The sequence below is a fragment of the Onychomys torridus genome, chromosome 21 (assembly GCF_903995425.1).
Source record: "Onychomys torridus chromosome 21, mOncTor1.1, whole genome shotgun sequence".
Classification (NCBI taxonomy): domain Eukaryota; kingdom Metazoa; phylum Chordata; class Mammalia; order Rodentia; family Cricetidae; genus Onychomys; species Onychomys torridus.
This window is the reverse complement of record NC_050463.1, coordinates 5,371,539-5,507,063: the sequence shown is the minus strand read 5'-3', so window position 1 is coordinate 5,507,063 and position 135,525 is coordinate 5,371,539. Positions and strand designations below refer to the sequence as shown.

The 135,525-nt window shown below is 55.5% G+C and overlaps 3 protein-coding genes across 9 annotated transcripts in view; 1 reads left to right on the top strand and 2 right to left on the bottom strand.

Annotated features, from left to right (window-relative positions):
• Positions 1–15,561: 15,561 nt before the first annotated feature.
• Kdm4b (lysine demethylase 4B) lies at positions 15,562–106,892 on the bottom strand. Of its 7 annotated transcripts, none has more exons than XM_036171412.1 (24): positions 106,689–106,892; positions 89,504–89,609; positions 85,942–86,069; positions 81,515–81,679; positions 76,793–76,968; positions 76,323–76,437; positions 71,738–71,931; positions 56,607–56,656; positions 52,827–52,930; positions 49,351–49,488; positions 38,019–38,215; positions 33,461–33,562; positions 33,108–33,301; positions 27,619–28,007; positions 26,800–26,920; positions 25,018–25,196; positions 24,627–24,843; positions 23,310–23,386; positions 23,072–23,127; positions 22,764–22,872; positions 19,983–20,456; positions 19,783–19,902; positions 18,479–18,571; positions 15,562–17,657 (listed from the first exon to the last, which is right to left on the bottom strand). In XM_036171412.1, the coding sequence occupies exons 4-24, from the start codon at positions 81,653–81,655 to the stop codon at positions 17,475–17,477; spliced, it is 3,429 nt and encodes a 1,142-aa protein (XP_036027305.1). In that variant the 5' UTR covers positions 81,656–81,679; positions 85,942–86,069; positions 89,504–89,609; positions 106,689–106,892; the 3' UTR covers positions 15,562–17,474. The 7 variants fall into 7 exon arrangements, with proteins under 7 accessions (XP_036027305.1, XP_036027309.1, XP_036027304.1 ...); XM_036171416.1 differs by lacking the exon at positions 85,942–86,069 and having other exon boundaries at positions 19,983–20,147; positions 20,271–20,456; positions 106,689–106,891; XM_036171411.1 differs by lacking the exon at positions 85,942–86,069.
• Positions 106,893–111,032: 4,140 nt separating this feature from the next.
• Uhrf1 (ubiquitin like with PHD and ring finger domains 1) lies at positions 111,033–129,733 on the bottom strand. The gene is made up of 17 exons (XM_036171106.1): positions 129,694–129,733; positions 128,043–128,207; positions 122,771–123,013; positions 121,765–121,925; positions 120,263–120,478; positions 119,571–119,674; positions 119,287–119,473; positions 117,351–117,474; positions 117,164–117,271; positions 116,791–116,895; positions 115,728–115,834; positions 114,607–114,766; positions 114,388–114,525; positions 112,873–112,993; positions 112,619–112,761; positions 111,620–111,724; positions 111,033–111,358 (listed from the first exon to the last, which is right to left on the bottom strand). The coding sequence occupies exons 2-17, from the start codon at positions 128,193–128,195 to the stop codon at positions 111,212–111,214; spliced, it is 2,322 nt and encodes a 773-aa protein (XP_036026999.1). The 5' UTR covers positions 128,196–128,207; positions 129,694–129,733; the 3' UTR covers positions 111,033–111,211.
• Positions 129,734–132,143: 2,410 nt separating this feature from the next.
• Positions 132,144–135,525, top strand: part of Arrdc5 (arrestin domain containing 5) — a 5,624-nt gene continuing 2,242 nt past the window's right edge. The window contains exons 1-2 of the mRNA XM_036170346.1: positions 132,144–132,429; positions 134,768–134,973. Coding sequence (XP_036026239.1) covers positions 132,177–132,429; positions 134,768–134,973 — 459 coding nt within the window. The 5' untranslated portion in view covers positions 132,144–132,176. The remainder of the gene's footprint in view (positions 132,430–134,767; positions 134,974–135,525) is intronic.

Below are 135,525 nucleotides of genomic sequence, written 5' to 3'. Positions count from 1 at the left end.
ATGGGGAAGGGGCAGGCTGGGGTGGGGGGTGACCACTGGATCCAGAAAGAAGTGTTTGTCCTCCAAGGTCACACAGTGACTGAGGAAACAGCTTAGCAGATAAAGCACCTGTGCAAGAATGAGGGCCCGAGTTCGAATCCCACACCCGCATAAAAAGCCAGGCATGGTTGCAGATGCTTGTCAGTGCCAGCTCTCAGGAGGTGGAGACAGACGTATTCCTGGGCCTCACCAGCCAGTGACGTGGGCTGTTGAGGGGCTGGGGGAAAGTAGGGAAGACACTGAAGATGGCAGAGTGACTGGGACAAGTCTGCCTTAGTGACCTGACCTTGGAAGTGGAGGAGACAACCGAGGAAGGAGCCGGCTTAAGCCTGGCCCTCTGGAATGTTCTGCAATCTGACCCATGCTAGGAGGCCTAAGCGACTCCTGCCCAACCTTCAAAGCCCAGTACTAAAGCCCTCCAAGAAGGCATCTCTGATTTTTCCCTTCCCAGGCCGCCTGAGCCTTGAGTGCATCCCTCTGGACAGATTGAGGCAGACGTGTCTTGTTGTGTATCGGGTGTGGGTTCAGGCATGGGTCATGGAAAGAGGGCCGAGGCACTCCCGGTGGTGAATTTCAGCCTCTGGGGGACTGACCCTGGCCCTTAGCCAAGGGTTCTTGTTTCACAGTCTGCTCTCCATACACCGCATACCTAAGCTCCCCAAAGAGACAGTGCCAAGTGCAGATTCTCAGACCGGGTGGTTCCCCAACCAAGTTTTGCATAGGCTTTGAACCCCGAGGAAACTCAGATGAAATTTCCGTACTTCAAACAGTGAGTATGGGACACAAGAGGAAACGGCCACCAAAGGCAGCTCAAAGCCTGGTGCTAACACTCCGGAATCAAACCAGCCGGAGATCTGCAGGATCTCCCCTAACAGAGCCCCCTTTTTATATGCAACAATTAATTATTCGGAGATTATGCACCTTTACAGCACATACAGTGTTTCTGTTTTACACTCTTTCGTAAGGAAGGCAAACAGTTTAAAGTCAATACGGTTACTACAGGCAGAGTAGGAGTGGTTAAAACAAGAAATCTGTTCAAGTGACTCACAGGCTTAAATGAGGCTATTGTATCTGCAGGGCTTTCCAGAATGCCCGTTCCTATCATATCAGGAACCTTTTTGTAAAAGTTTGCTTAATATCTCGCTGTAGATCGTAACTTTCCAGTCAAGCTTGCTATCATTGAACCTTAAAGATGTAATACAATAGGATGTAACATTCTGATCACATTTTAATTTATCTGCTTCAATATTTCCAACTGATCCCCCAACAGTATAACAGTTCATCTCAGATCAGCTGTTCCATTAACGATCTCACTGTTTTATTGTGTTGAGTCCAAAGTTCTGTAGCTTGTGCCAGTCTCTAATGAACTAGGCAGTTTGGATTTCTTTATGAAGGGCCAGTCCAGCTGCTGTAGCAGTAGCAGCCAGTGCATCAATGCCCATAACTACTGCAGTAATCAGTTTAAGTGTTCAATGTGTTCTTCTTAATATTCTTTCAGTGAGCTTTCTGCACGATGGTCATCCCAGGTGAGTCTTGCATGGCCTTGATGACTTCACTGGCATCCAGACTGCTGGCCTTGGTCTAAGAATGAAGAAACTTTCATAGGTTACATTTAAAGACATACTAGAATGGACACGGTTATGAAGGATACAGTGTTCACAAGGGATGCTGTAATGATAAGGGTGCCATTGTACAGGCCCCTTCAGTAGCAAATATCATAATGATACACACACTATAAAAGGATGGCTTTGACTTAGTCTAAATGACAAAGTTTCATCCTTAATGTTTAACTCTCCTTCCAATGCTTTAAGAGGGTGGAAGGTACTTGCTAATTTCTTCAAGTTAGTCTGAACTGAATTGCCAAATTGCAGGAGAGGACTTGACATTCCAACTCCATGCCATTGAAAAGCTTCATTAAGCCAAGCGGTGGTGGCCCACGCCTTTAATCCCAGCACTTGGGAGGCAGAGGCAGGTGGATCTCTGTGAGTTCGAGTCCAGCCTGGTCTACAGAGCGAGATCCAGGACAGGCACCAAAACTACACAGAGAAACTCTGTCTCGAAAATACACACACAAAAAAAGAAAAAAAGAAAAGAAAAGGTTCATTAAAAGTTAAAAGTAGAGCTGGGCTGGAGAGATGGCTCAGAGGTTAAGAGCGCTGCTTGCTCTTCCAAAGGACCTGAGCGAAAGAAGGAAGGAAGGGAGGGAGGGAGGGAGGAAGGGAAAGAAAGAAAAAGAGAGAGAGAGAGAGAGAGAGAGAGAGAGAGAGAGAGAAAGAAAACCCCGAAAACCCCTCACAGGTGTACCCAGCTACTTGGGCTTTAAAAAAAAAAGTAGGGCTAATTTCTACATTTGTGTTTGTGTCCTGTTAATAATGAGTGAGAATGTTTTCCTTGAGGGGAGCCATAAGGGCTCCAATCAGTGACATCTCCATGGGAGATACTAATTATCCCCCGAGGTTTCTCACTCTTACATGGTTGCCAATGTATCCAGATTCCTTGGTGGAAACCTACATCTCTCAGAACTGTAGATTTGTGGAACTAGTAGCATTAATCTCCTGTCTTGTAAAACCAGATGCATGAAGAATATAAAAGTTATTGTGATAATCTTGGGTAGTATTATCTATAGATAGCCACACTTGAAAGGTTGTATTTACACATTGACTTCCATTTCCTATACAGATAGAAATTCCTTGTACCCCCACTGTATAATTCCTAATTTCTTTACTCTCCTCTGTAAGCTGAGCAGGACCTTGTTTGTCATAAGGACCAGGTAGCCAAGAAGATTCATTAACCATCCCAGGAATATACACATCCCCCATCTTACTGCTGAGTTAGTTGGAGGATTAGGAACGTAGGCCCCATATGTATAGTTGGCCCTGTTAGCTGTATAGTTACCACAGATAGCATAGCAAGGAACAGGTTTGTAGCATCCCGAGGTTTCTGAGCCAGTGGAACTACTGCCTCCCCTTTGTCACACAAATGCTTAAGCTGTGCCGGGGGGGGGGGGGGGGACACGGGACATGACTAACTGTCTCCTTCAAAAGCTCACTGTGTCTTTCTCAGAAGCATCTCAGCAGCCAAAGCATCCAAGAGACTCCTCTAGCTCATGCTGGGTTTTTATCAATTTTGACAGGATCCATAACTTCTCATTTCTCCTGTAGAAACATAAACTACCCTCGGCCCCAACTTAACACTGTTCCTGGACTCCGTAAAGATGTTAAAACATGCCAGGCGGTGGTGGCGCACACCTTTAATCCCAGCACTCGGGAGGCAGAGCCAGGCGGATCTCTGTGAGTTCGAGGCCAGCCTGGGCTACAGAGTGAGATCCAGGAAAGGCGCAAAGCTACACAGAGACACTTTATCTCGAAGAAAAAAAAGTTAAGACATCTTTATAATATACTGGCTGACCCAGTTCAGCAGGTTTTTCACAATCTTTCATTAGCTGCAGTTTCTGCTTCGGCATCTGACCTAGGGGCTGGGAAGGGTGAGGACCGTCCCAGAACCCTCACTACCTAGGTCTCTTTCATGGCTGTGTAATGCTCCCCTCTGGATTGAAGCTGAAACTCTGAGATCCTCATATAGAGGCTGGAAATACTATGGGATGTGCACAGACAATGCCAGACATGCATCTTCCAAAACAAGATGCTCAGTGAGGGTGTCCTAAGCTCGAGTAATGCCCCTGAGCATGCACCAAGCATTTCAGACCCTGGGCTGAGCACCTTTGTACCCTTCATTAATGGCCTTTGTCATTCTCTATTGAGACTAGGCTGGCCTTGAACTCATGACCCTCCTGCCTCGGCCTCCTTGAGTTCGGGGATTATCTACGTGTGCAACTGCCCCTGGCTAAATGCATCTTCAAGTGACAGTGGGTTTACTTGGATGTGACTTGGTCCCAAGGTCCCTGCTTTGGAAATAGATGCATGGTTATATAGCAGTGAAAGAACCAGGGGTTGCCTTACCGACCCCGCTTGTCTCCCCATCTTTTTATTCCAAGAGCCTTATTTTTCCCTGTGAGTGTGGCACCTGTGAACAGTGAGTTCCTTTCTGATTCTTACCATCATCCTCTGTCATCTGTGGAGGTCACTTTACAAACCAGAAGGAAAGGTAGGTGAGTGGGGGACCGAGGCATGCCTGGAGAGGGAACCTGTTCTGGTAACAAAATCTGTTCACTAGGCCTGAATCTATTAACAGCTGGGAAGGCCGTGAACTTGATTTTCTCTTTGCATTTCATCAATCAGGGGACAAAAGGTACAGCACTGGCTGCCCCCACCAGAGGCCCTCAGACAAAGCCAGGGCGTCCACACCCCACAAAGGCAGCTGTTTACCCTCCCATGCCTGGCTGTGTTCAGCCTGTGGCCTCCTGGACCTGGAAGCAAGCAGGAAGACAGGCCACAGCTGGGACAGTCTCACCCTGCCTGTCCCCTATCCCTCACAGAGCTTCTTACAGCCCTCCATGGCCCCACGCTGCCCCTCTGTCCTCCAAAGCCAAACCTCAGGCAGATGAGGGGGACACGTCCCAACATGGTTGAGGCATGAGGGTCATCAGTTCAAGGTCAGCCTGACACAAAAGCAAAAACCACTGAAATGTCTGGGGAGAACATGTTTGTGTGGCATTGGAATATCATACAGCCACAAAGAAGATAAAGTCCCTGACACTAACCAGTGTGGAGGCAGGTGCTGGAGAGAGACCCAGACACAAAAGCCACATTGTAGACTCCATGACAGGAAGTGTCCAGGGCAAGGATCCACAGACAGGAAGTTGGTTCCATGAGGGCTGGGTGGGGGGTGTCAATGGACAGTTTGAGAATCAGAAAAAAAGCCATATGATTCTGTGGATGTTAAAACAAGAAAACGACACTGTAAGCCGGGCTGTGGTGGCGCACACCTTTAATTCCAGCACTTGGGAGGCAGAGGCAGGCAGATCTCTGTATGTTCGAGGCCAGCCTGGTCTACAGAGGGAGTTCCAGGACAGCCAGGATTACACCAAGGAACCCTGTCTTTAAAAAACAAAGATTTGGGTTGGGATTTAGCTCAGTGGTAGAGCGCTTGCCTACCAAGTGAAAGGCCCTGGGTTCGATCCTCAGCTCAAAAAAAAAAAAAACAACAACAAAAACAAAAACGAAGATTCTCAGAAAGGCCCTCCTTTACCTGACCCTGAGGATTGGCTGCCTGATGTTCCTTAACAAACTTACCATTTTGTCTTTGGGGAAGTTACACACAATTAGCCCAAGGAGATGATAAACAAAGATATAGGAGTGTTCTGGAAGGAGTATTTGTTTTCAATTAGAGCTGAGGACAGTGATGTGGAAAGCCTAGGGGACATGGTCAGGGTGGAGCCCCGCCCAGAATCCCCAGTGAGGGGCTGGGGGCGTGGTCAGGGTGGAGCCCCGCCTAGAATCCCCAGTGAGGGGCTGGGGGCGTGGTCAGGGTGGAGCCCCGCCTAGAATCCCCAGTGAGGGGCTGGGGGCGTGGTCAGGGAGGAGCCCCACCTAGAATCCCCAGTGAGGGGCTGGGGGCGTGGTCAGGGTGGAGCCCCGCCTAGACTCCCCCAGTGAGGGGGCTGGGGGCGTGGTCAGGAGATCCCCAGAGTCTGGTGTCAGCCTCTCCCCCTCTTCCTCTCTGTGTGGGCCTGGAGATTTTGCAGCCATCCTGACCACCATTTCATCCCTTGGCCAACAGCACAGGGATGATTAGTTTTCTGTAAGATTTGATTCAAGTAATTAGTCGCCACATATCAGCCTCTGCAGCGAGGGAGGAGGCAGCTAAATCCCGTCCAGCCTCAGTTAGTCTTTTAAAGGCAATTAACTCGTCGTTATTAGCTTTTAATTAGGTGATTATGTCCTCATCAATACACGTTATTGCAGACAGCTGTTGAGGCAGACCGTATATCAGATGTCCCCTGCTGTCCCACACAGGGTTTACTTACCTCCTGTCCCTTCACCAAATGCCACACCAGCCGGGCTCCTCACCCCTGTCCCTGCTTGTGACCGGGCCAATGAGAGGTTCCTCCTGCCCTCCCCATGGCGTGGTGACCACATGTTCTGGGTGCGAGGTCTTCCCTCAAAATCACGGGTGAAGGCGACTGTAGAAGTTTCTTACAAAAGCCTCATCTCACAGCTGTGAGAATGCACACCTGTTGCCCCAGCACGTGGCAGGTTGAGACAGAAGGATCAGGAATGCAGGGCAGCCTGGGGGTGGGGGGTCCTGATGCTGGCTGCACCTGGGTCAGTGCTGCCCCAGATCCGGGGTCACGTGGGTGTGGAAGCTCCTCTCAGACAGGCCCTGTTGATTTTAGGTCCCTTCACATCCACCATCACAAGGAAAGAGATACAACACCCCAAATCAATCACAAAAGCTCAACGTGCATCTGCGACACTGTGGCTGTATTGTCATCATTCAGTTAATGATCAAAAAATTGTTGTTCCTGGTAGACTATGCCACGGCCAGGAAAGAGGAACAGGCCAGAAACACGCCGGGCAGAGTCCCAGTGGTTCTGAGGGACAAAGGCCATGCAGGAAGCGTACACTTGAAGGGTGCGGGTGCGTGTTGGTTAGGACACCACTGAAAAATGTTAAAACAGCAAGATGGTATTAAATGTGAGACAAGGGTAATTAGTGACCAAAGACATGTCCACAATTAAACACAAATGGAAAAGTTCACAACCTTACATCGAAGGAAAAATGGCACAGCAGGGAATTGTTACCTAATGGTGGATAACAAATTATCTCCAAGACTAATGCTTCAAACTCGTGTGTAGACATTACCTCAGTTCCGGAGCTTCAGGGCAAGGGATATGAGTGGGGTTCCTAGCCTCATGATTTATGCACAAGGTTCCATATCTGAGGGAGTGATTCAGTGGTGAGATCCCTACCCACAATCCCCCCAGTGAGGGGCTGGGGGCGTGGTCGGGGCGGAGCCCCGCCTAGAATCCCCAGTGAGGGGCTGGGGGCGTGGTCGGGGCGGAGCCCCGCCTAGAATCCCCAGTGAGGGGCTGGGGGCGTGGTCAGGGTAAAGGATGGCTAATGAATTCAGCCGCTAATGACAAAGGATCTTGTCCCTAGGACCTGGCTGTCCTACTGCAAATATTGACTGACACAATAAGTCAACCCTTCTCAGGGAATCTGGAATGTCAGGCCTGGGTTTCTGCTGAGCAGCAAGGGTTTCTGGGTGCTTGGTGAAAGCTGTAGGATATGTCATGGGGAGAAGGGATTACACCAGCCACTTGGGGCATTTTTTATCAGGCAGATGTTTGCAAGGCCTTGCTGATCATCTGCCCCATAACCACCCACAGCCACAGCACACACAGCCCTTGCAGCCTTCTCTTCCGAATTCTCTTCAGAATGTGGTCCAGGTACTCTGAGTGTGGGCTCTGAGCACAGATATAATGGGGTCAAATCCCAGCTCTGCTTCTTGCCCTGTGTGTCCCTTAGGCAACTTAAGGGCCATTTCTCTACTTCCACAAATCCTTTGAAAGTGTGATAGACTTCTCGGGCTAGTTTTGAGAGTCTGAGCCATAGGTAAGTACTGTGCCCGATCACTCACCACATCCCATCACGGCCCCTGAGCTGCCTCAGCAGGCCCTGAAATGAACAGTAACTCTTCTATTACTGTGATAAGACACCATGCAAACTATAACAGAGTTTACTGGGGCTCATGGTTACAGGGGCGAATCCATGACTATCATTGTGGGAACATGGCAGCAGCTGAGATCTTTTTACTCATCCATAACAGGAGACAGAGAGAGGGAGAGAGAGAGACACTGTGCCTGGTATGGGGCTGTTGAACCCTCAAAACCAGTGACATAACTCACCCAGCAAGCCCACACCTCCAAAACCTTCCCAAACAGTTCCACTAACTGGGGACTAAGCTTTAAAAATATATGAGCCAGGGGCTGGAGAGATGGCTCAGTGGTTTAAGAGCAGTGACTACTCTTCCAGAGTGCTGCAGGCCGCAGAAATATATCGTAAGAACTCAGCTGGTTACGGCAAAGTCACTACCTGGAGGGATCAGGGAATTCCTCCAGAGGAAGCCAAATCCCAAGGAGATTTTGGTGTTACTTGGTTTGTTATATATCAGCTGTATTCTGTTATGAAAGTCATGTGTGCCTTCATAGTTTTCCCAATTGACTTTTCCCTAGAAGGGCTAACAGTGTGGACTGATCACTCTCTGGACATAAACATTCCAGGTATTTGGAGAACAGCCTCAGGAAAGGATATCTCTGGAATCAGATATCTCCCTTAGCCACTTTAAAGGACTACAGGAAGTACCACCCAGGTGGGCACCCAACTTCCAAGGACTAACAATAGCAGCCAATGTGCAAGTCTCCTGACTTAAATTCCACAAGGGGACACCACCCAGGTGGGCGCCCAATTTTCAAGGACTAACAGAGATAGCAGCCCACATACAAGTCTCCTGACTTAAGGTAAATTCCAGAAGGGGACACCGCCTTGGTCAGGTGGACATTAAGTAATAGCTTTACACAATTTAGTTCGGACCCTCCCTTCTTATACCGGGACTTCTGGGGTATGGGATGGAGAAGAGAGAAAAGAGAATGGAAGAACTAGGTGGGTGAGAACTGGAGAGGGACAAACTGAGATGGGGAAGAACTAGATTGAAGGACTAGAAGAGAGTACTAGAGGAACGAGATGGAAGATGAGGAAGAGCCAGATGGGGAAGAACAAGATGAGGAAGAACAAGATGAGAGAGAAGGAGATGGGAGAGGAGCTGATAGGGGAAAGAACTAGATGGATGAGAACCTAGAAGAGACAGAACTAGATGAAGGGATTAAGATAGAACCTGGAGCCGGGCGGTGGTGGCACACGCCTTTAATCCCAGCACTTGGGAGGCAGAGCCAGGCTGATCTCTGTGAGTTCGAGGCCAGCCTGGGCTACAGAGTGAGTTCCAGGAAAGGCACAAAGCTACACAGGCTTTCTCTCTTTCTGTCTCGAAAAACCAAAAAAAAAAAAAAAAAAAAAAAAAAAAGATAGGGGACAGTAGATGAATATAGAGAGAAATCAGGCAAGAAAGGAGCTAGGCACGAGAGCAGAACAGAAGCTGTGCAGAGAGAAAACTACCACAGAATAATAGTGTAGGAACTAAGGAGTTTCGTGTACATAGATTAATTTCTTTTCATCAAAGATTAATTATCAGCTGGTTGTAGATTCTTCCCGGACTCTGGGGGGAGACTATCAAGAGGCTGGATCCCCATAGTCTCTGACACCAGAGGGCCTGGGTTCGATTCCCAGCATCTACCTGGCAGCTAATGGCTGTCTGTAAGTCCAAAATCTGATACCCTCACACAGACATACATGCAGGCAAACCACCAATGTACATAAAATAAAAAATAAATTATATATATATTATATTATATTATATTATATTATATTATATTATATGAGCCAATGGAGGCCATTTTCATTCAAACCATACTGAGCAACAACAGGGAACTGATGGACAGAAGCAGTGGAGGAAGCATTCCTGGAGAGAGAGCCTGGTCTAGCCTTTGCTATCCCCTGGAAAAGTGAAAGCATTCAGGTTTGAGGGGCACAGGTGCAGAGGTGTCAGGAAAAGAGCATTCAGAGTACGGCAACCATGCTGCAAATGTGGATGCCACTGAGCCGAGTTCCCAGTGGCCTCACAGACTTAGGGCACTGCAGGGAAACTACTGTTTCTACAAAACTCCAACACAGCCTCAAGAATAAAGGCCCAGGAATCTGTGAGACTCTGACAACTCAAAGGCAATGCATGTGCCTCAAAGACAGCATTGGCCAGTCCACATGTACGAATATGTCTATTGCCTTCTAATTATTATTATTATTATTATTATTATTATTATTATTATTATTTTGGTTTTTTGAGATATGGTTTTGTTTTTTGGGATTTTTTTTTTGTTTTTTGTTTTTGTTCTTGTTTTTTGAGACAGGGTTTCTCTGTGTAGCTTTGCACCTGTCCTTGAACTCACTCAGTAGTTCAGGCTGGCCTCAAACTCACAGAGATCCACCTGCCTCCGACTGCTGGGATTAAAGGCATGGGCCACCACTGACCAACCTAATTAGTTTTTCATACATGTTCACTGGCATTATGTCTGTTGTGTTTAAGTTTGTGTCCTGTTACCTCCTCACTATGGACCAAGGGGTCTCTCAGAAACAGAAAGACTCCACCCAAGACCTTGAGGGACCCCTCCAACGCCCCAGGTGGATGTCTGGACCTGGGCCACCAGGCCCCTCAATAACAACTTTTAAAAACTATTTTTAGGGCTGGAGAGGTGGCTCAGAGGTTAAGAGCACTGGCTGTTCTTCCAGAGGTCCTGAGTTCAATACCCAGCAACCACATGGTGGCTCACAACCATCTGTAATGAGATCTGGTGCCCTCTCCTGGCCTGCAGTATACGTGCAGACAGAACACTGTATGTGTCATAAATAAATAAATCACAAAAAACTGTTTTGTTGTTGGTTTTTTTGTTTGTTTGTTTGTTTTTGTTTTGTTTTTGGTTTTGGTTTTGGTTTTGGTTTTTCAAGACAGGGTTTCTCTGTAGCTTTGGAGCCTGTCCTGGAACTCGGTTTGTAGACCAGGCTGGCCTCGAACTCACAGAGATCCACCTGCCTCTGCCTCCTGAGTGCTGGGATTACAGGCATGCGCCACAACTGCCTGACCCAAAAAACTATTTTTAAGACTCATTTTTAGAGCTGAGTGGTAGTGCACACCTTTAATCCCAGTACTTGGGATGCAGAGGCAGATCTCTGTGAGTTCGAGGCCAGCCTGGGCTACAGATCAATTTCCAGTACAGCCAGGGATACACAGAGAAACCCTCTCTGGAAAACCCACGTATTTTTAAGAAACATATCTGATGAAATTTAATGTTTTCTTTATAAGTCAGGTACTGTGAGAGGAAGCATAAAATAAAATACATGGACTCAGGTGCACAGAATCCTGGGACAAGATGTCTTAGGGTTTCTATTACTGTGATGACACATCATGGTCAAAAGCAACCTGGGGAGGAAAGGGTTAATTCAGCTCACACTTCCAGATCATCATCCATTACTGAGGGAAGTCAGGACAGGAACTCACACAGGGCCGGAACCTGGAGGCAAGAGCTGATGCAGAGAACGTGGAGGATGCCGCTTACTGCCTTGCTCAGCCTGCCTTCTTATAGAACCCAGGACCACCAGCCCAGGGACGGCCCCATCCACAGTGGGCTGGGCCTTTCCCATCAATCACTAATTAAGAAAATGCCCCACAGGCCTGCCTGCAGCTAGACCTTATGGCAGCGTTTTCTCAGTGGGCTCCCTCCTCTCACATGACTCTACCTTGTGTCAAGTTGACATAAAACCAGCCAGCCGAGAGTGTTCAGGTCACACACTCACTACAGTGACCGTGGCCTCCTGTTGTTCCCATAACTCGAGGCAACACACTGTACCTTTAGGCTGATGTGACCTTCGACCTGACCATGACCTCTGTGATACTGTGACAGTTAATCAACAGATCATACAGTCACTACGCGTACACAGCCCAGATGTTACACACGTGGAGGACACACATCCATCATGGGATGTGGTACAAATGACTAAGATCTCATTACACTCAGAAAGGCACGTGTAATCATTAATTTCTGGCATTTTTATTGAATGTTTTCATCATAGTGAACTAGGTGTAAGTAAGAGGAGAATGTTGTTTCATTTGTATGTGATATATGCAAATTGTTTTTGTTTTGTTTTATAGCTGAGGCTAGTCTTCAAACTCCCCATGTAGCCAAGGATGAGTTTGAACTCCTGACCCTTCTGCCTCCATTCTCTGATAATGAACCTGTGCCACCAGGCCCTGCAATAACAATGTTTAAAAACTAATTTTATGACTTATTTTTACAGGTGGGTGGTGGTGCACGCCTTTAATCCCAATACTTGGAGGCAGAGGCAGGTGGATCTCTGAGTTCGAGGCCAGCCTGGTCTACAGAGTGAGATCCAGGACAGCCAGGGCTACACAGAGAAACCCTGTTGGAAAAACCAAACAAACAAATAAGAATAAATAAATATCGACTCTGTGGCTGGGAAGGCTCACCCAGGCGTGACAGCAGCCCACTCAGAATCAGAAGACACAGCTGAACCTCACGCCCTGAGCTGCGGGTCTGTGGCCACCAGCCCCAAGAGGTGACAGGTGACAGGCTTCCGGGGCCTGGGCCTTCACGATGTGTCATGTTACCCTGTTACTAAGCAAACAGTTGAGACTCCAACATTCTACCCACAGACTTCCTGCTGGAGCTGGCTGGAAGTCACCCTCAAAGGTTGCATAGGACAAGCCAGGCTGCAGGCCACCAGTCGGGTGTCTGGGCTGCAGGGAGTCAATCACCATAAACTCTGGGGCTGTAACAAGAAATCAAATGTTATCAGCTTTCAGATGGATGATTCCAGAAGAATCCAGAACACTTCCCTGGCTAATACTGTGGCTACACAGCCATTGTCATGCTTGGGTGTATTCTCTAACCCACAAGATTTTGCAACATCATGCTGGTAGCCTGAGATTGGCCATGACGGGACAATTCACACAACCAACCCCCGAGGGACCTCATGAGCACTTAGCCTCACTCAGGACTGTTGATGGCTGCTGTGACTCCAGCCATCACACCACATTGCACACAGGAGAAAGGAGGTTAGTGAACGACAGAAACGGGTGGCACCACCTGACTGTTGTTCTTGGGGAGAAGACAGAGATGTCCCTAGAATTCCCCAGCCACTTATGTTCATCCCCCAGGGCCGTGCCATGTGACCGTGGAGCCTGGCCAAGAAGCCTGGGAAGCAATTGTGATTTCCTGTCTTCTGCATAGAAGCCAACCAGAAACTGCAGCGAGGATTTCTGCTGATCGTGACTAGTCCTTGTCCACCCTTGTTTTAGGAGCCACAGGGCATCTTTTCGAAGATCAGAGTGGGCAGCTGGGGACGCCAGGAGGGGCCGCTGCATGAGCACAAATCATACCCACTTTTCTAACCAAACACCATATTCCACACTGAAGAAAACGCAGGTCATGACCAGAGAGTGTACTGCAGGGACACAAGGACCCAACCCACAGGGACAGCCAGCCAGGCATGGTGCAGTTGTGCAGACCCGAGGGTCTCCTGGGCCTGCTGGCCAGACAGCCTGGCCGAATGGATCAGCTCTGGGCTCAGTGAGGGGAGCAACTGAGGGGAGACACCCAGTGGTGACCTGTGTCCTCCACACACACACATGCATGTCCTCAACCTGCAGAACACTGTTCACTGAAGGCTGGAAGGCGTGGTGGCGCACGCCTTTATTTCCAGCACTCAGGAGGCAGAGGCAGGCGGATCTCTGTGAGTTCAAGGCCAGCCTGGGCTACAGAGTGAGTTCCAGGACAGCCAGGGTTGCACAGAGCAACCATGTCTCAAAAAAACAAAACAAAAACTCAACTCAATGACAAAAAAAATAAATACATAAAAATTAACTATATCTGTGGACTGTAGGCAGACTTCTGTCCCCAGCACTGTGCATGAACTGGGGCTGGTGTCCCTAGGTGTCCTGCTTCAGTATTGTTTGCACTAGAAACATCGACCTTGTCCAACACTAGATTATTAAAAAACAAAACCAAAAAAACCAAGCACACAAACCATCTGTGCAACGCAAAACCCAGAGACCACAACCTGACAGTGGGCACCACCTTAGCCAGGGGCACTTTGCCTGCTCCTTCCTCCTACAATCAGCAGGAAGCTGTGGATTACTAAACCTAACTGTCACTGTTCAACCCCCTGACCACGCCCCCAGCCCCTCACTGGGGATTCTAGGCGGGGCTCCACCCTGACCACGCCCCCAGCCCCTCACTGGGGATTCTGGGCGGGGCTCCACCCTGACCACGCCCCCAGCCCCTCACTGAGGATTCTAGGCGGGGCTCCACCCTGACCACGTCCCCAGCCTAATATCTATTTTAATTTTTTCTCCCATTACCTGTGGATAAGGCTTTCCTGGGAGAAGGTATGTTTGTTGAGGGTGCTGCTGGGCTAAGGGGCTGGGCTGGTTTGTTTGAAAGGATCTCAAACCTATGACAAGAGTCTTTATGGGAGACCCCCAGGGAGACATAAAAAAACAAAGCTGTGAGAAGACCAGTGTCCTGACTCATTCTATGTCAAGGATCCTAAATTGAGAAAATACCTCCATAAGACTGGGCTGTAGGGCATTTTCTTTTTCTTTCTTTTGTTTTGTTTTGTTTTTCTGGAGCTGAGGATCGAACCCAGGGCCTTGCACTTGCTAGACTACCACTGAGCTAAATCCCCAACCCGCATTTTCTTAATTAGTGATTGATGTGGGAGGCCCCAGTCCACTGTGGGTGGGGCCATCCCTGGGCTGCTGGTCCTGGGTTCTATAAGAAAGCAGGTTGAGCAAGCCACAGGGAGCAAGCCAGTCAGCAGCATCCTCCATGGCCTCTGCCTCAGCTCCTGCCTCCAGTTCCTGGATTATGAAGAGCAATGTGGAAGTGTAAACTGAATTAACCCTTCCCTCCCCCAAGTTGCTTGGGTTATGGTGTCTGATCACAGCAATAGAAACTTTGACTAACACCGAGACGGAAGCTAAAGCAATCATGTCACAAGCCAAGAGATTCAGGATTCCTGTAGGCTGAACATGGAGTCTTGTGTTGGGCACAGCCCTGTGGGCCCTCAACTTGGTCTTCAAGCTTCCAGCTTGCAAGGACTATCGCCTATCACCCAAGCCCCTGCTCTGCGACTCCAACTTCCAGCAGTCACAGAAATGAAGAAAATCAGCAGCAGGGAGGTATCTGGCTGCCCACGTGAACACTCAGGTCTCATCTAAGCAGCCAAAACTTGGGTTCCGTTTCTTGAGGATAACACTGGGCTGTGTGGGAACAAATTGGATGTGAGTTCTCCACTCTGCTCAGCTGTCAGCAGTGGGGGACATCTGTCATGACAGGAGCCCTCTGTAGCCATGAGGTCACTGCTTGGCTGCCAAGGCCCTGAGGCAGATCCCCTTGTGCCTGCTTTGGTGACGTCCCTGGGGTTCTCCACAGGCCTGGGCGGCTCAATGGCCAGCTTTTCAAAGAGATGTAGAGCAGTGTGGGAATGTGTGATGACAGAGAAGGAGACATAGCTTTTAAGGTTGTCCAGGAGGCTGTGAGCTGTGATCACTGGGGTTTAGAGCCAGGGCTGCACTCATCTGTGGAGCTTGCCTGGACAAGGATGGAGGCCATACCGTCTTTCCACCCTGAGCTCCCAGGTTAATGCAGGAATCATGCTCTCCAAACCCAAGAGCCTATGAGTGACAGGAACAGAGGGGATGGGGCAGGGGCAGGGGCAGGCAGGACCGGGTGGGCTTTGCTGAAGAAGGCAGGCATGGACTCAGTGTTCCTGGGCACCCCCTGGCTGCTGCAGGAAGAGATGGCTGCCAGGGCAGGGGCTGTGCAGCCGGTAGCTCAGGTCCAATCTAGGTTCAGCTTTCCAGGCCAGACAATCACACAGCAATCTAAGGTAGGGCCAATGGCTGCCACATGCAAATAAGTATCACAGTGGCCCATGTGCAAATAAAACTTTATTGACAAAAAAACAGGTCTAGGGCCAGATTTGGCCCAGGGCTGCAGGCCACAGTCTGAGCTCAGTAGGATGTGCCAGCCAGGGTCAGAGCTATTTAGATGTTCCCTCCTGGAACAGCACCCTACCTCCACAGGATCCTGGCCATGTCCCTGCCAAGGCTGCCTCCCCTTTTCTCTCCAGAGCTTTTGCCTGTCCCAAAGTCTATTTTATGCTTCAAAGAGGAATGGAAAACAAGGGTCATCTGCCCCACCTGGCTGTCTGCTGCTGACATCCCTTTGTGAGTACCCTCTGGGCTTCTACCCACAGCACTCCATGGCTCCCGCCCTCCTCTCCCTTGGGTCAAACCCAGGTCTGCCTTGCAGCCCACCAGCAGGCCCACCCTGCCCCCACTCCTCCCTCTGTGACTCTTGCTGGGCTCCCTCTGCTCGACCCCAGGACCTTTGCTCATCTGTGGCCCTAGCCAGCATGGGAGGCTGACAGAAGCTGGGCTGCTGACAAGCAAGGGGAGGCAGAGAGCCCTGGCATCTTGTGGGGACACACTGACTCAGCCCCAGGCCACTGGGGTACGATGGAGATGTCTTGGGGATGGTGTCCCACCTCCTGGCAGCCCCTACATCCAGACCAGGACAGGCTGTTCCCATCATCCTGGCAAAGGAGACCTCCATCCTGAGCCCATCTGGCCCTGGCCAGAAATGAGGGCACAGCCATGGCCAGGCGGGAACAGGAAGTGCTCAAGGGCTTTAATTGATACTGAACGAGAGGCCCGAGACGGAGGCAAAAATACCACACCCTTCATTTGGGGTGGGGAGGAAAGGGGGGCAAGGTTTTGTTGTTTTGTTTTGTTTTTTTTGCACAGAGTAAAACCCAGGCCTCTCTGTGAGGAGTGTGTGCAGGGCCTCAGCAGCCACTGCAGAGCCCACAGGGACGCAGCCCGAGACCTCCGTGGCCCAGCCTCTTCCTCTAGGCCCAAGTTGGGCCCTTTTTATTCTCTTTACAATATAAATAGAATTTCAAAGTACACATGGACACGGCGGCCACTGGGCACTCATGAGAGGCCCAGTCCCTCCAAGTACCCAGCAGGTCCCAGGCCAGGCTTGTCTTGTGCGGTCCTTTGTCACTTACAGATGAGGCGCTAGGGTGGCAGTGGCCTCTAAAGAGACAGCGCTAACCCACAGGCAGCACCACCAGTGCAGTCTGTGTCCCTGTCTCTTGACTCGCGCTGCAAGGGAAGGTGGCACCCGCTTCCCTGCCCTCAGCCGCAGAGGCTCCGTCACGGCTGAAGGCTCACGAACCCCAGGCCACAGCTGGGACTCAGCCACCTTGGAAGCCTGGCTCACCCCTGGGGACACCTGCCATCCCAGGCAGTGGAGGCAGAGTGAGGTGGACTGTGCCTGGGCGTGGGGGCAGCATGGGGAAGGGACTCTCACGCTCCTGCAGGGCCCACCTCCCCCAGCAGGAAGCAGAAGACACCACAAGCAGCCACCACACAGGTCACTGTGCACTGGGCTGTCGTCCTCCAGGGTGGCACCTATACAAAAGTACCTCTCCACCTGCTCAGCAGACAGACGACATCTGCAGGCAGCAAACAAGGGCGAAGCTTTTATCTCCTCGCATCTCAGCTGCGAGGAAAACGAGCTTGTCCGCAGTCAGTTTTTAAAGCCACAAATCTAGAAAACAGGTTGGGGCTGTGCCCCAGCGTCCTTGGCTGGCGTCTGTCACAGGGGGCTCTGGGATGCCCCGTAGCACCGTTAGGAGGAAAGCACAGCCAGGCCGGGTCCACGGAATCGCTGCAGTCCAGGGACACTGGCCCCTCTCCCTGAGTCCGGCCATGTTGGACCCTGCTGGTCCTGTTGCCCAGGTAGGTCCCGCAGTGGGGACAAGAGTGGGCAGCATCTAGAAGGGTGCCCCAGGTCGGCCCTGTGCCTGCAGCAGGCTCTCCATGAAGGCCAGGTATTCTGGGCTGTGCCCTGTGTCCTCCGTGGTGGTGGCCAGCATGGTGGCCACCCGTGGGCGCTTAGCAGCCTTCACATCCTCTCCAGAGAAGCTGGGCTCCTGCGGCGTGCCAGTGCTCAGTGACTACAGACATCAGAGATATGTTGTAGAATATTAATTTAAGATGTGCTACATTCATTTATGCTGTAGAATATGTTTACTGATACAAAGATGTATTGCATTCTTTTATATTACATTTAATTCAGTAAAGTTTTGTTACTCTGTTTGCCTAAAACACTTGATTTTTCTATTAAAGAGCTGAATGGCCAAGAGCTAGGCAGGAGGGAGACCTAGGTGGGGCTGCCAGGCAGAGAGGATAAATAGAAGAAATCTAGGCTTAAGAGAAGAGCGGGAAAAGGAGGAGAGGAGGACACCAGGATCCAGCCACCCAGCCACACAACCAGCCAAGGAGTAAGAAGGAAAGAAAGATATATAGAATAAGTAAAGGTAAAAAGCCCAGGGGCAAAATGTAAAGAGAAGCAGGATAATTTAAGCTAGAAAAGGTGGCTAGAAACAAGCCAAGCTAAGGCTAGGCATTCGTAAGAAAGAATAAGTTTCTGTGTATTTTTGGGGAGCTGGCTGGAGAGTCCCCAGAGAGCTATCAAAAACAAACACGAACAAAAAACAGCTACAGAGATGAGATGGATCAGGCTGTCGCCCCGGCAAAGCCCTCAGGACCACGCTTGTCACTGTACCGACTCACACCCAAGGTGTGGTCCCCACTTGTCCCTAGATCCACAGACTCTGCAAAGTAGACACCTGTCCCCTGGCTAAGCAGAGTCCAGGGTCGTGAGCCCTGATGACTGTGGTCAGTGCCAGGGCGTCACTTATGGCCAAGGAGGTGGGGACAGCCTGTGTGGGACTGCATCGTCCATGCCCCAGAGGGAGGTGCCCAGGATACTCACCAGCCGAGACCGCACCCTCTTGGGCAGCTCCTCTTCCAGGGTGAAGATGTCCCCACGCTTCACCGTCAGCTGAGACCCGTCCTCAAACTCCACCTGTAGCAACATGGGGTCTCAGCATGGGGCCCATACCTACCAAGAGCTCAGAGGGGGCAGACTCAGGCTTCCTAGGGTCACAGAGCCCTGGGGACAGCTGGCCAAGCCCGGGGCTGCCAAGATCCTGAGCGGGCCCTGGGTGGCAGATGGCCAACATGGGTAAAATGCGCCTCGGCAGCAGTGCTGTGGCCTCCAGGACCAGACGCCAGCTGTGACTGCAGAGGGCAGGGCACAGGAGGCTAAGGGGTCCCCAGGGTCCTCAAGACCTGCTTTCTTCAACCCAGAATGGCAGCTTGGCATGCCACCCCAAACAGACCCCCTCCTCCAGAAGTGATGTCTAAGGGAAGGGTCAGGCTGCTGGGCTGGGAGGTGGACACGGTGGGTGATCTGGCACCAGGCCACCTTCTCTGGTGACAGCAGTGAGGAACCCAAGTGAACAGTGGCCTAGGTCCCAGCCTGGCCTCCTGGGCTGGATGAAGTCAAGTGGTGGAGGCCATGGCTCCTCCGGTGCCTTTGAGGGGACACTGGAGCAGGGGGTGAGCCTGGACAGGCCTGCCAGGAAGCAGCTGGACTGCAGTGTGGTGCTGACAGTCCTGTACACCGAGAGTCAGGTTCACCAGGAGGGGAGTTCTGGAAGGTGCCTGCTGCCACCCATCTGTGCTATTCCAAAGGGCCGGCTGTGCCACCCCCCCAATATTCTGAACAGCTACAGCCCTCGGTCCAGGCTGTCTGCATGGGCTCACACAGGCTTCTGGAACTGTCTTGAGAGGAGTGTGATGGACAAGTGAATACAGCCATCCCCTGGCTATTGGGATCCAGGGTGGGGTAACCTGGCTGGCCTCCCACTTGGTGCCAGCATCTTGCTTGGACACACACTGTGCTGTGTGCCCAAGCTGCCTTGTCTCCAGGGGAGAAGGGATGGCTGGGCTGGACCTGCCCCTCTCCTCCCGTCTGCCCAGGTGGGAGCACAGCAGTGTTGCAGTTCTCTGTTGGTTGGCTCTGTGCTTCCTGCTGTTTTGAGACAAGGTGTGGCTGCACCATTCAGGCTGGCATCTCCACCCCAGGCTGCTCTGTGGGTAGCTCCCCGAGCCCAACCCCGGTGCGGCACGTCCGCAGCCCTGGCCTCCACGCCCTTAGCCTGTGTGAGCACTGGCATGGGGTAGGCTGGCAGAGGCTGAGTGTCTGCCAGAGGGCCGCTGCAGGCTGCTCACCTGGTAGATGAGGCTGGTGGCCGCGGAGATGAACCTGGCTCTATACAGGTTACCGTCTGTCCACCGCAGCTCCACCAGCTCGCCCTCGGGAGGCGGCCCTAGCCGCAAGCAGTCTCTGCTCTGCAGGAAGCAGACGGTGAGGTCCTGCCCGCCCGCCCGGGGTGCCCGCCAGCCCCCCCCCTCCCTGCCATGTCCCTCACAGTGATGCTCTCTGGATACAGGTTGTCGCTGTAGGAACCGTCGTCAAAGTTGACCTCGTAGAAGGTCTGCGCGGTGCTGCCAATGACACGACAGCGATAGTACAGCCCGTTCCTGTTCTTGGTGATGACGACCTGGCCCAGGGACACAGCGCGCAGGAGCTGACCCTGCGGGGCGGGGAATGGCACATGTGGGTGGAGTTTGGCCCAGGTGGGCGAGGCCAGGTGGGCAGGGCTAGCCCACAGGGACGGAGTCCCTCGTGTAGACAGGAATCTGGCCTCAGCACTCACCCCAGCGCCACCTGCTCTGTGCTTAAGGCAGGTAATGGACACTACATAGGGCCAGTCGTCAGGCTCCATGAGGACACCAGCTGCATGTGCGCAGGTCACATGGAAGGACGTGGAACAGTGCTCGTAGGAGCACTGGATGCAGGCGCCGGACACCTTCTTCATCCGCTTGCGGCAGTACACACACTTCTGCAGAGGATGGGGTGCAGGGTTACCAGCAAGGACAGGGAGGAACCTTCCAGAACAACCACAGGCCAGGACTGGGGCTTGATGGTACCTGAACCCAAACCACCTCTTCTCAGGCCTTCTCCCTGTAGCCCAGAGCTGGGTGTGTGTGGGTCTCCCAGCGCAGGGCCATCAGGGTTTTAAATTGTCAGGACTGGGCTGGAGAGATGGCTCAGAGGTTAGAGCACCGACTGCTCTTCCAAAGGTCCTGAGTTCAATTCCCAGCACCCACATGGTGGCTCACAACCATCTGTAATGAGAGCTGGTACCCTCTTCTGGCCTGCAGGGGTACATGCAAGCAGAACACTGTATACATAAAAAATAAGTTTTAAAAAATAAATCAAACAAATAGTCAGGACCAAGGAGAGGGCACATACAGGATTTGTAGTCAGCATGCCATACACCTGAGCCATAATGCTCTCATTAAAAGGCACCCAGTTGGCCGGGCGGTGGTGGCACACGCCTTTAATCCCAGCACTCGGGAGGCAGACCCAGACTAATCTTTGTGAGTTCGAGTCCAGCCTGGGCTACCAAGTGAGATCCAGGACAGCCAGGGCTACACAGAGAAACTGTGTCTCAAAAAAAAAGGCATCCAGCTGTAGCTTCTAGAGGGGTCTCTGAGGCTATCCACTGGGCCTGCTCAGGTGGCCCGCACCTGGGCTGGGACTTGGTGCCAGGCCCCTGGACTTGTGACCCTGTCACCAGCCAGCAGGGAGCCCAGGCTCTGGCTGTGAGCCACCCAGTCCCTGCAGGGCTCCCCAGCAGCCCTCCACCGGCGTGTCCTGGCGGCGGCCTGGGAAATGAACCAGGCAGACTGTACAAGTACAGGGCACTGTCCACGCCCTAACTGAGGGCCTGGCCTCCAGCCTGAGCACGCCAGCCACCCTCCCCACTAGTGTGGTGCTAGCAGAGGCTATGCTAAGGTCTGAGCTGAGCCATCTCCACTCCCGCACCCCCTGACTTCCAGATGTAGGAAGCCCCTGCCCCAGGCCCTGGACACAGGTAGCCATCTGCATCCAGGCCCCACTCAGCCCACACCCAGGGGCAGGAGAGGATGCTGGAGACAGGGATTGCAGCAAGACAGGCCTGGGGACACCGATGCTCTCCAGATGGCCATGGCAGTCCACTCTAGAGGTACACTGTACATGGGCAAGCAAACTTGGACCTCTGACCTCCCTCACAATCCTGCTACAGAGGTGTGTGTGTGTGTGTGTGTGTGTGTGTGTGTGTGTGTGTGTGTTCATTAATGAGCCAGAAGCAACATGGAGTGTCTTCACCAGATCCTAAGTGATCCAACTGGAACTGGGTCAAGGACGGGGCCAATAGTTTTCAAAGGAGGTGGATCCAAGCAGGTGCCCTGGTGCGGTCACGAGGGGAACCATCAAGACGGGGGTTCAGGATACACCGTGGACCTGCGTCCTGACAGTGGGGGAGGGCTGCATGCCAAGGGCGGCGATGGGAGACACAGGGAAGGGTTCCTCCGAGTTTCAGAGCAGTGTGACAACCCAGTGTGCCTGTGGCATGCATGCAGAGGCAGAATGTGTCCTGCATCTGACTCTACCGCCATCATTAGCATCACAGTGCTCTAAGATGCAGAGCCAGGCAGGTGAGCCTGGTCACTCAGCCATGTACAGAAAGAAAGGAAGAACCTGAGGAGGTGGCTCAGTGGGAAAGCACTTGTCCAACTGCAGGGCTGGGCTATGGCATGATGGGAGTCAGAGCTGGGAACCTGGGGAAGCTGAGCGGCCAGGTAGCTGGGCGTGCGTCTACACGGAAAGACCCCACCTCAAGCAGGATGGAGGGCAAGGACTCCACAGGTGCCCGCACACGTGTGCATACACACAGGGCACACTGCTGTGACATGGTGGAGGAAGATGAAGCTTGGGATGTCACTCTGAGGGGGGTCACAGCATAGGACAAGGCTCCTCTTCCTCAAGTCAGAGAAAGCAAGCACCATGGAGGGGCAGGCTGGGCAGAGAGGCAGGCTACAGCTGCTGCATGGCCTGGAGAGATGGCTCTCGTGCAGCATGAGCATGCTGAGCTCAGGCACTAACAGTACCGGAAGTGTCTGTAGCGAGCTGGGATACTTGGACCAGGGCTGCAGGGCTGCACCTGGGGGACTGTGCCCTGCACACTGCACAGAGCTCCCCACCCTGCTGCAGGGCTTTGGGTCTGGAGAAATGGCAGTCCTGGGCTGGGCTGGGCTGTCTTCCTAGGGTCTCTTAGTCCACCCCAGGGTTACGGTTGGTGGCCACAGCCTTGGGGACCTACCAGTTTCCACCGCTGCTCAGGGATGGCACTGACGTCCACAGGGTTGCGCTCAATCACATTCAGGAACCGTACCTCGGGGACTGCAATGGCGCAGACCACATGAATCCACCTGAGAGGTCAGGGCAGGGTCACAAGCGCACTGCTGAGGTTCCGAGGGGCCAGCCAGGCTGGGGGGTGGGAGGGTGGGCCGGGGAGGACATTCAGGACACTGCTCCCCTCATGGCGGATTCCCTGTCTCTCTCTCCAACCTCCAGAGAAGCTGGGCAGAGAGACAGGAGGGTGAGAGCTGGGCAGGGCAGAGCACACACCTGTGCTCCGTGGTCGTCTGCAGCGCTCCCCCACGGAGGTTGCACAGACAGCATTCCTGGGGGACAGAGCAACAGGGTGAAGTGCAGCCACCTTCACTACGTACCACCCCACCCAAGGGACACCCTAGGGATAGTGACTGTCAAGCCCCAGCCGCAGCACAGCTAAGATCAAGACCACCGGCCCATGGAGGCCTAGGACCTCCCAGGCTTTAGTCGCCACCCAGCACAGGTGAGTTACCGCAGTCCAGGCATGGGCCGCACACCGGGAGCATGTCCAGCCCTCCTTGGCCAGCTCAGGCCGGACACCGTAGCAACCTGGAAGACAGTAGAGTGCTTGGATCAGACCAAATCTGTCGCAGCCCCTCATCCACACCTGCAGCCCTCCCTCCACACCTGCAGCCCTCCCTCCACACCTGCAGCCCTCCACACCTGCAGCCCTCCCCACCTGCAGCTCCCCACACCTGAACCCTCCACACCTGCAGCTCCCACACCTGCAGCCTCCACACCTGCAGCTCCACACCTGCCCCTCCACAGCCTGCGCCCTCCACACCTGCACTCCCACACTGCAGCCTCCACACCTGCAGCCCCTCCACACCTGCAGCCCTCCAACACTGCAGCTCCCACACCTAGCCCTCCAACACTGCAGCCCCACTTGCAGCCCCACCTGCAGCTCCCCACACCTGCAGCCCTCCACACCTGCAGCCCTCCCTCCACACCTGCAGCCCTCCACACCTGTAGCTCCCTCACACCTGCAGCCCTCCACACCTGCAGCCCCACACCTGCAGCCCTCCACACCTGCAGCTCCCCACACCTGCAGCCCTCCACACCTGCAGCCCTCCACACCTGCAGCCCTCCCTCCACACCTGCAGCCCTCCACACCTGCAGCTCCCTCACACCTGCAGCCCTCCACACCTGCAGCTCCCCACACCTGCAGCCCTCCACACCTACAGCTCCCCACACCTGCAGCCTCACACCTGCAGCTCCCCACACCTGCAGCCCTCCACACCTGCAGCTCCCCACACCTGCAGCCCTCCACACCTGCAGCCCTCCACACCTGCAGCTCCCCACATCTGCAGCCCTCCACACCTGCAGCCCTCCCTCCACACCTGCACTCCCACACCTGCAGCCCTCCACACCTCAGCTCCCACACCTGCAGCCCTCCACCACCTGCAGCCTCCACACCTGCAGCTCCACACTGCAGCCCCACACCTGCAGCCCCCACACCGCACTCCCCACACCTGCAGCCCTCCACACCTGCAGCCCTCCACACCTGCAGCTCCCCACACCTGCAGCCCTCCACACCTGCAGCTCCTTCACATCTGCAGCCCTCCACACCTGCAGCTCCCCACATCTGCAGCTCCCCACATCTGCAGCCCTCCCTCCACACCTGCAGCTCTCCACACCTGCAGCCCTCCACACCTGCAGCTCCCTCACACTTGCTGTCCCTCACACCTGGACAGTGTCCCCCCTCCCCCAAACTCAAGATACCTTGGGTCCAGAAAGTGCCCTCCTGTCCCCAGAGCCCCTCCCACCCAGATGGCTGCAGAATACTCACTGGCGTGGACCTGCAGGCAGCAGTGAGCACAGGAAATGAGCGGGCTGGTACCATCCTCGCCGACATAGGAATTGGCAGGCAGTGGCTCCGTGTTCTCCCCACTCGAAGTGAAGCACATCTCGGGGATCAGTGGCCGTGTCCTCTGGCCACTCTTTGAGGGTGGCTGGACAGTACTGTCCCCTGGAGTGGCCGGGACCTCTCGCTCTGTCTGCACTGACTGCAGAGGCACGACCATCAGGAGGTGACAGTCCCACAGGAGGGCTGGCTGCAGCTCCCCCTCACCTATCCTCAGAGTCTGGGGTGTGGATAGCTGCTCTCCCTGGGGCTAGGGCTGCAGTGGACTGCATGGGACGGGTGGACCCCAGCTCAGCCTCAGTGGGGGCAGGCTCACCTGGCTGTAGGGGTAGAAGAGGGTACAGATGGCGCAGTAGGGCTCACTGAGGGCAGCTGCCGCATTGAACTTCCTCTCAGCTTGGAAACCGGCCGCCCTGTTCTTCCACTGCAGCGACAGCAGGGACTTCAAGGCCTCGGGGTCACTCACATCGTCCTCTCCTGAGAACAGGAAGGCTTCTGTGATGGGCGGAGGGACTTGAGTTGGAAAACAAGGCCCCTCGGCGGCACCACCCCACGGCTGCCCCCGTCTGCACGGCCCTGGCTGGTACTTGGTGGGCTGCATTCCTCGCATGGAGGGAGGGGCTGGTTTTCCTCCATGGGTCTCCTCGGAGCTTAACCCAAGGCCTGGACCAAACACGCCACCCTCAGACACAGGCTCTTGTCTGTGAAGCTGGCACAGTGTTGCCCAGCTGCCCGGGAGCTTCAGACACAGGCCTGCTGAGGCCTGGCCCACCTGTGCAGCAGCATGGCCCCATGGGCGAGAGGACAGAGGAAGTGTCAGGCAGCGCGCACTCCGTTCTCACTGCCTTACACCTTCCAGCCCTAGGAACTCCTCACACAGTCTGGGACACCCTGCCTAGTATCCAGCCTGCTCGGCCTGGGGAAGCCTCACACAGCCAAGGGCACCAGAGACCCCAAGACTGTGCCGTGTTTGGGCCCTGCCACCTGCCAAGAGACACTCAGGGTATGGAGTGGGGGAAATTTGCCAGCCCAGGACTCCCCAAGTGCCTTCTGGGAAGAACTCAGCTGGGAGGCAAGAGCCTGGGGCTTGGTCTCAACTGTTCCCCAGACTCCTGTCACTCCTGTGGTGAGGTTTTGGGGTCCTGGGTGCTTCCAGCACCATCCTGTGAGCACGGTAAGGCACTGGGTGGAAGAGCTGACAGCTCGCAGACTCCGCCAACAGCTGAAACCCACCAGGACCTGCACACAGGCACTGCTCCACCTGCCCTGCAAGCCAGCAGAGACCTCTGTACCCAAGGCTCGGCCGGCACCGGGGAGCCCTCCGTGGGGCCCTCCGTGGGGCTACCACCTGCACTCACCAGCCCCGCCCATCCACAGCCACACCCTAAGCTTGCATTTGGACCACACATCAGGGACAGACTCTAGATGCCCAGCTCTGCAAGCGCTGATAAAGCTCCTGTGCAGAACTGAGGGTGAAGACCTGGGCCAGGAGCTGCTGCCCATTGCCATGCCAACCACGGCCTGCATGCTGCGCCCTTCCACCACCACGGCCTGCACCCTGCGCCGTCACCACGGCCCACACCCTGAGCCCTCTGTCACCACGGCCCGCCCTCTGCGCCCTCTGCACAGGTGCTAGCACCGGCCTCAGCCAACTGTCAGGCTCTGTCCCCACCCCGCGCCCCCGGCTTCCCACTGAGACCCTGAGCTCTGCAGCCCACTGCTTGCATGGGGAGTGGAACTATCAATGGTACCAGCCCCGGTTGGAGATGGTTCTGATCTTGGCCCTCACTGGTCACATGACATTTGAGGTCCTGGGTCCTGGCAAGTGACTGGTTGGATGGTGGGGTGTGGTGGAGGCCCTGCAGGCAGCAAAAAACTGGGGTGGTTAAAGGTGCAGGAACATGGGCAGCTGGGTTTCTGCAGATGTGAAGGAGCAGAGAATTCTGTGGTGAGTTTCCCACAGCATGGTGCCGAGGGCGCCAGTGTTGGAGGCCCTGACTCCAAGGGGCTGGATGGGTGGACTCTGCACCTGTGGAGAGGGGCTGGCCTGGGCCCCACGCCAGTGGAGGAAGCAGCCTGGTGGCCGGGCCCTGCTCACCTTCATCACTTGAAGCCTCCTGTTTGACCACAGACAGTGGGGACCGTGTGGGTGGCCGACCCAAGGGATGACGACGGCTTTTCTTGATTTCCACCTTCAGCTTAGAGAAGGAGGATGGTGCCTGAAACACACAGTACTATGAATGCTGGAACATGTCACCTGCAGCACACACACATGTACTCACATCCTCTGTCATCCGCAGCATGTACACATGCACTCACATCCTCTGTCATCCGCAGCATGCACACGTGCACTCACATCCTCTGTCATCCGCAGCATGCACACGTGCACTCACATCCTGTCATCTGCAGCATGCACACGTGCACTCACATCCTCTGTCATCCGCAGCATGCACACGTGCACTCACATCCTATCCTGCCACCTGCAGCATGCACACATGCACTCACATCCTCTGTCATCCGCAGCATGTACACATGCACTCACATCCTCTGTCACCTGCAGCACGCACACGTGCACTCACATCCTCTGTCACCTGCAGCATGTACACATGCACTCACATCCTCTGTCACCTGCAGCACGCACACGTGCACTCACATCCTCTGTCATCCGCAGCATGCACACGTGCACTCACATCCTCTGTCATCTACAGCACACACAATGCACTCACATCCTCTGCCACCTGCAGCATGCACACGTGCACTCCTATCTTCTCATGTCACCCACAGCACACACACATGCACTCATATCCAGTGTCATCCACAACACACACACTGACTCCAGCTGCTACCCTGGCATCCAGATGCTACACAGAGCTGTGGGCAGAGCCACAAATGCACCTGGTGGCCATTAATCACCTACCTGTGCACTGCCGGCTTGGGCCTGGCCTTCGTCTTCCAGCCCCAGCTCCATGGGTGCCAGCTGTGGGTGGGCAGGGCGCTCCCTGTCCCCATCAGTGGTGTTGGTGTGAGGAAGCACATACAGCATGGGGATGATGGGCCTTGGCCGCACCTCTGCTTCCTCACCTGGTGCCCCAGGAGGCACCACATTGAGGGGTGCTGGTGGAGGACCCCCCTCTGAGGTCATGGGGCCCATTGTTGGAACCGGAGACTTGGGTGGGGGTGGTGGCCTCAGGACCTCCTCACTGGGTAACAGGGTTGGTGGGGCAGGCGGCAACAGGGGTGACAGGGGGCTGGGGGTCTTCTTCTTGCTCCGGGCCTTGGTTGGCCGGGGCTTGCCTCTGCCATCCTCTGAGGAAAGAAAGCATCATTCAGAAGCAAGTGGAAGCAGACAGAAGCAGGAGACTGTGGTCTGTGGCGAGGAGATCACAGCTGGCTGGGGACTCAGTATCCCCAAAGCTTGGGCAAGTTCAACATCCAAAAGTGCCCAACACTGGGCCATTGCACTAAAAGAGATTCCTGAGCCAGCAGTGGTGGCACATCCCAGCATTCGAGAGGCAGAGACAGGAATTCTGTGAGTTCGAGGCCAGCCTGGTCTACAGAGTGAGATCCAGGACAGGCTTCAAAGTTACAGAGAAACCTTGTCTCGAAAAACAAAACAAAACAAACAAAGAAACAAAGACAATCCTGAGCTAATGTAGTGCTCCAACCTGCCATACCAGCATTCAGGGTGTGGGGGAGGTGTATAAGGGCTGGCTAGCCTGGGCTCATAATATCCTGTCTTAAAAAAAAAGACAGAAAAAAAAAAAAATTAAAGCCGGGCGGTGGTGGCGCACGCCTTTAATCCCAGCACTCAGGAGGTAGAGCCAGGCAGATCTCTGTGAGTTCGAGGCCAGCCTGGGCTACAGAGTGAGATCCAGGAAAAGGCGCAAAGCTACACAGAGAAACCCTGTCTCAAAAAACAAAAACAAACAAACAAACAAAAAGACAGAAAGAAAAAGGAAGGAAGGAAGGAAAAAGGAAAGACAGACAGACAGGAAGGAAGGTGCTGGAGAGATGGCTCAGAGGTTAAGAGCACTGACTGCTCTTCCAGAGGTCCTGAGTTCAATTCCCAGCACCCACATGGTGGCTCACAACCATCTGTAATGAGATCTGGCGCCCTCTTCTGTGTACATAATAAATAAATAAATCTTAAAAAAAAAAGAAAGAAAAGAAAAGAAGGAAGAAAGAAGGAGCCTTTTGGAATAGGTCTGGGAGGGGAGCTGGGCTCTCAGGAAGTGGTTGTGAAGACACTCAGCTGTGCCAAGCTGTGGGTTCCCTCAGGCCAGCGCAGGTATGGGGAGGAGCAGACTTCCAGAGTCAATGCAGAGAGCATACCACACAGCTACCAGAGAGGGGCCCAGCAGCAAATGGGCCTGAGGACCTCCCGTGTGGTGGCCTCTGGGATGAGTGTTGGAGACAATTTCTGACAGGGACATGGAGAAGAGGGGCCGAAGGGACGTGTCTTTGGTGGTACTTTAGTTTGGTGCCACAGTGGCTGTACAGCACATCACTTAACCAGGGACGGGATGATCAGGCCTGGTCACTTGTACCATGATATCCAAGGGTGAAGATGTCACCTAAGGGTATTATGGGGCTACATCCTGCTGTGAGTGGCCTGGGTGCCACCTGTGTTTTAGGAGCCCTGGGCTGAGTGGCTTGTGGGTAACAGCTGTACCCTTGGCTTGGAACCTGGCATCTGCCCCATCCAGCCAGGCTGCTGATGGGAGAGGATGGGAAGGAAGCACACTGGAGTCAGGCATCTGGAGCAGGCCACCTTTGTGTGTCATGCCCTCACAGCTTCCAAGGACAAGGCTCACTAGCCCGGGTGACAGCTTGTACTTTGCTGGGTCTCCAGTGCATTCGAAGGATGGCACCACCACTCCCTAAGATACTTAGCCCCAATCTGCAGTGGGACATGAGTGCAAACAGGTAGGGTGTCCCCCAGCCCCAGGACAAGACCCCACTCACTCCTATACTGGAGCTGTTGTGGTCACCAAGGACCAGGATGAACCCCTACAGGATGTGTTGGGGTTCTTGGACCCAGGGAAGGAGGCTGAGTATGGCCTCAGGAATCTGCTCCTGTGACCACGGAAGCTGCTATGGAGTGACCACGGTGAACACGGCCCTTTCACAGCCCCTGATCCTGGACCACAGGGTCCTGCCCTGGTTTTCTTATGACCAACAATAGCTGGGGATGACTCGCCATCTCCAGGCTTGGTGTGGCCATGAGACAGCCTGGAGCCCTTAGCAGGAGAAGCCCAAGAAGGGGTTCCTCAAAGCTCACTGCCTTACCACAGACCCATAATGGCCACATCAGTGGGAACACACCTGCCTTGGGAGTCAAGGAGAGATGGACTGAGGGTCCCAGCCTGGTCCCACTGGAGTGTTGGGGTGGGAAGCCTGGTGGACAGTCCTTCAGGAGTGACCAGGAGCTATGGCCAGGTGCCCCAATGTGCCTGAGTTTGTCAGCCTGTCTGGCTCAGGGTCACAGGCTGTAGGAGGCTGAGGTAGACCACACATCTACAGGTGTGGGCTCTGCTCTAGCTCCTGAGGCTGGACACACCTGGAGGGCACAAGTGGTTCTGCCTCCTGGCTTGGCTGAGCCAGAATTGGCCTGTCATGGCCATGTGGAGGGCCACTGTGCCAGCTCTGACCCGTCATGGAATCAGGTCCAGCTGTGCTGCTGGGGAAGTCCATCATCCACCCGCCCCCCAGACAGGCTGTGGGACATGAGGACAGTGCCCAGCACCCTGTCCTGAAGGTTAGTCTGGCTCCCTCTGGCACACCTAACCACAGCCCTCTGAGCAGCAGAGGCCCTGCTGTGCCATAGCCACTGTGGCCATTTCCAGTCGCTCCGGTGACAGCCAGGGGAGAGGTGGGGTGTGGCTGTCCCAACAGGAGACAGAACAGCAGGTGCACAAAGAGCATTTAATTCAACTCTGCCTGTGTCCCTGATGGACCGGGGCAGGGAGATGACCTCCTGACCATTCATAAGACCCTTGCTACACTCTCTCATCACATAGTGTGGATATGGGGACATGAGCTGTCACCCACTTAGGCCACCCTGCCCTGCCAACAGCCTGGGGTCCCCGCTCTGCACATAAAGATCCCTCCAGGGACACATCATGTTCCAGAATACTTCTGAGAAGTCACCAAAAGACATAGATAATTTGGTGCTGAGGGTAGTCTGGTGTCTTCACAGGGCATGGGGCAGGCTTCCCTGGTGATAGAATGGCATGGGGCTGGCATTCCTCCCAGCCTTGGGCTCAGCCACTCCTGGATCTTATACTCTGACCAAATGTCAGTCACAGTCTGTGGACCTTTGATCCCTCACACGAGGGGACATGGCCCAGAGGCCCACATGCGTGCCCCATCTTCAGAACTTGGAACTGATGGGCGAGTGTGACCTTGCAAGGTGACAGCGGGTGCCCATGATGCACAGAGCTCTGGCTGAGGGACTCTTGGGAAGCCCTGGCACCCTCTTTCTTGACACCTATCAGAGAGGACATCCTAGGTGCCATGTGAGTCCCTGTCCAGCAGGAGACATGCCACACCTGCCTGCCTGTCACCATCCTTGGTGGCCCCAGTCTCTGCTGGAATGCCTTGGCAGATGCCAGGTAAGAACTGCTGCTCATGGCCAGGCGGTGGTGGTGCACGCCTTTAATCCCAGCATTCGGGAGGCAGAGCCAGGAGGATCTCTGCGAGTTCGAGGCCAGCCTGGGCTATAGAATGAGTTCCAGGAAAATGGTGCAAAGCTACACAGAGAAACCCTGTCTCAAAAAACAAACAAACAAACAAACAAACAAACAAACAAACACACACACACACACACACACACACACACACACAAAGAAGTGCCCGCTCACCACAGTAGAGGCAGCCCACCCCAGATGGAGGGCTACGGGAATGGCAGGCTGAGCTACATGGCCATGGTCTGGTGTGTCTCTTGTGGCCACCCCACTGACTACTGGGGTGCCATGGATGAGACCCAGTCACCTCCATCTGCTCCATCCACCTCCTGCCTAGCGCTTCCCCTTTCTGCTCTCTGAGGAGCAAGGCTTCAGATGCCAGTCGGACATGCTGACCGTCATCCACACATTCCACAGTAAAATGTTGCCTACCACAGGACAGACACTACTTCTACTTTACAGTGACTTAAGGTCAAGGAGAATCCTTAAGTCGGTGGTAGTGGAAGCCCCCAAGACAGCCACACCCTGCCCTGGGCTGGGGCCATGTCACCTCCCATAGCTGAAGGGACTCTTTGGAGAGGATGAAGCCAAGGATTCTGGGATCACCACAGGATCCTCGGAGGAAGCAGGATGAGAAGCAAAGAGATGGGGATGCCACTCTGCTGGGTGAGTCAAGGGGACCACCCTCTCCCTCACATTATACTCAGGAATGGGGGGGGACGACACACCTGATACCAGATCCACAGGGAATAGACACATACTTTAAGATACCAAGGTCCCATAACCAGTTGTATGGCTACAGGGGCTCATATGCAGTGGAAGGTGGGATCAGAGAGCCCAGGCTAGACCCTCAGCACACTGCCTACGACTTGTGGCTTCTGTGTGTATTTGTGGCTATTGGCATCACTCCAGCCCTCAGCTCCTGAGGATCCACATGTGACCATGACAATGACAGACGATCCAGAAGGACACGGGAATGTCACAGCGCCCCCACACCTGCAGCCTCCTGGCGGCTCCCGCTTCTGCAGTAGCTAGCTATTGGCATCACTCTCAGTGCAGGGCAGAGCGCAGGCAGGCCTTGTGCATGCCAGCAGGCACCTCACCACCTCACCCAACCATGATCAGGCATCCAGCTTGGAGCCCCTGGATCTGTGGCCATCAGTTTCTTCCTGTCAGCTTGAATTTCGCAGTATAGCCGGTTCTGACTGGTTCTTATTGTCTGGGTGGGAGCTGCGGGCCACCAGTGCCCTTGCTCGTGCCTGCAGCTCCTGAGTCTCTGCCCGCAGCCCCAGGGATCAGTTTGTGGTCACATTACATTGTGACCACCCTGATTTCCCTTGTTTGGCCTTTCTGGGCTGGAAGACCGTGTCATGGTGTGCTGTGGACAAGTCTCTGTAACTCTCCCCAGCAGCCAGTGGGAATCTGAGACGCTGTGTTGACATACACCGGTCCCTGGCCTCTCACCCCTGCCAGAAAGGCTACAGAGGGAAGCCCTTCCCTATCTCAGGGCAAGGCTGCAATTGAGTGGAAGCCAGCGGCAGGAATGAGGCACACAGTGCAGGTAGGAGGGCCGGGACACTCATTGCCAGACTGCATGCAGCTCAAGGTCCCCATGTGCACAGCACCACTGCCACCCTGGGCCATGGTGCGTCCAGGCCAGCAGGAGCAAGATAGCAAAGCAGGACCCAAGGGACCCAAACCCCATGCTGCAGGCACTGACCTTCCATGCATGCCCCGGCCTCGTGGCTCTGTGAAGGCGGCAGTTCCTCATCCTCATCCTCGTCCTCAGGAGTGGCCTCCTCCCGGGAACAGCCCCCAGCCTCGTCCAGAACAGCCACCCCAGCCGCCGCCTCCCCAGGAGACTTGGAGTCTTCAGGCTTGGACTTCTTGGGCTGGCTCCGTCTCCGGTGTGACCTGGAGGAGGGCACTGGTCAGGCAGGAGGGGAAACGGAGGACACTGAGGTAGTTCGGGGTGGGCAGGGAGGAGGGCCAGGGAGGAGCAGGGCTGGGGTGAAGCAGGTGATGGTGGCACGGGATGGGCAGGACGCTGTGGACACGAGGGAGGTCACTTACGCCGGCCCTGGCCTCCTGGTTGGCTCCCGCCTCCTCTCTAGACTCGGCCTCCTCTCCTCCTCAGCCTTTCTCCAGGGTCTGTTCTCCTTCACACTAATTTGTCTAGAACGTAAATTTCAGGGGTTTCCTCTGGCTCTGGGGACCTCTCTACAGCCCTTCACATGGGGCTCTTAGGGCCCATGCCCAGCCTGAGCACAGGGACGTGCCCCTAGTGACAGCAGGGATGGCCCCTGGTGCCACAAACCAGCTCCACTGCATGAGGGGGTGGGGGAGCATGTGCAATAGGGGCAGAGGCAGGACCTCCCCCACCAGCACCTAAAGCTGCTTTGACTGACAAGGGTGAAGGGCTTCCTGCAGATCTGTGTCCCTCAGGTCCCTAGCCCAGTAGCCCTTACCCATCACAGCCCCTCAGTGGCCCAGAGAGCTGGGAATGCCCAGCTCTGGGTGGTGGCCTCTAAGGTTCTGACCACGGCCTGCCCTCCTTTCCCTCACTCCTGAAACACCCCTGACCAGGGCAGGACCCCTCAATGAATGTGCAAGCCCCACAGAGATGACCAGCAGGCAAGCAGGTGGCATTCCGAGTAGGGTACAGGCAGAGGTGAGGTGTGCGTGTATATATACATATACGGTGGCTGCGGAAGGACAGGCTGGGGGACAGGCAGGAGTGAGGGGCAGGAAGCACTGACAGGGGAGAGAGAAGGGAGATTGGGGAGACTCCACCCCTTCTGCTCTGGGTGGGCAGCCCCAGCAAAGGGGTGACTTGGAAACACCGAGTCGGGGAGGAAGCATGGTGGCTCAGACCCTAACTGGTGCCCCCAGGGTCTAGGGCTGCTCCTGGTGGTTCCCAGCTCCAGATAGCAATCACAGCCTGCCACCAACTCACTGGGCCACAGCTTCCTGAGTGGCCCTGATTCAGTCACTGTCCTGACCCCACTGTGAGCTGATCCTGGAAGCCACCCCAGGGTGGCCCAGCCCTGCACAGCTGACTGGGACACTCAAGGTCTCACACCACATTATTTACAACTGAGCACAGCAGCCTGCCTGGTTCCCAGTCACAGTGCTCAAGGCTCCAGGAAACGGGACCTTAGCCCACCTGTGCCCCACACCAGAAAATAAGGGACTCAGGACTCGGGTGTGTATGCTGCACTCATCCAGAGCAGGGAGAGCCACTGTATGCCAAAGAATAGCCATGCTGTAGTATGACAAGCTGGGACCCAGTCTTGTGCCAACCGTCACACCCCACACTGACACCCTCCCAGAGACAAAGCCCGACCTCGATCTTTTCCACTGCCACCTGCCCCTACCAGGCCTAATACACACAGACATGGCCACCCTCCTGCAACAGCCCGTGTTCGTTAACATCCGTGTGACCCTGAGCTGGGGCAGTGCTGACTCTTGGGGTCTGCTTCAACCCCTCTTCTATTTGATGACTAATACTTCTTGGTATCTCCAGATGCTCTGCCCCTCTATGAACTCCTAAGTAGCTCGTCACTGGCTCCACGGTGGTGACCCTGCAGCAGCGTCCTCAGAAAGGAAGTGCACGGTGGTGCTGCAGGTCTGAAGCAGCTGTCCTTGCTGAGTCTAGCAGGCGGTCAGGCTGGGGGCCCTGCCTGCTGAGGCCAGGTGAGGGTCCACGGGTGTGTTCTACATCGCGGGTGACCATCGCCCTCCCCAGGACCAGGCTGCACACAGCCACTGCTGCATGTGTCTTTGCTTCTGAGAGCTCACTGGAGGCTGGACTCCTTCCTCTACCTCTGCTTGGCTTTCAGCACCTTCCTGCCGCCGCTGCCTGGTGCTCCCGCCTGGTGCTCTCCCCCGCAGCATCCTGGGCCAGCTGTGGTGGCTTTGGAATCTCCTTGAAGGCCGTGTGGGTCCCATCCTAGCCCCTGCCCTTGTTCTGAGCTGGCATTAGGGGACCACTGGAGGGTGTGTGAGGGCTTGCTGACGAGGCAGATGGAGGCAGAGGTGGGAGGCTTCATGGAGACCATGGTTATGATCAGAGCCACTAGATGGGACCTGTACTCAAGATGCCAGTCCTGTGCTATAAGATGAGTGGCGTGCCCAGGGAGTAGGCCTGGCTATGGGGGCTCAGGAAGGAGAGGCTAGGACTCCTCCACACCAGGGCTCCCACTGGCCTATGCAAGGCAAACAAGGCTCCAGCCTGGGGTCCTCAGAGTTCTGGCCCAGTCCAGTGTGCTCTAGAAGACCTCCTGCTGCCCGCTCAGGCACACCTCAGGGGATCAGCACATGGCTGAATTTCTTAGAAGTCAAGTGTTGGTATGTGAATGACAGAAATTCTTCTGAGAGAAAGCAGGTGTCCTGGGACTTGAGTGACGGGTGTGTCGAGGAAGCCTACAGACTTCGCTGAGAGGCATGGCACATTCAATAAAGGTGACAGCGGCAGATACATGGTGACTTGTGCCCACAAAGCAGCTAGACTGCCTGAAGACTCTAGCTGCCCTTAATTTGCTCCATTCCGGCCACTAAGGCAGATCTATGAGTTTAAAATAACCCCTGGAAAACTGAGGTACATTCTGGGGTTCAGGAGACATTCATGAAGCCCTGGCTGTGAGTGGTTCTGGACCAGCAGATGCCTTGAGGCATGGGCCGACTCTGGTGTTCAGGTCAGTAGGCTGGGGTGTCACATGAGAAGCACCAACACCTCCTGACCCCAACACGTACACAGCAGGCTAGGTTGGCTGAGGACTGTGGCATTGTCTCTTGGTGGTCACCCGCAAGAGTCAGCTCACCTGTTAAACTGTTGCAGGAGACAGGAGACTGGGAATGGGAGCTGAGGCCTGTGCTGAGGGAGCTCTGGGCAAACGTAGAGGGGCACAGAAGGGCGACCCTGATGTAGTGAGAGGGCTAAGCATACCACTGCTGGTCTAGTAGCACTCCCAGCAAGGGGCCTACTAGTCGGGAGTGTCTCATGTCTAGGGTTGCGACAGGGCACCGCACAGAGGGCAGAGAGGTCAGGGGTGCTCTCAGTACTCCCGACAACAGTAGCCCCAGGCCCTCGTGTGTCAGGGAGACCTGACGTGCTTCAGTTTCCCCAGGGGAGTCAAGCATGGGGACGAGGCACAGCTGGGAGAAGCTGGCACGAGCTCACCGCGATCTCAACACACATGCCATGGACCGTGGAGGTGGTCTCCCACAGAGACCTGGGGCTTCAGAAGAAACCAACAGCTCTGGCCTTGAACATCTTAACAGCTTTAAAGGAGATCATGTCCTTGGGAGCGGGCTTCATTTGCTATCCAACCACTGCCGCATTAGCACGGCCTCCGGAGAGATAGGATGGGATGCTGCTTGGGGAGGAAGCCCGTGAGAGGGTGGCTGGAGGCGAGAGGGTGGGAGGTGCCATGGGCCACTTCCTCTGGCCACAGGTCCCATCTCTGGATGGCCCTGGTGTTACTGTGGTTCTGGAATGGTGTCTGTTTAGCTGACCCATAAGCCCAAACACTGAAAACCAACCATCATAAAATCATCCCAAAATTCTGTAGGTGTACTCAGGCCCCACCACAGGCTGTCACCTGACTGCTAGGGGCTGCCAGAATCTGCTACAGAATGTTCTAGAACCACAAAGTGCTCTCCAAGAGAGGAGGACACAGAGCAGGAAGTGGGTGGGTAAGACTGCAGCACACACGGAGATGTCGAAGAGGGGAGGGGAGGCTTCAGACCACAGGTGACTGCCCCAGACAGCTGCCAAGGCCTGTCCGCAGAGCAGTACCCCACGACCTCGAACTCGCCAGGAATGGAAGGTGGCAAGTTACCCACATCACAGCCCATACAGGCTGCACCTGGTTCCAGAAGATGCCACGGATTCTGTAGCACTTGGAAGCCACCGGGATCCTAACGGCAGTGTCTGCAGGCCAAGGTGGCAGTTGTGTTCCTATGTAAGGTCTTGTCAACGGTGGTGGCTCCTGGGTGGCAGCCATAGACTGGCCTGCAGGGTGCAGAGTTCTTGGCCCCCCCCCCCCCCCCCCCCCCGGCCCTTCACAGGCACATAGCTGGTTCCATGCAGTCCCACCGCTGTGGCCCTACTTCAGCGCTAAGGGCTGTCCTTGGCCTATCAGAAGCTCATACCCCTAAAGCGCTGCCGGGGGCAAGGAGTAAGAGGACACCCTGGAGGGAGGGAGCGGGCCCAGCCACGCAGGCCCCCCTCTTAGACAGTGGAGCCAGGTACTCCCTAGGCCTGCTACCTGTACTGCAGACGCTACAGGCCAGCGCTCAAGGCTGTGGCAGCCCTGCCCAGGTCCCCAGTCAGAAGTGACCACGGGTGGCCACACTACTGTAAGAGGGGGCGGGGGCGGGGACAAACAGTAATCCTTAGGAGCAGGGCATCCGGTATGGGCTTTTGGCCACATGAATGCTTGCAGGGGACCTGCCAGCTCCCAGAGCTGCAAGGGTACCAAGATTATGTCAGCAGGGGAAGCAGCAGTGAGCTGTTCATTTGGATGCCCAGACACCTCCTGTTATAAAAGTGGAAATGAGAGACAGAGAAAAAGAAAGAGAAGAGGGTGAGGAGGAATGGGGAGGGCGCCGGGAGGTGGCCACTCACCTGCGCAAGAGCTTGGCCTTCAGGGAGGCACGGGAGGCGCTCCAGGAGCTCAGCTCAGGGCTGCTCAGGGCTGTGGGCCGAGTGTGGTCCAGCACAGTGAGGTCACGGCCCTGCTTCCACTGCTCATAGCGTTCGGGCTGCAGGATGCGCACAAACACATCCATGGAGATCTTGACCATGTCCTTGCGACATGTGCACTGTGGGGACACATACACAGGCACTGAGTCTCATGCAAGGCACCTGGCTCCCATACTGCAGACAACTTGGTACGAGGATGGACTGCTAGCCCAGCACCTTCGTGGCCCTCACCACACGCAGGCCAGACCAAGGAACCCCCCCGAGGGAATGCCCATCAGTGAGTGGATGCCCAGTCTTGCCCAGCAAGAAGCAAAGAGAAAGGTGGACACAGACCCTTTCCAGAGGGCAACATGGTCTTACAGATCAACCACCCAGGATCAGGCAGTCTGGGTGCCATCCTAACTGGCCCAGAAGACGCTAGACAGGATTGAACAGATCCAGAGCAAGGACTGGCAGATCCAGACAGTGACAGGGAGCAGTCAAGGCCTTGTGCTCACTCCCCAGGCTGAACACTTTTGGTCCAGTCTCCTCACCCAGCTTAGAGGATATAAGCCTCTCCACAACAAGCTGGGCCAGAGCAGAGCACTTGGCAGGGGAGCTGATACTCCTGGCTTTTCCTGAGGGGACTCTGGGCTGTGATGTTGCAGTTAGGGTGCTTTCTGACCCCATTCCACAACAGCTATGGTCATCTGGGGAAACAGAGGTGAGCATGACAAGCCCTTCCCAGTGTCCCCATCCTGCTGAACATGGCAAGGCTGGGCCTGGTACATGAGGAAATGTCCTGCAGCTCCCACCCCATTGCTTGGCGGTGAGGAGTAGGGGGCTTGGATCTGTCTGGGCCCAGCATGCTGAGCGAGATGGAGTATTTATGGCTGAGTGATTCCCAGCAAACTCGACTTTCTTAATAGGCATGTGCAGGATAGTGGCTATGCAGGGACTGGGCTGGTCAGTGGCGGCCGCTGATAGTGCCCAGGTTGCACATTCCTGGGCCTGGTCTCCCCAAGCCCCCATCAACTGCAGATTAAGGGATCAGTGCCAAGTGGCCCAGCCATTGCTTGCGATCAGTAATTAGCAAAAGCACCTGAGTGCTCCCACGGGGTCCACAGACACTGCCACAGCCAGCATGGGTTCCATGGCCAGAACAGGCTGGCCTTGCAGGAACAGTGGCCTTCACATAGCCCATGTGGGCTCTGCAGATCAGGCAAGGAGTGTGGGCCCAAAAGCAAATATGAAGGAGAGGAGCTGGGTCTGGGAGTGGAAGCATAGAGACCCGGAGGATGGAAGACAGTCACCTGGGGGAGGGGGGAGGGTGGCCTGAGGCTGAGCCACAGGGAGGGCCCACGCCGAATTCCAAGCGGCTGCCCAGGGCTCTGCATCTGGCCCTGGTATTTTAGCACATCAGCACAGGAGATGCAGACGGCTGTCCACAGAAGAGTCACTCTCTCCTGACGGACAGAGAGGTCCCTCTGTGCAGAGGGTCTGACTGGCCCTGACAGGCTGGAGACCGCTCAGGCCTGGGTGTCACCCAGTGAGGTACAGAGTAAAGTCATCCTGAGCCATGAAGAAGGGAAGCGGTGTGGGCTCTTGCGGAGAGGCAAGACAGAGGAGCAGTGAAGGTTTTCAGCTCTCAGCTAGTGCTCTGACCTCTTGGCTTTTAACTCTGCAATTGGCTCTGTGTTTCTTATTCAACAAGATGGTTACATCTACACCTAACCCACTCCAGAGCAAGGTGGGGCCTAGGACTCCATCATCTCCTAGAGACAGAAGTGACCTTAAGGCTCACCCACCAGTGCGCTTCAGGCTCTCCCCTTGGTGGGCAGCCGTCACCTGGGCACCATACTGCCACAGATCTTCCCGGTGAGCCCAGCCAGTGATGGGACGAGGGGGCACTACACCTGCTGGGGATAAGCAAGCTCTCTGATGACACCTGACACTACCTGCGGGCCCAGACTCAGCTTCTGCACTCTGTACCTTGGTAACCAGAGCTCCGACACCGAGTCTTGGTTGACATCACACTCAGCTGAAAACAACAGCTGCCTCCCAGAAGCCTGCTCAGTAAAGTTTGCTAAGAACCTTCTGGAACCTGAGGCACAGGCACATCGCCTGGGCAGCCCCTCACTCACACATCGCTGCATGCCACACCTTCCGACAGGACAGTCTTGCAAGTGGCTAAGGGACACATCCCAGCAGACACACATCAGGCCCTCACAGAGCCAGGGCCAAGTCTTAGAGCCTTCATCTCCCATGGCTCTGGACAGCAGCAGCACGAGTGTCTGCGATGGTGGCCACGACCCGGACTGGAGCCACACCCCAGCCACTGGGCTCCACGCCGAGCATGAGAAAGCAGCCAGATTACCCTGCCGCTTGGCTGGGCCAGTGGCTTTCTGCTCTGGTGACCTCCCTGATGAGGGCTGGGAATGGGGAGGCCAGGGACATTCCCCAGCCACTGACCTGGACGAGCTGCCTGCTGAATCTGCCTCAGAATGGGGTGTGGGGATGACGGAGCAAAGACTCCCCTTGTGCCCCTCTTGAGGTTGCACTGGAGTCCTGAGCAGGAGTCCTGTCACAGACCTGTAGAAACGGCCTAAGCTGAGGTTCAGCTGAGACAGCTGTCCCTCATGCATGACAAGCTGGGGAGTTATGACAGGGCTCAGGTTACCATCAGTGTTCCCCAGTGTTCTCCTGCCCACGCTGTCATGCCTGGAATGATCAACACATCAGACAGCCCAATGTCTCCCGGGCCACTATGGTCCAGGGAGTGAGTGAACGGCATGGCTGCTGCTGCTCAGGGCCGTGCGACACGGCGTGCTGCTGGGGTGACTGCGTCTGCCCCCAAGTGAGTACAGGGGCTCTCAGTGCCTGCTGAGGACGTGACGTGGGTGTTAGGAGTACAGGTGGAGTCCCAGGTGGGTAACCAGAGGCCCGTCTAGTTGCCTCAGGATGCCCATAACAGTGCAGGTCTCAGGGCAGAGGCAATGTCCAAAACGACCGCAACCAAGCCTCACCCTGCATGCCATCTCCTTGCTTGGGTCTAGGGCAGGGAAGCATGGAAGGAACGACCTCTCACTCTCCAGGACCCCAAAGCTGACCGCAAGCCCACTGTCCTCTAAGTGTGGATACCTTGGTGCCTCATGCCAGCCCTGGGGACAGCACAGAAATTCCTTTTGGAACTCCTGCTGCTGGGGCCGTGAAAGAGGGGGATAGCTGTCCCCCAGGTCCTGGGACCCCCACTTCTGCCTCTTGTCCTTCTCTATCATCACCTGGAAGTAGTCCCAGCTGCCCACACTGCTGTTCTCAGCTCCACTCTGAGATGGTTCCTCTAGGAGCCTCCCTAACTGGCCAACAGGAAGTGGCCACTCCAGACAAAGGCGGGGCTTTTGTGAAGGACAACACATCTGAGGCATGGAGCTCTGACCCGTGCTTCCCAGGCCTGCTCTCCTGCCTACCTTACTTGGCAGCCTATCAAGGACTGTGAGCCACAGTAGTCTAGCTGGGTGCCCAAGAGGCTCAGCAGAACTCACAGGCAAAGAAGAACTGGAATGTGCAGTGTAGAAAGTGAACACAGACTGGCCCAAGGGGTCTCCAGGCACAGAGGTGGCTGTGTACACCAGAGGAATGCCCTGCCATGTGCTTCTCGGGAGGTGGACACCAAGCAAACCTGGAGTCAAGCTTGCAAAGCCAACCTGGACCAGCCTCCAATTCTGCATGCAGACTCCAAGGAGACCTGAGACCCCGCACCCCCGCACTCCCCCCCTCCCGCGCCAGTCTCGTCTTTGTGAACAAATGGCACCCCACAGCCACCACTCTGCACCCTACTGCAGTCACAGGGCCACTACCCAGCCTAGGATGACATCTGGTACCTTTCGGGCCTGTGTGATGGTCCAGAGCTTACTATGCCCACACGCAACACAAATACCTTCAAAATGCTGCTGCCCAGGAGCCCCCACCTGTGTTGACAGTGGCACCTTGCTTCCCCAGGTGGCCCTCACTCCTGGGGACTGGTACTCCTCAAAGCATACAGCCTGCTCCTGCCCTCGTCACCGCCGCTTTACACTGTTTGTAAATAGTGTCCTTGTTTTTCACACTGTCCGCTTCCCCACACAGGTTCTGGTAGAGACCCTCTGCCCACCTCACAGGTCCCTGTGGCCAGTGACATCATCAGAGACACTAAGGAGACTTGTCTTCCTAGGCTATCCGAGTCACGGCAGTGACACACTGGGGTGTGGCTGGCAAACACAGGGCATAATCAGCTTAGGGCCCACACTTCCCCTCGTGGCTGGACCAGGGCTCTGAACTTAGGTGAGTCTTGTTCCCTAGGATCAGCCCTGTGAAGGGACTGTATCTGCCTGCCAGGCATCTCCAGCACCTGAGGAGTGTGAAAGTGTCTCGTCTGTAGGGGGGTGCACACACACTTACTCCTGCCCCACCGAGGGCTTCTAAGCCCGTGGCTTCCAGCTCCTTCTGGGCTGTGTCAGGCATGGAGGTTCTGCTGCGCCCTCAGGGTTTCCACATCCTCACTCTATTCCCATTGCCAAAGCTGGGCTGGGTGTATAACAGCGAGACCACCTGGGCCCCCAGGATCCTCTATTGACTCTGAACTCTGGTTGGAGGCCGTTTTGTTCTGAGAGGCTGGGTTACATTAGAACTCACTCATGTACAACAGTGAGCCAGGGAAGGCAGTGGCTGGAGAGAGGATTAAAATGCGGCTCAATAAAACCACCAACCCGAATAGCATGTTACTGCAGGGACCCTCCTGCTTGCCAGTGTGGCAGCGACAACTCTCAGTCATGGTACAGGAACCAGGGCGGAACACTGAGCCTGCTGCCGGGTGGCTGGCTCCTGCTGGGGGTGAGGGGTAGCATCCCTAGAAAGCATGAGTCCTGAGGGGGACAGCAAAACTGTCTCCAGCTGATCACTATGGTCACGTGTAGCTGGGTATGTTCTGGTGTGACTGTCCCTACCCTCCCACCGAGGTGTGTACTGCATCCCCTCTGCGCAGACAACACAACCTTACGGGATCCCTGCCCACAGGCATCCTGTCCCTGCTGAGATTTCCAACATGGCCTCCAAACTCAGGACAAACCCAAACTTCTCAAGCAAGAAACGATGCCACGAGGCCCACCACCCCCACTTTCCCTGGGCCTCCAGGCAGAGGCTACACTGCCCACCCCTGCTGATCTGATGGAGACTGAGCCTCTGGTGCTTGGCTCAGGCCTGGTTTGTCAGTCCATAAGGGTGGACTTTGCCGAACCACGGCACCACGTCAGCTAGCTGTGGCTACATGCACCCTTTCTCAATGCCACAAGGGCTTCCTAGGTCAGAAACACCTTTTAAAAAATAACATAGCCCAGGCTGGCCTTGAACTTGGGGCGATCTTGCTGCCTCGGCCTCCTGAGTGTTGGGAGGCCAGGTGTGCACTGGTAGCCTAGCAGAGGAAGGCTGACTCGGTGAGTGTGAGGAGACACTTCTGCAGGTGCTCCAGCGCACTAAGGGTTAAGCACAGAGCTCTGGCTGTGGCCTGGCCCATTTCTGCCATGATTACCAGCACTGGGACAACATCCAGTTCATTAGGCAGCCACAGGGACCTGTGCACAGAATCATTAGGCGCCAGCTCAGTGCTGCCTGGTGGGGCCTGTGCCCGAGCAGACGCTGGAGTCACAACGCCCCACCTATGGCACTGGACCCATGACAACATTCACCTCACCCTCCTCTTGGCACGGGGGCCACTTGTCCTGGGTGGCATGGGGCCCCCCCGGGCACAGACAGTGAGCAGGGAGTGCTGGCTATTGATTCTTCCTTCTACTGGGTCCTTCCAGCTCTTGCCTTCTGCAAACCTCAGTGTGACCACAATAAGCCAAAAACCTCCAGGGCAGCCTAGAACATCCCAACATCCCTTGACATGGACACTCCTGGAGCCCCATTTTGTTCATGGGGAAATTAAGGTGCAAGGTGGCAATGTGGGAGTGTCCAGGGTCTGCATCCTCGATCTACTATGCACTCAACCTACTGAGTCACTGCCAGGGCTCAGGGGCCCATCAGCAGGCCCCTCCCCACCCAGGGCCCCAGTTGACACTTGGGATCACTGTGGCCATGAGGGCTGTGGGAGCTTATGACATAGGGTGCAAGGCTAAGATACCCCACAGAGGATGCCAAGACCATGTACAGTGCTAGGGAGCACATGCTAGGCCACCTTTCCAGATCCTTCCTCTCCCAATCATGGGCCAGCTGTAGGACCCTTGGTGCTCCCAGGGGCCTTCTGGGCACATATGTGCTTAGAGACATGGCCAGGACACAAATCAAGGGTCAGTGAGGCAGGGTAGCCGCAGCTAACCGTGCATCAGCATGGAAGATGCCATCACTGACAGCAGGGAGCATGGCCGTCTGTCCTCACCTGGTCATTAAGCTCAATGCTTCCTACCCAGTAACTGCGGCTACAGTCCACCACAAGGGCATGGTGACATGGCACTAAAAGGCCCCCTCCAGATTATGACCCCAACTCTGCAGAAGACCTCTCAACCCCATGTCTACTCCCTCAGGCGTGCCAGCATTCCCGGGAGGACTGGCATCGGCCACAGGGACTGTGGAGGGGACAAAGGCACCGAGTGGGCAGCTGCAGCCAGGCTCTTGACCACATCCCGTGTCTCATCGCAGTTAAATCCGGTGGGGTCACGACAAGTCCCTGATGAGAAGAGCCCCTACCCTGAAGTACGCGGCCAGGGCTGATGCCACAGCCAGAGAGGGGCGAGGAGATGCAAGGCTGTGCGGGTGGCGTCCCCTCCCTGGAGAACCCCTTTGATCTCCTGCTCCTGGCCTAGCAGTGGAGAGGTTGCTCCAGCCTGCCAGGGCTGGCAATGTGGGCAGGCAGACTGGGCCACAGGCCAGCACAGGTCACCAGGACTAGAGAACTCTAAGGAGGAGCGCTGACCTGGAGCACCCCAGAGGCTCACCCTCCGACACACACACACACACACACACCCACGCACGCACGCACGCACGCACGTCTGTTGAACAGACTGAGAACCTGGAGGGCACGCTGGACATGGTTCCTGCTGTGCAGCACTGGCAAAGTTGCTTGGCCTCTCTGTTCTTGTCTGTCAGCCCAGAGTGAACATCCCATAGAGGGTGCTGGCTTCATGGGGCCAAGAATAGGCCCTTCCTACTGGGAGCACATGGAAATGCCTGCGACTTCAGGGGCACTCACGCCAGCCCCACCAGCGACTGGCAGCCTGCCCTAAGCTCATTCAAGGCCCTTGCTGTACACGTGGAAGGCAACGTGATCCAGCTGGGTTGCTAAACTTTCTGGATTCTCAGCTTTGTTTCATTTTTGCTTCTGAGACAGTGTCATGCTCTGTAGCTCAGGCTGTGACCAAGCTCCTGCCTTAGCTTGCTGGGTGCTGGGACTCCATGCATGTACTAGGCAAAGCTCAGAAACTTCTCTGTAAGGACGATGCTACCAAGGCAGGAGAAGAAACCATGATGGGTCTACACCCGACACAGGCCTGTGAGGTTTCATATAAGCCTCTCATGTAGCCCAGGCTGGCCTCAAACTCACTATGTAACCCAAGACAGCCTTGAACTCCTCATACTCCGAGGACTGGGTGGCAGGTGTGCCCCACACCTGCTCTCTGGTGCTGGGACAGAATCAGGGCCTTGTGTGAGGCAGGTGAGTCTCTGCCCCATGACACGTGGAGCATCCGGTTGACTTTTGACCCTCACCTCAAAACCAAACCAACAAACCCACTGCCAACAGCTGGCGCCACACACAGTGCAGCAGAGGCTCTGCAGAGGTGCCCACCGAGACCAAGGCCACGCCCAACAGCCCTGCTGTGACCATGAAGGAAAGCCACAAGAAGACTAAGGCAGAGAGAAGCTGGCATGCGCTTTTCAGCTGACCCCATCTCTCCACAGAGCCAGTTCCTACCAAATTTAGATAAGGAGCCCTGCCCTGTCCCACCCAGAAGCAGGAGCTGAGGTTCATGGCTGATCACCTGTTACCCCCCCCCCCCCCGACAGGATTTCTCTGTGTAGCTTTGGAGCCTGTCCTGGACTAGGCTGGCCTCGAACTCACAGAGATCCGCCTTCCTCTGCCTCCCAAGTCCTGGGATTACAGGCGTGCACCACCACCACCCGGCCAACCTGCTCTTTAAGTCAGACACTGGTCACCTCTCCACAGCACTAAAGTTGTACGTGTCCCATGGAAGAACTCATTTGATGGATGTACAGTAGTCCCTGAGCACGTGTGACGTCTTCTGGGGAGGCCTTGGCCATTCCTGTTTGTGAGATCATACCTCCCCTGTCCCAAGACAGAAGTGGCCAAGGCCAAAGGTGAGAGGAAGCATGACTTGTGAGATGGCCTTTGCAAAGGATTCATGATTACTGCAGCTGACCCAAGGCCTCTGGGGTCTGTGCCCCAAATCCTCCAATACCAGGCTCCTCCCCTGTCCTCAGGATACACTTGAGCCTTCTACAAAGTCTCAGCTCACATGTGCACAATCTAGAATATTGTTCACTTGGGGAACATAGCTGTGCTTAGCCCACGAATAGCCTGTAGGCCTCCACCACGTCCACACAGGAGTGGTAGTCGGCCTCCACCAGTCCGCACAGGAGAGGTGGAGCTCAGGGATCTGGAGAAGCACCTGGGGCTGATTGGGAGATCTCCTAGGGCCACCAGTGTTGCGTCCAGCCACGGACACAGACTGGAGTCAGTGAACAACTCTAAAACATTCACAGACCTACAGGACCCTCAGTCATGCCTAGCCTCAGAACACACCATCACCCCATCAGGAAGCCCTGTCCCCTCCTCAGCCCTGGCACCCCCACTTCCACCTTCCCACCTTTGACTTCCCCAGTGTGGATGGTCTCCATCAGAGTCCACACCATGAGGCTTCTGCGTGACCGAGCGTGACCTGCTGAAAACTTCACGGGGCAATGGGCCAGAGGGTTGCTCCCCTCCTACACATGGCTTGCAGGGGTGTGCATGCTCTGCCCTCCCCTGCCCCACTGCCTTAGCACCTTTTTAACAGCCACACTTTCTGGTGTGCCTCAGCTGGCTGGAGGGGAGCAGACAGAGGTGTCCCCACCCCACTTTCTTGATGTCAGTGGTCCTTTTCCCGTGCCTCGCCCCTTCCGAAGGAGTCCTACACTGTCCTAGGGACCTTGGTGGCCTCCGTACTGACTGGTTCCTGTCCAGAGGCTAGCCTACAGCTCCAGTGTGAGCACTGTCTCCACTGGAGAGTTCAAGGGCTGCTGGCACAGCTCGCTGCCCAGTCTCTGGGCTAGGACCCTCAGTGCCCCTCTCATGAAGGGAGAGGCATGGGGATGTGCACAGTGCTAGGCAGAGTTGAAGTCTCAGTAACACAGCCAGCAAGCGCCTTCCTGGCAGACTCAGGGCTTGGCACTACAGGGAGGAGGGGAGTGGCTCCCATGCTGGTGGCTCCCGTGCCTCTGGGACACACAATGAAGCTCCAGTGCCTACCATGGCCCATGCATTCCCCTCTACACCCTCCAGCCATTAAAAATGCAAAGTGGTACCTGCTCTGCCCCGGGCAGAAGAGGAGGAAGGCAGCTTGCCTGCAGCTCCCCACTGCCACTGTGCATGTGTGAGGGCAGGTGAGGTCCCGGAGAACGGGGACAAGCCACAAAGTGCATGGAAGCTGGTGAGTGGGGAACGGGAATGACCACCATGTGGGAACAGCTGGGATGGAGGTGGCGGTGGACGGAGACAGGAGAGACAGGCACTTGCCTCCCCGGTGCCTTGGGACTCAGACCCTGTCTTGCCTTGCATGGCTTGGTACCCCTCACAGCCTCTATCCACACTGGCTGAGGAGCAGTAGTCCTGGTTCCCAGTCCCCACCATGAGACCCAAGAGTCCTCCTTACTGGTGGGCACTGACACACGAGGGCTGCCTTGGCAGCTGGGTGTACCTGGGAGGGTGTTGTGCCTGCCACCCTGCCCTGCCCCTGGCTGGTCTGTGGTGCCGCAGGCCACTTGTTCCCTAATTTCACGCTACGCTGCCTGACAATGTGAGCATGGCGCCAATGCGGACAGCTCTCTCCAAATGTTGCTTGTTTGTGAACACACGGCTGAGCCTGGAATTGCTTTCACTATCTGGGCAGTTCCTGTTATGACTGCGGCTGAGGCAGTCCCACAAGCACAGTCCCCGCCATCACAGCTCAATTTGCCACAGGTGCAGGTGATCTCAGCTGCCGCCCCACCAGCCCTGGCCATTCAAGGCGTCCAATCAATCAAAACAGGACACGGGTCCCAGTCCCCCCACTTAGTGTCTCACGAAGACTGAAGAGCGACCCTGGAGCAGCTCACCAGGTCCATGCCACGTTCTTAGCAAGCACCTGCCCAGAGCTCAGATCCACTGCCCCACCAGGCAGAGTGAGGCCAGCAAGCAGGGGAGATGATGGGGAGATGGGGAATGGCCCAGTGGGCGAAGCAGCTGCGAGCCTAACTTCTTGTCCTCAGACCCACATAAGGTCGGGTGTGCGAGTGCATGCCAGTGAGATGGGAGACCGAGAGGGCAGCCACGAAGCCCTGGCCAGGAGACCCTGCCTCACACAGGAAGATGGCAGGCAGTGGAGTACATGTGCACACATGTGCACAAGGAAAGCATCAACACAGATAAAAGCTGAATGACGGACGGCTCAGTCCTGGGCATGGCGCATCCTGTGGTCCTACCACTAGGGAGGGTGAGGCAGGACCAGGCCAGACCATGTTTGATGTCTCAAAATCCAAAACAAACTAATAAATAACTTGGCTCAACAACAAAGGCCAGATTGCCAGCGCATCACTGCCCACAGAAATGGTCCCTGCAGAGCACTAAGAAATGAAAAACCAAGCCAAGCAGTCATGGCGCACACCTTTAACCCAGCATGAGAGGCAGAGCAGGTGGATCTCTGAGTTCGAGGCCAGCCTGGTCTACAGAGTGAGTTCCCGGGCAGCTAGGGCTGCACAGAGAAACCCTGTCTCCAAAAAAACCAAACCAAACCAAAAAGGAGGAGGAGCAGGAGGAGGAAGAAAGGAAGGAAGGGAGGGAGGGAGGGAGGGAGGGAGGGAGGGAGGGAGGGAGGAAGGAAGGAAGGAAGGAAGGAAGGAAGGAAGGAAGGAAGGAAATGAAAAAGCCAAAGACCGGGTTCCTTGAAAAAGACCCCACAAACACCAGCCCCTTGAACATTGCCAGCAGCTGGGCTGCACCCACGTGAGTACAGGGCTGTTCCCACCCACCCACCAAACCCGCTGCACCTACCTGTGTGGCCACTTTGCCATAGTCAATCCAGCGTAGAGTGGCAAAGTTGGTGGACTCTGCGCAGTTGAAGCCGTGGTTGAAGCCCGCGTGGTAACCGTAGGGGAAAGTGATCATGAACTCCCCAGCTTCCTGTGTGATCTACGGAGAACAGTGATGGACTCAGTGGGCGAGGCTGGCTTGAGGGTGGCCCCCAGCTCAGGAACCTGTGGGACCCTGCCAGGCTTAGAGAGTGTGGGTTTAGGGCTGGCGAAACGCTCAGTGCTAAAAGTGTTTGCTGCCTGCCTGCCAGGCCTGACAACCTGGGTTCAGTCTTCAGGTCTCACACTCATACCTGACTTCTATGGGTTATCCTCAGACCTCAGCATGCATGCTACAGCACTCACTCCCACAAAATACATAAAGTTTTTTAACAAGAGAGAGCTGGGCATGGTGGTGCACACCTTTAAACCCCGCACTCAGGCAGGTAGATCTCCGTGAGTTCCAGGCTAGTCTGATCTACACAGTGAGACACCGCCTCAAACAGGCAACCACAGAGGAAAGCTGCTCCGGTGGACCATGTCAGTCATTCCAGCCCTTGGTGGCTGAGACAGGAAGGAGGGTCACCTAGTTTGAGACTAGGCTGGTCTACATGACAAGACCTGGTTTGAGTCCTGGCTACCAAAGAACGCAGGGCAAGCACCATGTTCCCCACTCTGCACTGTGGCCACCACGGCCTGGCCATCCCACCCAGCCCAAGAGACGTCATTCACCAGAGTGTAGCACCGGGCCACTGACTGCTACAGCCTCGCCCACCCTCTCTGAGGCCAGGCCACAGCATACGCAAGCAGCGCGTCCTCCTGTGCACAGGAGGGGCCCTACAGGACATCACTGATGCATATGGCTCTCCATGAGGCAGGTGTGGACAGCACTCTGGAACACCTGCCGACCTGCAGACCTCCGTCCCTGAGACAAGGCTGCATCACAGCGCAGGAGGGACAGAGGACAGACTCCTCAGAGGGACAGAGCCTCATCTGTGATGGGGAAACTGAGATTCCAGGAGGAAGAGGGAGTCTCTTGGAGGTTGCTGGGTCCTCACTGTCCACTGTGCAGGCAGGAAGGTGTGAAGAGCACAGATGTCTAGGATTCCGAATTTGACATGTGTCAACAAAGGAGGAAGATTCCAGAGCCCCAGGGAGGCCCTGCCACTCGGCCTGGCTCATCCTGCGACCCTGGTCACCCTGGCTTCTCGTCTCAAGCACACAGGAGATTCACTGGTTTCTGAGCCTCCACAGATGGCCTGGGTGAATGGCCCCACCCGGTCTGTCTGTCTGTCTGTCACAGTGGCTCACTGTGACATGGATCACATTGAGATGGTGTCAGGTGTCTTCTCTCTGAGCACTCCAAGTCACAATGATACTACTCTAACTCCTCGCCCCCAAGCCCTCACCCTGGGCGGCTGAGCTGTGTCCCCCAGAGGCCACCAAGTCCGCGTCATTGCATTCCTCTTGGCAACTCTGGGGAGAGAGTGGACACTACAGTGGGGGACTTACAGCACCAAGCACTCCTCAAAAAATCCATCAAAAGCAACACGGCCCAGAGCGTAGCCTGCCCTGGAGAGTGCACCAATATTTTTCTTTTCAAATAATTAACTGTGCCAATCAAGGGAAGTCAGCTACATTAAGTTATGTTTTAAAATTCCTGCCCAAGTGACAGCCACTCATGGCAGAATGAAGGATGGTAGACTATGACACAGGAGTGTCACTGGGTCCTGGCAGCCACAGCACCTCGGGGAATCTTAGCCACTTCATCGTGAGCTCTAAGTGGGCGAGGGGAAGAAAGGTCTGGAGAGAGCGGAGGTGGTACTGCTCACAGCCGGTCCTCTCCACGCTGGCCAGCATCCATGGTGCGCACATGTTGGGAGCTGTAACATTCTGCGTTGCAGCAGACCATACGCGCTGAGGCCAACAGTAAGGATGCAGGTATGGGCAGATACCACAGCCATGACAAAGTCCTGCTCAAGCAAGCGACAGAACCGGGCTCCTGTCACAGCCACTGTGTCCCGAAGCCCCGACCCCCTTCCCTGCCGTCAACAGAGCCCAGGGATAAATTAGCAGGCTTTAGATGATGGATGATTGTACAGCCGAGTCATGGGAGCCAGGGCCGGCGCCAGTCAGGGAGAAAGCTGGAGACGCTTCAGCAGGACAGATTACAGAAATACACACTCTTAATTATTAATGAGCTGGCTATTGATCAGTTTTTCCTTCTAAAAGTAAATACCACTGCAGACTCACAAGTGCAGTGTGAACCGCTCGTCTGAAGGGTGACAGGCATTCTGATGAGAGCACCAACAACTCTCGTGCAAGCGGACGCTCATCTCCCGCCTCTGCTCTGTCCTTAGGTCCCATCCCAAGACGGGGCAGCTACCTTCTGATGCCAGACAAGAGCCTTTACCCACAAGCCTTTAGGGCAGGTCAGGCCCCAGACACCCAAAACAGCAGTGTGGGGAGCATGGCTCTCAGTGTCAGCAGCCTCTGTGAGTCTGGAGGAAAGCCAGCTGCCTTGGGCTAGGCACCATATGTGCAATCCATGGAGCTGCCGAGACAGACACTGGCCCCGAGGGAAGGGACCAGACAGCCACTCTGTCCACAGGGTTCCCTCTGCATGAAGCACCAGCCTGGAGAACATTCCTAAGCTGGTTGCAGATACTTCTCACTTCTACAAGCGCTGCCACCTGACAATGGGATCTGTGCTTCTCAGAGCCAGAGCCGGGAGCAGCCTCCAGGCTGCACCAGCAGGAAGAACACAGCGGATGTTGCGGGTGCCTTGATTGAAATGTCAGGAGCAATTTCCAACATGCTGATGCTCTGTGTGAGCATGGAGCGAGGAGGTCTCATCACAGAACTCACTTCTAGGCTGACAAATTGCTCTTCAAAGAGACCTTCAGAAACAGCTGTCCTGAGGGCCCTCTCAACTCCCTGGTCCCCGAGCACACAGGCTTATACTCACTCCTCTGCTGACGCATGCCCAGTTGGGCTAGCCTTCCCTGCTGGGATATGTACCATATTGCCCAAAGAAACCTGAGGTCCTAGGTCTGTAAATTTGTCAGTGCAGGAGTAGGAAGCCCATTGCCAACTGTGCCCCCAACAGCTGCCACAGGGCTGGCTCACCCACCTCAGACATCCTCCTTTATAGCCTCTATGGCGGCACACTGAATGGACTCAGTCTCCCTGCTCAGGAACGCTGAGCCACTCTTTGCTAAGCAAGACGCCTGCACTCTGTGGCTAGCCACCCTGTAAGCAGCTAACACTAGATGTGGCCTGGGCAGTGAGGGACCTGCACTCGGGCACAGGGCTCTGTGTGGTTTGGAGACAGCGAAGACCCTGCCAAACCCACACTTGTCCCATGCCCTCCCCCACTTCCCCTGCAGAAGAACAAGAGGTCACCTGCCAAGACCAGTTGGTCACCATTCTAGAACCTTCTCTGGGGCCTGTACATACCCGGCTGAAGGGGATGCCATACTTCTTTAGGATGATGGGCGAGATGAGTGTCATCTTGTGCCTCAAGAAAGCATCACAGCCCTGTGAGCTCCCAGGGAAGAAGCCTGGGGTAGAGGAGAGCAGTGTTAGAATGGGTATCAGTGTGGGGAACAGGGGGTTGTTGGCCTCATCCTATGGAGTGGGCACTAAGCTGGGACCTCAGACAGGTCTCAGACCAGTGCCTCAGCCCCAGGCTGAGTGGAGTGGATCACAGCATGTCACTTCCCAGCACTGTGGAAGATAGAAGCAGCTGCCACTTACGTGACTGCCCAGCAGACACCTTTCCAGCAAACTCTTAGGAGCGTCTACCCTGTTCACCAGGACGCAGCATCCCAGGACCATATGGGTGGGCATGGCGAGCTCGCGGGATTTAGCTCCTCCCTGGAGGGTACTGGAAGCTCAGAGGAACAAGGCTAAGACTCAAGGTCACCACCAAAAGACAACACAGGTATAACAGTTGTGAGTGGCCTCCAGGTCCCAGCACCTCAGTAGCCCACAGAGGAGAAAGTTGAGGCCCCAGGACACAACTGACCTCAGGACAGGGAGCAGCCTATGTTCCCACTGGGGTCCCCTTCGCTTCCCTAGGAAGATGTTCCATTTGCCTCATAGCAGGGATGGCTGTGTCAAGGTTCAACCACGTCCTAGGATCCCACCATGGGTCCTGGCCTTGGGGCTCCTTGGGGTGAAATGCACAGTTCCCAGTGTGGAGGGAACATCCCTTCAGAAGCCAAGGGAAGGCTGGGGCTTACCCTTGTCAGAACCAAAATGGGCAGTATAGGAGGCAACCTAGGCAGGGCACACCCAGCCCCTAGAGAGCTGCTTACCACACTGGCCTGTGCACCCTCAGAGCATGCCTGCATGCCATCACCCTACCACAGCAAGGTCACAGAACTCTGCTGTGGGCAAAGCAGAGGGTGACGACAGAGCTGACCCACAGCCTCCGTCTGGGGAACTTCCCAGAACCCCACACAAACACGCACCCCAGCCTCCACAGTAGCACACCCCTGGTCGGTCTCTGCTTCAAGAGCACGTGTTCATGTGTGCGAGTGTGCATGCTCACAGATACGTGCACGGATGCATAGGGAGCAGGGCTTGGAGGCCCTGGCTGCTGGCAGGAGGCTGAGCTGGAAGAGCAGGCTCCAGAGGGGATGAGGACCGCATCCCCATCTTTCCTTCCTTGATACTAAAAGCGCCTTGGTTAAAATTATGACTGCCGCTGCCAGCCACACGTCCCCCTTTTAATGCACGGCTTAAGTGACTCTCATTAGGGCCCTAATAAAGGCTCGCATCTGAAGTGATTAGCGCCCCCACATTAGTGCTCTCCCGCGGGTGCTTCTCCCCGTAAGCCCATTTATGGCTCAGCTATTCATTTTCTGTGCTAACTGTGAGCCCACTCCACCCGGCTCTGCCGTGGGTGGCATCAGCGGCGCATGCCCAAAGAAGGTCTCAGGACTGCCAAGGCCAGAGCTGTGGGGGAGCTAGCTGCATGTGCCTCTTGTAGACACTGCTGTGTCATGCATCCTGCCTCCCTGTCCTGTCCCCACCCTCCCCTCCCCTGCGCAGACTGCGCAGTCCTTTCTCTGGTTCCAGACAGCTGCCCCACCCTGCTGGTTCTTTTCTTTAGGAGGCAGGGTCTCACTACGCTGCTCACAGAGATCCGCCTGGCTCTGCCTCCCAAGTGCTGGGACTAAAGGCATGCGCCACACCGCCCTACAGGCCAGATGTTTGAAGCAGCCACTCTGGAGCCTAGAACTGAAATTCTGCAGCTGGCTCTCCCTTCCAAAAGCTTCTGCACACACCTTCTGGGAAGGCAAGCTGCTACCTACATCTCCTGTTGGCACTGGAAATGGGGATGTGGCTACTGGGGTGGACAGAGGGCACCGAGATCCTGACCATTTATCATTCTGAGGTCAGCCTCACTGTCTCTAGAGGAGGCCACAGAGCAAGAAGCACCTGAGCCTGGCTCACTGGACCACCTCACATGCAGAGGAGATACTGTCATTGTCAGCAGGGCCAGGCAGAAACTGTGAGCAGAGGAACATACGTAGCATCAGCTCGCTCAGGACACTCCCCAGGACCTGTGGCATCACTTCCAGAGCCAGAAGAAACTCTGCAGTTGGCCCAAATGAAAGACCCTGAGCCGGGAGCATCCTAGATCACCCTGGGCCCAGTATCCTCATGGGCCCTCAGAGGGAGGCAGGGGTGGGGCAGAGACAGAGAACATGGGAGATGCTGTACTGATGGCACTGAACTAGGAAGAAGGGGTGGAGAGCTGAGGGACGTGGGCCTCTAGAATGGTGGGTTGCAGAACTCCTGTGCCATGCCTATGGACTCTAAACTGTGGAGGTGCCTTCTAGGCTGTTTACAACGACCAAGGTTGTGGTGCTTGGGCACAGTGGGGCTGGGAAGCAGTGGCCAGCACTGCCTTAGGGGCCCACTCAAGTCCACACTGTGAACACTACAGTAGGAGATATCTAGGGCTCCATCTGCAGCTGTGGGTTTCCAGGAGATGGGTCTTAAAGGACCCAGGTTAGCCTTCCTGAGGGGCTGCACAGCTGAGAATTTCCAGAAGCTCAGAGCTGCCACAGACCTGACTGCCCACCAAGGCCATCAGAAGGGCTATATGACTAGCTAGTCCATCTCGGTCCTGACAGCCCTGGCTAGCAGAAAATGACACCTGGGTCAGGGCTGCTCTGGGGATGACGGAGGACAGACAGACCTTTCAAGTAGCCAGGACTCACACCTCTCAATGTGTGTGTCTGAGGTTCCCACATACAGATTTACACCTGATGAAGGGAACAAGTGAGCTGGGCATGGTGGCACGGGCCTGTCACCCCAGCATTTGGGAGGCTGAGGCAGGAGGATTTTGAGTTCAAGGACCAGCCTGGGCTACAAAGAGAGTTCGAGACCAGCCTGGGCAACTTAGCAAAACTCTGTCTCAAAAAGCCAACAAAAAGCTGGGTAGTAGTGGTGCATGCCTATAATTCCAGCACTCAGGAGGCAAAGGCAGGTGGATCTCTGTGAGTTCAAGGCCAGCCTGGTCTACAGAGTGAGTTCCAGGGCAGTCAAGGCTATACAGTGAAACTATCTGGAAAAAAACAAAAACAAACAAAGCCAACAAAAGAAAAACCAATGTGGCTGGAAGCAGCTCAGTGGCAGCTCGAGGCCCTGGGTCCCATCCCGTACCAGGGCATGGTGGGAGGAAGGAACAGCTCAGTATGGTACACATGCTTGTCCCAGCATGCCCTAGATTGAGGCAGGAGGACGGAGAGTCCTCACCAGTCTGGGTAGGCATGGCCTGCGGTGAGCAGGGCTGTCAACAGGGCTTGCTGCACCCCCATCTGAGGGTGTCACTGCAGGAAGACTGAGCTGCACTCCCACGGACCTCAGAGAGCCAGGCAAGGCCATGCTGTCGCTCAGCCCCATGGACTAGGTGACTGTGATGTCTTTCCCTGCACTTAGGAGTCCTGGAGTCAGGAGATCAAGGTCACACGCCTCTCCCCTCCCCCACCAAACACATATAGTGTCTCTAGTCAGATCCCCTCTGCTCTCTGAGCCCTGACTGCTTAGTTCCCTTCTGACAGCCAGTACCCAAAGCTTTGCCATCACCCAGGGAGAGGGCCCTGAGGGGTGACTGCAGGGCTGTCGTGTGACCAGGAGACAGGCACAGTGAGATTCACCTGGATGGGCCACCTGCCTATCTCATCTTTGTCCCTGTCCCATTGGGGCTCAGATACCTACCTATGGCCAGGCGCTCCAGGCGCTTGCCGTGTTCCGGTGGGATGGCGTACCTATGAGAGAAGGGAGGCACATCAGAGCCCAGGACCTCTGGCCAGTGCAGTCCACACTCAGACAGCAGATAGGGCTGTCCACCACCAAACCGTAAGGCAGGGAGTCACACTGGCCAGACACAGGCTGTCACACTGGGGGAGCTCCTGGAGTGGAGCAGGAAGGCTGGGGTGTGGCTCGGCACCCTTCAGGGCTCAGACACAAGAGGATGCAGGAGCCAAGGCAGAGGAAGCCCAAAACAGCCCAGAACTGAGTTTTCCAATGAAATAAAAAGGTGGTGGGAGACTCAGCCACTGTCCTGTCACTGCATCTACAGAGGACACAATAAGGAATTTTCAGGTACTCCCAGAACTCTGTCTGAGGAAACCTGGGCATGCTCAGCTGCAGGGTTACTCCAGAATTTCCATGTCTGGACAAGCTGAGGTCACGCTTCTGTCCAGGTCCCTTATCTCTCATGCAGCAATGCTGAGTTCCTCACAGCTCAAAGCACTGTGATTCTGGGAGCCGTAGGGGTGGGGGCAGGCTTCTGGGAAGCCACCCGAGGCCTGGAAGGAACCAATTCCCAGCTCTGGCCGCAATGATGAATGCGGCATCCCCAGTCCACAGTGCCTTCCACTTAATTAGTGCCTGTAATTAGGAGTTGTAAAGATAAGATTAATTGAATCTGGCGGCTGCTGGAAGTTTAATACATTGGAACACGCCTGGCGTTATCAGGAAGTGCAGCCTGCAGGCCGCTAGCCAGGGGTGCAGAAGGGCGGCCCTGGGGAGACAAGCTTGTGGACAGGTGGCAGGGAGCAGCAGTACTGGGAGCCACTATGCTTCGCTACAGTCAGATGAGGCCACAAAAGCTGCCCAGCCGAAGGCCACCGCCAACAAACGCCTTGATCCCCAAGCTGAGGCCAGAGTGAGGGTCCGACCCTAAGCCTGGAAGAAGCTGCAGAAGTCAGGGCAGCCAGGCCCATCTTGAAGGACAGCTATGGGGGGCCACAGCCACGTGCAGAGTCAACCTTCCCATGGATCCTGTGGGGCTCCCAGAGTAAACCCTCAGTGGCTCCATACCCACACCCACAAGAACCACACCTATGCTTGGGCCAGCTCTGTGCTGGGGCATCACTGACACTCAGGCTTGGCTTTGCAAAGGGCAGTCTAGGCTGGGAACCATGCACCACCCTGCCAAGGATCAGGAGCCACCTCAGCACCATGACTCCATCTTGGAGCTACAGTACAAGCAAGTGCCCCCACCACAAGGTCCAACTCCCCACAGCATCAATATGCCATGCCCTAGCAGCTGTGCACCAGATAGCATCACATCTGCACAGTGGCAGCAGTCACTGTCACAGACTGATCCAGGCTCTCTTAGTGTCAGCTCTGGTCACTGCTTGCATATTGCCCACCTTGGCACCCCCACCTCTCTCCCACCTGTATCAATGTACACAAACATGCACACACATCCACATGCCCCATGTGTCTTACACCTGCTCCTCTAGGACTGACTGCCCTTGTCTCCACTAATAGCTGAGAAACCTATACCTGCCTGGACTAAGCCATCCTGAGGTGCTTCAGCACGGCAGAGAAGCTTCCAGCAGGCTGGGCTCTGTGGACACTGTGGGCTGCCCTGGGCTGTGTACTGGGTCCAGGAGGACTCTTCAGAGGCTACAAGGAGCCTTTGAGTTGGACACTAAGCAGGCCATTCAAAGCCCTAAGATTCTGAGGTTTAGCTGGCTCTTCCTAGGAGATGCATAGGTCAGAGACCTCATGTCAGGCAGGCTGCATCCTTCTGAACAGTTCCCATAGTCCCCTGGCACCTGCCTCCATGTTCTAAAGCCTTTGCTGTGCACAAAAAGTACTTCCAGGAGACCTGCAGCAGAGAACCCTGATCTGTGTCTCTAGCACGCGTTATGAACTTGGTTTCCCTGGCAACCGTACTAGGAGACTGCACTGGCCATCAGGAGACACCAGCTCTGTGCCTGCATATGGGGGGGCTATACTGAGGGACCCCTGGGAAACAGACTCAGGTACGAAGCAGAGAAGCAGAGCCTTCTGGGGGAGTGTGGGCTGCTCCAGCTGCAGCCCTAGAGGGTGTGCTGGCTGTGGCCACTCTCCCCCATTAGTTGTTCATGACACTATGCGAACAAGCCTGAGTAAGGGCAAGGGCGAGTTTGGACTGAAGGTTCTAGACGGAAGCAAGAGCTAGGGTGTCCAGGAAGGACAGGATAGCTGACCTGGCTCCTTACCTTTAAGGCAAGTCCTGCCTCCCCTAAACCTAAGCTGAACCCACAAACTCATGCCAGGGCACGAGCAGTGTGACTCAGCCCTGTCTGCACCCACCATGGCTGACTCTGGGAGTGACTGAGCCACGCGGAGAAAGTTGGTCTGGGGCACACTGGAGACACAGAAGCCCCAGGTGCCTCAACATGAGGCCAGGGGAGGGGCGTTATAAACTCTGTGCCAGGCTTACGCTGTTAAGTAGTGCTGAGCAGCCCCAGGCCAGCTGGGGGACACGCGGCACCTGGCCCTGAGAGTACAGTACAGGTTTCAAGTAAGTGGGGGGATCTCAAGGCCTCAGGGTGCCATGGGTCTCCAGCCCTGTGGGTGGAACTGAGCAGCTGAGCCCTGGTGCAATAGGGTAAAGAGGCCTCAGCGGACACACTGGTCTCCCTTCCTGCCCTACTGCCTGCCTCCCGCCCACGGAGGAGGCTACTATTAATAGTGCCATTTCCGCGGTGCTCTGTTTATCCCCCGGAAGGGCTGATGGATGTGAATAATTACCAGACTATAAAAGCCAGCGTATGCGCTGCTCTCCATCCCTCTAAATCATCAAACAAATAAAGCAAGAAACAGTGTTTCTGAATATAATTTTCCCCTCTAATGGCTCAGAATTGTTATCAAGAACAACGAGAATAAATAAGCAAAAGCCTCACCAGTTAAGAACTAAATGACTTGTCAGAAAGGGGCACAAGGCTGGTGGGGAGCAGGCTCGCACAGAGCCCTCACCAGGGTGACAGTGAGCCATGGCCACACGTCCCAGATGCTCTGATGTGCTCTAAGCCCTCTGGCCTTGGTGGCCTCTGTCTGGCTCCCACAGGCAAGGCACCTCACCAGGCCTTTAGCCCCACCTGAGCCCCAAGCTCCCAGGCCCTGCTGGGGAGCATCCTGCTCAGTCCTCACTGACGGCTCTGAGCTGGGGACAGGAGACCATCCTCCAGCTGAGCTCAGGGCTATGGCGACAACACTGAGGCTGCGTGCCAAGCGGCAGGCAATGGGGTGCCCTGTGCAGTGCCCGCAGCTAAGATGAGGGCAGTGACGCCACGGTGCCTGTGCAGCACCAGGCAGGACCTCCACACAACAGCAACAGGGACAGGGCACTCTCATTCCGCCAGAGGCCAGGCCACATGCCACACGAAGGCCCCTGGCACATACATGCACACACATATGCTCTCATCATACCCCTGGATGTTCTGTAGATTCCATGGCAGCGGCTCTCCAGAGCTCCAAGAGCTGACCTGTCATGGCCACCCTCAGACACAAAGCCCCCTGGGCTGAGAACAGGGCAGCCCCCGTTCTGGGGTTTGCCGGCCCAGCAGGATGGCTTTCCCTCCCCATGAGCCTGAAGCTGCCCAAGCCCCAAGGTGGACCTCTGCTTGCACTATGAGACTCAAAGGCCAAAGATAGTGGAGTCGTATCTGACGATCACGGATCGGACGATCACATCAAATCCCCCGCACACAGGACCTTAGGATGAGTGTGGTGTCACCCCTCAGGAGGGCTGTTTAAACATCTTGGCTCTGCACACAGAACCTCACATGGCCTGGGCCCATCACAGAAGCAAGCACCAGGTCACAGGCCTCCCTTTGGAAAAAGCTGCAGCCCTGGCCCCTGAAGACAGGCTGTGGCTGGGGAGAAATCCAGGGGTTAACAACCGGAATTAGGGGCCCTGGCAGAGTCCTTAGTGAAGGAGAAAGGAGGGACAAACAAAAACGACGCTGTCAACAGGGAGGGCCATGTCGGGTCCCAGGCCAGCCACAGCAGGGAATCGGCCGGAACACTGCTCCAGACAAAACCTGTACAAGACGTCAGGCCGGCCGAGCATGGTGAGGCACCTTTAATCCCAGCACTCAGGAAGCAGAGGGAGGTGGGTGTCTATGAGATCAAGGCCAGCCTGGGCTACAGAGTGAGGTCTCAGATGAAAGAGAGAGAGACCACTCCACATAAAAGCCTCAGACAGCCAGGAAGGGCAGGACTGTTCCTGGGCGCTCCTGCTGTAGTAAGGGCCACACTGAGGAAGTGGTCAGGCCACAGAGGGAGGTGGGTGAGCGGCCCGTCCCAGACAACCTCAGCAGCTCCACATGGGGCACCAGGCAAAGGGGCGGAGCAGGAATGAGACACAAGAGCAAAGGCCCGGAGCAGCCTCAGCACCCGTGCACTGCCCACAGCAGAAGGGCCTCCGAGAGCACGGGGCTGATCAAGGGGTAAACCCATGCTGCATGGAGTCCAAGGTCACCTGTCCTCTGTGTCCCTAGCAACAGGAATGCAGACAAGAGTGGAAGACAACCCTCCCCCCAGGGTCTTTGAGGCCTGTGGTCACACCAATGGCAAAAGTGAGAAAGGCTAACCCCCACCCTAGCCACAGCCAGGGACACCTGGAGAGCAAGTACAGGGGACATCTTGATGTGACTAAAGAGGTCACTGCAGCTGAGTCACAAAAGGAGGGACCCCATAGGTCAGAGTAAAACCTGGACAGGTATTCAAGGTACCCTTGAACTCAGGCATCTGGGCACCAAAGGCACACTGGCAAACCCACTGTCATCCACCCACTGCCCACCCTACAGAGAGGCCACGGAGGATCTGACACTGTCATCCACCCACTGCCCACCCTATAGAGAGGCCATGGAGGATCTGACACTGTCATCCACCCACTGCCCACCCTACAGAGAGGCCACGGAGGATCTGACACACAAGGGAAAGGCACATGGGGGCTGTAAGCAGCTCCATATGAGGACACAGGCTTCTGTGTACCCCAATTTGACCACTGCTGCAAAAAGGGGTTCAGTTCACCTGAGCTAAAAGGGGCTTCTAGCCAGGAACTGCCTGGCCTAGCTGGCACAAGCGAGGCTTGCCTGCACTGGGGAATCCCATCTCTCATCGCCTGCGTGGGTGGTACAGACAGAGACTGAGTGAAGGCAGCGGCAGCCAGAACCGGGAAGGCTGCTCCCAGGGTGGAGACTATTGAGCTGCTGGCTTTATCTCTAATGGATCATTTTCTGGGACAATAGGCGGTAGAATTTGGTGTCACACACCAGCAGTGTCAATGGCTTCTTGTAATGACATTTTTATTGAAACACACAGGGGATCAAGAGAGCTGGCTTGGAGAACACAGAGAACTGGAGACGGGGACCACCCACCCACAGGGAAGCTGGTGGTGTTGGGGCAACAGCATCTTGGTGGCTGGGGTGGGGATGGATGGATATCTGTGGCTGTCACAACTCCCTGGGGGCCTGGGAAGGAGGTGTGAGCACTGGCCCATTCATGTCCACCCATCTCAGTTAGCAGACGCTGCATGCTCAGCAGAGGTGTGGGACCCTACCCCAGCCCCATGATTTTTAGTGCATGACCAAGATCAACACCTACACAGCCACCTGTGGCCCTGAGCTGGATGGCACCTGCCCTGCACTGCCAAAAGTTTGGGACATGTTCACAGGAGACGGTCAGAGAGGCAGGTCCTGGTGATGGTGCAGAGCTGGCAAGGAGCCTGGTGCTGCAGGCATGGCATTTGGACTTGTGGCTGTGGACATGCAGAAGCTTCCAATTCCCGTGTTCCACCACCCTGGACCATGGCTTAAACAACCAGGAACTCACACAAATACACGAGCCTGGACTCCACAGTCCACGCATGAACCTGCAGCACTGGTCTCCCAAGCCAGTCACTTGCTTAAACACTGAAAACTGAGGATTAAGGAACCGGGGGTGGGGTGGGGGGTGCTGCTCAGGATGGAGAGGGGATACTCCTGGGACACTGTGGCTGGCAGGGTAGGCAGCATAGGCACCAGGCCCTCGGTCACTCAGGCCTCTCCAGGGTGAGCCAGTGCAGACCCAAACTGGGGACACTGTTAGTGGCCCATCAAAAGGACTCCTCTCCCACGGCTCCCACGGCTCCCACGGCTCCCACGGCTCCCACGGCACATCCAGATGTATGCCTGCCGGAGAAACCTTGCAACACTCCACTTGCTCCATGGGGCTCCAGGTTCCTGCACTAGAAGTGGCTGGAACACACAGGGGTCAACTCTTCCCCAGTCCTCCACTCTCAAAATCAGGGCAGGAAGGCACTGAGCAGGGCCATTAACCCCATCAGAAGCCAGGGATGTGGAAAGGGACACACTGTTCCTACCAGTGACTGACTTTTGAGCAGAGGCAAGGCAGGCACTCTAACTCAAGCAGTGGTTGCTGTGGAAACCCACTGCTGGGGGGGCGGGGGAACAGGGCTCTTTCCACTGCAGACTCCTACTTCAGAGCCACCTTGGATGACCAGACAGACCTCCTGAGTGGCGGCCGATGACTAGGGACAAAGCTAGCCAGTTCCAGATAGACTGGGGCATTCCTATCACACAGACCCTGTGGTCTCCTGTACCTGAGGTTGTCATGTCACGGTACTAACCCTAAAGATGCTGAAACAATGTGGGGTCATCTGCTGCCACCAGACCCAACCAGAGACACTGGGGACGTGCTAGTAGTGCCCGCAGCCACTGGTGTCAAACAGGACATGACCACACTGTGAACATCTGTGGGTCCCAGAGCCTCCCACATACTAGGGAACCTTCCTCGAAGGCACTCTGCACTGTAGGGACTCCTCCTTCCTGACCCAACCTCATCTTCCAGCAGTGCACCAGTTCCCTGGGGTGGGGGGGGGCGCTAAGAGACCCAGAGTAGGTGACATCAGATCTAGAGGGGCCCAACTGCCTCGTGCTGGTGAGTATGCTGACATTTACACTGGACAACTCTGCAGGGCCCGGTGGAGGGCAGGCTGGAGCGAGGTTAAGGCTGCAGGCTTGCCCAGCGGCCAGCGCTGGCTGGCTGCCTACCACCAGTCCTATGCTACAGCTGGGCCTCCAGGTCTGGCCCACTAGTAGGGAAAGCAGCAGGGACAAAAGCCCTTCTGAGCTTTCTCAGAAGCAAGGACAGCGCTTCTGAGTGAGGCTCACAGCCAGGCAGTGTCCCTCCACCCACAGCAGGTGTGATGGTGGTGGGTCCTGTGCCATAGCCTCTGCAGGGCAGCCCAAGTCATCAGCAAACCCTGATACAGCCCTGAAAAGGGGAGCTCCCAGCAGGGAGGTGTACCGAGCACTGCTCCCCTGGCAGAGTCAACTCTCACGCACAGCTGGAGACAAGATTAGCCTGTTTGTACAAAGTTTGGAAGCGGCCCTCGCAGGCCATGCAGCCCAGGGACAGATGAACAGACCACAAGGATATAAAGGGGGGCAGCTCAACTCCTCAAAGCCAGGACGGCAGCACTAAGCACAGAGGACAGAGGCTGCTGCAGAGGGCCTAGTCCATAGCACACACGCGACAGTGCACATGCACACACGCCATGGCCCTGAAACAACCTGTCCTCTGTCCCACAGGAAGGGATGAGGGGGCTCCATGGCACATCTGGAGCCTACAAAAGTTGAGCAACTCAAAGCTAGAGAGATGGCCCAGCAGTTAAGAGCACTGGCTGTTCTAAAGAACCCAGGTTCGGGTTGGGGATTTAGCTCTGTGGTAGAGCACTTGCCTAGCAAGCGCAAGGCCCTGGGTTCGATCCTCAGCTGAAAAAAAAAAAAAAAAAACTATCTGAGAGCCCATTTTGCCGGGTGTTGGTGGTGCATGCCTTTAAGCCCAGCACTTGGGAGGCAGAGGCAAGCGGATCTCTGTGAGTTTGAGGCCAGCCTGGTCTACAAAGCTATATAGAGAAACCCTGCCTCGAAAAACAAAAACAAAACAAACAAAAAAACCCAGGTTCAATTCCCAGCACCCACATGGCAGCTCACTCCAGTTCCAGGGAATCTGATGCCCTCACATTGATATACATGGAGGCAAAACACCAATGCACACAAAGCACATAAATACATCAGTGAAAAAAAAAACCAAAACTGACCAACTCCTGGGGTGAGCCTGGCCTCCTCAGTGGACGGTCTCTCCAAGGTCAGGGCTGCTAGAGCAAGGGTGTTCCCATGCAGCATGGAGGCAGGGGCCTGCTGTAAGCCACCTGGAGAGCCTGAAGGGCCCATACACTCTGCTTCTGAGCCATGGAACCCCAGGCGAGTGCTCCATCTGTGATTCCTCTCCAGGAAGAAGGAAAGGAACTCAAGTCGGCCCAGCTGCCAGCCTGGCACAGAGCCGCTCTGCTCCTTCCTCTCTTGAATTCTCTGATAATTAAAACATTTCGTTTTACAGAGTTCATTTCACCTCAGAGCGCAGTGTGGGGAGTTGCCCTGTGGGGAGAGGACACCAGCAGACAACCTGAGCCACAACCTGAGCCAGACATCAGCAGGGCTGGCCTGTGATGAGGTGACCACAGAGCACACTATGCTCCACATCACCAAGGCCATTAAGCACAAGAGAAGTCAGACAACAGGCTGGCCCAGAGAAGCCTAGGACACTTTACAACTCTAGATGGAATCCAGGAGCCAGGGGACTGTGCAGGACACTGACAAATCTGCACAGGGCACAGTCTTCACTAGCCAAGAGCCACAGCAGACAGGGTCTATGGATGGCAAGAGTAAATCATGGGAAAGCTCAATGGTCAGCTCCTCGTCAACAGACCCACCCACCTGCACCATCAAAGGAGGGAGGGAGAGGAGCAGGGGCAGGGAGGAGGGGGCAGAGAGAGGGAAGAAGAGGAGCAGGGGCAGGGAGGAGGAAGAGGGTCAGGGAGGAGGAGGAGGGAATAGAGAAAGAAGGAGGAAGAGGAGCAGGGGCAGGGAGGAGGGGGCAGAGAGAGGGAGGAAGAAGAGCAGGGGCAGGGAGGATGAGGAGGAGGGGGCAGAGAGAGGGAGGAAGAGGAGCAGGGAGAGGGATCCCCTACCAAAAAAGTAGGCCATATAACAACCAAAGAGATAAACTCGCAGGCATCCCCCAGCTCAGCAGTTGGCCCAAGAGCCTAGCTCAGTTCCAGCTCCTCAAATCTATTGCAGGGAGGCTCCATTACCTGCTGCAAGTTAACAGCCCTGTTTTGGGCAAAGAATACAGACAGCTTTCTGCTCAGTGCTTCTGAGGCAGAAAGGCTGGGGACACAGTCACTGGAGGCCCTGAGAGCCCCAACATGTAGCAACGTCCTGGTTGCTCTGACTCTCCAATCCCAGGGACACAGCTGCGGGGCAGGCCTGCTACAACCACCTCTCTGGCAAGGCCCGGCAGTGGGAAGGACGTGGAATGGGATGGCTCATCGAGCTAATGGGCACAGGCTGTGACTCAGAGCCGCACCCTGCCGTGTGCACCAGATTCTCTGAATTGCCTGCCATCATCAGAGTGCCGCAGTGGCTAATGACACAGGGCTCATCTTGCTGTACCAAGGGCCCAGTGCCCCAGTTTGAGCTCAGGCATGTCACCAGGTTCCCAAGGTAGCTGAGATATACAGCACAATCTCAAGAAGCAAAAGGCCAGAGCAGTGGCATTGGGGGTGACCGAGTGGCTGGGGCCAGAGTAAGGCCAGAGGCCCAATAGGAGGCTGCAGGGGTGCCGGGCCAGGGATAACACAGCTGTCCTCACTAGCTTCTGTATGTCTGGACCAAGCAGTTGAGCTGGCCTGCATGCCAACCCCTGCAGGGCAGAGCCTCAATGCCAGCTGGAGAGCACCCCTGACTGGCTCTTGGTCACCTTGCCATTTGGGGTTTCCTGGCTTCTGTGTGTGAGGGGGCACACAGCAGCCTGTGGGCTGACCTTTTGCCTCACACGCCTGCAGTGTCTGAGACAGGACAGGTCAAGGGACATGGAGCTGGCTGCATCTTTGGGACCAAGAGGCCAAGGCCGCCACTGAGATGTGGACTGGGTAGAGAAAGATCCCTTCCTGCCACAGGCATACTAGGTTTGTTTTTATTAATAAGACCTTCTAACAATTCGTGCTACATACAGTCATACAACAACACAGCCAGAGCCTGCTGCTAGGCTCCGCCAGCCCAGGTTAGCTACCTGGGACAGCTGCCACGCTCAGAGGAGGTCCCTTCTGCAGACAGCTCGCCTCTCATAGAACTCCCAGGATAGCCGAGGACAGGCACCACGGCCAGGTGCTCTGGAGAGGACAGAGTGGCAGAGCAGGTGGAAGCAGCAACCTTACACTTCCCTAGTAGAGAGCATCCACACCTCACAGGAGTCACACAGTGGAAAGAGGACGGGGGTGGGGGGTGGGGGTGGGGAGTTGTCACGTGATGCAAGCCAGATGAGAACCAACCATTGCAAGCCGAGCTGCCTCTAAGCTGCCTCCTACTGGCTTGGTCATCAGAGGAACCTGGTAGCAGCTGACCACTGCAGAGGGTCACGCCTACGGTGAAGTGCAGGGACCATCTTTGGTTCCTGAGGATGGGGACTGCAAGGCACTTACAAGCCAGTACCACCCTGGCTGACACAGGATAGGTCCCCAGCAGGTCCAGTTGTCCCCTCAGGCCTTAGGTGGTGATGCAGGTGACCTTCCCTAGGCTAGAGCCCAGGGTTTGACTAAGCAGTGGTCACAGATTACCCAGGGAGGAGGAGGAGGAGGAGGAGGAGGAGGAGGAGGAGGAGGAGGAGGAGGAGGAGGAGGAGGAGGAGGAGGAGAGGAGGAGGAGGAGGAGGAAGAGGAGGAGGAGGAGGAGGAGGAGGAGGAGGAGGAGGAGGAGGAGGGAGGAGGAGGAGGAGGAGGAGGAGGAGGAGGAGGAGGAGGAGGAGGAGGAGGAGGAGGAGGAGGAGCAGCAGCAGCAGCCGCTGCAGCCACCAGGAGCCCTGCAAGTACAGGCTCCTCACTTCCCATGCAAGGCCCTGTCTGCAGGGGCCACGCTGCAGCCGCACATGTGTGCCTCCTCCTCCAGAGACAGCTTTCTGTGGAAAGCATGAGGACCCACCCTACCTCCAAGTGCCACCTCCATCTGCTGCAACAGTTTCTGGGGGACTGCACAGAGCCTGGGTTCTTTACTCCACCTGCCCAGAGCAGCACATCCCCCACCACCTCAAAGTCCTTTGACCCCATCACATCAGCCAAGGCAGCAACAGACCCAGAGAAGCTTCAGAAAATGCTGGGACCTGCAGACGCCCTCATGCACCACAGCCCATCATGGTGCTGATGCAAAGCAGACACAGCCCACACTAGAGGCTCTGATGGGGGGGTATAATAATTGCCTCTGGGACTGAAGCCTTTTTCATCCTGCAGGAGGGCTCTTTAAATAGGAAGGTAAGCAACTCAAAATAGCTTCAGGAAATCTCTAAAACCGACCAGTTTCACTAGGCCCCTCCCCACCAGAGTGAACAATAAAAGCTGAGGGTCCCCTCAGGAAGCCGAGGCACCAGGAAAGGACACTCTGCAGCCTGTCCTGTACTCTGCCCTGCCGGCTGTGTGATATACTCCAGGTTCCCAGCTCTGTGAGCCGTCACCCATGCTGGGGTGAGCCTTGGTGACACAGCTGTCTCCCCTCACCCATGTGCCTGTCAGTGACCCCAGGAAAACTCGTGGTCACCATGCAGGACTTGGGGGTGTCCGTACTTTGGTCTGCTGTGGGCTCTCTACCTGGTGAGTAGTCATGTGTGTCCTGTCTCCTCGGGAAAACTCTTGTCATACAAAACGGGGAGACAGAAGGGCTCAGCAGTGGGGACTCCCCAGTTTTAAGCCGCATCCAGGGAGCAGCATCCACATGTCCATGAGGGAGAATGTATTAACTCCAATGGTGTAACAAGGACCCGAGTAGTGCTGACCCCTTTGAGGTCCCTGCTGGAGCTGGGGACACAGATGTAGCTGAAATCCTATCTTTCTGGGCCCATAGCCTGGGAGGAGAACCCAAGTCAAATGCACACCTGGTCTGTGTGTCCCCAAGGACACATGGGTTCAGTCCCATCCTGTAACGGTCAGCTGTCAAGGTGACAGATCTAGACTGCCCTGGAAGAACCAACTCACTGAGATAAGGCTTCCATCAGACTGGCCTGTAGGACAGTGTTCTGATTATGATCGGAGAGGGAAGGCCCAGCCCACTGTGGGAGGGGCCATCCCTGGGGGTCCTGGGTTCTATAAGAAAGCAGGCTGAGCCAGCCATGGGGATCAAGCCAGTAAGCAGCACCCTCCACGGCCTCGGCATCAGCTTCCTGCCATGATGGAGTACTGCTAGAACATATAAGCGGAATCAGCCCTCCTCCCCGAGTTTCTTTGGGTCATGGTGTCTACTGCAGCAACAGAGAGCTAACTAAGGCCCTTCCCTGCTGTGGGAGGGGGTGACAGGACGGACGCTCAGAGCAGGAGACCCTTGCTTATGGGCAACAGGGCCTCCCTCACCAAGACCAAGGCTGAACTCTGCTGGAGCTTTCGGTCCCCAAACAAGTGGCCAATGTGTTCACTGACAGCCCTGATGGCCACTTCCAGTCACAGCAGGATACAGGGACGTGGGGAGGCTGGACCTGCACCCAGTGTGGAGTGGGTGGGTAACTGGTGGCAAAAGAGACCAGCCTGTGGCACACTGTGTGGACCCTCACCACAGACAGCTGTCCACATGTGGCCATCACCTTTCAGGGAGCTCCAGGCCTCCCAGGCTGCAGGGCCATGTGGCCATGCATGTCGCAGCACCACCCTCAGACAGCATGGCTCTCACTGTCTTTGCCAAAGTGCTTCCCAACACTAGGGATGCTCTAGTCCCAAAGAGGTCCACAGCTGGCCCACCAGCCTGTCTCTCTGTGGCTGGCACCCACTTCACCGGCCACTCTGATGGCTCCTGACAGCTCAGGGGTCTCTCTGAAGCTAAGCAGTGGATGCTAGCCAGGTCCCATTCTCAGCCTCACGCCAGGGGCTGGCCTGGTTTCTTTTTCTCTTGGTTGAGCTGTAGCCTCCCCATGTAGCCCTGGCTGGCCTGCAGCTCTTATTCTTCCCTCTTATTTTCTGGGGGAGAAAGTGGGGCTGTCTCCCCATGCCGAACACAACAGGCAGCCAGGGAGCGTGGTTACAGCATCCAGGAGTAGCTAGGTTGGGAGCAAGGGAATGGCTGCCTGTCAGAAGCGCGGGAGTGCCACCTAGTGGCCACCAGGAGCAGGACTTTGGTCCCAGCACATGCTAGTTACACTCACATACAAACACGTGGGGATCTGCAGCAGGAGCACCCGTAAGCTGTCTGTGTCCCAGAGTGTCCCTAGCCCTGCAGGACAATGCAGCCACAAGGAGCAGACCGCTGGTCCTTGTTGCTACCACATCACTTCTCAGGGGATCCCAGGGGACCAGGTAGCAACTGCCACAGCTGCCCTCCACACAGGTAGTAGCAGAGCACCATGGGAGGAGTCACCTGGCTGGACAGGTGTACACAGGTGACAGTCCCACCAAAGGCCAGAGGTCACACTGGGGGTTGAGGGCACAGTCTAGGCTGCTCATGAGACGCCATCCAGCCTGTCACTGTTACATCAGGCTTCCACAAACAGGGATCTTGTCAGTTGAACTTAGAGAAGTCGGTGGTATGCACAGCTTAGACAACACAGCAGGAGCCCACAGTGCCCAGTGCACTGGGCAGCATTGTCTGTCTAGTGGACAGGATCCAGAGCATGAGAGACAGGCCTCCAGGAAGCAGCACTTGCCTTACTGTGAATGGCGCCACCCTTGGGCTGGGGTCCTGGACCACACACGAGAAGGAGCTGCCCTGTCATGTGACCATCTGCCTCAGTGCTTCCCAGCATGACAGGGGAGCCAAGGCAAAGCCTTCCTCTTGCTAGCTGCCTTTGTCAGAGGATTTTGTTGCAACAGGAGAAGCAGCTGAGAGCCTCGGCTGGCAGAGTGTTGCCCACGCACCCCTGACTTTCTCCCAGGCCTGTGGGAGATCACCTCCCCACCACAGACCCTCAGAGGGAGGCAGGGTGGTCAGAAGCAGACTGGGAGAAAGGGTCCTGCCCCAGGCCAGGGAACACAGGGCCTCAGACCCTGGGGCAGCGAGGTGCAGAGCTCCCGAAGGGCCTAGGGAACCAGGAAGCGGCAGACACAACACTTCAGGGATGTCTCACCTCGGTAACTATGAGGGGACAGTGCTGGGACTCACACAAGACATGAGAATGTCAGAAAAAGGGACAGTATTTGGGGTTCACTTGCCCGTACAGCCCAAGCCTGGCGACAGCCGGCTGCAGGGCTCACGTGGGAGGCACACATACAGCAGTGTCCTCCAGGGAAGGAGAGCGGCCCAGGGCCGAGCCCAGACTCCACAGGAGCGGGGAGGACTGTGTGCCTGGGGTATGAGTACAGAGACACCCAAAAAGAGGGCACTCTTGGTGTGGCCCTCCACAGGCTCGGCACACAGTCCCGTCCACAGCTGAGCAGCACAGGGGAGGCCTGTTGAGGACAAGGTGACCTGGGACTGCAGGGAGGTGCTAGACAGTAGGGGACGGGACACAAGGACCACAGTGTGGTCGCAGGGTGCATCTAAGGGGCACCGGAGCCCAGTGTTCAGGAGGCAGCAGCCCCACTGGGAGGCCTGAGCCACCACCACCTTACACTCCAGGGAGACGGACTGCAAAAGCAAGGGCCCCAGGCACAAAACACTTGAGGGGGACAACGGGGTTCCCTGCACCCGAGCAGAGGCCCAGGGGACGGTTGGCTGTCTCCAGGAGATGGAGAGGGAGCACTCTGGCACACTGGCACCTCATAGCCTCCAGGTCCAGCGGGAACTAAGTCCTGGGATGTGGTCTGCAGGTGACACACCCATCGATCGGCGTGGCAGAGCCTCAAGCAAGGACACAGCCCTTGGTTTGCTGCCTAGAATGACAGGGCTGCGGGTGGGTACCTGTTACCAGCAAAGCCACGGTCCTAGGCCAGCATATCTCCCCCAGGCCTGAAGGGGGAACAGGAGGCGCCCCGCAGGAACCTGTCACCAGTGGCCAGATCTCTCCACATGTCACACCCCGGCACTCACCAGGACTTGGGCTCGCCGAAGTGCAGGTAGTTGATGCTGTACAGGTCCATGTCTTCTGTGTGCCAGGCAAAAGTGGTCTTCCACATGCCGAAGTACAGGTAGGGTGTGTTCACACCCTCGATGATGGTGCCGCACTCACGCTCCACCATATCCAGGATGGTCCTCAGGTTGCCGATGTTCCACTGGACCACGTCCTGTGGACAGCAAGTGTGTGTGTGGTCAGCAGAACCTTCCCAGGACACCTGTGCCCACCTGCACTCTGGCTGCTGTCACCTGGTAGAACGGGGCTACTGAGGAATGTCAGTCAGCATCAGGTACCAGGCTCCAACTGGTCATCCCAAGAGGTTAAGGGTCATGGGCAGACTAGAAGTGCTCAGGCCCTGAACCAGCCGCCCCAGCTTTCCTGGAATAGCAGGTGCTAAATACAGGCAACAACCTACAAGCCAGCATGTGCCAAGGACAACTATAGCTTGGAGGTGACTCCACACCTCTAAGTAACACAGAAGGAGAAAGGCAGTCTCCATGTGAACCCATGCCCAAATGACAGCCCTTCCAGAACTTTCCATCAGACAAGAGCGGACTGCTTCAGGAGGATGCAGGCAACAGTGGCTGAAGCCCCACCTCAACCCATGCTCTCCACTGCGAGCTGCAGCTAAGGCAGCTCAGGGGCCTCAGGCGCATGCACCTGAGACCTCTCCTCATCCACCCCAGTGCCACCAGGGTGCATCTCCGCATCTCCACACCGTGACCCTGGAGGGGCATTCCCCTGGCAAGAGGCTGAAGACCCAAGTCTGGAGGACAGAGGCTGCTGAGGTCACAGCAGTATGGCAACTGGTCACCAAGCATACAATGGCCTTGCTGCCCTGCCTGCCACCAGCACAGTCACATGAGACACGCCATAGGCTACAAGAATAGGACCCAGGTACAGCCTCCCGGGGAGAATTTACCCCATGACTGGGTCAAAAGTCCTCTGCTCTGGTCCTCAGTTCCCCATCTGTAACAGATTCTGTACTACTTTAGGTGGGGCCCAAGCCACAAGCTTCCCGGTGGCCTGCGGTAGATGTAGCCCAGGGCCTGGCCTTGGCGGCTGACGCCTGTGTGTGGACAGGACCTTCCACAAAGTCGGCCCACTGGCTGACAGGAGCGGGTGCAGGGGCTAAGTCCAGACTCTGATCTCACGCAGCACTCCCCGGGAGCACAGATGACAGCACAAGATACCTACTAGAGATGGGGAGCCCAAATCCAAGAGACAAGAACACATGGCCACAGACCTAAGACCTTCCTGCCACCCGTGAAGTGGGTAAATCAGACCAAACCGCCAAGAGACCCCCATGGGCTCCCCATCAGAGCAGGGCTTTGCTCACACAGGGTGCACTGCTGGGCACTGTGAACAGGGCACAGCACACTGGCACTCAGGAGGCGGAAGAGGAGAGTCGGGAGTTCAAGGTCATCCTCAGCAAGTTCAAATCCAACCTGGGTTCCGTGAGAGCCTGGCTCAGGAAGGGAGGAGAAAGAACCAGCTGCGGAAGGACTTGTGGAACAGCTTGTCCTCGGGCACCGGCACTAGGCTGGGAGAGCCGCATGCATAGGTGAGGCACACACTTGAAAGAGACAAACCCTCAATCAGAAAGGACATGGACGAGTCCTAAGCCCGCATGGCTGCAGGACAGCAGAAGCCTCTGGAAAAGCTGTGCCGTGATTCCAGTCCTGAGACTTGTAGAGAGGGACAAGAGTGGGGGCAGGGAGTGCCTGGCGTCACCGCTGGGGCAGGGAGGCAACAGGACTGCAGGCTCCCATGTGCGACTTTCATTAATTGTTCAACTACTTGTGTGTAAATGTGCGTGTGTGCAAGTGCAGCACCCACAGGGGCCGGATCCATTGGAGCTGGAGTTAGAGGCAGTGATGGAGCACCTGACGTGGTGCGGGGACTAGAACCCAGGTCCCCTGAACTAAAAGAAGTACTCTAAACCACTGAGCGTCTTTCCAGCCCCGCAAGCTGAGTTTTCTGCTCCATTTTGCTGTGGACTTAAAACTGACCAAAAAAAAAAAAAAAAAAAAAAATCTATTATAAGAACTTCTGTTGCCAGACAGTGGTGGTGCACACCTTTAATCCCAGCACTCAGGAGGCAGAGGCCGAAGGATCTCTGTGAGTTGAGGCCAGCCTGGTCTACAGAGAGAGTTCTGGGACAGCCAGGGCTCCAGAGAAGCCCTGTCTCAACGAGAACTTGTTCCCGTTGATTTCTTTTGTGTGTGACATGAGGAGCCAGGGACAGCTTCAGCTCCCTCTGCAGTGGGCGCTGTTCTGGGATCAGACGCGGTTGTCAGGTTAGCGGCCGGCGCCCTTCCCCTCTGGAGCCATCTTACCAGCCCTGTCTTTTTAATGAACAAACATAACCAACACTGACCTAGAACTCCCCCTGGCACCAGACCATCCCCTGTGGTAAAAGCATCTCTCCAGTAGCTGATGCTGGGCCAGCGGCTCTCCCCACTGACCTGGGTCTAACCCCAGCTCACAGAGCAGCAGACTGAGGACCAAGGCCACTGAACACTCAGGAAAGGGACAAGGCCAACCCTTCTTGTCTGTGGAATCAGCAACAGGTTCTTAAATGTGACACCAAGAACAGAAGCAAAAAAAGGACTATGTGGACTCTACCAAGTAAGGCCACGCGAGGAAAGAAAACCACCAGACCTGTGGTCCCCGGCACTCAGAAGTACAAACACGAACTACAAAGAGTGTGACTCTGAGCAGCTGCCCAGCATCCACAAGGGCCCACAGTCCATCCCAGCACTGAGGGAAAGAAGACTGGACAGACAGACAGCTCCCAGAGCAGTCAGACAGGCTGGTGGTGAACTCACACCCCGCGACTCAGTAATCTAGAAACATGCTGATCCGGCAGAGAATCTAGAACAGACTTCTCCAGAGAGGCATGGAGAGAGCAGCGGGCACCCAGCAGACTCGGCATCCTGGCAAAAGGAACTACTACGCAGCAGTGCCTCTCAAGCCCTGAGGTGCACCCAAGATATGGACCTCGGAGAAACAAAGCCCAGACCACATGGACCTGGCAGCACCCACTGCTACCTCACCTCTCAGAGCCCAAGTAGGCAACAGCCCACATGTCTATCACCAGATAGACAAGGACATGCTGTGTGGGCCCTCCACACGCTAGTGTGCAGGGTCCCTGAGGACATCTAGAATCAGAAACAAGAGGCTACAATGTGGAACACTAAAAACAGGAAGTGTCCAGACAGACATGGACTCCTGGGTGTCAGTCTGGGGAGGGGGGTGACTGTTTGTGGGGTGGTAGGTGAGGAATCTATTATATCACTGTGGGTGCACTGGAGCCCACTGAACCCTGTGCTTTTAACGGCTACAGTGCATGGCATGTAGGCTACACAAAGCGAGGCTGCCTTTAGGAACAATCACAGCCACTGAGAAGGCTCAGCATGAAGGTGCTGCCACCAAGCCTTGTGACCTGAATTCAGATCTACAACAGAGTGGGACACGCATGCCCCTGAACACACATACACACACAAGAATAGACGCCCACACTTACACCACACACAACTAAAAACCAAACAACAAACAAACAAACCAATCAACACCGAGGAGACCGCTCAGTGGAGACCCTGAGCCCAGCCACCAGCACCCATCCAGAAAGCTGATGCAACAGTGTACACTTGCAATCCCAGCTCTGGACAGACACAGGGGAGTCCCCATGGTTTGCTGGCGAGTCACTCTAGCCTAGCAGGTGAGCTCCAGGTTCAGTGAGACCCTGTCCCAGAAAATAAGGCAAGGTGAGGGGCTGGGGAGATGGCTCAGTGCTTAAGAGCACCAGCTGCTCTTCCAAAGGACCAGGGTTCAGTTCCTAGAACCCACATGGAGGCTCACATCAGTGGTACTCCAGTTCCTGGGGATTAAACATACATGCAGGCACCCACCCCCCAGAATTAAAAAGTAAGGAAGAAACAAGGTGGAGCAGACAACCCCAGCACGCGTGAGGCAAGCATCCCTCCTTGAGGCTGAAGCAAGGGGGACAGAGCCACAGTCTGAGGAAGACATTCAAGATTATCTGCAGGTGCACACACACACACGTGCACACGCACATGCAAATCATCAACGAGCAGAACCTTCCAGAGCCATGCAGTGAGGCGCCAGCACCAAGGTGGCTCTGCCCTGGGCCCCTGAGGTGGTCCCTCTTCCTGAGCTTGACAACTGAGCCTGAGCAGGGGGGCTGCAGGTGCAGGTGGTAGGAGCCACCCCCAAGCGGAGCTCCTGCTACAGCTCCAAGCCAAGGGCTCCCAGCTCCACACCTCAGCAGCCACCACTGAGGTGGCCAAGACCGCAAGGCCACAGACACAGGAGTCAGAAGAGGCAGGACCCAGAGTCCCCACCATCACAGAGACCAGTCCAAGTTGTAGCCTCCTGTTCAGCATGCCAGCTTGGGCCAGAAGTCAGCACATTCCTGCCAAGTAGTGTCCAGGACCACGGAGGTGGGGGAAGCCCCTGGAGTCAGGGTGATCCTGAGCCTAGCCGCTCTCCTCCCATCCCTAAAGCCCACAGTGGCAGCCACTCACAGACACTTACATCATCATATAGAGAGCCACTGATATCGGCCCCGTAGATGGGAGAGACAAAGGTCAGGTTCTTCCAGTACTTTCGTTCCAGGTCGTCAAAGTCCTGATGGCGTGGGGTACAGTACCTGGGGACAGTACAACAGCTCAGATCGGGCTCTAGGCAGTACGACCTCAGCCACCTCAGAACCCAACCCCAAAACCAAAGCTGGTTGTGGCAAGGAGAGGCCCAGAGCTTCAGGAACCAGGGGCAGTTGGAGCAGAGAACACGGGGACCATGTGTCTATGCATGTTATGACTGTAAGGTCTCAAGATCTGCAGAGCAGGAAGCTTGGAGGACCTCCACTGGAAGGCTACCAGACCACACGCTGGGATGAGGGAAGCCCCTGGAGACAGGGATGGGGTGAGGAGCCCTACGGACCAAGCTGGGCCTCCAGGAAGTGGGGAGTCTGAGCGGCAGGGAGACAGCTTGTAGCCACATACTTCTCACTGTTGGCCAGGCGACGGTATTCACCCACGGTCATGGCCTTCTTCTGGATGTTATACTGTGTGAACAGCCCCGACTGGCCTGTCACCACCTGCTGTATAGGTGCTGGGATGACCACATCATCAATGTCGTCATACGTCTGCCGTGGCTTCCACTCCTTGGGTGGGATGATCTGTGGGGGCCAAGAAGGGTGTGGGTGATGCAGCTCCCAAGGGTAGGAAATCCCAGGTCCCCAAAGATCTAAATGCACCCACACTAGTGCTGACACACACACACACACACACACACACACACACACACACACACACACAACCATGACAGCCATGGCGGCCGAGGTGGTAGTTGGTCCCCACTGCAGCAGACACTGGGGGACTGGGCCACAAGCCAGGGCTGAACGGGGTATGTGTGTGTGTTTCTAAACTGAGCCAATGCACTCAAGAGTCAGCAGGGGCCCCATTTTGTGACACTCTTACACGTGAACCTGTTCTTGATCACTGCTACTGTGCACAGGTGCCCCTGCACAGGCACACGGCAGCAAGCTGCAAGGGAGCGCACGAGACAAGATCAGAACCAGTCTGGGATCCCAGGAAGACGGAGTGGGTGCCGGAGGCGAGTATTCCACACATGGCAACAAGGCCAGGTCACAAGTGGCTGCTCTGAGGAAGCTGAGGCACAAGGGATCATCCCCCAGCCCCAGGCACTTAGGTATACAAGGTAGGGCAGAGGGGACACCTGGAGGGGATGGGAAGCGTCAGGACTGTCCCAGCCCTCGTCGAGGGGAGGTAGAGGGCACAAGGCCCGCGGCTCTCAGGGCTGCAGTACCAAGCCTCACAGGCCTCCCTCTCTACTCTGGCCACAGAACAGGACTGGCGGCTCCAAGCTTGTGATACTTCAGATAACTCAAGTCACCTGTGGTCCCCAGGGACTCAACAGGCACACAGGCAGCAACTCCAGTTCCCACACTGCATGCAGAGAGGGAAGTCTCAGCTGGGGCTTCTGGCTCGTGTCTAGGGATGCCTGCGGCTGACACACACTGAGGGCATCCTGTCCTGCAGTGGGTGGGGACACTGCTCAGTACCCTGCAGTGCCCAGGACAGCCCCCAGAGAACCAGCCAACTCTGTGCCCACAGTGCCAGGACGCAGGGGTAGGGATGGGGGACTGAGACCACACTTCAGATAAGGCTAACAAGTGGCAGGGGAGAGATAGCCACAGGGCAGCAGCCATTCTGACAAGCCACTGAGCTTCCTGCTGGCCCCATGGGAAGGAGCCTGACGTCAAGGAGACCCCAAGCCAGCACCTCCAAGGCTTTTACACCCAGCGCTTACCAAGCAGCCAGGAAGCCCTGGTCTGGTCATCCTAGCACATCCTCAGAGCACTCCCCACCCTTGGGTGAGTCTGGTTCTCACTGCCTCTAGCAAGCACTCTCTTAGCTCTGGAGCTCACAGATCTTGTGGAGGAGGTGGGGACAGCTGTGCTGCCAGAAGAGCCCCCAGCACAGACATGTGTGCACGCACATGCACACACACACATTCACACATACTCATTCTTACAGACACACATACACACATTCTTACACACAGACACGCACACACTCATTATCTCTCTTCTTTTCAAGATAGGGTTCCTGGCTGCCCTGGAACTCACTCTGTACACTCTGTAGACCAGGCTGGCCTCAAACTCACAGAGATCCATGCCTCTGCCTCCCAAGTGCTGGGATTAAAGGTGTGTGCCACCACTGCTTGGCTACACACACTCACATTCTTACATACAAACACGTGCACATGTTGTAGTCATTCATCTGAGAGCGCACGCACATACACACACACACACACACACACACACACACACACACACACACACACACACAATGGTTGAGGCTGATGAACCCCATGCCCTCAGATTGTGCGTGGCTAGCAGTAGTTCCTGGAGTCCATCTGCCCTCAGAAAGCAGGAGGTATGTGTGCTTGTGCTGTGCTGCACACGTGCACCCAGTACCTGGACTGAGTCAGCCTCCCCAGGTTTCAATCCCATGGGGTAGCACAGATCCCCAAAGTCACAGGGGACCTGAGCCACAGCCTAGTGTGATGGCTCCACTCTGACAGGCAGGCAAAACAGTGGGATGCAAAGGTGCTGCAGAGGAGCCCGGTCCCCGAGGACAAGGTGAAGGCAGGGAAGGGAGGGCCAGAAACTCGGGCACAGGAAGAGCAGGCAGCCCTACAAACCCATGGATGTGCACTCTTGATGCTAGCAACGCCAGAGGGGGAGCTGTGCCTGCACAGGCTGTGGTAGGAGGTGGCAGATCAAAGATGCCATGGTCTCATCTGCAGGGACCACAGCAGAGCAGAGGATAGTCTAGGTGAACAATGGCCTCTGGTGGGAGGGCGCTGCAGGCAGGGAGGGGCTCACAGTAGGACGCCACCCAATCTGTGGCCATTGGGGAAAAGGAAGGGGCAGAAACTTGCAGCTCAAAAACAATGCTCAAGAGCCTTGAGATGGCAGACTCCAGCTGAGGCTAGGGACAGGAGCAATGTCTGCTGAGCAATGGCATCCTCCACAGGAAACCTAAGGCCAACCCTAGGACTGCAAAGTGCCTGGAGGCATGTCCACAGGGGGCATATGCGCAGGAGTGCAGACACACACACACACACACACACACACACACACACACACAGACACACACACACGCGCACACAGACACACACACACACAAACACAAACACACACAGACACACACACACACACACGCACACACACACAAACACAAACACACACAGACACAGACACACACACGCACACACACACAGACACACACGCACACACACAGATACACACACGCTCGCACACAGACACACACGTGGCTGGGTAGACACTCAATGGTAAGGACATTCGTTCTGAAAACATGAGGACCTGAGTTCAAATCCCCAGCATCCATGTAAAGGGCTGCACACCTGTGACCTCAGCACGGGGCGACAGATGGGGACAGCCTGACGGTTGGCCTAGCCAGACTGGTGAGCTTCCAGTTCAGTAGGACTCTGTCTCCAGGCGGAAGCGGAAGAGTGAGAGCGGAAGACGCCCAACACCCTGCTCTGGCCTGCACACGCACACATCACATGGCTGCACACCCGTATATGTGCACATGGGCGTGTTGCCCATGCAGGCACAGAGAGGCAGGGCAGGACAGAGGCATTAGTCTGTTGTACTGGCCTGTTAGGCTGAAACAGGAGGGGCACTATGTGCACGTCGTTAAGTGCTTTAAGACCACAACAAGGAGGAGAGCCTACAGACCCGCATGGCAGTGGGCAGTGCCATGGGGAAGCCCACACAGGGAGGGTAGACACAGCCCTCTGTGCGCTTTGCACAAGGAAGGTGTTCACTGAGAAACTGATCTTCAGGAGGGACAGGACTCGACAGCTTTAGAGCGGGGGCAGTGGCTGGCAGAAGGCAGGCCCGCCTCAGAGGGCACCGGCAGAGCCCTGAGGAAGGCTGTGTGCCGTTTTGGCTGTTATACTGGCTTGTTTATCATGTGTGTGCATGTATGTGCATGCATGTGGAAGTCAGGGGAACACTCACAGACGTTAGCTCTCTTCCTAGTGTGTGGATCTGGGGACTAAGCTCAGGCTTGGTGGCAGTTACCTATCCAGCCCCATTGTCTGCCTGGAGATAGAGCCCCACAGGCACCTGCCGCCACCTGTGGGTTTCTGGACTGTCTCTGGCATTCTGAAGCGCTGGCTCGACTCCAGAGAACCAGGAGTTCTAGACAGCATGGTGGCCGTGTGGCGACCCACAAGCAATTGTTCCAGGTGTACCACGAGCAAGGCCAGGTGTGTGGGTGCTGGCCTGCCCTCTCAGGGCCTGGGGGGCTCAACACCATCCTGAGTGGTTTCAGAAAAAGTCCTGAGGCCAGCCTACCATTTACCTTGCACACAAGAGGCCTGGAGGGGCCATTTAGGAGCACACGGGAGACCTGGCACATCCCAGTGCTAAGGAGAACCAAGAAGTGAATCGAGAGGCAGAGAGCTGGCTCACCTTTCAGAGCCCAGCACCTCATGAGGAGGCTCCCAACTGCTGTGGCTCCACGCCCCCTTCTAGCTTCAATATGCACCACACACACGTATGCACACCCACAGACACATAGATTTTGTTCTGTTTTGTTTTGTTTGAGACAGGGTTTCTCTGTGTAGCCCTTGCTGTCCTGGAACTCGCCCTGTAGACCAGGCTGGCCTTGAACTCACAGAGAGATCTGCCTGCCTCTGCTTCTTAGCATGCACTACCACTACCTGGCTCTTTTTTAAAAAAGAAAAAAAAAAAAAAAAAGATGCAAGGTAATCCCAACACTCTACTATGCAAGGCCTTATGCCTACACACACACACACACTCACACACACACACTCACACTCACACACACTCACACACACGACTCTATATTCCCTCTCACTCTGGCTCACTGCCACTTCATCAGGAATTAAAGGTGTTTCCTGGTACCACTGCCCTTAGGCACTGGGTTCCCTTCCGTCCCTGACCTAGCGTAGCCCTATCCCTCACAGCAGCAGGCTCTGTGTCCCACCCAGGCTGGGTTGCTCCCTAGGCTCAGGGACTCGAGTGCCCTGATTTGGTCCAGGTGCCCACACAGAACCTGGTGCCTCTGTGAATGTGAAGAGGCTGGAGCGGCAGTGACAAGGCGTCTAGGCACCAAGCAGACTGGGAGGGCATGACCCACCTTGGCTAGGCCTGCGCGGTGGGCACCTTGCGACTCGATGTAGGCCACGTATCTGTTGAAGTCCCTGAACTCGTCCATGGTGGGGCGGAAGGTCATAATTTTGCAGCTGGGGTTCTGGGCGCTGTGGTCCTCGGACCCCATGGCTGCAGCGATGCAGAGCCACACCTGTGAGAGGAGAAGAGCAGTCAGTGCAGCCCTGCATCACCACAGACCTGCATCACCACCGTGACGTTCCCTCAGAGGCAACGAAAGCACCCCCAGCTGCAATAGGGTAACAGCAGACAGCTGGGGCCTGCCAGCACACCACAAGACTATCACTCCCACCAGCCTGAGCACCAGAGTGACGCCAGCTGACTAAACGCACGGGTCCCAAAAGCTGCGCACTTTCTAACCAGAGGCCCCTAGAATGCAGAACTGTTCTCAGCAAGGACCTTCTTTCCATGTGGACCTGTGGCCTTGTGGTCACCACATCCACCCAGGATCCCTGTGCACACATGAGGTCATCCTGGGAAGGTTGAGAATGTCCCACTTGTTCACAGCCTGGACTCCATCAAGCTATTCAGGGAACCCTGAGCCAAGTTGACAAACCAACCCATGAGTCAGCTCAAGCCACAGCTAGTACCGACCCACCTGTGTGCCAGCATGGAGGGGACGTCACAGATGCTGGGAGCATCCATGCTGCAGGGAGGCAGCACAGCTGGTCTCCTTACTGCCCCTTGTATAGGAACCTTTTCAGCCACTGACCTCTCCTTATTGGGAGACCACATCATAGCCTGCAGCCCAGGGTCTGTCCGAGAAGGGTTGTCAGAGTCCCCTCCTCCTGGAGATCTCCCCCACCCCCAGATTTCACGCACTTTCCCAGGGTGGCCACCAGGTAGCAGCACATGCCCAGGAATGGAGTGCAGGGCTTGATGGGCACAGAAAAGATCTAGGCCAGGGTTTGGTGGCCAGGCACCCAAAGGCCACCGCCCTGATGGGCTCTGGATAGGAAAGAAGCTGCATCACCTGGGAGCCCCAGGGCTGTACCAGACACCTAGGTGCCCTGGGGCTCTAGTGGACACAGCTCTCAGAGCCCCAGTGCCATGTGATAGGACATGGTTTACTGAGAGGGGCTGTCAGTCACTGTCCTCCAGCCCTAGGGCACTAGGGAGGCCCTAGCCACAGACGAGAAGCTATCCTGCTGAAGATCTGACCCACCCCAGGTCTCAGGGCCACCACTGTCCCCACCAGCCTCCCATCAATTGCTGAGCCCAGGATCCAAATATCTACCTGCCATCCCACCACCCCATGCAGAGCTGAGAGCTGGGGGAGATGGTGCAGACGGAATCATGTCCTCGGGGACCTCACAGCCTAGAAATCAACAGCCTCGTTGTGCCTCGGTGTTCAGGTGAGCATGTGGGAGGAGCATGGGAGGGTGCAGCAGCCACCAGCAGAGTGTGGCCCTGGGCAGGGTCCACCTCGGCTGCCCAGCAGGCCACATTCAACGGTGGAGCGCTGTGTGTCTTCTGGATGACACGAGGACAGTACATTTCCTCTTCCATGGCTTACTGCTGAGCCCTGGCACACAGGGCAGTCCCAAGGTCTGACTTGTATGATGAGGGTTCCTGCACTCACCTCCTCCCTCTCACAGTTCTTCCCAGGGACTACGTCCACCTGGGTTGGGACAGCACACAGCAGTTCTTCCTCCTGCCTGTCTCTTGCTCAAGGACTGCATGGCCAGCAGAGACCAGGTTGTCACCAGGGTCCTGTGTGGGCGACTGTGATGGGCATGGGACCTGAGGGCTGCACTCCATCAAGGGGGCACCGCAGACCCACTCGAGGTGCTGGTGGGAAGTGCACAGAGCACTAGGCCAGCAGCACACAGAAGGAAGGTGGAAAGCAGGACCAGGGCACAGCAAGCAGTGCTGTCCAAGCACATGTGCAGAGGTCAAAGGACAAGCTGCAGGAGTCAGTCGTCTCCTCCCACCATGTGTGACCAGGGATGGAACTCAAGCTGCCAGCCTTAGCAGTAGGTGAGATCTTGAAGGCCCCAGCTGTCAAGAGTCAGCAGAGGGCTACAGCTGACCCCTCAAGCTATCCTGAGAGACAGAGCGGAGGTGTGAACCAGAACTGGGTCCCTGGGAAGCTGAACCCTACAGCTGGAACAGCACACAAAGAAAAGGACTCTTAAGAGGTGGGAGGGGCAGAGACAGGGATCAGCCAGAGCTACCTGGGCAATGTCACCACAAGGAGGGCAGGGGCCAAGAGGGCTCAAATGCCACCAGAAGCTGGACAAACTGGCAAGTGGAGTGTTCCAGGGTCCCCAGAAGGGCCAGACATCTCACCCACTACCATACAGATGCACCACAGATGAGGGCACCATCTGAGGATCCCCATGTCTATAGCCACTAGCTGCAAAAGCTAGTGGGGTGCATGCAGAGGTGGAGGTCCCAAAGCCTGTGATGGGCCAGCACAATGAGTGTGCCAGGTGCTACTTGTTTGAGAATTGGAGGTAGGTAGGCAGAGCTAATAGTCTAGTAGTTGGGAACAAGTAGCCTAGCAGCCTAGGCAGAGCTAGTAACCTAGTAACCTAGAGCTGGGAACTGGGGCAAGTGGGTTTGGAACCCACTAGCCTCAGAGTGTGTATGTGTGTTGGGGGTTGGAGGGAAAAGACAGACAGCCACCTCATGCCAGCTGCCAAACAGCAAGCGCCCTTACCCCTAGTGACAACAGCTCCTTACTGTCCACAGATAGTGCCCTCTCTGCCTCCTGTCAGTTAAACAGAGCTCAGAGAGAGCAGCCTACTGAGACTCACCCCACCCTACAGGAGGTTGCTCCCACTATCCAGGGACACGTGTCAAGAGCAGAGCTTTCAGGCCAGGCTGGCTGTGGAGCAAGGCCTGGCCACAGAGGGCCACTTCAATGGCCAGGCCGTGTCCCATCACCTGTACACCCCTGCTTGTGCACACCTGTCCCCCTTACTCAACCCCCCAGGGAAAGACCGAGGAGCCATGGACTGGGCTCCAGAGGTCCTGGGAGTGCAGTGACAGCCCCTGGGCTGAGCCCCTTAGCGCACAGCAATGGACCGGTCCCATGAGCCAGCACAGCACAAGCTCTATGCCCTGGTCAGCATCCTGGGAAAACACAGGAGCACAGGAGGCTAGCACGCTCCTCCCAGTGGCACTAAAGGCACCAGTCCTCCAAGTGTGAGGGAGGGTCTCCCAACCCGACTTGTTCCTGAAGGTCCTTACTGCCAGAGGTCAGGCCACTGGGCGACACCCCAAACTCTGGTGAGTTCTGGCTGGCCATGGGCCTGGGCCATCATCTTGACAGGCTCCACAACATAAGCTCAGTCCCCAGCAGGGAGGTAGCCATGACTCCCTGAGCCTGGTTCAGGAGTGTGGCTAGACTCCTGTTGGGGTTACCCCACAGCTCCAGAAGTCACACAGCAGGAGAAAGTGGGTTTCCTAACGGGTCCCGCCTGCAAAGAGCCCAGGTAAGGTGAGAATGATCTGCCCCTAGAACTGTCTGCCCCACTTCCCTTGCTCCCCCAGCTGTGTACCAGTTGTACGTGACCCCTGAGCACAAGGAGTCCACATGCTGTAACAGAAGGACCTCCCAGTCTGTGCATGCAGCCCTGAGTGAACAGCAGGGGTGGGGTGGGAACAAGAAGAGCAGACACAGAGGATGAGCCCTGAGGGCTTCACTTGGTCAGCCAGACTACAGGATGGCAGGGCTGCAGGACAGCAAAGGCTACAGGATAGATGGCAGGGCTGCAGGATGGATGGCGGGGTTGCGGGATGGACATTGAAGCTGCAGGACAGCAGGGCTGCAGGATGGATGGCGGGGGATGGATGGCGGGGATGCAGGACAGCAGGGCTGCAGGATAGATGGCGGGGATGCGGGATGGATGGCGGGGATGCAGGATGGATGGCGGGGATGCAGGATGGATGGCGGGGATGCGGGATGGATGGTGGGGCTGCGGGATGGATGGTGGGCTGCAGGATGGACGACAGGGGCTGCGGGATGGACGGCGGGGCTGTGGGACAGCAGGGGCTGACAGCACAGGACACAAGGGCCCAGGCCCAGGGCTGAGAACTGGACTGCTGGGCTCAGAACTTTGTTATTTAACTTCTGGGATGAGAAGGCTGGGCACCCAGGCCACAGAGACGTGTGGACAGTGGGCTTGGCACAGAACCAAGAGGAGACAAGCCAGCCAACTAAGCACTCCCTGAGGCCAGCTGAGGGGTGGTGCAGTCCCAAGACCAATACTCAATGCTGCCAGGGAACTGCAGGGACCTGCCATGTGTACAGAAAGTACGTGGGACATCCAGGCCAACAAGCCACATGAACAGACCCCCTGGAAACCCCACAGGAGTCACAGCCAGAAGACAGCAAGGTTGTTCTCTGCAGCAAGGACCCGCCCTGCCATCCTCCTGCCTCAGCACCTCAAATGCAGATCAAGTGCAGCATCCACATGTCCCCTCCTGGGTGATTGGCTGGAAGCCACCAGAGTGAAGAGAAGTGCTGGGCAAGCTCCTGACCAGGAAGGCCTGGGCCACTTCCACACTCTTGTCTGTTAAAGGAGGAAATAAAAGACAACATCTTGGACACACCAGCACAGGAACAGGGGTCATGGCCCTCGACATCACACTGGGCCACTCCCGAGAGCTGCTCAGCTGCACCCATCTGTGAGCAGGCACAGAGCAGGTGTCTGGTGACGCTCAGGAGGCTGAGGCAGGACAGGATTAAAGTGGACATGAGCTCTGACTGAACCGTGGTCCAGGGCTGCCAGCAGCTGTCATAGGCCAGATCCCAGCTCCAGGCATTTCTGCAAAGCCTAGGACCGTTCTCACTGCAACTACAGATGGAAGGTGGGGCGGCCACTGGGAATGCCTGCTGGCTCCAAAGGCCTGTCTCAGCCACTGTTTTATCCCCGTGAGGAGCCACCATGACCACGGTAACTCTGATAAAGAAAAGCATTTAACTGAGGGCTACAGTCTCAGAGGCTTAGTCCATGATCCTCATGGCGGGGAGCATGCTGGAGTGCAGACAAGGCATGGTGCTGAAGTAGCAGCTTGTTTATATCCTGATCCACAAGCAGCAGGCAGAGAGACACTGAGTCTGATATGGGCTTTTGAAACCTCAAAGCCCACCCCAGTGACACCTCCTCATCCCACCTATTCAAATACATGAGCCTATTGGGAGTCATTCTTACTCAGACTACCACAGACCAAAGCTACTGCCACCACAAACCAGAGTCCAACATTAGTTCAAGGAGTGACTTCATGTCCCACACAGCCACCACCACCACCAAGTCACAGGACGGGTAAAGAGTGGCCCAGCCATACACTGGAACACCAGGCAGCCCTGAGCAGGAGTGAGACTCAGACACACACATTGTGGGGAGCCTGAAGACCAGCTTTAGTGCGAGACCCAGAAACAAAAGGCCACTCATGCTGGCTAATTCTACATCAACTTGACACAAGCTAGAGTCACTTAAGAGGAAGGAGCCTCATTAAGAACATGCCTCCATAAGATCTAGCTGCAGGCAAGCCCATAGAGCATTTTCTCAATTAGTGATCAATGGTGAGGGCCCAGTCCACTGTGGGAGGTGCCATCCCTGGGCTGCTGGTCCTGGGTTCTATAAGAAAGCAGGCTGAGCAAGCCAGTAAGCAGCATCCTCCATGGCCTCTGCCTCAGCTCCTGCCTCCAGTTCCTGCCCTGTGTGAGTTCCTGTCCTGACTTCTTTCAATGATGGACCGTCACCTGGAAGTGTGAGCTGATTAAACCCTTTGCTCCCCACATTGCTTTGGTCACGGTGTGTTAACACAGCAATAGAAACCCTGACTAAGTCAACACTCAGTGTGGGAATCTGTAACAGGAAATTTCCAAAACAGGCCAATCCACAAATGGGAAGCGGATTTGTGGGTGCTAGAGGCTGGGGAAAGAGCTCATGGGGATGGGGTTCCCTTTTGGGGTGGTGGGCTGGATGTTCTGGAACTCGACAGTGGCGAAGGCGGCACTACTCTAAATATTCTGCAAACCACTGAGCTGTCCACTCTTGGCAGTGGGCCTGAGTGGATGCTCCTTACAGAGGCACCCATAGGACCTGCCAAGTCCTGTCTGTCCCAAGCACCATCACTAGACAAGGCCTCACTGTGGAGTCCTCAGTTTCCCTCTGGGGAGCTGGAGGGAAAGCCAGGCTCAGCATGCACTTTGGTTGAGGGCAAAGGCTGCCTGGAGCACAGCTGAGCCTGAAAGACAAAAGCAGTGTTTCAGAAGGTTAAGATAGAATGACTTCCAAGCCAGGTCACCAACATCACCTCTTGCCCACCAGTAATCCACACTGCCTGTGTGGATAGTGGCTCTGGCCATTTTGAGCCCCACAGGCAGTGTTCTCTGGTACAAGACTCCATTGTGCCAGCTGTAAACAAATAAAGCTTTATTTACAAGATAGGCAGGGACCCAGAGACCCGGTCCCATCTAAGATGCCTACAGCCTGGCCCCGGCTGCAGCCTGGGCCCTGCAGGTCAACTCTTCTGAGCTGTGGAGTCCCTGTCCCCAGTTCCAGTCTGCAGTGGCCTGCCCAGCTGAGTTGCCCTGCAAAATCACCTTGCTGGGACTCGTCCCTGAACCAGGAGGTGGCAATTAACCCAACTGGCAGCAGCATCTCCACTGCCAACAGGAAACCCAACCTGAAACCCCCAATGTCTACCACAACCCAATGGCCCCATCCTGGCCTTTCTAGCCCTGTCCCCTTCCTGGGGAGCTCTGGGCCACTGCAGATGCCTCTGTATTAGGCCTATCCAAGCTGCAGAGTAGCGTAGTGGTTGTGTCCAAATTCTGCACACAGGGTCCTGGATTGTGTTCCTACCCCCCCCCCCACCCCCCCCCCCATCTGGCTTCCTTGAGGTCAGAGGGACCTGAGGTGTGAGAGGGTGATGGGATAGAAGTACCTCACTGTACTTCAAGGGGATCTGAGAAGGACCTGGGTAGAGCCAACATCTCACCTGGGCAGGGACTCTGAAGGCCACCCCAGAAACACGTGAGCACTGGACAGTGCAGTTAACATGATTCACACTTCACAAGCAGGCTGGGGTGAGGCTTGGTGCTAAGCATGGGCTAGCATGCACAAGGCCCTGGGTTCACCCCAGCCCCAGAAACATATGCACACACGTGTGTATGCACACATACTACCCCATAAACAGGCTCTTTCATTTTTTTAAGATTTTTAAAAATTGTATGTGTACACATGTTTGTGTATGTACATGTGAGCAACAGCAGTGCCCTGCAAGGTGAGATGAAAGCTGTGTGTGCATGTGAGTACAGGTGCCTGCAGGTACCAGAATGCTGGATCTCTTAGAACTGGAGCTACAGACCGTCATAGGCCCCTGACATGGGTGCTGGGAACTGAAGCCAGGTCCTCTGGAAGAGCAGCACTGCTATTAACCACTGGATCATCTCTCCAGCCTCACATCCACTGGGGTTTTGTTGTTCTTGTTTTGTTTTGTTTTTCTTTCTCTTCAAGATAGGGGCTTACTATGCTGTTCTGGCTATACTAGAACTCACTCTGTAGCCCAGGCTGGCCTCAAACTCAGAGCTCCACCTGCTTCTGCCTCCTGAATGCTGGGATTAAAGGCATGCACCACCCTTGGCTTACATCCGGTCTTCACAGTGTTTTAAAAGCTACCTCCCACTGCTGGAGAACCTAGCCCCATCCCTGATCCCAACTTCCTGCTGCAGGTGGATGAAGGGAACAGGCCCCACAGCCCCATAGCCCCAAAGAAGTGTCCCAGAGACCAACATGCACAGGCCAGATGGTCCTGAGCTGCAGGTTCTACCTCAGTGCAAGAGGACCCCAGTCACCAGAGCTAAGAGAAGCCTGAGTCACAGCTGGACAGGTGCACAGACTCCACCCACAGGCCACTAGGCCTCAGCACTGCCCAATCTCAGGAGCCATGGGCCCACGATCAGGCCGCCCATCTGGAGCCTGGTTGCTATACTTACCTGGAGGTTCCAGGAGGTTCCAGGAGGCTGAGGTGACCAAATGACCGAGGCTCAAGGAAGCAGTCAGGGTTGCTTCCTGTCGGGCACCTCCGGCGACAACAGTGTCCTGCAAGGTGCAGACGGAAGTGAAGACTGAGGTGTGTGTGTAGGGTGGGGGGCTGCCTGTCCCGTCCTCCCAGCACAGCCTCCAGGGACACTGGCCTGGTGCAGCCCCGCCAGCCCTGGTCACTCCTCAACAGCGCACAGGCTGTCCCCAGCTCTCTGCTGCCCACTGCGAACTAGTGCAGTGAGAAGCCTGGACCAGTCAAGTGACGGGAGAGAAGCTCCTAGAAGCCAGAAGCCACAGAGAGCTACCGATTTTCAAGTTCAGTCACGTGTGATGGCGTACGCCCGTCACCCAGCATTCAGAAGGTGGAAGATGGATGGCAGGGACCTGAGGCCAGCCTCAGCTACACACCAAGTCTGAGGCCAGCCTGGGCTACTTAAAAAGCAAAAAGTTCTTGGCTCCTTCCAAAGTCCCTGGCTTCTGGAGGGAGGTCAGTGGGTCCCTGCCAGTGAGTCACGTGTACAGGGACTCAAATGCTTGGGCTTGGTGATGGCAAGAGCCACTGTGGCACTAGGACCTCGTGATGGAGCCTGTGGCTGAGGTCACCAACCTGCGACCTCTGGCCCCCACCTGTGCCTCCTATTGCCCTGGGCTCCAGCTGCCTTCACTCCTGCTCAGGTGATCAGTCCCAGCTGACCATGGCCCAGGTCCCTAAGGGGAGCTTGCCCTACATAGTGTGAGGCTGATGACCCCACCCCACGGTCACCATGCATCTTCAGGACCCCCTGGGCCAGTCTTTCCAGGTCCAGCACCAGCAAAGCTCCTCCTCTGCTATCTGTAGACTGCCTGGCCCCCCTGCATGCTCCTGTCCTCACCCCTGCCCAATGCAAGTCACTGTTTTCCCCACCCCCACCCCCCATTCTGTTTCTGGGCTTGTTGGGTACCAAACACCAACTCACCAGCTCACAACCTTCTACCTGAAAGAGCAGAGACGCCAACAGAGGGGCTAAAGAGATGGCTCAATGGGGAGAATGCTTGCTGCGTACCACACAGACTTGAATCTGAATCCCAGTACCTAGGTAAAGAGCAGCGCTCAGCTGCCACTGATGCTGGAGGTGGGGCTGTGGGGACAGGAGCTCTCTGGCCACCAGCCCAGCAGATTATGATGAGTGCCAGGCTGAGACCCCAGGGAAGGCTACACCCTCCCAGGCTAGTCTGGGGCTCTCGGCAAGGTAGGAGAGGTCATTCAGCCTGAGCATCCAGACAGGACCAGATGTCAGACGGCTTGGGGTGGCAAAGCTAGAAGAACTTAACAAATAAGGGTGGGGTGACTCCAGGGGCCCTGAGTTCTAGTCCCAGCACCGCCAACCCTGGCTAAGGGCATTCAAGAACTACCAGAGTCAAGGTTCCTGAACAGAATAGACCCAAATAGAAGGTCTGTGTGAAGGCTGATGTAGGGAGGGGGTGGGTTTTGTTCAAGAAAAGGTCCTGCAATCTACGTGGAAAAAATGAATTCAGACCTTGACCTCACACCACACAAAGTTAATTCTAAATGGGTCCAGACCAAATTTTGAAATCAAACACCAAATTCTTAGAATACAAATATTTATGGCCTTGAAGCAGGCGGCTTTTAGACAAGATGTATGAGGGAAGATGCACTGGGCTCGGAACTCAAAGGCTGCCATGATGAAAGGAGGAGACAGTCTGGGAAACGCCTGAAAGCCGCAGGCCTAAGAAGATCAGCTTCCAGCACATATAGAGTCTTCACCGCTCAACCAGAGAACAAGGGTCCAGAATATACAAGGCGCTCACCATTTGTGCCGGCTGCTTTCCTGTCACCCTGACACAGCTGAAGTCAGCAGAGGACGGAGCCTCAGCTGAGGGAAGGCCTCCATGAGATCCAGCTGTTTTCTCATTTAGTGATCAATGGGGAGGCCCCAGCCCACTGTGGGTGGGGCCATCCCTGGGCTGCTGGTCCTGGGTTCTATAAGAAAGCATGCTGAGCAAGCCATGGGGAGCAAGCCAGTAAGCAGCATCCTCCATGGCCTCGGCCTTAGCTCCTGCCTCCAGTTCCTGCCCTGTGTGAGTTCCTGTCCTGACTTCCTTCAGTGATGGACTGTGACCTGGAAGTGTGAGCTGAATAAACCCTTTGCTCCCCAAGTTGTTTTAGTCATGAGGTTCATCACAGCAATAGTGACCTAAGACACCATTCAACAAGAAGACAAGGGACCAGCATCCAGAACACAGAAAGGGTCCTTGCCACTCAACCAAAGAGAAGCCATGAAAAGTCAGGTGAGGGTCTGAGCACTTTCTCAGGGACATGTGTGGCCAACAAAAGCAGCTGCTTGACATCACAGCAACGGAACAACCACACCAGAGATGGAGGAGCTTACTCTTGAGCTGGCACTGGGCACAGACGCTGAGGTGATTCTGAGAGGGACATGGGGTAGGTGAAGGACTGACAGACTTGAGCAATGGCCACCACTCAGCTGAATCACAGCTCTTGTACAGTGCTGTTCTCCAAGCAAAACACCCGTCATCTTCACTGGACCCAGCTGGGCTTACGGACTCCACTCACAGAGGAGTGTGGGGAGCTCTCAAAGGGGTCATGGGAGCACTCACAGAGGAGTGTGGGGAGCACTCAAAGGGGTCATGGGAGCACTCACAGAGGTCATGGGAGCACTCACAGAGGAGTGTGGGGAGCACTCAAAGGGGTCATGGGAGCACTCACAGAGGAGCGTGGGGAGCACTCAAAGGGGTCATGGGAGCACTCACAGAGGAGTGTGGGGAGCATACACAGAGGAGCATGGGGAGCACTCACAGAGGGGCGTGGGGAGAACTCACAGGGGTCATGGGAGCACACACAGAGGAGTGTGGGGAGCACTCAAAGGGGTCATGGGAGCACTCACAGAGGAGCATGGGGAGCACTCACAGAGGAGCGTGGGGAGCACTCACAGAGGAGCGTGGGGAGAACTCACAGGGGTCATGGGAGCACACACAGAGGAGCGTGGAGAGCACTCACAGAGGGCTGTGGGGAGCACACACAGGGTCACGGGAGCAGCACCTGAGTATCCAGCTGCTCCTTGAGCCATCTGAGGTGACTGCCCTAACTGCAGATGGCCTCAGAGAGGATAAGGGCAGGGGGCTCCATTATCCATTAGGGGTGCAGACTGTCCAATATGACGGCTTTAAGGGCACCCATACCACTGCCATAACCCCTTCCCCTCCCGCTATGCTCCATAGGTAAGCCCAATAGTCGGTTGGAGAGATGGCTTAATGGCTAAGAGAACCCGCTGCTCTGGCAGAGCAGCCCAGCGCCCCGACAGGGGCTCCCATCCATCTGTAACTCCAGTTCCTGGGGATCTGATGCCCTATTCTGGCCTCCAGGGGCCCCAGGAACACACATATACACAGAACACAGATACACATGCAGGCAAAACACCCATATGTAGGTAATTCATAGTGGCAATACAATTTTAAAAACAATAAAATAAAAATTAAAAAGTCAGCCCAATAAAGCCCTAAGTTCCCCAGACTGGGCACCTGGCTTGTCGCTTGGTCTAACTGTGAGGGGCAGACATTGCCTAGCGTCCCCCAGAGAGAAATCCTCCCAGCACGTCTGTAGCTGTGACTCCATCCATCGGGGTACTCACACCTGCCCACCCAGGCTGCGCACCAGAGAGACCAAGGGGCCAAACAAAAAGCCACCGCCTCGGCAGGTAGCAGCCAGTCATGACAAGAGCCCAGGAGCCCACACCTCCCTGACTCCAAACTCCTCCCTAGCTAAAGTCCTTAAGATGGCAACCCAGGCAGGATGGACTGCCACTGTGAGAGGTTCCCTCAATGGCTAGAGCCAGGCTCTGCACCCCACAGTGAGCTTGGGTACATGAGGAGATGTGTCTGTTCCTTGGGATGTCACTAGAGTCAGGTCACAGTCCTCTCCATGGAGCCCTTGGCTGAAGTGATGACACAGATGGCAGCCAAAGAGCTCAAGGGGATGGTGCCAGGAACCCTGTGCAGCCTTCCTTCGGGATGGGTCAACACAGAGATGAACAGGGGCAGGCCACACAGGCTTGCCGATGGCCTCCACTGTGATGTGAAAGAACCCAGGCACCCACCGGGCGGTGGTGGCGCACGCCTTTAATCCCAGCACTCGGGAGGCAGAGGCAGGCGGATCTCTGTGAGTTCGAGGACAGCCTGGTCTCCAAAGCGAGTTCCAGGAAAGGCGCAAAGCTACACAGACAAACTCTGTCTTGAAAACCCAAACAAACAAAAAAGAACCCAGGCACCCAGCACCTGCCCCCAAGACAGCAGGGGTGGGAGGGCGGGAGGTATGGTGGGGAGACAACACAGGCTGACCCAGGGCATGGTGGGGATGCTGTCCAGGAGAGGGACGAGGCAGGGCTGGCCCACGGTGCCAGAAGACAGGTGAAGGCTACAGCTGTGCCCTGTCCCAGGCAGCAGGACCCTTGGCCACACCATTCCAACCTGTCGTCACCAGAGACAGACGTCAGATGTGCCTGGAGACCAGGGGCACAGGCAGGACCTGGCAGGTGGGCAGTGAGGAGGCCCAGGGCTTGAAGCCAAAGAAGGATGGATGTGAGGCCACTGGCTTCTGCCAAAGGTAAGGGCCTGGCACAGGGTGATGCCCAGGACCTCTCCACCTTCCCCAGGAGAACTCAAGAACACAAATCCAAGGCCCTGTGTCCCCAACAGCACACCAACAACCTTCCAGAAGGACACAAGCCGTCCATCCATCCATAGCCCTACCCCCATGAATTTTGATGTTACTGTTGTGGTCTAACCCATAATAATCACCTACCACATGGGCACAATAGGAAATGCACAAGCCACAGAAGGGTCACACAGAGGCCTGAGGAGACAGGCAACAAGGCACATCATACATCATGGGGACAGACATCTTAGCGGAGTGAATGAAGGGCAAGCTACTGTGAGTGCAAATGCGCATGTCTTAAATGATTTTTATTACATTTTCATTTCTTTATCTCATATGGGAGAGTGCATGCCATGCCACAGATGTGGAGGTCAGAGGACATTCTGCAGATGTTGGTTCCAGTTTAAAAAAATTTAAAGTTTTTAAAACGGTCAGGCATGGCACACACCTTTAATCCCAGCACTCAGGAGACAGATGCAGACGGATCTCTGTGAGTTCAAGCCCAGCCTGGGCCAGGCCAGGGGTATACAGTAAGACCCTGTCTTTAAAAAGGGAGGGAGGGAGGGAGGACGAACGGGTGGAAGGAAGGAAGGAAAGGAGGGAGGAAGGACGGACATAAAGTAAATGAAGTCTGGAGGACCTGAAAGGTGGCTAAGGGGCTAAGCACACTGGCTGCTCTTCCAGACATGTCTCTGGTCCCAGCACCTATTTCAGATGCCTCTCAATCACATGTAGCTCCAGTTCCAGGGGACCTGACACACTCTCTGGTCTCCACAGGCACTGCACTCACATGCATAATTGAATTAAATACTAACATTTAAAAATTATGAAGTAAATACATCAATAAAAGTTGGTTGTGAGACAGGTCCGCAGGTAAAGGCACTTGCGGCCAAGCCTGGCACCCTGCATGGTGGGAGGGAGCTGTCCTCTGAGCTCCCACACACACTGAGGAGGGCCACCCTCCTGTACACACAGAAGGTAAGTAAAGAAATAAACAAATGCAATTTTTAAGAACTAAATAAAAGTTGAAGAGAGGTCAAAACTCCCCTAGAAATGAGTGAATGGCAAAAACCAACTTCTTCAGGAAAGACAGAGAGATGGCCTTCCTCTGACAAGGTGGCTGACCTTGCTCAGCAGGCTGACACCAACCAAGAGGTCCCTGCGGTCCAGATGGCAGGCACTGTGAATGAGAGCAGTGCACCGTGGTGGTGAGGCGGGGAATGGCAAGTGGATGGGGGCCCCAGGACCCCAGGAGGCCTTTGCAGCAGGCAGGGTGGGGAGTGCACTAGCTGTGCTTCGACAGGGTGGCGCTGCAGACACTGTGGACACAGGCTGGGCAGAGGACACTGGTTGCAGGAGGCGGGAGAAGCTGGCCTGTGAGCTCCACACCCACATGCTGACAGCAGGGGCAGGAAGTGAAGGAGCCTGAGCCTCTGAGCAAGGCGGTGGGCAGGGCAGTGACATTGGCAGCATGCACCTTCCCAACAGACCCAACACTGAACCTCGTTCACCTTCCACATCCCAAAGACATCAGCAAGGAGAAACTGTGAAGGCAGGGATGTCCCTGCTCAGATAAGAGGAGGTCCAAAGAAATGACATTTTTTTCAAGGAAATAGCATGGCCAAGTTAGGGGACATGAACACAGAACTTGCACAAAAGCCGGAACTGTGTGCCTTAGGACAGACAAACATGGAAGATGAAACTCCTCAGTGCACAGGGTGGATCCCACTGTCAGCAGAGGAGGCTGAGGACCAAGGGACTCTCTATGGGGGCTGCTGGTCCTGGTGTGGACTCACAGCACTGCTACTAAGAACAGGACAGGAGTGGGAGATGGGCAGGTGGATGGGTGGGTGGATGGGTGGATGGATGGATGGATGGGTGGGTGGATGGGTGGATGGATGGGTGGGTGGGTGGGTGGATGGGTGGATGGATGGATGGGTGGGTGGATGGGTGGATGGGTGGATGGATGGGTGGATGGGTGGATGGATGGATGGGTGGATGGATGGATGGATGGATGGATGGGTGGATGGGTGGATGGGTGGGTGGGTGGATGGATGGATGGATGGATGGGTGGGTGGGTGGGTGGATGGGTTGGTGGGTGGGTGGATGGATGGATGGATGGATGGGTGGGTGGGTGGGTGGGTGGATGGGTGGGTGGATGGGTGGATGAACGGACAGACAGATGAGTGGTTGGTTGGATGGGTGGGTGGGTGGATGGGTGGGTGGATGGATAGATGGGGGGTGGATGGATAGATGGGGGGTGGATGGATGGATGGGGGTAGATGGGTGGGTGGATGGGTGGATGGATGGATGGGTGGGTGGGTGGGTGGGTGGATGGGTGGGTGGGTGGGTGGATGGGTGGGTGGATGGGTGGATGAACGGACAAACAGATGAGTGGTTGGTTGGATGGGTGGGTGGGGAGGTGGGAGTAGATAGGTGAGTGGGTGGACAGAAACATGGATGGAAGGGCAGATAAGTAGATAGATAAAATGTCTACTTGGGGCTAGGTGGTGGTAGTGCACACCTTTAATCCTAGTACTTGGAGGCAGAGGCAGGTGGATTTCTGTGAGTTTGAGGCCAGCCTGGTCTACAGAGCCAGTTCCGGGACAGAGAAACCTGTCTGGGGGTAAAAAAAAAAAAAAAAAAATCTACCTAGACTGGCTATACATACAGACATGTCCATGCCTGTACTTTCAGTGTACACAGTGGCCTTGCAATGCTGATGAGGGTCTAGAAGCACCACAGCCCTGAGACAGGACAGTACAAGGCTCAGCTCCTGGAAAGGCCGTCTGGGAATCCACCACTGGGCAGCAGGTGAGGCCGTACTGAGAGCAACATGGCTCAAAAGCCCTGCATTCTGTGATGTCCATGGAAGAGGGGAATTCACAGTGACCCAGGGAGGAGAAGCTGCACCTCAGAACGGAAGGCAGGGAACAGATGGGCACAGAACAGTGGCACAGGCACCTTCTCTCCCAGCGTCCCTGGGTGGGGACCAGCAGTGAGCTCTCACAGCTCTAACGCCCATCAAGATTCCTTCAGAACACAGAAAGTGGAGGGCCACACCTCTCCACTAATCAGAGCTCACATCACCCCAAACGGGACAGATCCACACCAGGGCCTTCTGCACCTACACTACAAGGACACAGTGGCATTTCTCCTGCCACACCTGGGGCCCAACCTCATGAAACCCACACAGGCTCAAGGGACTGTTCCCAGCAAAAAGGAATAACAGGACATGGGCCACTTGGACCCTGGATTCTCTCTTTACTGCAGGCCACCACAGAGATGGGGCCTGTCAGGATCATGAGGAACAGATCTGACAACTTGGTCAGGAGTGCCAGCCTGGAGGGAACACACACTTAATATGAGAGATACAGAAGAGACTGCCCACAGTTGCCAGAGATGCTGCAGGCAAAAGAGAAAGGTGAGCCAGACATCTGCAGAGTGCCCCAATGTGGGAACCTCAGGAAAGACACCCAAGAGCCCTTCCCAAACCCCTTGCTAGTGTGGCCCAGTGTGGCCCACACATGCCTGGAGCGCAGGCTGTGGGGAGGCACAGGCAGGTCTTGCTTGCTGGTGGGCAGCCCAGCCTGGCAGGTGAGCTTCCGGTTCACGAAGCCTTATCTCAGAGACTGAAGCAGAGAAAATGCAGAGGAACACACATCCGCACACTGACCCCACACATGAGCGAGCACACACACTCACACTCACACACACTCACTCACGCAAATAATCAGTGTAATTAAATAACACCAATCAAGCCAGGGTGACTTGCCTAGGACAAACAGAAGAATGGCCAGGTAGCCAGGCAGTGGCGGCACACACCTTTAATCCCAGCACTCGGAGGCAGAGCCAAGCGGATCTCTGTGAGTTCGAGGCCAGCCTGGGCTACAGAGTGAGTTTCAGGACAGCCAGGGCTGTTATACAGAGAAATCCTGTCTTGAAAAAAAAAAAAAGAATGACCAGTGCCCACCCGAAGCCCCAGGCCCCCCGGCAGTGGACTCCCTCCACAGGCACACTACATGTATACACACAATATAAATACACTAAAAGTTAAAACCAGTGAAATGGAAACTAAGTCAACGCTGGAGTGTGGACGGGGTATGGACATGGCTGCTTAGCCCCTGGGACCCCACAGCCTTGCAGGAAGTCAGGGCCTGCCAGTACCACCAGCTCAGAGGAGGGGAGCAGACTGGTGAGAGCCACCTGTCTGTCCCTTGCCAGCACCCCAGCACTGCAGATGAGAGACCCCCACAAGCAGCAGCACCTTGTGCACACGCCACAGGCCTCTGGGTGCATCCTCAGCTACTGAGCGCCAGCCTTGGCCAGCGTCTGTTTACTGACCCCTGAGCGAGCCTTGCATTAGATACCATAACCAGAGTCTGTGGGACCAAAGATGAAGCTGGATGCCCCTGCCATCCCCGGGCTCACTGAGCCCGGTGGCCTAGGGCAGGTCCCTTCACCTGCCACTGCCTCAGAGCTACTGCCCAGGGCAGGGCAGCTAACAAGGTCAGTCAGGGGAGTCTGGTCCACACACACATGCACACAGGCACATACAAAGATGCACAGACACGGACGCACACACACATGTGCACACGCAGGTGCTGCCTGCCTGGCACCACAGCCGTCTGAAGCAGCACCATCACTACACTGTCCTAGTTGCTGAAGGAGACACCGGGCAGGACATGGCTTGCCCAAGGCCACCTAGAAGTAGGGGTATGGGGGGCACAGGAGACAACATGACATGGGTGGAAATTCTGAGAACCAAAGTCCCAGGCCTCAGAGGAGCAAGGAGGAGGCACTGCCACCCGGCACCTCACTGAGGAGGTCATGGAGTTGAGGAGGATGCATTCCGTGATGCGCTGTAAACCTTCCCAACAGCTCAGGAAATAAAGGTGAGAGCCAGGGGAAGGGATGCAGCGGACACCGAAGAGACACAGTGAAGGTCAGACGCTTGCAGCCAGACGTCAGTGACTGTCACTTGGACAGGAAATGCTGACGCCCAGGGGTTCCCCTCCCCTCCCCCACAGAGCTCTCAGGCGCACCCCCCACCCACCCTGTCCTGAGGCAGTGCAGGGCATGATGCCAAGCTCACCACAGGCACGGAAAAGTGCCAGGCTCACCAGCTCTGCCATCACAGGGTCATCCCCTGACAATCCCCAAGGCTGGCCATGCCAGCCTGTGAGCCTTGGGCACACCAGCTCCTTCAATGGGAGCACCACCCCAGGCTTGTACATGTGTGGTCTGTCTGTCCTTGGGAGTCTCTGCCCACATCACCTGCAGGACACCTGGTGCGGGGACAGTGACCAGGAGGCCTCCATTCAGCACTCCCTGGTGCCTGCCCCGTTCACACCCCCCCCACCCTGGGCTAACGTCCCAGCACCTGGCCTGGCACATGAGGACTCATCTCAGGAAACAAACTCTGCAGCTAATTTTTTTATATATTATAAATTTTTACTTTTTAAAAATAATTATTTAACTTTATTTTATGCTCATTGGTGTGAAGGTGTCAGGTCCCCTGGAACTGGAGTTATAGACAGTTGTGAGCTGCCATGTAGGTGCTGGGAATTGAACCTGGGTCCTCTGGAAGAACAGCCAGTGCTCCTAACCCCTGAGCCATCTCTCCAGCCCCCCCCCCCCATTTTGAGACAGGGTTTCTCTGTGTAGCCCTAGCTATCCTGAAACTTGCTCTGTAGCCCAGGCTGGCCTCGAACTCACAGAGATCCGCCTGGCTCTGCCTCCCGAGTGCTGGGGTCAAAGGCGTGCGCCACACCGCCCGGCTACAATTTATTTTTATGATTTATCTGGAGGAAGTCAGAGGACAACCGGCAGAGACCGGTTTTCGCCTTCCACCGTGTGGGCCCTGGCAACAGAACCTGGGTGGTCAGGCTTTACAGCAAACCCACTGAGCCATGTCACTGGGGCCCCGCAGTTGGTTTTCACACCACACTGTCTGGGGTGTAAGGGAACAAGCCTTGGGCCTGGTGTACTGGGGCTGGCACTCACCCCTGACCCTTGCCCTCATGCCTCTAGGCAGCTGGTGACAGACCGATGACTGCAGCCATGCTCAGGTCACAGGTACAGCAGGTGAAGACAGGAATGTTCAGCGTCACAGTCCCCAAGCTGGAGAGATGGCTCAGTGGTTAGAGCACCAGCTACTCTTGCAAAGGACCCAGGTTCAGTTTCCAGAACCCCCAAGACAGTTCACAATTGTCTGTAATTCCAACTCTGGGGATCTGACACCCTCTTCTGGTCTCAGCAGGCACTGCACAGATACACACACAGGCAAAACATCCACATGCATGAAATAAGTAAAACTTTTTTACAAAGCAACATGGGAGTGAGACAATCATGGCTCGTGCTGCCCTGACTGCTGGAGGCCTGCACTGAGGCCAGGCTCAGCTGCTCTGTTTTCGCCTTCTACTGTGGCTCAGAAATGTGAGGGCCTGCAAGAGGGCTCAGCAGGTAAAGGTGCTTGCTGCTAAGCCTGACCCCCAGACCTCCACATGTGTACTGTGACAAACACCCTGCCCCCCACAATAAATATTAGTAAAGAAAAAACATTTAAATGCAAAACTAACCATTTCCTAAAGCACCTCAGGCTAGGGCAGTTAACTCTGATGGTGACGTCTTACATGTGTGAGGGGCCAGAGCTTGCTAGGTCCACAGTGGGGTCATGGCAGTAGGAGACCCCAAAACACCAGATCTGGCCACAACAGGGTCACTACCATGCAGCTGTCAGATCCCCCCAGTACTGTGTCTAACCGCTGAGCCATCCTCCAGCATGGGGTGAGGGGGAGCAGAAGGCCTCACACTGCCTGTGACACTGAGCACTCCTGAGGGAAACCCACTGCCCATCCCCATGGGGCCCTGGTGCTGGGGATCCCCAGAAACCATGAGACACCCCACAGTCTAGCCCCACAGCTCCTCCTGGTCTGCCTCTCAGGGTCTCCAAGGCCATGACCCTCATCCCTTCCTCCTTCCTCTGCTCATTGTCAGCCAGGATAGACAGGTGCACCTCTAAGAAACTACGACCATCCCCCAGGCCAGCTGTCTCTGGCCTGATCGCCCACAGTGCCAGGACAACCTGTGTACATCGGGCTCCGTTCACCGGCTGCCACTGTGCTTGCCCTAGGCACACTCTGCCCAACTACACAGAGGGAACAGGAACAGCATGCCACCCCGGCTACCGCCACTCCAGGCCATGCCAACCAGCTGCAGCCGATCATGTGGTGGAGAGCCACAGGAACAGGCAGAATCAGAGCACCCGAACATGAAGGGTTCCCTGTGCCAAGTTAGGCCACTGGTATCTCTGACTTGGGATGTCGTAGCTCCCAGCTACAGTCTAAAAGCACTGCAGCGGACCCCTTTAGGTCCCCAAGATACCAGTGACCCCTAGAAGGAGTCCTGGGGGAGTGGGAGGGGGGAGGACAGGGGAATCCATGGCTGATATGTAAAATTAAATTATAAAATAAAAAAATTAAATTAAAAAGAGATGAAAAAAGAGGGGTCCTAAATTCCTGGGGCTCTGCTCCTACAGAAGCTATGGTCCCCTGTCCCTCTGCCCACACCATGGTAGCACACATGGACCCCCTTATGGCTGACCCTCTCTAATTGAAGAGAGTGTAAAAAAAAAAAAAATCTCATGGAGAGGACACAGGAATTTGGGGGAGCTGCTGAGATCCACTGGGCTCCCCAGTCCTGGCTGCCCCTTCTCTTTCACCATGCTCAGGGGTCCCTGGCACATCCCCCACCCAGGAAGGCTTCTGCCAGCTCTGTGGTCAAGGCAACCCCAGGGACCCACCACCCTGCAGCCGCTCTCTCCTCCTGCAAGGAATCACCTGGCTCCACATCCCATCCCCTTGGACAGGGCCAGCCTCAGCCACAAAGGGGCCCAGTGCCTGGAACTACCCTGGAAAGGCACTGAGGCTGGAGTCTGCCCTGGAGTTCCACCTGCAGCAATGCATAAACACAGCTGCCACTTGGGGGGGCCCACAGGGTAGGGCTTCAGGCTGCTCTGCTTCCTTCTGTACCTGAGCAGTGACCACGGCCTGCTTTACAAACCCACTCTTTTCCCACCTGCCAAGGACAACCAGCCTGGCACTCCAGCATCAGTGAGCGGCACAGCCTGGGCCAGGACAGCCAGGATGAAGCATGTCGAGCTTGAGGACCTGGATTTGAATTCCCAGAAATCATAGCAAAGCCAGGCGTGTCGAGCAGGCCTGCAATCCCAGTACTGTGGAGGGGGAGGCAGGAGGATATCCAAGGAGGATCTCCAGGGGCCAAAATCTCTAGGATCAGTGGTAAAGTGCTTGCTGACAAGTATTTTAGAAAGCAAGGTGCAGCTTCGAGGCAGAGACCAGAGCTAGAGGGCTAGCTACCCTGGTGTGTGCACTGGGAGACAGTGGAAGTAAGGATCCACACTAAGGTTGTCCTGACACATGTATACACACACACATTAAAAAAGGAAAAAAAAAAAAAAAAAAAAGACCACAGGGCCCACAGGGATGCTTGGCAGGCCCTTGTCCCCAAAACTGTGCAGGCTGACACTATTAGGGAGGGGAGGGTGAAATCTGGGAACATGAGTGAGATAGGATTACAGCAGGCACCCGGGACAGTGGCCCTCACCCAGAGCTGCAGTAGAAGCCACCTCTAGAGGTGATGATGTTCTTCCCACAGCCACTGGCACTGGCTCAGAGAGAGGCAGGGGTGCTTATGACATGTCACCCAGGGGAGGGGGCGTTCCACGGGGCCCAAGGCTAAGTATATGCCAGGCTCCTACGTTGCTCACACCACAGGAATTGTCACCCAAAGTGAGGAAAGGCAACACACCAAACTAGGAAGCTCTGCCCTTGCTGTCATTGATCTGGTGCTGGATGAACCTAGGACTTCATGTGTGCTAGGTGAGCACTCACCACCAAGCCCCACCCCCACCCCAGCCTCGTTTCTTTATGGCTGTGGGGTGTGTGTGTGTGTGTGTGTGTGTGTGTGTGTGTGTTGGAGGCCAGAGGTCAACATGGGTGTCCTCCATCACCCTCAACTTCACCATTTGACCTAGGCTGGCTGCCCTGGGACCCCGTCCCCACCCTCCAGTGGGGAGGGCTGGCTGTCAGTGAGCGCTGCCATCTGAACACAGCAGCAGCTCCTACCCTTCCCCAGCCATCGTTCTGTGGCTGTGTTTCCAGACAGGGTCTCTCTGTGTGTCCCAGGCTAGCCTGGAACTCTCCATTCTCCTGCCTCCACTCCAGAGCGCTGCGATCCACACCCAGCTGGAACCCGGTGCTAAGCACATGCTAGGCATGCATTCTGCTCACCCGGCCCAGCCCTGGCCCCGAAGCTTCGTTTTTCAGTAGACTTTATTTACTTTTCTGGGGTGGCTTTAGGTGGTGATGGCTCGTGCTCTCCTATGCCCACTGGGACAGGCCCAGCAGTGGGAGAACGACAGAGGAGCCAGAGGAGGGTCCGAGAGCAGAGCGTACCCAGGAGTGAACAGAAAGCCAACTCATCTGAGACTTCCTTACAAGTCAACCCACTACTTCAATGTTGTTCTCCTGGTGCTGGAGTAGAGCCAGGGCCTCAAGCCTCACCACTGTGACCCGTTAGACACTAAGGCTTAGCAAGTCACTGGGTCTCTGTCACTCTCTCTGAAGCAGGCAGTGCAGGAACACCCCATGAGTTCAGGGACATCATTGTGGATGAGAAGGCCAAGATTAAAGAAATGAGTCAACCAAAGTCGATTAGCAGCAGGCTGATCAAAGCCACAGGATGGGGTAGAGCAAAGGGAGAGATGTTAGTGCCACCTCCACAGAACCAAGGCAGCCGGAGTAGGACCTGAACAGGGTGGGCGTGGGGTTCCAAGGCTGGTCGCAGGAAAATCCCATCTGTGCAGTCACAGCCTGGACGAGAGTCTGGACCAGTGGGCAGTGGAGCAACAACCACTAAGCAATGAGGGTGGACAGGTGGGGGGCAGGATATCTGGGACAGAGAGGCAGGTGGATCTACAGGACTGAAGACCAAGCCCCAGGTCTCATGTGGAGGGACTTAGATGAGGTCCTGGCAAAGGGGTGAGGACCAGCTGCACACTAAGCACTCTGAATGCCTACCCTAGGGGTGACCTGGCCACAGTGGACTGAGCAGTGGGGACAGTCGGGCAGAGCAGAAAGCTTCCAAGTTCCTGGCTCCTTGCTGGGCACCCACTCTGCAGATGGAGAAGGAGCCAGGAGGCTGGACGAAGCAAGAAAGGCAACTACTTGCCTATCGGAAGGACCTCAACCCAGACCTCTGGGACTCCACCGTGGCCTGAACTCCAAGGATGGCGGACAGAGCCCAGCACCCCACCCCCAGGCCTTGCAATGAGGTCTCTCCAGAGGCTGGCCATCTGCTACAGTCTGCTCCCACCCCCTGCTCCCAGGAGGCTTGTGAGGACTGGTGACTCTGACCTTGGTTCTGGAGCAAGTGACAAGCCTAAGGCTACCAGGCCTGAACCCTCCACTCCAACTCCAGATCCCTAGACCACCATCAGAAGTGTCTCTCGCCCCACACCTCCGCCCCTCACCACTGTGGCCTCACTGTCTGTGGGTGCTGGGCTGGCCCGAGCAGCCTCCTGCCAGCACTCCCAAAGAGCCCGGGCCCCTGGAGTGAGGCTTTGCACAACCTGCCAACTGATGGGCCAGGTGACTCCCCAAGGTGTCAGGTGGCACAAGGACAGATGGCTACCCCGCGCTGGGGCTCCCCCGACAACATGGAAAGGGACAGGCAGAACAAGGGGGTCAGAGGCCAGCAGAGGAGGGGGAGCAAGGACCAGAAGTCCAGGTCAGGGCTGGGTGGGCTGGGAGAACGAAGGGCCCCTGGGACAGGGGAAAGAGACAGGCTCTGGCAATCTGGGCAACCCAATCTCTTGCCTTGGGCTTCGCATCCTACCAGGGAGAGCATGGAAACTCTCCCAGTGTCGTCCAAAGGGACCCTGAGAGTTTCTGCAGGGCACCCATACTGTTTGGGGGGAAAAGACAGGGAAGATGATAGCTGGCTGCTGCTGGTGCAGGGTGGGAAGGAAAATGTTGGCCCTGTCTGGGGACACGCCCTCCTGGTGGCTCTGAAGGCAGCAATTACTGGAGAACTAAAGAGAGTGATTAGCCCTTTCCTGGTGTGTCTGTATGTGTGGGGGGGAGCCTCTGAAGACCCACGTAATGAGCCCATTTTGAGGCAAGAGCTGTTTGGGGACAGTGCAGGCTCCAGCCCGGGGACTGTCAGATGCACAACTATTGGGACACAGAGACATCCCAGGGCCCCGAACCTTCTGCAACCAAGATCCTCGGAGCCTAAGAAGGCGCAGGCAGCAGGCTGCAGGCTGAGCAAACCCCACTTGCATACAAGGAAAGATACACTCTTTGCTTTTTGAAACATGTTACAGGATCCACCCTCTGGCTAGTTGAAAAAACTAGCAACTCGGGCAAGACACTTCCCCAGGTGTTACTGAATTATTAAAGCAATGCCATCCTTTCCCCTCCCCCAGTCAGACAGATGGGACAAGGGGAAGCCCAAAGTGGCAATACCCAAACCACACCGTTTACACCATCAAATCTGCAAACCAGGACCCAGGCGGACCAGAATCCCTAATACTCACACCTGGTTCACCGCGGCCGCCCCCCACCCCCCGGTAGACTTCCCCCGACCCAGAAGCCCCAAGCACACGACGGTAGGAAAGCCATCCCCAGCTGTCCCCGGCTCTGCTGGCTGCTGGCTTCCCAGGAAGGAGAAACGGGCTGTCTGCCGGGGACGCCCTGGACGGGTGTGCACGCAAGCAAAGGCACAATTCATGGCTTACAGAGAGAAGGGGGCTGGAAGGCAGAGGGACCTGGGGACGGATGCGAGGTGGCAAGGCTGCCACCGCAACAGCAGATACGTGCACTATTTATTTTAACTTTTACAAAAGAGGCAGATTAAATGGTGATTTAGGGATTCTGGGACAAGAGGGGGGTCAAGTTTGGAAGGCATGATGGATGGGGTGTTTGGAGGGGACAGCATCGGTGTCCCCTAAAGGGAATCAAAATGCAAGCGGGGGGAAGCAAGGGCTTGGAGTGGGTTTTTTATTTTTAAGGATTTGGGAGTGCTGAAGGAATGGCTGGACCGGGCCACCCACGCTGTCATCTTTTGTGCCCTGGAAAGGGGACGCGGCGCCCCGCCCCCGCCCCGCCTTTGTCCGGCCCCATCGTCCCCCCAAAAAACACACCCTCCTTTCCCAGGCACACAATCGTTTTGTCGCTCAACAAACAGCAGCTTCTCCCGAGCGGACAAAAGCCCGGCGTACCCCACCGCCCTGCGGAGCCGAGTAGGCCGCAGCCGAAGCCTCGGCCTAGAGTATGCGCGGTGGCCGCGAGGCGCGGCGCGGGGGCAGGCATGGCGGCTGCGCGGCCCCCCGGAGGGGCCTGGAAGCTGCGGAGCGCCGCGGCCGATCGCACACTCACCTGGCGCGGCGCGCGCGGCCCCGAGTGTGGACAGCGGGCTGAGCGGCGCGTGCTCGGCCGCCTCGCGTCGCCCCCGCCGGGCCTCGCTCGCTCGTTCGGGCCGCTCGGCTCCTGACTTCGCCCCGTTCGTTCGCAGGTTCGATCGTTCGCTCGCTCGCGGCCGAGCCCTCAGCAAGCGCCTCGGGCGGGGAGGCGAAGCTTCAGGGGGCGGGGTGACGGCTCCTCCTCGGCCGCCATTGGGCAGCCAGCCCACGCCCGCACGCTGATTGGTGGTGGCTGACAGCTCCGCCCCTCCCCTCATCAACACCGCACGGCCCCGCCCTCCGCGACCTGGGGCGGGCACAGGCTCACGACCTCTTTCCTTCATTGGTCCAACTATGAGGACGCTTCGGCACCCACTCACGTGCCCGGTGACCGGCTCAACTCTCAGTGGGTGCTGAGCACGCCCGTCTAAAGGGATGCAGCCAATCCGACAGGGGATACCCCGGAGCTCAAGCCGATTGACGTGCTTGTTCTCAGGGACCCCGCTGCAAGAAGCACGGATTGGTGTTCGGTACCGGCCTCTGGGCGCTGATTAGTTGGGACTGAACGTCAATCACTGTCTTGGCTGTTCCGGGCTCCGCCCTGTTATCAGGCGGCTGTTGAGTACGTGATACCCAGCACAACATCGGCACCGGGTCCGAGACGCCAGGAGAGAGTAGTTCGAGGCCCGGTGGATCAAGACCCGGAGCGGAGATTTGATCACAGCTTTGCAAGGGGCCAAACTAGGATACAGAGGGTCCCCAAAGCACCGTTCCCTTTAACGTGCGTGAGTTCAGCTGGGGCAGTGCCTCTGGGGAAGTCACCTAACTGGGCCTGTTTCCTCCCATGAAATGATAGCGGTGCCCGTGTAAAATTTCGCAATAATTCAATGAAAGGAAAGGTTCTTTTCTCTACTTCTCAGTTTTCCTCCGTTCTGCCTTCTCCAGTTCAGTATGTTCCAAATTGGAGGCCTGGCCACCCTAGATTCCAGCTACAGTTGTGGCTCTATGGAGTGTTTATTATCATCATCCCCATCAACATGTATTTATAGTTTAAATTTTTATTATTTTGTGTGTATGTGCTCTCTAGAAGTCAGAGGGCCACTTGACTCTCCTGCCATCTGGGTGCCAGGATCAAACTCAGGTTTGTTTGCAAGCCTCTTTACCCACTGAGTCTGCTTATGGGTCCACCGTTTTGTTTTTCTTTAATACTTGAGCAAGCAAGGGTGAAGGTGTGCCCATTTCATGGGGCAGGACTATAAGTCCTTCCATTTTAACATCTCATATCTGGAAAGTACCCTCCTTAGAGCAAGATGTTTGCTCTGTCCCTCCCCATTCACTAACTCCCAAGATTATGCATAAATTATTCCAAGCTGGATGGCTCTTCATTGTGCAATGATCGTAAGGAAAACAGCCATTGCCATGCCTGCTACACCCTGCACTGTGATCATCCTGAGTTATGTAGAGGAGGCCAGCCTATCTCTTCAGCTAAGCACTGGTGGGATGCAGAGGCAGGCGGGTCTGAGTCTAAAGAGCGAGTTCCAGGACAGCCACAGCTACACAATGAGACTCGTACCACCAGGCAGGTGAGACGCTCAGTAAGCTGAGCTAGCCAGAGCACCTGTGTCTGATCCCAGGCCCCCACAGGGTGAAGGAAGTCCTTTGTTCTGGCTTCCACAGATGGCACATGTGTATCTGCACAGGCACACACACAAAGGAAAAGAATCATGTATGGTCATCACCACCATGTTCCAAGGGCATGTGACCTGTGTGAAGTAGTGGTTTGAGTTAGGAGTGGATTTTTATTAAATTTGCTCTGCCTTCAGGATTCCTGTCTAGAGTGTTCTAGGCACTTGTGTGAGCTGGGGAGGTAGTTCAGCGGTTAACATGGTTACCCTGCTCTTCCGGGGGCAGAGTTCAAACACTAGCACTTTTGTCAAGTGGCTTACAACCAGCTCCAGAGGCTCCAGAGGCTCCAGAGGCTCCAGAGGCTCCAGAGGCTCCAGCACCTGCAGCCTCCAGAGGCATCCACTCACATGTTCATATGATTAAAATCTTCTAAGCAGGGCAGTGGTGGCACACACCTTTAATCCCAGCACTCAGGAGGCAGAGCCAAGTGGATCTCTGTGAGTTCAAAGCCAGCCTAAGAAAAACCCTGTCTCAAAAAAAAAAAAAAAAAAAAAAAAAATTTCTAAAATATTTTACATGGTAGCCCATGCCCTCAGTTGTAGAGGCAGGTAGATCTCTGAGTTCCAGGTCAGCCTTCGATGGAACCATTGTGTTTTGGCCTTTTGTTTTGTTTTGTTTTTTCCAAGACAAGGTTTCTCTGTGTAGCCCTGGCTGTCCTGGAACTTGTTCTGTTGACCAGGCTGGCCTCGAACTCACAGGTCTGCCTGCATTACCATGCCCAGCTCATTTTGATTTTGAGACAGGGTGTTGCTATGTAGCCTAGGCTAGTCTTGAAGTCAAGATCCTCCTGTCTGGGCCACCCAAATACAGGCTAACAGGCATACTGCCCACTCCCAGCTATGCCATGTTTCTTAACAATAACCTAGTTGTTGGTGAGATGGCGCCATATGAATATAAAGCCTGACAACCTAAGTTCCATCCCCAGGTCCCACATAGTGAAAACTGACTTCCAAAAGTGTCCGACTCACACGTTCTAAAATGCTTTTAGACTTATGTGTGTCTTCTACATGCAGTTTGTGTGCAGGACCTGCAGAGGCCAGAGAGGGTATCCATGCCCCGAAACTGGAGTTACAGCCAGCTTGTTGCATCACTATGTGGGTGCTCTGAACTCCCCAACTCCATAAACGTAATTTTTTAAAAAAACAAGGCTTATCCTGAAGCGCCCCACTCCCCACCCCCAGACCATTCTGGGCAACCTAACGTGCTGTCGGTGGGGGACATACCTCCAATGTGCTCCCCCATCCACCACTCCACAGGAGCCCAGACCCTTCTGCCGCCTGCAGTGCCAAATGCAGGCACGCCGGCCACACCAGAAACCACAGAAGCCCTCCTAACCCCCACCATGGGCCAGGGACTCTGGTCTCACAAGTTAGCATTGCCTTTCCCTATACAGCTTCAACATCCAGTTTTCTATAAACCTGCGGTACCATCCATACAACAGTAGAATCTTCCAGAACAGAGGCCAGCAAACTGTTAGTCGAAGGCTAGGTGGCTCTGTCCTCTGCTCTCAGAGGCGTGGAGCTTGTCTGACCCGTGGATGGTCTGACTGCAGCAAGAGCCAGCACATGTGAGTGCATAGCTGTCCACATAAAACTTTATTTGCACAGCTGAGCTGTGGCCCTGGAGATCAGAGTGCCCTTATGTCCATTGTCTCAGCAGCCTCAGCTCGTTCCTTTTCATGACAGCACCAAAAGCAGTTTGAAAACAAGCCAACACAAATATTCAAATATATCTGCAGAAAACAAAAATTTATTCTGAGATCTAAAATCTGAACTTTAGAAAATATCCACATGGACACATGGAATTTCATTTTCTTCCCTAATACATTAACAATCTAAAAAAAAAAAAAACCCACAAAACGTGACCCTTAAAACAGTGCTGTCCAGTCTGCCTGTGGTTACGTGTTCAGTTTCCATGTTCTACTGAAGTACGGCCTGCACACTTTGGTAAAGTTACAAGTAACAAAAGAAAACAAAACACACAGTCACAGTCTTCCTCAGTACAGGCTGTAACTACAAGAGAAATTCATCAAGGAAACCATTCATCCTGTTTAAAAAAATACAATGCAGAAACCCTCATAATTCTCAGTCACTGAGTTAAAAACAGATGAAAACTGGTCACTGCACCGCAAACCTCCACACCAGCCAGTGAGCACCCCAGTGGCCAGGCTCCCGAGGTGGGCGCCCGACAGTTCAGGGCCGAGGACGATGGAAGGGGCAATGAGCCGAAGGCACGTGGTCAGCCGCGCTTCAGCTGGCGCCCTGCCTGAGGCCACAGTGAGTCCCACTGAGGTAGTGTCTGTCAGCTACGCCCCAGAGGCACCGTTTGAGGATGGCGAGGCCAGGGTTGAGGCTGGCCCAGGCCCCCCTCCAGGTCTCCTGCTGGGGCCAACCCCAGAACAAAGCACCCAGGAAAATATGCCTGATCTCTTCAAAGATGGTTGCAGGATCGTTCTAGGCAGCTGGTTTCGGGATGAGAACTCCTGACATGACATTGAGGTCTGGTGGGGCTGAACAGTTTCTAAATCCTTCTTCAAAAAAGAAAAAGGTAGGTTTTTTCCCTTCTCTTGAAGAATTGCAGGCTTTGTATTTTTTTTTTCTTTTTTTAAGAGAGAAAAGAAAAGGAAGAAAAAAAAAAAGAAATGGAAAAAAGATGTCCAACTGGTAGCCAGAACACGGGATTCTTGCAGATGCCTGGTTAACTGGCGACCAAGGCAGACGGGTCGCCAGGGCAGACATGGAAGGACAACACCTTCAAGCTAAGCCCACTATGAACTCAGAGCAGGGCCAAGAGCCGTCCGCCTGGTTCTCAACATCACCGGCCGCTGCCATAGCCAGGGAAGAGCTGGTTGAGAATGGTCTGCAATGGCTGGTTCACCCGGGTTGGGGAACTGTGGTCCAGGTCACAGCGACAGGCTGGGCAGCTGAACACCTCGGCCCGGAAGGACCTGTCCAAGCAGTCCTGCATGAGACATGAGCAGGGTGAAGAGGACAGACAGCTGGGGACAGCCGCGCAGGCACTCAGATCTCCCTCCTGACTCTCATGCGCCCACTCAGGACTGAGCTCCTTCCTCTAGTCCCTGGTAATGTCCTAGATGGGGTGAGTGTACGGGAGCCTGGGGTCTCTATAAAGGATAAGGCTGAGGCAACAGTCATGACACCCCAAGAGTGCAGGCAGTGGGTTCAGGCCCCATCTTCCCAAGCCTTCCACCCGCCTCCTCACCTTGCAGACGTTGTGCTGACACACAGTGGTGACAGGCCGGAACACCAGCTCCTGGCAGCAGATACACTGGAAAGACTCCTTCACCTTGCTCAGAAAGACTTGATACTGCAGAGTGGGTGTGGGAGAGTACACTTCCATCATCATCCTCACCCAGGCACAAGACAGAAACCCCGCCCCCCCCCCCCCCCCCACCCCGAGCCCAAGACTGAAGATGCCGTAGTGCGAGGCGGAAGGCCATCCGACAGCACAGGGTGGTGGCCCTGTGCAGATGACCTCATCAGAGCCTCAGCGGATCACTCCAGCCCAGACCTCAGCTTTCAGCCCTGAAGGTACAGCAAGCTCTGGACTGACTGACTGGGACTCAGGGTCCGTAAGGAGTAGAAGCTTCCTCCTGCTAGACCCTGAATGAGCCAGAGAAGCTGGCCTCACCAGGACAGCAGCTATCCTGGCAAGGCCCCACATTGTCACTGCCTTGCTGATGGCAACAAAGCCCTAATGGTTGATTCTCATCCACACACAATCCCACTCCTGGGACACACTGAAGGCAAGCACAGCAAGGCTGAGTGATGGCTGCACACCCAGGTCTCAATGGCACACCAGCAGCCCACGTTATCATCCCAAAGGATGGACAGCCACTGGAGAAGAAGGTAGTCTACCCACAGAGGAGTATCAGTCAAGCAGAAAAGGAAAGGTGTTCTGACATCCACTGTATCCAACATAGATGAGCCTCAGTGACGTGAGCAGTCACAAAAAGGCAAAGCTGCCGGGTCCCACTCCCAGAAGGTCCCTGAAGTCAGCAGAGTCACAGAGGAATGGTGGGTGCCAGAAGCTAATTAATGCCAAAAGGTGACAGCTTTAGTGTGGGACCACGGAGAGTTCCAGACACAGCTGCACACCCACAGGAATGGGGTATATGAGGCCACACTGGAGTGCTGCAGCAGGCTAGAACGTGAACTCCGACCCCGCTTGCCCTCAGAAGGATGGGGCCCTATGGCTCACCGGCCCATCCTGAAGGGAACTCAGCACATCATCCCACAGCTTGGCGTTGCTCTTGTCCTCCTTGATGAGGTTGGTCTGTTGCACCGTGAGAGTGTAAGGCTCCAGTTTGCTCTTCTTGGATGCACGTGTGTTAGTGGCCAGGCCTGGGAGGAGGGGGTGAACAGAACAAGACCTGTGAGTTGTACAGCAGCGCTAATGAAACCATCAGGCATGTGGGATGGACAGGAAGTCAGGACGGACGGACAGGCACCCACCTGTGGTCTTCCGCTTGCATGTGCCTGTCTTGGAGGACGTGGGTTTTTGTTCCAAGGCCTTGGGTGGGCGCTTCTTACTCTTCTCCTTGTTAGCCAAGGCCTCCAAGTAGCCTTCGGGGTACTGAAGGGTGAGGGATGGTGGGCAAGAGTCAGGACTCTGCCCATGCTGCAGAGGCAGAGTGCCATCACCCGGCGAGCTCTTGGGCACCGGAGGGTACTGCTGGATAAGCGTAAGGGCCAGGTGTGGCAATGTCGGGATCCTAGCACTCAGGAGTCAGGAGGGAAGAGTCCTGTAACCAGCCCGGTTTATGTGAGGAAGATCCCTACTGAAAACTAAAGCCAGGGTGACAGCACTCATGTCACCTGCACTAGAGGTCAAGATGTCAGGAGTTCAAAGGTCGTAACAACTTCAAAGCTGGCCTACATGTAGCCAGACCTGAGCATCCAGGAGACTGAGGCAGATGTTAGAAGATACAGGCCAGCTGGGTTACAGAGTGAGATCTTCAAAAACCAGAAAGAAAAACTCAATTTACCAGCCCGACCACTGACCCTGTCCCAACCTCTTACCCAGCACGTGCACACACATACAGGCACGCAGGCGCACTTCTGCACACCCTGCTATACACACTCAATGCAGCCCTCAACACCTGCGGACAGGTGCCATCATGTCCCATGGGCACTAAGACTCCTTGAACAGTGCCCAACACGATGGAGACATGACTAGAGCCCCGGGGACGTCTACCGTGTGGCTTATGAAATGTTCCAGCTGCAGAGGTAAGGTGGCTGCTAGGGACTTGATATCCTTAAACCTGCCCACCCCCACTGCCTGTTTTCTATCAGTTCCAGTAGCTTCCTTCTGCGGATGCTGGAGGGGGTCACAGGTCAGAGTTCAGAGCAACATCAGCGACAGGTGGGGCTGCTCAGATGTGTCCCCTGTGTGCCCACACCTACCCGTAACCTCAAGGTTTAGATTTTTCAGTGTGGAGTGTGTCTGCACCAGGTGTGTGCAGGGCCTGCAGAGGTGTACCGGCCCTGGGCCTGGAGTTAACACATGCTGTGAGCCACCATGTGGGTGCTGGGAATCGAACTGCTTCTCTGCAAGAATAGCCAATGCTATTAACTACTGAGCCATCTCTCCCACCCCATACTTGAGTTTCTTGATGTAGGCCAGGCTGGCCCTGAACCCCCGATCCTGCAAGGTTTATGTGGTGCTGGGGACAGAATGCAGACTTTGTACAGGAGAATGCTCTACCCACTGAGCTGCAGGCCTAGACCTAGTTTCATTTTGTTGAGAGTCTTGCTACAGCCAGGCTGCTCTCAGCCTTCTGAGGACCTGGACCACTGTTCCCGATTCTGGCAGTTGGTTTGGAGGAGACAAGGACCCTGGGAAGCCTGGGGCCTGAAAACAGAACAGGTGTCTCCACTCCCAGTTCCCACCATGATGGGAAACAAGCAGCAAGGAAGAAGACAGCCTCAGACAGGGGGACTAGAGCCCTTGACCTCCAGGCCCCACACCTGCATAGTGAGCCCCAGCTGCCGAATGCGGTCCTTGCCCTCCTTGGTCCAGGGTTCAGGCTCGGTGTCATCCCGTCGCAGGAGGTAGCGCCACACAAGGAAGCCAGATTTACCCTTCTCTGGCCAGTACTTCACCACCTGTGGAAAGGACAGCATGGCTGGTGCAGTGTGGCTCAGGATTTCAGGGACACGGGTGTGAAGACGGTGCTCACAGCTCACCTTGTAGATGCCATCGTATCGGTTGCCCTCTGCAGGGGCGTACTTGCTGTACTTCCCACCCTTCATGTTGCGGACCACACGCACCGGCTTCCCATTGCGCCAGTCCTTGGCCTCCGACCCCTTCTCATTGATTTTGGCATCACAGTTTAGCGCCAGAGCCCTTTGGGGAGACAGGACACATATGAGGGAAGTCACATGTCCTCCCAGAGAGGCATACCCTAGCATCCATAGGCACGTGGACCTCATCACCAACAGGACACCAGGACAAGATCACTGGCATAGGTCAGAAGCTGCCAGAGGCTATTGTCTGATCTAAGTGTCCCCAAAAGGACCTGTAGAGGTTTCTCAGTGGTTAGAGAACTAGCTGGTCTCACAGAAGACCCAGTTCAATTCGTAGCACCTACACGGTGGTTCACAGCCATCTATAACTCCAGACCCAGGGGACCCAATGCTCTCTCCTGGCCTCTGTAGACACTGCACCCAAGTAATGTAGACTTGCAGGCAACATCCTCACTCATACACATGAAACAATTCTTTAAATGTCCCCCAGAAGTCCCTGTGTTGATGTCTGGCTCCCCAGGGTAGAGCTAAAGGGAATGGAGCTTTTAAGGGGCAGGGCCCTTAAAGATTCCAGTGTCGTCTTTATCCTCATGCGCCGCCCACGTGCCCCACACTTCCACCATGGGTTGCCCCCTAGTGGGGGATCAGACAACAGCTCAGCCAAGGACAACCCAGGTGTGCAGCCAGGGGAAATCCTACCTCAGGATTTGTTACAGTAACAAAAACTATCCAGTCTGTAAACTAGGGCTTTACTACTGCAATACAAACCTTCCCTATAGGCTCGAGGTTTTCAGGATTTGTTATTTTCAGGATTTGTTACAATAACAAACCTTCCCCTCGGAATCAGCTGAAAGATCTGAGCCGCCCTGGCTGCGGCACAACAGAATACATACAGAGGACCCTGACCAGCACACCACCTCCAGACTGCGATGGAAAGGATACCCTGGCTGAGACTAAACAGGACAGAGATCCATCATGAGGTAAAGAGAAGAGCCTGTGTCCCCATCACCTGCTGCCACGTGGGGCCAGCACCCTTGGCAGAGCACCAAGCTTCCACACACCTGTTGGTGTTGGTAAGCTTCTGGTCAGAGGACTGTCCTGCAGTGCGCTTGTTCCCGGAGAGGTCTCGGCCGCCACTCCCCGTGTACGTGAAGAAATTGCCATTGTCCTGCAATAGGGAAGCAGGGCTTGCATGAGCCCTCGGCATAGGGGGCGAGCCTTGCCCAACCCAATGAGGACAAGAGGTACAGGCCCAGAGGAGGCAGGGAGCTTGTGGCAGGAGGGAAGACGGAGGGCAGTGGCACACAACGGGCCACCGTGCCGCAGTGACAGAGACCAAGCACAGCTCTTTGAAATGCCACTGAGTCCTGTTCCAACCTGGAGGGACCTTGAAGGCACAATGAGCAGTGTCACGAGCAGACACAGGCCCAGACACCGCAGGCCCAGTGCCCTGGAACCCCGGAGTTATCTGACCCCAGACAGGAGGCAGAGCGGTGCAGGCCAGGGGAGGGTGGAGGGCAGAGACTCAACAGGGGAAGATGCAAAGTTCTAGAGCTGGATGGTAGAGACAGGGCACCTCATGCTGCTGAACTTGCCAAGAAGGGAGGGTCGGACCGCCCCCTGCACCCATGGGTGCAGAATGTTCACCCCACCCTGTAATTTCCCACCTTCCCTTCTAATTAAGCGGCCATCACACCCCACGGCAGCCCTGACTAAGAGGAAGCCTGGCTCCCTTCACCCTCACCACACTCAGCTGCGGCATCCTCAGAGTTGATTTGTCTCTCCTTATAAAATCCAAAGACTTATTTTGTGCTTACAGGTAACACCTCATGACATCTCTTTCTCCAACAGAAATGAAGCACGAGTGTTGCTGCTCCTGCTGTCTGGACACTGTTAGGTCCGACATGAGTCTAGAACATGTTGACAGCATGGCCTGGCAACTCTGGCCAGTGCTGAGGGCGGGCCCAGTGCAGAGACTGGACAGAATGATACAGAACTCCCAGCGGGCACTCAAAGTTGGGCGTGACTCCTGATGGTCAATCGTGGTGGATGGCATGTGAGAGCCAGAGTGAAAGGCAGCTGGGGGGGGGGGGCAAGCAACAGTGAGGGAAGCGTGGTACTCACCACATCATCCTCGTAGCCACCAGCCAGCACCAAGGAGTAGGCACCGTGACTGCTCCGGCCATGGATGCCTGCCACGTGTGGCCGGTGCACACCGGACTCACTGACCTGTAAACACCGCCAAAAGCCACATTCAGTCTCCTGGGAACCCCAAGATGACAGTCCGTGACAAGAGCACACTGGCCCAATGGCTGAGTCCAGCTACCATAAAAGAGCTGGCCGTGACATGGGAAAAGGGTCATGCTGCAACCGGGCATCCTCTCCCAAGCAGGCATCCTCTTGAACCCCCTCAGCAGCATTTCCTGCCCCCAACCATACATATTTAGACACAAACTCAACAGAGAAGTATTTGGAACCCAGAGGGGTCAGCAGATACCTGGACTCTGAAGCGCCACATGGTGCCCACAGGGACACCAGGGATGGGCCCGAAGTGGTTGGCAGGCACAATGGTACACTCTTTGGTGCGGCCCACACACGCCATGCCCTGCCACATAGAAAGGGCTGTGTGAGCACCAGGAGTGGGGAACAGGCAGAGGAACGAGACGGGGTGTGTGTATGCCCACCTTGCCCCAGTCTCGCTGGGAGGACGAGGTGGCCGATGCCATCTTTGCCTTCTTCTTGCTCTGCTTCAGCTTCTCACCGGCTTGCACCACCTCGCTGGAGTCAGTCCGGCAGCTGGGGCAGTACCTGGGACAACAAGAATGTCACCTGCACATGGCCTGATGCCCAAGTGCAAGACAGATGGTGTCCTTTCCCCAGACACCACACAGGCCAGAGATGGGACACACAGTCCACATAGTAGTTCAGAACCAAGGTGTAGACATGCTCCATCATCCATGTGCAGCCATGTGTAGCTGGAGGCACACGGCTACACTCTAGGCTGAACCATCCCTACAGAATTCCTACAAATGTTCTATGGGACATGGGTTTCCTCAGCCTTTCACTAAGCTCTCTGCCTGCAGAAGGCCAGTGAAATTATCAGTGGGTAGAGGCTTGCCACCAAGTCTCAGGACTTAAGTTCAATCCCCCGGACCTACATGGTGGAGAGAACTGACTCCCAAAGTTGTTTCCTGATCTCCACACACACTTACACAAACAAAAGTAACACAAAAAATTATTTTAAGAACCCCACAGAGCCAGGCATGGCGGCGCACGCCTTTAATGCCAGCATTCGGGAGGCAGAGGCAGGCAGATCTCTGAGTTCGAGGCCAGCCTGGGCTACAGAGTAAGTTCCAGGACAGGCACCAAAACTATACAGAGAAACCCTGTCTTGAGAAACCAAAAAAGAACCCCACAGAAAACCATGGTTGTGCACACCTTTCCCAGGGAAGCAGAGGCAGGCAGATCTCTGTGAGTTCCGGGTCTACACCCAAGTTCCAGGACAGCCAGGGATACAACAGAGACCCTGTCTTGAAAAAGAGAAAAAAAAAAAAAAGAACCACACAGCACTAAAGCCCCAGCCCCTACCACTTGAATTTTCAAGTAAAAACTTCAAAGCCAGGCAGACTCGCTCAAGCCTGTATTCCCAGCAAGTCAGAATGACGAGAGCAGAGGCAGAGGGCTGCTCCAGGTCGATAGGATGAGGCCCACACACACAAACTCAACAGAGCTGGAGGGATGGGTGCAGTGGTCTCAAGCACTGGCTGCGAGAGAGAGAGAGAGAGAGAGAGAGAGAGAGGGAGGGAGGGAATGCGCACTGGAGTTCAGTTCCCAGCACCAGCATCATTGGGCTCACAATCATCCAGCTCCTGCAGGATGGGACATCTCTGGCCTCTGTGGGCATCCTGCCCACATGCACACACACCACAAATGTAATTTAACAAACAGTAAATTAAAAAAAAAAAAAAATCCAACAAAAGACTGGGCAGTGGTGGCGCACGCCTTTAGTTCAAGCATTTGCGAGGCAGAGGCAGGAGGATCTCTGAATTCAAGGCCAGTCTGGTCCACAGAGCGAGATCCAGGACAGTTAAGGCTATATACAGTGAGACCCTGTATCTAGAAAACAAGAACAAAACAAGGAGAACAACAACAACCCCCCAAATCCCAAAGCTGAGTAATGGAGAGGAAACAGGCCATGTGACAGTACCCTCCTCTCTGTTAGAGCCTCAGGGTTCCTATCTGCACAGGGCCAGGCAGCCCAAAGGCCCCTCCCCTCTGCACACCACTGTCAGGAACACAAGCTCCCCAGGTACCCAGCCACCGAGTGGGGCAAGGCACACAGTGGCAGGCCTGAGGGGCAGAGCCAGGCACCGCAGCTTTCCCTCACGGAGCCTGCAGCCAAGCTGGCAGCCAGCGGGTCCCAGCCAGTGGGTCCTGGCCATCTCCCTGTCACTGCTCCCCCAGCACTGGGCTCCCGGGGCCATGAAACAGCTACCACACTCAGCTTCTGATTCAAGTTCTGGGATTTGAACTCAGGACAGCAGAACTATGCTATGAAGCAAGGCTTGTCTTGAGTTCCCTTCTGGGCGTGCCAGGTGACCCCGGAGGTCCACTACTCACCATTCAGGCTCAGGGGGGACGCAGGTGAGCTGTGGCTGCAGACAATACAGGTGGAAGGCCATGTCACACTCGTCACACAGAACCTGCTTCTCCGGAGCCTCACGCCCGCCGCACACGTGGCAGGCACACTTGCGACATGGTTTGTTCTCATCATCCTTGCAGTACTGGCAGGACGGACCACTCTTCCCTGTTTTCCGGAGGGCAGGAGGGGCTGCAGCGGGCCACCATGCCACGTGGGTCTGCCACCCCCACCCAGGCGTGCTCAGGGCCCGACCAGTACTCACACTGCAAGGGGCCCCCAATCAAGGGGCTCCTTTCATTAGGGGGCTCAATCTTGAAAACTTCATCCACAAACATGATTCGGCAGTCGTTGAGCTGAGAATCGTTTCTGCAGAACATTCCAAAACATTAGAACAATGTGGGGCTGGGTGAAGCAGGAGGATGGCCTGACCCGGGTGGGTTCTTCCCCGTTGGTTTCGGCATGTGTATAATCTGTAATGTGGGCATTCCTGGGCCACATAACAGTCAGCACGCTCGGCAGTCTATCCTTGACTTCTGGCTAGCTGGCCCTGGACATCCAGGGGTTCCCATGTCCCTATAGCACTGCTAGCAATACAAACAGGTGCCGCTGCCTCATGTGGGTTCTGGGGATTTGAACTCAGGTCCTCATGTTTACACTCAGCACTGAGCCAAGAGTTTAGAGAGACCCTGGGCAAGACAGTGAGATGTGGTGCCCCCTAAATGAGGCAAATGCCCTTGGCCCCTTGGAAGTCCCCATGCACCCACAAGGCTAAGTCAGGCTGGCAGGCTTCCTAGAACCACTCAGTCCCACACCTTCCCAGTGTGGGACAACATGGACAAACACACAGAAGCCTCCAGAAAGCCGAGTCTGAGGGCCAGTGAGCCAGACGAGGCCAGGGACGGCCCAGTGTGAGAAGGGAGGACATCAGGGTCCCTGTCCAGGCAGGCCACTCACACGAGCATGATGTTGCCATACAGCTCACGCGCTGTCCTGGTTTGCCGCTTCCTACATATCTCCACGTCATACCAGAAGCCACGTTTCCTGGGGTAGTCCACATTGTAGTTGACCATTACCACCTGGCCGATCTCCAGGTCCTCCCACGGGATCACAGTGCGGGCACGAGCACGGATGTCCTTGGCTTTGATGACTTCCACTCCGCTCTCTGGGTAACTGCAAGCAAAGGCCCAGCCTCAGATCCAGGCCCAGAAATGTGGTAGCATGGGGAATCATATTCTGGGCGACCCTGGCCATCTATGCCGGTGGGCCAGGTATGTGGGACATGTGGACAGATACGATCTCCCAAAGTGGCTCGTCCCCATCCCAGGAACCTGGGGGATGGCAATCTGGAAGTAAGGCTTTTGCAGCCAGGTGGGCCTGATGGAGCAGGAACAGTTCTGGGTTCTCAGAAGTGACAGACAGAAGGAAGCATGTGGCACAGATAACAACAGACACCATGGTGAGATGCCCATGTGCCCAGGAATGCGAAGTCAGGGCAGCTTGGGACAGCTGGTCTGGGAAGGACTTTTGGGACACTATGGGAAGGGAAAGTAGATGTTTCTCCACAATCATAGCGTGACCTCCATGTGTGGAGGGAGGCATTTAGATAAGATACTAGACTGCTCTTGAGGTGAGCTTTCTAGGCAGCTTTGAGCTACACCACCTCAGATTCATTCATTCCCTTTCAGGTCCGTCACAGAACTCAGTTCGGCAAGCACCTTCACAAAGGACTTCCACACTAAATGACTAACTATTTCAATGAAGCTTTATCAACAGCAAGCAGAGAGCCTCCAGTGAACCCAGAACTGTAACATGGAAATCACAATAAGATGTCAGCTTATACATCCTACTGGGATCTGCACCATCCACAGCCCTGGGGAACTGTCCCAGGCAGGTGAGTGAGCCACCCAGGCCATGTGCAGAAATGATAGCACCCTTCCTCTAGTCAAGGGCTGACGCCAAAAACCCAGCATAACCAGGAGAGGAAAACAGTTCAGCAAAGGCCCATGGGCAGGGGCCTCCTCCACCTATGGGATGCTGGCCTGACAAAGAAGTGCTGTGACCTCCCAGACCCAAGGACACAGATGTACATGGCTTAACTGCCTGCCTGAGGCCTCATCACCAGCCATGTCACCATGTGGAACCTGGACCTGAGATGCTCTGCTGCCCCAGGGACTGAAACCTGAGGTGAGATGGCTGGGACCAAGGACGATCTCAAGAGATCCCCATGTCCTCACAGACTGAACAAAACTGATCAAGGCAGGGCAGCTCACAGCTGGGCTCCTAGGCAAAGAGGGCCCTTCCTCTAGCCTCAAATGGAAACAGGGTGCCGAGGATGGGCCAAGAGTAGCCTTCTGTGGCTTCTCCACTCTTGTCCCCTGGCAGCAGTCACTTGCAGAGTGTAGCGCAGGGGCTCTGGACAGCACTGGAGACAGGACCAAGCTCACAATGGCACTCACTCATCATATTTGATGTGATACATGATGTCATCATCTGGGGTCATGGTGGCACTGGAGCTGCAGGGCTCCTCCTGGGACGGGGCTCTTTTCTGTACCTGGACCACCTGGGCCTCAAACCACGCACCCAAGGTGCTGTCGCGCACGTCCACATACTCGTTAACCTACAGGAAGCAAGGAGGCTCAGGGGACCCGGCAGCAGGGCAGGACCAGGGTCAAGGATTATGGGTTGTGAGGCAGAGATCACAAGGCCACACATGCCAGGCAAGTGTGTCTGCCCCCAGCTATGCCTACAGGTCTCACTCCATAGCCCAGGTTAGCCTCACACAAACAAGCGTGCTACTTCAGCCTCCAGAGTAGAGATGGTAGGTGTGAGCCCCCATGCTCCACCTGGAAGAAACCTCAGCACTGTGGACAGTGGATGGGACTGGACTATTGTGAAGGAGACTCAGGTCACTAACACCCTCTCAGGAGACTTTGCTCTGATGGTTGTGATTATCTCCAGAGGTTTGTTGACAGCAACTAAGCAGGGACCACATGGAGGGCGGGCTCCAGGTGCTGAGCCACATCCCATGCCTCCACGCTCCAGACCAGGATCCTGGGTAAGAAGTCACACCTCCACAAACCAGATACCAGCAGGTGGATTAAGAGCAATGTGGTCATGGAGCAAAAGGTGGGTCTTATGGGGCTGCTCAGCCTCAACCACACAGGCTGGGATTCCCAGGGAGGCTGAACCTCCAGTTTGTCAAATGCACAGACATTTCAATCTTGGCAAAACTCCCTGGAGAGAGTTCAAATGGCAGGTACTGTGCCAGCTGTAGAGGTGACACCTGCAGGTACCGGCTACAGTGGCTCTGGGTCACCAAGGAGTCCCTCCCAAGAGACCTTGTGTGGCTCTCATTGTGATGAGGGGCAGGGAGGCTCAGGCATTGTCAGGGTGGGCAGAATCTGAGTTGGGGGCAAATCCAGAAAGCCCGTGTCACACCTCCACAGCCACAGGGAACCTCACCTTATACAGCCCCAGTTCCGTGTCCTCCCACACAGTCTTGTCGTCCCCTTCAGCAGCCCCTTCACCATGCGTGGACGACTTGTCTGACTCACTCTGGCCCACACCATAGCCAGAGTCAGAGTCAGAGAGCTCCGAATCCCGTTCCTTAGTACTGGGAGGTAGTGCCAGACTCTGGCGCACCAGCAGCTGGATCGTGTCATTGAGGCGCACATCATAATCGAAGAGTGTGTGGCCATCCTCCATCTGTGGAGAAACCCAAAGCACACTGTCTTCCACGAAGGCCTGCATGGGGCAGGGGTAGATGGAGAATACATGGCCAGCCAATGCCCTGCCCCATGCCTAGGCTCTCCCGGCTACTCCTGGACGGGCAAACACGGAGCACCCACAGAAGGCCATGGCATAAGCGACACAACCCTCCATGCCAGGGATGTCCAGGGGTCTCCCTTCCAGGAAGACTTGCTGAATTAATACTAAGTGGGGTTAGGGTCCAGGGGGGTCTCACATAGCCCAAGGCCTGGTCCTCTTCCTCCACCTCCCAAAGGCTGGAAAGGCAGGCAGAAGGGCCATTAAGCCACTGTTTGTGTTGCTGAGTGGTGTTCCCAGGAGAGGTGTGTGCAATGGCTAGCACATTGTAGGACCCAGGAGGCCCCACAAGGACAGACTGAAGCCTGTGTCCAGGGACAACCAGGGAGAACCCACAACACAGTCCCCAGAATCCTTTAAGGCTTTCCTCCAATCTCCCCAAGGCTGCTCCTGAGCAGCAGGTGGCCAAGAGCTAGGGGCCCAAGGAGTCATCTGTGGCCTCATAGAACTTCCTTCATGCCACACCTCATCATGGGCTCCTTTCCCCACTATATGCTAAAGGTACCTCCTTTGTGACAGCCACATCCACTAGTAGTGGCTCTTGGGTTGCAGTGAATTAGAGCCTCCAGATCTCTGGGGTCTAATGGGGAGGGCACGTGAGAGAAAGGCTTGCAGGCCCATGTGGCCTACTACAGTAACAATAGGCCTGGGACTCCTAGTGTAGAACAGGACTGTGGGAACAGCAAGCGATTCCTAGTACAAACTCTACATTCAAGAGAGGGACACACTACAGAATAGGTCTGTCTGCCCTTCAGGGAACCAGCTCTGTGGGAGTCCTCGGGAATAAGACTGAGGGAAGAGACTTGGCGGGAGGCGGGAACAAACGCAATGGGAAGACCCAGCCCTCGGGAACAGACCAGGCCCGCGGGAACAGACCAGCCAGGCCAGTGGGAACAGACCAGGCCAGGCCAGCGGGAACAGACCCGCCAGGCCCGTGGGAACAGACCAGGCCAGGCCAGCGGGAACAAACCAGGCCCTCGGGAACAGACCAGGCCCACGGGAACAGACTCTCCAGCGGGAACAGACCCGCCAGGCCAGCGGGAACAGACCCGGCCCGCGGGAACAGACCGGGCCTTCCCCACTCGGCCTTCCCGACTCGACCAGCAGGAACAGGGATCAGACTCGGTGGGAAAGGGACTCTCTTCAGGAGCTCTGTCTGCATGCTGGAAAGGGACTCTACAAGAATTGCAGTCTAAAGGAATAGAGAGCTTGGGGGACAATGTGGTCAGCATTCTGCCAGGACCACACTCCACCACACTGTCAGCCAACACTCACCGTGCCCACAGTGTACAAGCCCTTCCACAGATGGCCAAGCACTGCCGTGTGCCATCCACATGGGAGAACACTACTCAGCCATGAAGAGGAGAACAGCTAGGTAACTGAGGGCACCTGACATCCATGTGCATACAATGTCACACACAGATACACGCACATGCCCAAAAAGTTCTCAAATACAAAGCAAAATGCGGTAGTTGATGGGCCCAGGGGCTGATAGTCAGTGCTGGGACGGCCAGAAGGTAGGGCCAGCAGGGTGGGTAACCAGACCATACAAGCCACCCCACCAGTTCTGTTATCTAGCAGCCCATCAGGCTGCCCCACCATGGCCACAGTCCCCATTCAACGTGCAGGACAGGGTATGGCTGGCACCGGCTTGGGCAGGCCCACCCTGCAGTTTTCGCTAGAACTAACTCACAAGGCCGGTTGGGCAGCTTCTGGCTGCTCTATCTGGGAGAGCCCCATGGGAGGCAGGTAGAAGCCTGCACTGGCATGTGACTAGGGCTAGGGGTGGGAGCAGTGCCCCCAACTCATATCCCACTTGCAAAGTGGCTGGCTAGGAAACTCAAGAAGCACAGTAGCCAGGTTCTGGTCACCTTGGGGCCATCTGTCACAAGGAACAGGACACTGTAAAAGCTTTAAGGTCCAGCTTAATGACCTCAACAATAACTGAGTCCAGTACTCAGTCACGCATACCTCCTGCTTATTTCTAAGACTGAAATTACCCAGGGTAGGGCTAAGTGCACAGCTGTGTGCCCAAGGCCCTGGGCTCCATCCTCAGCACTATATAAACCAGGTGCTAATAATATAACACATGCTGTCGTCCCATCTTAAGAGAAAACAAGTACCTCAGGGTTATCCTTGGCTACATTGTGGATTTGACTACAGCCTAGGCTACATGGGACCCTTCAAAGTAAATAAAGGCTAGTGAGACAGCCCAGCAGGTGAGAAGGCACTTGCCCTGCGAGTCTGATCCCCGGAGCCCTCGAAAAACCGCGACCCTCAATGCTGTCCTCGGACCTCCACCCGTCCCCCCCCACACACACACACGGTGCATCTGTGCACAATAAACTAAAATAATCAACAAATACCATTTTCAGACAAGGCAGCTGAGACCCTGCCTCAGCCTCCTGAGTAACTGGGGTAACAGGAGCTGCGGCCCATCTACTTACTCAGCATGTCTGGTGGCTTTGTCCACAACTATTGGAAGATCTGCTGTGCCTCCAGGGAAGGGGGTAAAGGCCTTGCCTTACTTGATTGTCACATGATCCTGGGTGGTGCCTTTCAAATCACTCTTGCAAGGCAATGGCTCTGGGGCCACTGCCATGCTGAATCACCATAGCCTGGACAGGCCTTGGCCCAGCCACTGTTCCAGACACTTTTTTTTTTTTTTTTTTTTTTGAGGGGACAAGGTTTCATGTAGCCCAGACTGACCCTGGACTCCACAGGCAGAGAAGACTGGCCCAGTGCTGGCATGGCAGGGTTACAGGGTCCTGGGGTCTCTAGGCTTTGACGTGAGGCCAGTGCTGGACCAACAATCTCAGCATGGCTGACATCAATCACCCATGAGACCAGCTGATGTGAAGGGAGAGAAGCATCCCGAGGGACTCCTTGGTGATGTCTGGAGACTGTCCTAACAGTGGGGAGCCTGGCAATGGAGACACCTGCATGCCCTGTGGGGACCCTTGGTTGATTTTTGGTGCCTTCATCACCAAGCCAGGACCCGCTGAACCCATCACACATCACCACATGCAGTGACAACCTGTCAGCCATGTGTGTTATTTGGGACGTGAAAGTTAGCTGTCCCAGGAAAGGCAAGGGACTTGGTGACATTAAAGCTTGCATGTACTGGGCACATTGAAGGCTATTTCCACAGGTGGTTTTTAAGATAACAAAAACAGGTCAACCAAACACATCTCACTTTGCCCTGGCAGGGAGGATGGCCAGAGTCCCCTCCCACATACCTGCCATCCTGCTCAGAGACGAGGGGCAAGCACACACCAACTCTCTGACACCAGCCTGCTCCTTTTAGCTTTGAAGTATCAATGGACCCAGGCAGCTGGGCCACAAGAAACAAGGAAAAAGCCAGCGCACCATGAACATTCTAGAACCTTCTGTAAGAAGGGCCTGTTTGCATGGTTTCTGTTGCTGTCAACCACCAGAAAAGCAGCCTTTCTCCAGCCCTCTGCTTGTCCCACCTCCCAGCCCTTGCTCCCTCCCCATGGCCTGCTGTGTCCCCAGTAGCTGCAGCAGCTAGGGAAGTTACATCAGAAAACCGGAAGCCACCGCCTGCTCCCTGAAAAAGCTGCCGCATGGAGGGAGCTAGGAAAGAGTCAGGCAGTCGCGTGGGCTGCAGTTGGGCACCCTCGGGGAGGCAGAGGCAGGTGGATCAAGTTCGAGGCCAGCCAGGGCTATGTGAAACCCTGTCTCTCAAGAAAAGCCTAACACTGCTCAGCAAGAACCTGGACAAGCATTTCCACCAGTCTGAGATGGCCCCGGAAGTGAGTGAGCCCAGTGACTTGACAGAAGGCAGAGGAGCCAGTGGAAAGCCGAGGGGACAGTGTTGAATCTCTGCAGTGGGTAAGGCCAATAAAGTCTGTCGTGCCAACCTGATGTAAACCTGACCAGCTACAGCTCCCCAGAGACACCGCTACACTGACAAGCCGGGTACCGAATGAAACGACATGTCATGGCAGGCAACCGGACACGGTGCCCACACCCCACCCAGCTGCACCAAGAACACCCCATGACTGGGAAAGGGGGAAGGGGATCACAGCCACACTGCCATCACCTGGGCACAGCTAGCTGAAGAAATGAGCCATCGGACCGGGACACCAGAGGGCAGCAATACCCTGCCCAACCACAAGAGTGGGTATAGGCCATGAAGTAGGGACTTCGGAGCTAATTAGCACCCTTCCCTGCTAGTGCAGTGCACCCAACTCCAAACGGTCCCTTGCAAGCACGTACCCCACACCAGAGACCCCAATGCCAGCACATGCTCTCTCAGCACCTCAAGACATCAGTGAAGAAAAAGCCCAGCCAGGTGCCAACGATAAAAAGTCCCAAGCGTGGGCAGCTGGGCTGCAGAGATGGCCATTTTAAAGGCCGCAGAGAGCTGGAGAGATGGGATAGAGAGGTGCAACAAGGGAGCTACCCCCCATAAGGGCCACTAGCCCCATTTTCCCCATAAACCTAAGCAAAGAAATTCCTAATTCGTGAGTAAAGTGGATCCTCAGGGGGTTTGATGTTTCATGGGAGCAAGCTGTGGGCGATCAGGGTGAATTTCAAAAAGAAAACCTGGTCCCCTCTCACGGCCACCACGTGAAGACTGTTGGAAAAACTAATCCGCAGCCCCCTTGAGCCCTCTGTTGGCCACTTCAAACTTTCTCCTTACGAAACATGATTTAGAAGACTTTAAAGGATAATTAAAAAGGTAGCAAGCTTTGCAGCGCAGAGGCCAGCCACAGCCGGTTCAGAGGCCTGCCTTTGTTCACCCTCCCCCCAGCATCTGAAGTCACTAACAAGGGAGGGAGTAAGTGTGTGTGGAGGGGTACTATCACTTGGTGGCTTTGAGAGGCAGGGTGCCTGAAACAAAGCCCAGTGGGCGGACAGAAAGCTGCGGTGGTTAGCTTACCTGTTTGCCTCTGTAAAAGAGTCTCTGCAGCTGAGGTTCCACGTGAAACAGCTCCGCAATCTTTTTCCTCAGCTCCTGCACTTTGGTCAACCTGGACAGAGAGTCCACGGTGTGGGTCTCCTTCCCATCCATGGTTCGGACCTGGATCCACATGGTGCCAATATGCTGGAGGGGCAGGGAGAAAGAGAAAGGGAGACTCGGGTCACTGTGCCGGCCAGCAGGTCGGGAAGTGGCAGACCCTCACCCCAGTAGCTTTCTTTACATCTAGTTGAGCAAGAAAGCAGCTCCCAGGATCAACCTCCTGGCGTCCTGGCCCCTGTACTCGGCCAGACCGCCCCGTAGAGAACCAAGTGGCATAAATCACACGCTGAATGTTTTAATGGCCAGTGAGTGGGGACACTTGAGCGTGGACGAAAGACATCCTGGGCGATCCAAGACAATCCACCACGTCTTCAAAGAGGAGGGAGAAAAAAGCAGCAATAACCATGGCGAGAGAAAGGGACTGGTCGGGCTGAGTGGTCGCAGCTGCTCATTCATTCGTTCACCCATTCATTCATCCCACAGTCCCAGCAAGGAGAACTCGCCAACTCCGAAGCGGACCGGAACTTCTTAAGTCCCGGGAGGGGGAACTAGGTCACACAGAAGGCAGGACCCCCCGCACACACACAGACCCCACTCGGGACGCCCCCCGAGTTCCGGGCCAGTGCCCCCTGCGCGCGTGCGAGGAGCACCCCCCCCGCCGTGGCCATGGCAACCGGCAGTCCGGGCCCGGACACCCCCCGCGCGCGCGCTCGTGGCCAGAAACTCACCTGGGCCCCACGCACGACTGGCCTCCCTAACCTTCCCCCGAGACACTGCCCCTGGCGTCTTGGGATGACGCTTTAAAGACCCCGAGGCCCGGAGCCCACGCCCACACCCTCCGCCGCCGCCAGGGTCGGACCCCCGGAGCCGCGCCGTTTAAGTTCCGCCCTTCCCGGAGAGCCCGCTGCTGATTGGCTCCGCCCGGGTGGCACGCCCCGCCCTCCCCGCACGCGATTGGCCGGGACGTACTCGGAGAGGCCTGGGCGCGCGAAACCGGACTCGGGCGCGACAATTGAATCGCGAGGAGCGTCCGCGCGCAGGCGCGGAGCCGCGTGTACCCCCCCGCCAGACCCCACGCGCTTCCCGCGGACTTAGCAGCACTCAGGAGGGTCAAAACCCAGGTTCATCGTGGAGAACGCCACTCAGGTTGCCCTACAACGGACGGAGAAGCACGCATGCGCAGTGGCTCTCAGCAGTGCCCGGAGCCACGCGCGGGAAAGTTTTGCCAAGTTGTGGGGTGTAACCGTGTATGCACCCGGGGCCTGAGATGAGGACCCGGCGTGGAGGATACGAATCGCATTCCCCTTACACGCGATGCGGAAGCGCGCGTGGGCAGTCTTTCTCTGCAAATCTCATCCCACGCGCAGGAAAGTTTGCTAAGTTCCCCCCTCCTCCATCCCGGGGCGTCAACGTTGTGCGGCTAGCCAGGAAAGGGCTTTAGCGTGGGAGACTGGGAAGACCTCGGACCCCCTGCAGCAGGTCCCGCGGCCACCCGTGGGAAGGATTCTTTACAGTTTTGCGCTGCGCCTGGCCGTGCCACGGTGGGAGCACAGCCCGCTCTTCCACTCACCTCTCCCGCGGCAGCGATCCGCACTGTCCTCTGGCCTGGAGTGCCTGGCTCCGGTTAGGGCTCCGGGGCTGGGTGACCGAGGAGGGAGCCGCGTGAGTGGCAGAGGACCTAAGTGAGCTCGGCAGCGCGCGATCCTTCCAGCTGCTAGGGGTTTTCTTTTTCCCGCGAAAACTCAGGGCGTTTTTAGAAGTGTGCGGACTGCTGCGAGACTCTGCCACTCTAATGGGTGGAGGGGGGCGGGCTCTTGAGTCCTGATTGGCTCGCGCCGTGGCGGGAAGCGAGAAAGAGAGTGGGGGCGTCCCCACGACTAGGGATCTACGCCACCCTCGGCCCCGCCCAGCGGGCCACGGACCTGCCCTACCGGCAGTGCCCAGTTTACCAAGGCCCAGGTCCTCCAGCATGCAAACCACATAAGAATCCCGGGAGGGACTTCTCCCCCTCCCCCCGCAGAGAGACCCCTGACCTCAGTACATGCCCATTCCCCTTCCGCTGGACACTCTTTGACCTCTTAAATCTATGACCCGAATCTCTGACCATATACCCCAGGGGAACTTGAGGGGTGCCTCTCCTCCAGACATTCTGCATCCCATATCCTGAGCACCCCCAGACGCAATGAGCGCATTGAGTAACATCAGGGCGCTGCTAGTGCCTCCCCCATGCTACCCACCCGCAGGGCTTCTTTTCCCGCCTGATTTTTTTTTTCCCGCCTTCTGCAAGCTGTCCAGGCGGGCAGCGCCTCCCTGCCCCCTCCGCCCCTGTCTACTCTATTCTGACCATTCTTGGCGGGCACTCGGCTCTGGGCATCTGCAGTAACTGGTGACCAGAGAGGCCAGAGCTGCAGGACCCAGCTGCATGAGAGGCACACCCTCCCCTCCAGTATTTGGGGTCTCTCGTAAAGCAAATTCTGGTTAAGGAACCAAACAAGAAAAAAAAAAAAATAATAATGTCTAGAGAACAATTCCAGGTACAACCACAAGCCATGAGGTCGGAAGTGACCAGCGGCCACTTGGGGGCTGGGACAGAGGCACTTCCGGCTGAGGACCGCCAAGGACACATAGGGAGTGGAGAAGGCTTGTGGGGCAGCAGAGGAGGCCCCTGGGCTGGGACAAAGAACAGGGGAAGGACTTTGGCCTCTGCCTTCCCTACCTTGGAGGTCCTTACGCAGAAAACTTCCCATTTTTGTTTAACTGTTTTTGTTTTTAGAAACAGGGTCCCACATAGCCCAGGCTAGCCCCAACTTGCTCTGTGTCCAAAGATGATTTTAACTCGAGCCTCCACTTTCCTAGTTCTGGGCTAACAGTGGTACACTACCACACCTGGCCCATTTTGGGGGGCTCTTACATGGTTGTCCCTCCAAAAATGTCTCAAGTGTCTCCCTGTGACCTCCAACCGTATCCAGGCCCTCATCTCCAAGATCTGGGAGAAAGGGCCTTCCACAGTGAGGTAGGCTCTACACGTGTGGCAAAGGATTTCCCAGACTGAACAGCCTGGTGGCACACACCGGGTACCCCAGCACTTGGAAAGTAGGGGCACAAGGACCAGGAGTCCAGAGTCATCTTCAGTAACATGGCGAATTCCAGGCCAGCATGGACTGCATGAGACCTTGCCTCAAAAATGCCAACAATCAAAGAACGTTTTAACATCAAAAATCAGGGCATACAAGGTGGCCTCCGCAGGCAGGGGTGACTACTGCCAAGACGGAGGAGATGAGCTCAATCACTGAGCACAAACAGTGGCCGAAAACTGACTTCCGAGTTCCAGCCTTCACATGTATGCGCCCACACACACACAAAAACTAAATTTAGGGGCTGGGGATTTAGCTCAGCGGGAGAGTGCTCACCTAGCAAGCGCAAGGCCCTGGGTTCGATCCTCAGCTCCAAATAAATAAATAAATTTAAATTTTCATTAAAAAAAAAAAAAAAAACAGACATGATGTCACTGTCTACAAAAGTGATCACACAGGGCAGGGCAAGACAGACCACAGACAACAATCCCACAGAGCATCAGGACATCTGGCTCAGGCGTCAGTGTCCAGAAACTTACTCACTACAAGCCCCAGGTTGACCCCAAACTCAGCCATCCTCCTGCCTCACAAGTGCTGGGATTAAAAGCATAAACCCCCGAGCCTTCTGGTTTATTTTATTCCAAACTTCACACAAGTTTGCCCAAGCTAGCCTTGAACTGTTTTGAGCTTCCTGCCTCGGCCTCCTGAGTTGATGTGGGGACAGGCCAGGAGTCCTAGGCCCAGACTGGAGGGTCTTGGTTTTCTATGATGTCCTAGGAAGCAAGGGTCATCCCTGGATTCAAAGTCATCCTTGGATACCGAAAGAGCTCAAGGCCAGCCTGAGCTAGCAGAGAACCTGTCTCCCTTCCCGGAACTCTGGGTGTAGTGATATCACAGAGGACACCACAGCTGAGTAGCCCAGGGGGACCTGGGTGGTACTGGGGGAGGGAAGAATGTGTCTCCCACCGCCCGACCTCCCATGACTGTGGTGAAGTCCATTGAGGTAGTGCTGCCCCAAGATGCAGTCTACCTGGCCGGTTCGAACATAGACGGGCAGGTGGTCCTCACCCTCAACAGTACCCTCGTGGACCCTGTCGTGAAGGTGGAGCTCGTGGGTAGGGGTTACGTTGAGTGGAACGAAGAAATCGGACAGAGCCGCGATTATAGCAGAGATGTTATTTGCAATAATAAGGCAGATTACGTACATAAAACAAAGACATTCCCAATAAAAGGTAAGAATGCGACCAGCAGCCGGGGGGCCGGAAGGCAAACACATCTGCTAGTCAATCTACAGTCCTTAGGAGTGTCATGACATGGATTAGGGACAGGCAGAGGGAAGTCATGTTAAAGAATGACCAGTGTGAAGATATGAAGACTCAGGAATCAAACAGGACAGAGACATCCCAAATAAACTCCTGGGAGGTATTATATTCAGTCCCACAAATGGCTGAGAGGCCCTCGAAGATATCATTCTTGTTAGAATTCATGAACTGGTACTGAGACTCCAGGAGATCCAGGAAGAGGTCCTAAGGGTCACATGGGAGGAGGGGAGTACAGAGAAGGCAGTACACAGATTGTCAACCCTACCAACCCAGCTCTGACGTATGTAAGCATTATAGTTCAGATGGAAAGGTATCCTGGCAGTCGGGAGCCAAGAAATACCACAAAGTCACACTGCACAACAAACCTCACAAAGAGATTTATTGGGAGGGGAAACCAGGAAGGTGGCAGGCAGCCTCTGCTCAGGCGAGAAATAGCAGGGAACTGAACAGGAGGCAGGGCTTATATAGAGTGTCTTGGGGTGGGGCATGGAGCTTTTCAGGATGGGGATTGGTGGGATTTCAAGTTCAGAGCTTGGGCTTTTTGCTCTTAGGTCCAGCCATTAGGGCACTTAGAGTGTTCTGTGGGTAGAGCTTGGCGGTTCGAAGTCCTCAGGAGAGGACATCATCACTGGGAACTCCGTTTCCTTCCCAAACCGTGTTATTGGGTTGTTGCAGTTGTTCATAGGATTTCTAAGTTTGGGGTTTAGTTTAGTTTTGTTTTTTGTTGTTGTTTTGTTTTTGAGACAGGATCTCATTATGTTAAATGACTGTCCTGGAACTTGCCCTGTAGACCACGCTGGCCTTGAACTTTCAGCAATCCTCCTGCCTCTGCCTCCCAAGTGCTGGGGTTGAAGTGTACTCCATCATGTCCTGGTTTGGGTTTTAACACTTTTTATATTTATTTGTTATATGCATGAATATTTTGTCTGTGTATCTGTCTGTGCACCATGTATGTACCTGGTGCCCAAGGAGGTCGGAAGAGAGCATCAGACCCCAGGAACTGGAGTTCCAACTGGTGTGAGCTGCCAAGTGGGCACTGGGAATTCAACTTGAGTCCTCTGCAAGAGCAGCCAGTGTGCCGGGCAGTGGTGGCGCACACCTTTGATACCAGCACGCAGGAGGCAGAGGCCAGCCTGGGCTACAGAGTGAGATGCAGGATAAGTGCCAAAGCTACACAGAGAAACCCTGTCTCGACAAAACGAACAAACAAGAACAGCCAGTGCTCTAACTGCCATTTCCAGCACCTTACTTTGTTTTTAAGAAAGGGTTTTACTCTGCACCATTATACCAAGTGTCGGGGGTGTTGTCTTCACTGAAAGAGCTAATACTTAACTGGGTACAGTAGCACTCTGAAGGCGGAGGCAAGAGGATTGCTGAAAGTTTTGAGCCAGCCTATGGCACAGAGCTCTGGGTTCGATTCCCAGCGCCACATTACCCAGGTGTGGTGGTGCACACCTGTCACCTTGGCGCTGGAGAGGGAGGCAGGAGTGAGGGTGACCTGGAGGTCACCTACATAGTGACCTCCAGGCTGGCTAAGGCTTATCCTGAAAGATGCAACACAATACCCTGTGACTCATTCAGCTACTTAGGCATTTACTGAGCACGTACTGTTTTCCAAATGTATGCTAAGTGCTGAACCTACAACGCTGAATACAACAGATAATGTTTCTGATGTCTCGGAAATTGCTCTGGAATTTCCATAGCAGCTTTGGAGGTGGACAGTGGTGGTACATGCCTTTAATCCCAGCACTCAGGAGGCTGAGGCAGGAGGATCTCTGAGTTTGAGGCCAGCCTGGGCTACATAGAGAAACCTTATCTTTAAAAAAAAAAAAAGGGGGGGGGTGCTTAGAGAAGGTTCATTGGGTAAGGGCACTTGTTGCCAAGCCTGGAGACACACATGCTCGCACACACAAACAAGTAAATAAAAACGTAACAGCCAGGAGGCAGTGATGGCGCACACCTTTAACCCCAGCACTTAGGTGGCAGAGGAGACCAGCCTGGTCTACAGAGCAAGTCCCAGGACAGCCAGGACTACACAGAGAGACTCTGTCTTGAAGAACCAAAAAGAAAAGTAATAAAAGAGAAAAAACAAGCAGAAAAGAAGGCAGGGTAGGAGGGCCCAGCATCCTTAGCTGTCACTCAACGAAGATGGGGGTATGGTTCAGTGGTTAGGTCCTAGCCCCAGTTCTCTCACCAGACGAGGTTCTGGAAGGTTCTCATACACGGCCTCGGTGTGTTTTGCTTACAGATAATTGGTTAAGGGCAGGCAGCCACACCTTTGACTTCCATTTCAACTTACCTCCCAGGCTTCCGTCCACCTTCAACAGCAAGATTGGCCACGTCTCCTATTTCGTGCAGGCCCTGTGCATGGGCCGGGAGCATATCCTGGCCAAGAAGAAGCTGTACTTGCTGGTCCAAGGGATTTCCGAATTCCGCCAGCGGAACTTCATCCAGGTACGCGGGAGATGGGAGTGGGAGGGGAGGGCTACTGACCCAGGCTCCTGGGTGATTTCACAACAGGTTGCTGGGGGTGGGGGAAGGGCAGTAACAGGGCTTAGTAGGTAGAGGTGATTGTTGCCAAGCTTGATGACCTAAGTTTGATCCCCAGGGCCCATTAGGAGAGAGAAGGATAGAACTGACTCCAACAAGTTGCCTCTGACCTCCCTATGCATGGTGAATCCTGGGCTCCCCCCACCACCTTACACACACACACACACACACACACACACAATCGATCAAAAAATTTAATAAACCAGGCGGCGGTGGCACACCCCTTTAATCCCAGCACTTGGGAGGCAGAACCAGGCAGATCTCTATGAATTTGAGGCCACCTGGTCTACAGAGCAAGACCCAGGACAGGCACCAAAACCACACTGAGAAATCCTGTCTCAGAAAAATTAAAAAAATATATGTATTTTAATGTAATAAAAAAGTAACTCTGAAACCAACGCAAGAGCCTAGCAGGTGTGGTGGTTCTCAACTTTGTGATTTTACGCCCTGGGGTAT

Coding starts and splice junctions, on each gene's coding strand:
- Kdm4b (XM_036171412.1), bottom strand. CDS start 81,655: ATGGGGTCCGAGGACCACAGCGCCCAGAACCCCAGCTGCAAAATTATG. Junction 33,302..33,460: donor ACCAGGAGGCCAGGGCCGGC/GTAAGTGACCTC, acceptor GCCCTCCTCCAG/GTCACACCGGAGACGGAGCC. Junction 17,658..18,478: donor AGAGGGTGCGGTCTCGGCTG/GTGAGTATCCTG, acceptor TGATGTCTGTAG/TCACTGAGCACTGGCACGCC.
- Uhrf1 (XM_036171106.1), bottom strand. CDS start 128,195: ATGTGGATCCAGGTCCGAACCATGGATGGGAAGGAGACCCACACCGTG. Junction 117,475..119,286: donor GTCCCCCCTGAGCCTGAATG/GTGAGTAGTGGA, acceptor TTGTTGTCCCAG/GTACTGCCCCAGCTGCCGGA. Junction 115,835..116,790: donor GTGGCTACGAGGATGATGTG/GTGAGTACCACG, acceptor TCCCTATTGCAG/GACAATGGCAATTTCTTCAC.